Raw genomic sequence first — 132,126 nt, 5'->3', positions numbered from 1 at the left:
TTCGAGACTTCCCTGGCCACTGTCCAGGCTCCTGTGGGCAGCAAGCTTCAGATAAAGGAGGCCTGGGTTCTGGTCCTGGTGCCTTCTCGACTGTAGGGCCTTCCTCATCTCCCTATCCCTGCCCCCACCACTCTTTTTTTTTTTTTTTGAGACAGGGTCTCGCTCTCTCACCCAGGCTGGAATGCAGTGATGCAATCATAACTGTAACCTTGAACTCCTGGGCTCAAGCGATCCTGCTGCCTCAGCCCCCACCACACTTTGACTCTTGGCCTCTACTTCTAGCCCAAGGGGTTAGGCTGCTCTGGCACTGTTTAAAGTGGGTGCAGATCCATTTGCTGGCACAGGCCTGGCACGATTCTGCAGATCCTGAGCCAGCTTGGTTCCGGGAGGGAAGAAAGGCAAGGCTAGAGCTTTGCTGATGTTGTGCCGATCTTTCCCAAACCAGCAGAGGCTTGTGCAAGGAGAGGTCACTGGAGAGTCCCTGTGTCCAGGTGGCATGACAGGGCACAGCACATACACATGAACGTGGACACACAGTGGAGCCGCTTGTGTTGACTTGCTATCCGGGCCCCTCCCAGTCACCATTTTTTTTGTCAGACAAAAAAAATGTGTCACCATTGATTTGTCAGACAAATCTGGGTGACAGCCTGACTTCCAGCTGCCAGTACTGGAGACCCTGTGCCTGAGGGCTTTCTTTGCCCAGGGGCCTTGAGGCCTGTGTGTGGGGCAGACAGGAAATGCCAGGCTTCAACCACAGCTGCCGAGAGTGGGTGGAGAAGCCCCTCAACTCCCTCATGCCTCAGCTGGGGTGACCCTGGGCATGTTCGGCAGCCTGCCCCACTGCTCAGCTCTCCAGCAGGACTGGGCCCTGCTCTCCCACAGAGGTAACTTGCTTCATAACGCCCATCCAGGTGTTTCCTAGAATCACTTCCCAGATCAATGAATTGTAATTCTTTTTTTTTTTTGAGACGGGATTTAGCTCTTGTCACCCAGGCTGGAGTGCAATGGCACGATCTCGGTGCAACCTCCGCCTCCTGTGTTCAAGCGATTCTCCTGCTTAGCCCCACAAGTAGCTGGGATTACAGGCACTCACCACCATGCCCAGCTAATTTTTGTATTTTTTGATAGAGACTGGGTTTCGCCATGTTGGCCAGGCTGGTCTCGAACTCCTCTGGTGATCCGCCCGCCTCAGCCTCCCAAAGTGCTAAGATACAGGCGTGAGTCACCATGCCTGGTGTGTAATTATTCTGAAATCCTTTCTAGGGTTGGCTTCTAGAGGAACCCAAACCAATATACACAGTCACAGGAGCATGTGCAGAGTCTCACATCAGCACACACAACATGAACCACACAGAGCACTCAGAGACTTAGCCATGCACACACAGATGCACACACAGACACAGCCGAACACACACACACACGTGCACACAGAGGTGCAGCCATGGACACACAGACCCAGCTGTACCCACACCTGCACACCTGTGCACGCACACAGACACTCAAATACGCAGACACGCACCCTCTCAGCCATGCATGCAGACATGCTGCACACACCTTTATCCATCCCGTACGATCAAGAGGGCAGCAGAGGGAACAGACAGGCCCCTCCCTCCAGGGGCACAGGAATCTTTAGCTAGATTAAGATCTGGCTCCTGTGGCCATAGTGGAGGAGGAGCCAGCCTGAGGGAGGCTGAGCAGCCAGAGCCTCCCTCAGGCTGGAGTGGGGCGGGGGACAGGGGTCCAGAGCAGAGGAGAGGCAGCACATGGGAGGTTGGGATATCTGAACCAATGTTGGAGGCAGGATTTTCCCTAAAGAGCCGAGACACAGGAGTCTCCCAGGTAGAGCGAACAGCTTAGAGCAGGCAATGGGCTGGAAAGGGCTCACCCCTGGGGTGATCCTGGTGGGGTGGGGTGCAAGGCGAGGCTGAAGAGGTGGTGGGGCAGGCGGACAACGGGGAGTCTGACCTCATGCCAAGGGCACGGGGAACCACAGAGGGACTTTGCGTGAGGAAGCACACAGTGAGCCCCAGGGAGGCTGACAAGTTCAATCACCCCACATCTGTTGGAGCCCATTTTGTCTCTTCCAGGACCCGAAGACAAGGCCCCTTCTCTCTGGGGCTCAGTCTGGCCACTGCACAGGGTGGCTGCTCTGGCACTGACTGTGTGACTGACTTGTGGGGGTTGAGCCTACCTGGGACCCAAGGATGACTCATCAGAGGGAGGCCTTTGTCACCTGAATGAGCCCCTTGGCTCCTTGCAGCTGAGCTGGGTTGTGGGGGGCAGGACAGTCCCTGAGAGGCAAGGGAGCTGATGGGCAGGAGGCTGCAGAAGTGTCTATAGCAGACAGGTCTTTTCTGTCCCACACCTTGTCCCTCCATGTTCCGGGCACCCATGTCACTGTGGAATACCTGCTTGTCTTTCTTTCAACACCCCCTCAACACACCAAATGCTTTCTCCTCCTCTTCTCAGAAACCCCTGATCTTGCCACCCAAGGGGCACCCCTGGTGCTGAGCTTGAACCCCCGTGAGGACACTCCCTGGCTCAACCTGCTTGGTGGCCTTTTTCCTCTCTGGCTTCCTTGGAGCAAGGATTCTGGTGCTAGTCACCTGCTTCTCCTGCTGAGGCAGGCTCAGGGGCTGGTATACACCTGCCACTCCAGTGGAGCCTGGTGACCCCAGCACAGGCCCCAGCACAGCTGGCATTCCCCAAACGCCTGTGGAATTGAATCCGCCGTTCTCCACCCTACAGAAAGTCCCTGAGTGGAAGCATAACTGGAGACGGTGGGAGGGATTCCCTGGTGCTCTCAGGCTCACTGATTCTGGGGATTGATTAGTCAGACAAATCTGGGTGACCCTTCTTTGTGCCGGTCCAGGGCCAAGTGTTCCGCATTTACCCATGACCAGCAGGGTGTGGTCCTTGCCTTCAGGGAGCTCATAGTCACGAGGTGGCGGCGGGGGGGAATGAATAATAAACTCACGACATGTCAGGAGTGAGGAAGACAGAGGCATGAGAGGGTGCTGGGGTGGTATCAGAGGACACGGCTCTTAGGTGATGCTCAGGCTGAGGCCCGAATCACCATTAGCCAGCAGAATGATGACCTAGCGGACAAACAGGGCAAACAGGGGGAACAGCTGTGCAAAGACCCTGAGGAGGGCCTGAGCTTGGCTTGTGGGAGGGCAGTGAGGAGGCCAGTGTGCCATGATGGGGAAGGGGAGGCCTTGGAAACAAAGGCCTCCAGCCGCTTCCTCCAGGGAAACCCCTAACCACATCCATCCGTTAAGACTAGAAGGGCCTCAGCAAGCTGGGATCAGAGCTGGGACTTGTCTAGTCTTATGTCCCTGGCCAGGGTATCATAGCCAGGTGACAGTACCCTTGCTCCTTGAGGGCAAGGCAGGCCTGTTTTTTCATAGTGAGGTACCAGGACTACCACATCAGAATCATTGAAGGGGCATGTTACAAATACAGGCTCCTGGCCCCACCCAGACCCACCAAATCAGACTCTGACAGGCCTGGCAATGGGCATTTATACCAGCTCTTCCCTGGATTCTGGAAACCCTGTGCTTGAAGCCCCCTATGGACCTCGCCCTGACTGGCTTGCCCCATTTAATGACCAGCTGAGTGACGCTTCTGTGACCCTCCTTCTCAAACTCATGGAGAGGAGGAAATGAAACCACAAATCATAAATGGGGCATGTTCCTGAGTATCAGCCTAACTTGGAGTTAACTAGTCCATAATTAAAATATTAACTTGATATTAAAAAGAGGCTGTTACGTCTGGTGCGATGGCATATACCTGTAGTCCCAGATACTTGGGAGGCTGAAGCCAGAGGATCACTTGAGCCCAGGAATTTGAGGCTGTAGTGTACTATGTTCACACCTGTGAATAGCCACAGAACTCCTGCCTGGGCAACACAGTGAGACCCTTTCTCTTAAAAAAAAAAGAGGCAGCTGTACTGTGGAATAGATGCTAAACTTACTTATTGTTTAAGATGAAATATGAGACAAGCCAGGCGTGGTGGCTCACACCTATAATCTCAGCACTTTGGGAGGCCAAAGCTGGTGGATCACTTGAGGTCAGAGTTCAACTCTGTATCCCATTAGGACACCGATTAAAGCTAGAAAAAACATTATAATTTTGTACCGTCTAGAGAGTTATTGTAGTCAAGAAATAATTCATGATTCAATCTGCACTTAAGAAAAGTGTTAGACTTTTCCTTGGAAACAATTTCTCTCTCTCTCTAGCTCTTCTTTTCTGTTAAAGAGAAATTATACTAAGACCAGTTTGTGTGCAAAATGTTTTAGGCTTATAATTGTGAACCCAAAATATCTGAGACAGGTCTCAGTCAATTTAGAAAGTTTATTTTGGCTCACTTGGTGCAGTGGCTCATGCCTGTAATCCCAGTACTTTGGCAGGCTGAGGCGGGAGGATCATTTGAGGTCAAGAGTTCGAGACTAGCCTGGCTAACATGGTGAAACTCCGTCTCTACTAAAAATACAAAAATTACCCGGGTGTGGTGGTGGGTGCCTGTAATCCCAGCTACTCAGGAGGCTGAGGCAGGAGAATAGTTTGAACCCGGGAGATGGAGGTTGCAGTGAGCTGAGATTGTGCCATTGCACTCAAAAAAGAAAACGAAAGAATGTTTATTTTGCCAAGGTTAAGGACACGCCTGTGACCCAGTCTCAGGAGGTCCTGAGGACAAGAGCCCAAGGTGGTTGGGGCACAGCTTGGTTTTATACATTTTAGGGAGACATGAGATATCAATCAATATGTGTAAAACGTACATTGATTTGGTCCAGAAAGGTGAGACAACTCAAAGCTGGGAGGAGGCTTCCAGGTCCTAGGTAGATCAGAGACAAATGAGTGCATTCCTTTGAGTTTCCGATTAGCCTTTCACTAAATACACTATTTATTTATTTATTTGACGGAGTTTCACTCCTGTCGCCCAGGCAGGAGTGCAGTGGCGCTATCTTGGCTCACCACAACTTCCACCTCCCAGGTTCAAGCGATTCTTCTCCCTCAGCCACCTGAGTAGCTGGGATTACAGGCATGCGCCACCACACCTGGCTAATTTTGTATTTTTAGTAAAGACGGGGTTTCTCCATGTTGGTCAGGCTGGTCTCCAACTCCCAACCTCAGGTGATTTGTCCGCCTTGGCCTTCTAAAGTGCTGGGATTACAGGCATGATCCACCATGCTCGGCCCACAATTTATCTATATGAAAGAAGGGTAGAGGAAATAGTCACTTATGCCTTAGTCTGGCTTAGTGAAATAGTGCAGAGGAAGCAATTAGATCTGCATTTGTCTCATGTGAGTCTCAGGCATGACTTTGAGTTCTATCTGTGCCATGTCCCAAGGAATTTCCTTGTGGGCACTGTGAGGAAGGCATGTGGCTTTTTATCTTTGTAGCTGTCTTATTTAGGAATAAAATGGGAGGCAGGTTTTCCTGCCACAGTTCCTAGCTTGACTTTTTCCTTGGTGTAGTCATTTTGGGGTCCCAAGGTTTATTTTCCTTTCACATTTCCTTCCTTTTATTTTTAAAATCTTTCAGAGAAAGCATTTTAGAAGAAAATGAGACTCTGGGCTGGGCATGGTGGCTCCCGCCTGTAATCCCAGCACTTTGGGAGGCCGAAGCAGGCAGATCACCTGAGGTCAGGAGTTTGAGACCAGCCTGGCCAACGTGGTGAAACCCTGTCTCTAGTAAAAATACAGAAATTAGCCAGGCATGGTGGTGCGTGCCTATAATCCCAGCTACCTGGGAGGCTGAAGCAGGAGAATTGCTGGAACCCAGGAAGCAGAGGCTGCAGTGAGCTGAGATTGCGCCACTGCACTCCGGCCTGGGTGACAAGAGCGAGACTCCAGATCAATAAAAAAAAAAAGAAGAAGAAAATGAGACTCCGGTCTGGGTGCGGTAGCTCACGCCTATAATCCCAGCACTTTGGGGGGCCGAGGCAGGTGGATCATGAGGTCAAGAGATCGAGACCATCCTGGTCAACAAGGTGAAACCCCGTCTCTACTAAAAACACAACAAAATTAGCTGGGCATGGTGGCGCACGCCTATAGTCCCAGCTACTCGGGAGGCTGAGGCAGGAGAATTGCTTGAACCCAGGAGGTGGAGGTTGCGGTGAGCCGAGATCGTGCCATTGCACTCCAGCCTGGATAACAAGAGCGAAATTCCGTCTCAAAAAAAAAAAAAAAAAGAAAAGAAAAGAAAAAAAAAAGAAAAGGAGACTCTGGTCCTACGTTATTAGGAAAGATCGTTTTTAGCAGGCTGTGAAGGCTCATGTCCCACAAATAGACAATATGGGGAGGAAGGAGAAAAACAACAACAAATGAACAACAACAACAAAAAGAACAGTTCTGGAAAACTGATACAGGCCATATTACTTTGAAGTCCATACATTGGTAGGCAGGTATGAAAGTGGATTATATATGTAAACAGGTCGCTGTTATTTTCCTCTGAAGTTTAAGTTGTCTAGCTTCAGTTCACAGGGCTTTAAGAAAGCACAGCTTAAGTTTTAGTGATTTCAAATCAGAGAAAATAGGGAAAAAAGGAAGAGAAAGAAGGAAAAAAAAAAAAAAGAAAACATTTTGGAGACTTGTAGCCAGGAAAAAGTTTAGAATTCAGTCCAAACTGTAGCAAATAACAAAAATTGAAAAACATTAGGAAAGACTAGAATCTATTAACAAGTATATTATACTTTATCTTGAAACATAATTTCTGTCTCTCCAGTCCCCATTTGCACAAAAGACAAATCATGGTAGGACTGATTTGTCTGCAAAAATAAGCTTTAGTCTTATGCTTGGCCTGATTATTTGTATAAAGTGCAGCAAGTATAACTATTTATCACATAGGCTCTTTTTATAATTGGCTTTCATGGAACTTTGTTTTATAAGGAATCTCAGATAAGACTTTTTAAAAGCCTTGAGCCCAGCCCTGGGTTTGTGCTATCAAATACTGATACCAATGTGAGTTTGGGTAAATTTGTCTCCTCTTGAGGTCCCAAGATAATCTGGGGCTCCTGAGCCTGTCAGAAAGTGACATTCTTTACTTACCATAGGTCAGGAACCCTGTACAGGCACTGTGTAGACAGGTATGAGCCCAGTTTTACCCAGGGGCTTTTATTGGCTCTATAAGTCAACTTTGATTCCTTAAAGGAGTCTGTTTGTATCTGAAAGCATGCCATTCTAGTCAAAGCCTTGATAGAATAACCAGTGTCTCCAATTGTGTCCTGTTACTAAAGAAAACAGATTCTTATTGCACTTATGCAAATAAATATATTGCCATAAGTTAAGAATACTCGCAAATAGTTTCCAAATTTGGAAAAATCAGGTAGAGAGAAATCAAAATTTAGATTATAGCAGTACACTTTACTCAATTGTTTCAAATAGCAATAATTGTGCCTCAGATAAACCTCTTTGTCTACGATATTGCCGCTGCACAAAGCTGCAAATAGGTCAAAACAGGGCCTGGGGGGGGTGGCTCATGCCTAGAATCTCAGTACTTTGCGAGACTGAGGCAGGCAGATCACTTGAGGCCAGGAGTTTGAGACCAGCCTGGCCAACACAGAAAAACCCCATCACTAATAAAAATACAAAAATTAGCCAAGTGTGGTGGTACACCTTGTTCTCCCAGCTACTTGGGAGGCATGAGAGTTGCTTGAACCTGCTAGGCAGAGGTTGCAGTGAGCCAAGATCATACCACTGCATTCCAGCCTGGGAGACAAAGACTGTTTTGAAGAAAAAAGTTTTCTTGGCTCTGAAAGACAAAACAAAAGATAAGTAATGTTTTAAGCAAAAGTCATAAAAGGATTTTTTCAGTCTTCCAATAGTTCAGTCCATACAGTTAACTCCTGTTCTGTTTGATATTCATGAACATTTCAGCTCTCCACGGGAGTCTTGGAAGATTTTCCTCTATTCTATTGTCACAGTCTCCAAAGTTATCAGAAACTCGCATTCAAGAGCACCTGTCAGAGTCCTATAGCTGAGTATAAAAAAAATCTTTTGAAAGGATAAAAATAAAACAACTGGGCTTGGCCTGGTGGCTCATGCCTGTAATCCTAGCACTTTGGGAGGCTCAGGCGGGTGGATCACCTGAGATCAGGAGTTTGAGAATAGCCTGGCCAACACGGTGAAACCCCATCTCTACTAAAAATACAAAAATTAGCTGGGTGTGGTGCTGGGTACCTGCAATCCCAGCTACTCGGGAGGCTGAGGCAAGAGAATTGCTTGAACTGGGAGGCAGAGGTTGCGGTGAGCCAAGATTGTGCCATTGCATGGCCAGCATGGGCAACAAGAGTGAAACCTGTCTCCAAAAAAAAAAAAAAAAAAAAAAAAAAGAAAGAAAAAAAAAAAGTAAAACAACCATGGATGATAAAGTCTGAGATCAGTCATAGTTAAAGACACAATCAATAAGAAAATTTGGTTACTTCTGTGGCATACAACAATTTTACATTATAACCATAATTACTTCTTCTTTTTTTTTTTTTTTTGAGATGTAGTTTAGCTCTTGTCACCCAGGCTAGAGTGCAATGGCACAATCGAAGCTCACTGCAACCTCTGCCTCCTGGGTTCAAGCAATTCTCCTGCCTCAGCCTCCCAAGTAGCTGGGATTACAGGTGCCCACCATGACACCCAGGTAATTTTTGTATTTTTAGTAGAGTCGGGGTTTCACCATATTGGCCTGGCTGCAGTTGATACACCTTCCTTGGCCTCCCAAAGTGCTGGGTTATAGGCGTGAGCCACTGAGCTCAGCTCATAATTACTTCTGATAATTTACGCTAAGACATATCAGAATCACAGAATCACAGGAATTTCACACAACTCTGGAACACATAATAACACATTCATATAAATATAATCCAAAGAAGGTTAAACAACATTTCATATTTGACAATACTTCCTGTATGATTTTATTACTTATCTCAAAGAAGTCTAATATATCTCTTCTGGACTTCAGGGGACTAATATAAAAAAATGCAGACTGAAGTTATAATTTGCATTTGGGATGTTTGTCAAATATACGAAGCTTAAAACATTTGATATTGATGGCAGCAGCCATGCCATCAGGCTGGCTGCAGCAGGGAAACGTGGCTCGAGCTGCACACACCATGGAGCTGGTGGGAGCCCTGGGAGCCCTGCCACTTCTGAGTTGGGATGGGAGTTCCTGGGGTGCCACTGCAGCTGCCCAAACTGCAGCTGCAGACCCAGGGGCTCCTGCTCTATGAAGCAGGCAGGAGTCCCACCCTCCTGGGCGGGGCTACAGCCGCTCAAACTGCAGCTGTGGATCCCAGCCTCCTTGTGCTCTTGCAGGAGGGTCAGGAGCAAGCAGGATGTGCCTCCCTGGGTGCGGCTGTGGCCACCCTCCTAGGCACAGGACCTGGGCGTCTTTGCAGCCTGCACCCTCAGGAGCCCCAAGACGGACACCCCTGCTGCCCCCATCCCTGCAGGCGTGGGGGTGTCTGCTCCCACTACCTGGCCTCTCTCCACTTCTGGCACCTGCTCCAATCTCGGAGCAGGGTTGGGGCTGAGCCCTGGAGCCTTGAATGGCAGTGGGAGGCAGACAGAGTCCTGGATGGAAGGGAAAAGGTCCCCAGTAAGGCCCCATCTTCAGGCACAGAAGGCCTGAAGGCTGGGGGCCAGGCTGCCAGTCCCATGGGGTGGGGAGTGGGGACTCATGGTGCCTCTCCTGGGCCCACCCATGGCTGCCCATGGACCAATCGGCACACACTTCCTCTCCTCTGAGGTCCATAAAAGCCCTGGATTCAGCCAGAGTAGAACAGAGGATGGCCAGAGGACGAAGAGGGCAGAGATGATGGGATGGGATGACCAGCTGCAGAGAGGAGTACCCTCTCTGCTGAGAGCTTCAGAGGTGACCTGCAGCAGAGAGGAGCTACCCTCTCTGCTGAGAGCTTCAGAGACCTGCAGAGATGTCCGAATGACTTGCCTTCGGACAGGCGCCACCCTCTCCAGGGCCTCCTCTCTGTTGAGAGCTGAGCACTTAACAGGATGACCTGCCTACGGAGAGGGCCTACCCATTCCTCTGAGCTGTTCTAGCACTAAGTAAAACTATTCTGAGGCAGGAGAATCACTTGAGCCCAGGAAGCGGAGTTTACAGTAAGCCTAGATTATGCCATTGTACTCCAGGCTAGGTGACAGAGCAAGACTCTGTCTCAAAAAAAAAAAAAAAGAAAGAAAAAGAATGCCAAACATAAAAAAAAAAAAGAAAAAAAGAAAATTGTCCTTTGAACAGTTTTGAACAATTTCAGGGTGTGTTGTTTTAAGGAGAATTTGATTGTGTCTACGTTAAATTAGTATGAACATTTCTAATGTAAAAAGACAATTCTATGCCAAATCACAGTGAAAACTGGATGAAATGTATCCTCCTTTCTTGTGTCCGGCCTTTGCTGTGATGACACATGCCAACTCCATGTGCCAGTTTCTGAGTTTACTGAACTGAACTCTGGTTTGCAGATCCAGGGACATGATCTCAGGTCTCAGTATGTGGCAAGAAACCTCAGGGCCTGGCAAGCTTGCAATCAATGCTGGAGTTTGGCCCGGTTGGCCTGCCCTGAATCTTGCAAAACATCCAGTTTAGGTCAGTTGCAGGTTGAGAAGATGCCCGCAGGGAGGCGGGGTAAAGGAAAAATCTACAGACACTGGGCCTTCTGACTGCAGAAAGTGAGTAAGGATGGCCTCTGGTGGCCAGGCCCCTGGATTGCTTCCTTGTTTATTTATTTTAATTTTATTTATTTATTGATACGGAGTGAGTGTCCCCCAGGCTGGAGTGCAGTGGCACCATCTTGGCTCACTACAACCTCTGTCTCCCGAGTTTAAGCAATTCTGCCTCAGCCTCCCGCCTAGCTGGGATTACAGGCACACACCACCATGCCCGTCTAATTTTTGTATTTTTAGTAGAGATGGGGGTTTCACCATGTTGGCCAGGCTGGTCTCGAACTTTTGACCTCAGGTGACCCACCCACCTCAGCCTTCCTAAGTGGCTTTCAAAGTGCTGGGATTACAGGCGTGAGCCACCGTCTCCGGCCTCTCCTTCTTCTTTTAAAGACTGGATTTCTAACAGCTTCTCAGGCCTGTAGGGTCTCATTTCAAGAGATTCCTTTGAACGGGCCTGGCCCTCTGGCTGACTGGAGAGTCAGGGAGGCTGGGTGGTAGCCTGTGATGCTCTGAGGCACTTGAGGACTTGGACGGAGGATCCTGTCCTGACAGGGCCAGGCTGCACCACACTCCCTAGTGTTACAAATGGGTAAACTAGTGGACACAGGAGAGGCGTTTTTCCTGAGATCACTCAGCCAATCAGGGCGAGAACTGGGAATGGAACCTAGATCTCTCCACTCCAATGGTTGTGATTCCAAGTAACTTATGTTCTTTAAAATCGACACTTGTCTTAAGAACGTTCGGACGGGCGAACCATTGAGAGTTCCCGAGAGGCGAATACTCAGTTATCAATAGCTTCCTGCGGGAAAACCTGGCTCCGCCGGCGCGCGCGGGTGCTTTAAGGCAACCTGATCACAGCAACCCACTTGTCCCCTGCTTCCCGGATCCTTAAGGCCGTCGCTTCGGGTGGTAAAACCCGGCCCGCCCTCACGTCATCTTGGGAAGTGTAGTTCCAACTTCCTCCAGACATAGGGGCACCGGCGGCTTGGAACTGCATTTCCCAGAAGGCTGCGCTCGCCGTTAGAGCAGCCGGAAGACTGGCCGGTGGGGTGAATCCCTCATCCTGGGTCTCTTAATTTCTCAGGCGGAATGAGTGGCGGCGGACAGAGGCCTTTGGCGGCGCTGTCTGTGGATTGTCTGGGTTTACAGAACTGGGCACAGAGACTGTGGCGCCGGTCATACAGCTCTGCCTCCGGTCGTGGGGCAAAAAGCTGAGGCGCTTTTCCTTTAATTGAAGTGGGCGTGGCGTGGCGAAGCGGCCCGCGTTGCTATTGGTGGTCGTTGGGGGCGCGGAAACTGAACCGACTGCAACGGCCACCGCTTTAGCCTCCGGTGCCGCCAGCCGCGCCATGGCTGCGCCCTGCGCGGTAAGCCCCGCTGACTGCAGCTCCCCAAACCTCAGTCTCCCCTTTGGGACATTGGGCGCCTAGTGGCCAGAGCGATGGTGTGAGGGGCGGGTGAGGTGCCGGGTTCCAGGGTAGTCCTTTTCAGGTCCAGTTTACCGTCTGTGTAGGGGGCGCTGGGTCGGGCACTTTCTGAGTGCTTCCTGCATGCCAGGCCCTGCGCCGGGTTTCTGGAGCGAACAAACAGACTTCTGCCTCGATAGTCTGAATCCTAGCGAGGGACACACGACCACGTCCCGATTCACTTGTGACCTGGGGCCGGTATCGTGCCTCTCAAGGCTTTCTCCCCGTTCTTAGCAGTGTGTGGCTGCATGGGGTCTTGTTGCGGGTACACCCTGCTCCAGCACGTGGATGCAGCAGGACATTGGGATGCCCGGGCCTGCAGTGTGAGCCGCGCAGAGCCGCCCTCTCTGAGTCCACGCTCCTCCAGAGGTCCTCATTTCGAGAGATTCCTTTGAACTGGCCTGGCCCTCTGGCTGATTGGAGAGTCGGGGAGACTGGGTGGTAGTCTGTGATGCCCTGACGTACTTGAGGACTTGGACGGAGGGTTTAGGCTAGGATCCAGACCTTTTGACTCCTAATCTGGTACTCTACCTCCCTTCATGTCCCCGCATGTACAACCACTGTTGAGGGAGATGAGGCCCACATGCAGGGAACTACAGAGGGGAGGTGATGTTGAGAGGTATCACTGGACCTACCGGTCAGAGGTGGACTTGGACTTGACTCTTCCCACTGAGCCTAGAGGCGGGCACTCTCTTACCCATGTTCTTTCAAGCAGCTCAGGTGAGAGCAGAAGGCTCTGTTGGGGGCCGTCCCCCAGCTGCTACTCCCTTTGTTGTTGAAAGGAGACTCTGACAGGTGTGTTAGGGGTGGAGCTGGGCACAAGGCCATAGGGCCTTTGTTCTAGTTACTGCTCTGTAGGGTGGCAGTGGCTTTGCTGTGCCCCAAGGATATCCTTTCCCAGGAGGAGGCTTTGGGCTCCCTGGAGCACCCAAAATGTTCCCTTGAGGTTTCTGATATTTAGAGTAGGGGGAGATGTTTGGATGGCTGAATGATAACCTTCAAGCATCGAGACACAAGCTACTATTGGATGGAGATAGTCTCTGGAATATTCTTTCTGCTGTTTTCCTAAGCAATGTCCTGAATGGCCTTGCTCTTTCTCTGAGAATGGGTAGAGTGGAGGTGGTGGTGATGCCATGAGGACCTGTCCAGGGCTGACCTTTTGGGTTCACTGGCCAGTCTGTGGTGGTGATAGGATCTGATTCCTGAGATGGGGTGGGGGGATGCTGTAAGGTTCCTATTTTCTCTCTCTAGGCTTTTAAAAAATTATTAAGATACTCATATACCATAGAATTCACCTCTTACAGTGTACAGTTCAGTAGTTTTTAGTACATTCCAGTGTTGTGCAACTATAGTCACTAATTCCAGAATATTTTCATCATCCCAAAAAGAAACCCCATGCTCAATGACAGTCACGCTCGCTGCTTCTTCCCTTTCCCTATTTTCTCCCAACCCTTGGCAATCACTAGTATATTAATACTTTCTATCTCTATAGATTTGACTATTCTGAGTTTTCACATGAATGGAATTAGACAAAATGTGGCCTTTCGTGTTTGATTTCTTTCACTTAGCATGTTTTCAAGGTTCATCCATGTTGCAGCAAGCATCAGCACTCAGTCCTTCTTAATGGCTGTATACTATTCTGTAGTATGGATATGCTGCATTTGGTTTATTCATTCATGTGTTGATGGACATTTGGGTTCATTCACTTGTTGGCTATTAAGAAAAATGCCGCTCTGAACATTTTTGTACAAGTTCTTGCATAAACCATGTTTTCAACGCTTTTGAGTATTTACCTAGAATTGCTGGGTCATTTGCTAACCATGTTTAACTATATATATTCATTTATTTATTTTTTGAGACAGAGTCTAACTCCATTGGCCAGGCTGAAGTTCAGTAGTTCGATCTTGGCTCACTGCAACCTCCTTCTCTCAGGTTCAAGCAATTCTCCTGCTTCAGCCTCCCAAATAGCTGGGACTACGGGCACCTGCCACCATACCCAGCTAATTTTTGTATTTTTAGTAGGGGGGTGTTTGCCATGTTGGCCAGGCTGGTCTTGAACTCCTGATCTCAGGTGATCCACCTGCCTTTGCCTCCCAAAGTGCTAGCATTACAGGCATGAGCCACTGTGCCAGGTTAACTACTTTTTTTTTTTAAGAGTCAGAGTCTTGCTCTGTTGTTCAGGCTGGAGTACAGTGGTGTGATCAGAGCTCACTGTAACCTTGAATTCCTGTGCTCAAGCAGTCCTCCCACCTCAGCCTCCTGAGTATCTGGGACTACAGACATGAGCCACTCCACCTGGCTAATTCTTTAATTTTTTTATAGGGACAGGATTTTGCTGTGTTGCCCAGGTTGGTCTTGAATTCCTGGCTTCAAGTGATCCTCTTGCCTCAGCCTCCCAAAGTGTGGGGATTAGAGGTGTGAGCCTTTGTACCTGGCCTATGTTTAACTTTTTGAGGAACTGCCAAATTGCTTTCCACAGTGTCTGTTTTTTTTTTTTTTTAAGATCGTTTTGTTTTATTCTGGGTATCTTGCATTTTCATATGAATTTTGGGATCAGCTTGACAGTTTCTGCAAAAAAGACACCTGGGATTTTGATAGGAATTATGTGGAATCTGTAGCTCAATCTGAGGAGTATTGTATCTTAATAATAGTAAGTCTTCCTGTTCATGAACATGGAATGTCTTTCCATTATTTAAGTGTTCTTTCATTTCTCTCAGTGAAGTTTTGTCATTGTCACTGTACAAGTCCTGCACTTCTTTTGTTAAATTATTCCTATTTCATTTTTTATATATCAAATTAAATAGTTCTATTTTTTGGACTGTTCACTGCTAGTGTACAGAAAGACAATTGATTTTTGTGTTTTGATTTTTGTATCCTGCCACCTTGCTGAACTCATTTGTTCTTTTTTTTTGTTTTTGTTGAAGCTTTTTCACAGTTGATGTATTAATTTGAATAGTTTTTAGTGGATTCCTTAGGATTTCCTTGATATAAGATCATGCCTTGAGCATTTTTAACCCCCCCTGGCTGTTGTAGGAAGAGTGCTGGCCCCGGGGAACCCCCTTCCTCACCCAGGCTTTGCACATTTGACCCTGGCTCTCCCTCAGGAGGACCCCTCGCTGGAAAGGCATTTTAAGGGCCACCGAGATGCAGTTACCTGTGTGGACTTCAGTATCAAAGCGAAGCAGCTGGGTAAGAAGAGGCATCTTGTCTAGGTGCTAGGTTATGAGCTGAAAAGGCCAGTTTTTACCTCTGAGGTGTGGTGGGCGGGGAGCAGAGCACAGCAAGGACCACGCGACTCTATTGAGACCTTCTCACGGTCCTGTTTATGGATGCCGGGGAAGGTTGAGCTGGGCCAGTTGCTCCCCCTGCCTCTTCAACGTCTTGGTGGAGGCTTGAAGCCTGTTAAAGCTTCGGGTCATAGCATCACTCACTGTCCTCACCCTCTGTGTGCCAGCTCTTTGGGCACTGGGCTTCATGAGCTTTGTTTTACATGCAGAGCCTGAGGGTCAGAGAGGTTGGGGCCTAGCTGAGGCCACAGAGCTCTTGAGAGTGGGACTGGGATCTGGGCCTTTTCCTGCACACCGTAGCCACCTTTTTGGTCTGTCTTTTGGAGTGGGCCCTAAAACAGACTCCTTTTCCTTGAAGCTTTATTGATTCTGTTGCCCACAGTAATAAGGCACACCATCTTGTTGAAGAACCTTGTCGGTGAGAAGGCTGTTGCGCAGGGCCAGGCACCCCCTCACCCCCACTGCCCTTATGCTGCAGCTGGGTGCCCCCTTTCCTTGGTTGCATGAGGTTTTGCACACAGCCTTTATGACTGTGCTTTCTGGTTCCTGCAGAGGCTTGCCCCTTCATCCTGTCATCAAGGCCGCCTGCCAGAGGCTGCTGGCCTCTGGTGTTTAACGGTTAAGAGAGAACCGAGGTCATTTTTGGTCAGTTTTGGGGAACTCCATTAGGCTTCATGCTGAGTTGGACCCTCTTAATGGGAAGGGCTGGCTCCCTAGCCGGAGAGGACTTGCTCTCTGGTGCCCTTAGGATGCGTCGATGAGGAGACTCCGGCCCCCATAGGGATGAGTTTTCCCAGATTGCAGTCCAGGGCTGGCATGGGAAGGACCTAGGTCTTGTTCCCATGTGGGTGTGCTCCTTGGAGAACTCTGGGCCACAGGCTCTCCACCTCCAGACCACACCTCGAGATGTGCCCTGCCCCATGGGAGACTTCTCACGGTCCTGTTTGTGGATACCGGAGAAGGTGGAGCTGGGCCGGTTGCTCCCCCTGCCTCTCCAACGTCTTGGTGGAGGCTTGAAGCCCGTTAAAGCTGCGGGTCATAGCATCACCCACTGTCCTCAGCCAGCGGCTCCATGGACTCATGCCTCATGGTCTGGCACATGAAGCCCCAGTCACGCGCCTACCGCTTCACTGGCCACAAGGATGCTGTCACCTGTGTGAACTTCTCCCCTTCGGGACACCTGCTTGCCTCCGGCTCCCGAGACAAGACTGTTCGCCTCTGGGTACCCAATGTGTGAGTTGTAGACTTTGAGGAGGCTTGTCAAAGTCTGGGGCCCTGGTACCAGAGCCATCCCCACCCAGGTCCCCTAGCTTGGCTCTGGACTGGTCACAGTGGGACTTCTCTGCTTTGTAAGAGGTGCCATCAGTGGCTGGGGCTGCAATTGGAGTCCTTCCCTCAGGGTTGGGAGAGGAGTTCCTGACTGACTCCATCTGTCCCTAAAGAAATGCTGTCTGATGCTGTGTTCATGCAGGTGGCCTGGGGGTGGTGCTCTGCTCCTGTAGGAGAAGCTCTGGCCTTCCCTTGTGGAGCCTGTGGTACTCGGGCTTGGCTGACTTCGGGATGGTGCTTGAGGAGTAGGGAGAGCTTTGATGTGCTTGTGCGCTTTCATGTCACTGTGTGGGGTCCCTCACTCTTGGATGCCTGTCCTTTTAGCAAAGGTGAGTCAACCTCGTTTCGTGCACACACAGCCACCGTGAGGAGTGTCCACTTCTGCAGTGATGGCCAGTCCTTCGTGACAGCCTCTGACGACAAGACAGTCAAAGTGTGGTCAACTCATCGCCAGAAATTCCTGTTCTCCCTGAGCCAGCACATCAACTGGGTCCGCTGTGCCAAGTGAGCATTGTCCTGTCTGGAGACCCTTGGGGGTTGGGGGCTGGCACAGGGACTGCTAGATACCAACTTGTGATCTTGGGCAAGTTACTTAGGCATTGTTTAAGCTCCTCAGCCTTGGTTTCCTTATCTGCAAAATGGGAACTATAGTAGCTCCTGCACTGTAGGTTGTTGAGAACCTTCACAGAGCTGATGCATGACACATGTTAGTCCATAATCAGCCATGATGACCCTCTGACATCTGTGTTGACAAACACAAACTGGGTCCACAGGGGCCATTTATTATCAAAAACAACAATTAGGTACTTTCAGTACTACCACTGTACATGTTCTTTTTGTTTCTTAAGACAGTTCTGCAAGCTAGGTGGCATCATTTCCATTTTGCAGATGAGGAAATGGGGGCTCAGAACAGTAGTGTCTTGTCTCAGGGCACATGGTGGGTCTGTGTCAGAGCTGGAGTGTGAACCAGCTTTCTGACAGTAAGGCTTGCCTACTTTCCTCTGGGGTGTTTTCAGAGGATGATTTTGCTCCAGAGCTCCCAGATTGGGGTCCAGGCTTCTGAGGTGGGGGCTTAGCCTGGAGGCTGACCTTCCCTCTGGCTGGGGAGCCAGTGCTGTGCAGATGGGGGCCAGGTGACCCAAAGGACCTTTCAAGGTCCAAGAAATGCAGACAGATATTCCTACTTCTAGCTTATTTGGTTTTTTTCAACAGAGCTTCCTTGTGAGTCATATATCTTTGCTTCAGAGGAAGGGGTTGGGGTGCCAGGGGACACTAGGAAACCAGGAGTCAGAAGTTGGGGACTACTGAGATGTGTTCTTCTGAGAACCCCATACAACTTACTGTTCTCCAGGACACCCCCATTCCTTTGTCCTGGGAGACCCCTGATGGCTCTTGGAGGCTTTATGACTAGGGTCCTGAGATCAGGAGGGGCCAGGCCAGGAAACTGGGGTATCAAGTCTATATTGGGTCTTTGATGGCAGTCCCCAGGACCTCATGCCTTTTGTTGGCAGGTTGTGTCTTGCTGACCCACACATGAGTCAAATGTAGACTCAGAGGACCTGGGCCCAGAGTCATGACACTGATGGTGAGCTTTTGACCACCTTCCTGCAAACGTTGCTGGCAGGCAGTGCTGGCTGCATGTTGCCATGTGCCGTGTGCCACGGGCCGTGCTGGGGCTTTATGTGCATGAGGCTGCTCTGTGCTCACCATGAGGCAGGCACTGTTTTTTTTTTCTTTTCTTTTTGTTTATTTAGTTTGGTTTTCCTCTAGGTCAAAAAGAACCCTTTCTTCCTTTTGGTCAGAGTTAGCTGTTGGGATGGGAGGGGGGCTGTTTGTGCATGAAGTTAAGTAAGAAAACAAAAACAAGAGCAACAGGAAGGGTCAGTAAGTTTCACAAATTCAGGAAGAAAAAAATACAAGAAACATTTTTATAACATTTACAATTAAGTCATAGGCTGAGCTTAAGGGCTCATACCTGTAATCCTAGCATTTTGGGTGGATGAGTGGGAGGATCCTTTAAGTCCTGGATTTAGAGACCAGCCTGGGTAACATAGTGAGCCCCATCTCTAAAAAAATAAAATAAAATAAAATTAGCTGGGTGAGGTGGTGCACACCTGTAGTCCCAGCTACTGGGGAGGCTGAAGTGGGAGAATCACTTGAGCCCAGGAGGTTGAGGCTGCAGTGAGCTGAGATCACACCACTGCACTACAGCCTGGGCGACAGAGCAATACCCTGTCTAAAAAACAAAACACAACTAAAACCAAAATGTAGTCACAGGTTCCTGAAAAACTCTTTAGAAGGAAAAAAGAAAAATGATCAAGTGCTATAAGTTACGATTTTCAGTAACAAAGTATAATTTTAAGATAGGACCAAATAAACAGAAGTAACGTTGCCTCCTAGGATGCAATGCATTTGTTCCTGAAAAGACATATTAGGGTACTCAAATAAAAAAAAAATCACAGGCCGGGTGCGGTGGCTTACGCCTGTAATCCCAGCATTTTGGGAGGCTGAGGTGGGCAGATCACGAGGTCAAGAGATCGAGACCATCCTGGTCAACATGGTGAAACCCCATCTCTATTAAAAATACAAAAACTAGCTGGGCGTGGTGGCGCGTGCCTGTAGTCACAGCTACTTGGGAGGCTGAGGCAGGAGAATCGCTTGAGCCCAGGAGGCAGAAGTTGCAGTGAGCCAAGGTTGCGCCACTGCACTCCAGCCTGGTGACAGTGCGAGACTCCATCTCAAAACAAGCAAACAAACAAACAAAAAATCACAGCAGGGCATATAACCCCAGGTGGTTCCTGGAGGCAGGTAGTAGGCACTCGGGGAAGAGTGGCTGTGGAAGAAGGTGTTAGTGCCCATGTCATCTGTTAGTCCGTGGTATGACTTGTGCCCCACCTGGTTCAGGTTCTCCCCTGATGGGCGGCTCATCGTGTCTGCCAGTGATGACAAGACTGTCAAGCTCTGGGACAAGGGCAGCCGGGAATGCGTCCACTCATACTGTGAGCATGGCGGGTGAGTCCCTGGATGTTGTCCTCCACCTTGTAGGCGCTCAAGCACAGAGCACAGACCTGGGCTTGAGGAGGCCAGTGGCCTTCAGTGGCTGGAGCCATGGGACCAGCGTCTTGTCACTGCTGCCCCTTGTCTGGTGCTTTTTTCGAGGTCTGGCAACCTAGCTCTGTATCTTTTCCTGTGGGGGTGGAAGCTTTAGCCCCATCCCACAAATAACAGGAGTGCTTAACCTCAAGCCTTGCAATTCTTCGGAGCTGTGTAATTCTTTGGGCTCCTCTTTTTCCCCTTCACTTTCTGGTACTTAGTATTACAACATGTCTTTCTGTGAGCAGTTGACACTCAGTTACCCAAACTACATTTTAAAGCCTCGTGTATGTTACCCATGGTGATGGCTTTACAAACTTCTCATTGTGTTCTTGTAGCAGATGGTGGCTGTTCATATTGTACCGCATCATCAGAAGAGAGAGGAGCCCACATTTGAATAGAGACCCCAGCTTCTGCCCTCCTTTGGGCCTGGAGCCACAGGGGCTTCTCTTTGACAGCTGGACATGGTACCAGCCTGGGTATCACATATGGGTATAGTGAGGGTCCTTGGCCTGTCTCCTAGAGAGAGGTGGGCCAGTGGCCCTGTAGCCCTGATGGACCTTCTCACCTGTGCATCAGCTGGGAGGATCTGCTCTGCAGCCACCCCTGGCAAGGGTACCAGCTCCAACTTTGAAAACCGCAGGACAGCCTGGCTGACTTTGGGTTTGAAGATAGCTTTCTTACCTTGTATTTAAAGTTGGTGGTGAGATGTGCTCCCTGGTCAGTCCACCTTAGTTTGTTGCTGGCCACTGTTCTCACCTTCTACTTCTTGCTCTCCTTTGGCCATCTGGTAAACAAATGTGACAGAAAGGAGGTGTCTGGATCTAGGGAACAGCATGGGCAGGACTCAGGGATGGGAAAGCACTCAATGTTTTTGGGTCCATCCTGAACCAGGAAAGGCCTCCTATAGTGCATGGTGGCCCGTGTCTTTCCAGCTTTGTCACCTACGTGGACTTCCACCCCAGTGGTACGTGCATTGCTGCTGCTGGCATGGACAACACAGTGAAGGTGTGGGATGTGCGGACTCACCGGCTGCTGCAACATTATCAGTGTAAGTGGTGAACAGCGTCCTGGGCCCTAGGGCAGCCCTGGTGGGACTGTGCTGGTGTTGGTTCCGTGCTGTGGTGCTAAATGGGCCTGAGATGGCCTTGGGCGGGAAGGTGTCCTGGGTCTGTTGGGATTCTAGTGGTGGGAGTCTGTGGCATGGCTGTCCTGGCCTGGAACCATGGCCAGGAGATGGAGCTTGGTGCTACCTGGCTTCCACTGAATCCTTCAATGCCCACCTCCAAAGTGGCAGAGTCTCACACACACTGCAGGGCCACATGAGGAGTCCACTGGGGCTCTGGCCAGTTCTTCCCTTGAGGACCACTTCTCAGGGGCATGCCACTCACCTTTCCTGGTGATGGAGGCTCTGCCTTCCAGGGCCAAGGTGACAGCCCATGACCTATGGTAAAGGGAACAGGGCTGTAAGTACAGGCAGCATTGGTGGAGCTGTGACCACCTCTGGTCTTACAGTGTCCTCCACAGATGTAGAGCCGTGAGCCATAGGGAGGGTTGACTTAGCTAGAGGTCAGGCCCAGGATGGTAGCCCTTGACAGGCAGGGTGGTGGGCAGTAAACATGGGCTCATGTCAGGCTCAGGTGGGAGTTGGAGGGCGAGGGCAGACTTAGACGTGCCCAAGATGAGCTAGCTGAGAGTGTTGGGGTAGGGAACTGGCCTGATAGCAAGTATGAGTGGGCAGGGCCATGAGGCACTCCAGTTCCGGGATTGGGCTCAGGGAAGGGAGCTGGTGAGGAGTCATTGGAGAAGTTGGGAATTGTGCAGCTGGCAAAACAGAGATGAGCAAGACTGGACCAGGGCCGAGACCAGGAAGGAGGCAGAGCTGGAGTTGTTTGAAGAACCGTGGTCATTGACCTGGGACTAAGCTTAAAGTTCTTGGGCTTGCTTCCATAAGCCACACCTGAAATGGGAAGGACATGGCTGGACACAGATGTGGGGCTCTGAAACTCCCACACCCTTCCTAGCTGACTCTTGGTGTTTGAGGACAGCACTTTCTTGGGGGTAACCGAGGTGAGCAGGTAACCTTCCCAGAATGGGAAGATCCTAGGCTTGAAAAGCACATGATGGCGAGTGAGCTCTGCAGCCAGTTTTTAAAACATTCTTGGCTGTGTGATGTTGGGCAGATCATTTCACTCCACGGGGACCCTGGGACAGTGATGGGGCCTGTCTCACAGAAGGTGTTGGGAGAGTTAATGAGTTGTCTGATATTAAGAATTGAGAGGGTGGCTGGCACAAAAAGCGAGGAAGGAGGTACAATGTTAGTGATGATGACAATGATAGTGTCTCTCTCGGACCTGTCTGGTCTGGTGAGGCCAACCTGATTGGTTAAGGCCTGTAGTACCCTACACCACCACCAGGTGGCAGAGGCCAGCCACAAAGAACGTTTTTTTCCCCCCACACAGGAAACCCTAGGGTTTGTCACCAGTGCTCTTTCAGACAGAGGCTTCTGGAACAGAAGAGCAGTGGGGCTTGCCTCCACTTGGAGCCCATACCTCTCCCATCCCTCCTTTAGCCTTCTGCTCTGGGCCAGGCCTGGTGAAGGGCACATCTGCACAGCTGACAGGAACGTGGGCAGGTGCAGAGGAGGGAGGACTTGGACAGGGAGAGATGAGAGGGGAAGGCAACGAGGCAGGACAGTGGTCAGGAGTGCATGCTCTGCTTCCTTTCTGTAAAGGGGTTGGCAATAGGCCTTCCTCATGGCTTTGTGAGGCTCTGGTGGGAAAAGCCACTTAAGGACTATAACACAGGGCTGGGTATGTGGTTTGTGCTATGTATGTCCTGACACTGGGAGGAGAGGATCTCTAGGTGACCCTGGGAGGGTCCAGGCCCATCTCTGATGGATCAGGAGCCTGGGCCTGGTGTTCATGGGTATAGCAGCAGGTACCCCTTGGGAAGGGCCTCAGATGCCATCTCTGGCTCAGGGTCCCAAAGATGTGGCCTAATAGGCAGTGCTAGGACTGGCCTCATCATTTAAGGTGTGAAGGGAAGAAGGACATCTGAGAGGGCAGCGGTGTCCAGAGCCTGCTGGGGTTGGGGGCTGGTATGCCCCAGTGATGAGTTAGTGGACCAGCCGTGCCTAGTATCAAAGTGGGGGCTGGCATCAGAGTGGGGAATGGGTTGCAGAGATTGAGTAGAAGCAGAGAAGCTGACCCTGTCGGGGTGGAGGGGCCAGTTGGCCCCAGGGATCTGGGATGTGAAAATGGCTGAGGCCACATTCTGAGTCCCTATAATTGAGGGGCCACAGAAGATAAAGGTCCACAAAGTAAGCCAGAGGAACGGGTATGAGCCCCATCTCCCAGCATGGGAGAGCTGAGGAGGGCAGAGGCTGGGGAGCGAAGGAGAGTACGGTCTTGTGAAGAGGGTGGTCAGGAGGTAGAGTGATGCAGAGCAGTTGAGGAGACTGGTGGGTGCTGGGGAGAGGGACCTGGGGTCCTCGAGGGAGCAGGCTTGGTGGTGGGCAGGGGTGGAGCTCCATGATGGCAGGGCGGGGAGGTGTGGGTGGACTCAGATGAGCCCTGGGGGCCAAGTCCTGAGTGGAGCTGAGTGTGTGGGCTGACAGGCCCCGCTGGGAGATTGCAGTCTGCTTGTGCTTCTGGCCTTGCCTCTTATGACAGCCTCTGAGTGGGCCTGCAGTGTCTCATCCCTAAGCCACCCCTAGTGTAGATAGGAGGCTTAGTGGGATTTGGAGTGCCCCATAAACACAGCTGGTTCCCCCTGAACTCCCTGTTTAATGCCATGGCTAGTGGTAGCTGTTCACAGGATAGTGGACTCATCCCATAGCCTCTAGGCTGCCCTCAGGCACAGTGAACCAGGTTGATCTGAGCTCACCCGGTAGGGGGAACATACCTCTCATCCTCTGCTGATGGGAGGACCTGGCCAGGTCTGCTTGAGTCTAGGGGCTCCCCAGAAAACCTCTAGCTGAAACTAGTGGGGAACCCTCTACCCAAGTGACTCCCCCACCCCCATAGGTGCAGTGGGATCTCTTTGGAGGCTCATTCCCCAGGAAGGGCTCCCAGTACTCTGGCAACAGATGCCCTATCTGCTTTCTTTCCCTGATCCCTAGGAAACCCAAGGGAAACCTAAGGACACAGTGACATCCAGTGTCTCCCATAGTGACTCTGGATGGGCGCCAGGCACTTCCAGAGTGGCCTTCTGATGTCGGAGGCTGATGGTCTCTTGTGAGAGGATTTGGTTAATGTTATTGCAGTGTGTGGCTAGAAAGCCCCAACCTGCCTGCGTCTAGCCGTTTATATTGTGCTCTGTGGAGGGCACTTCCTGTTCTGGCTGGGGTTGTTGGAGTTGAAGCCTGCTTGGGGCTTTGGGCTATTGGAGGCAGCTGGAGCCATTTTTCTTGTGCTGGCTGACTCTCCTCCCAGGCAAGGAGTTTCTTGGCTCTGGCCTATCACTGCAGGGAGCAGTTCTGATTTCCCAATTCAGTAAGGAGTTGATGGGCTTGTGGAGCCCTGGGAGTGCCAATCCCCATGGCGGTGGGTTAGCTCCATATGCTCTAAGCCCACGTTAAGACTGTTCAGGCATCTGAGCAGCAGCCCCCGTCCCAGAACCTGTAATGTGCTTCGTGGCTTACAGCACGTGCAGGTCCATTATCCAGTGACAGGCCTCGGTGGCCAGCAAGGTAGGGTTACTCTCCATTTCACAAATGTGGAGTGTGCAGCCCATGGTCACATAGCTGGAAAGCTGTGGGTCTGAGTCTCCACCTGAGGGCCTTTGAGCCTGGCATTCTGTCAGCCGTCTCATGCTGGGTTCCTTGCACTTCAATGACTAGTCATTTACTTCCCAGGCTCCCTGGGAGAGGTGGTCTCTTTGGCTGTCTGTCAGCAGGGCCTAGAACTCAGAGTCCCAGGCTCTGTGTCCATTGGTCCTTAGTGTACTCCTGTACCCCTGCCTGGCCTCATAATGGTCATGGAGGGTTTTGTCTTTTTTTTCCTTTCAGAGGTGGGGTTGTATTGCCCAGGCTGGTCTTAAACTCCTGAGCTCAAGCAGTCCTCTCACCTCCGCCTCCCAAAGTGCTAGGATTACAGGCATGAGCCAGCATGCCTAGCTGGAGGGTTTTAAGTAGTTGCAGCTAGCAGGGCAGGCCTGAACCCTGTACTTGGTGTTTTGAGACTAAAAGAGTTGATTGGGGTGCAGTGGTGCTGTCTCACCTGATCTAGCCAACCTACTTTTCCACCATCTTGAAGGGAGCATTTACACGGCATTTGCGAAGAGGAGTATTTTGGGTGTCCTTTGCTGCTGGTATCAGAGCACCTTTGTGGTATGAATCCAAAGCCTCTTGTTAACCCAGAGCCACCATATCACTGGTAATACCAGTTGCACATTACAAGAGACCACCCTGGAGAAAGTGAGTTGTCTTTTTGTGGAAGGATGTTGGGGTGGGGCTTGGCCCTGGCATGGTCTCCTCCAAAGAGGTACCTCCTGCTTGGGCACCCAGGCTTTCTCTGGGCCCTCGGCTGGTTTGGAGCCTGTTAGGTAGTGGGCCTAGGTTTGCCCAGGCCTTTACATGCAGAGCGGTGTGGAGGGTAGGTATTTGGGTCTCTGCTTAGGCCACCTGCTGCCCACAAGCCATGACTAGTTCCTGGTGTTTGGGAGCAGGAGCTGTGGTGGCCTCATCCCTGGGCCCCTGATGATCTGTAGAAGTTTGATGTTGCTGTATCTCTGACCTGGAGTCAGAGTTCTCTCTTTGGGTTGGACATGGGGGGATAAGAGCCATGAGCTCACAGCTGCCACCTAGGTGGCAGTATGTGTCATCACTTATATCTGCCATGGAGCCAAGAAAAGGCCTGTGGCTTTGGACTTGACAAAAAGTGGATCAGTCTCAGACAGTTGGCGCTCAAGGCATCATGACAGAAGGCTCATGCCCTCATGGAGCCTTCTTGGTAGACTCTCAAGCAGGGATGGTTCTTATGATGAGGCCTCCCTAGACTACCCGCTCTCTACCACCTCCACAGAGGCAGGAGTGAGAATGGAGGCTGGTGCGGCCAGTGGATGAGGCAGAGAGCAAGTGGGGAAAGGTGGGGTGGGTCCTGGTGTCTGGGACATCCCCCAAAGCCTGGTGTGCCAGGCCAGCCCCTCTTCTGGAGTAAATGGCTCTAGGTGTTTCCACCCAGCCTTGGGTATTCCTGGCATTTATGTGGAGTGGGGCTTCTGATACCCTTCCTCTGGGAGAGATTCTTTCTTGGATGGGCTTGACCAGGTGGAGGGCCCTGGTATGGCCATCCACACACTGACCCTACCACCCTGGTGGTGCTGGGAAGCCCTGAGCTCCCTGAGAGTGGCCTCCCTTCTGCACCCTTCTGCCACCGGCTGCTCCTCTGCCAGTTTCTGCTCATGGAGGAGTGGGGGTGGCCTTCATCCCAGTGCAGACTTCGTTGGAGGGGGTCCCTCTGAATTCTGCCTCTGAGAGCTGGCTTCAGAGACCCCACTGGTCCCTCTCCAGGCTGCCTCCTAGAGTTCCTGGCGCTTGGAGGGTGTTGTTCAGATATAAATATCATGTTACGTAAAGCCTTGGCTGTCTCCCCTTAAGTGTGCTTGGGAACATGTATCCAGACTCCCCAGCACATCAGCACATCAGCTGGGTTGGCATCTGAGGGGCTGCGTGCACCCCGTGGGCTTTGTTGAGGACCGTTTCACAGTGGGTGTGTTTACCAGCCCAGCAGTGGTTCTTACAGCCTCCCAGTGCTAAGATGACGGTTGGTTTTGAGTTTGCCTTTATGTTGGTGGCGATTCTGACTTGGCAGGGTTGCGGTTATTTTAGCCCCACTGGTTTTCCTCATTGGGCTTGTGGTAATGGAAAGGAAGACGCTGGGGTTTTCCTCAGAAGTCACCCTAGGAGGCTGGGATACAGCTGACCCGTGCCCTCAGAAGTCACCCTAGGAGGCTGGGATACAGCTGATCCATGCCCTCAGAAGTCACCCTAGGAGGCTGTGATACAGCTGATCCATGCATTGGCCGTGGAGGTGCTCTAGACTGCCCAGGTCTGCCCCCGGCTTCACCTGGAACATGCTATTGGCCTTGAGGGAGGGCTGTATAACTTGCTGGGGCTTCTGTATGCCCAGCTTAAGCACTCGCTCACCAACCACTTTCTGAGTCCTGCTTGGTGCCAGGCACTGAGCTGGGAGCCAGGGACTCAGCACCACCCCTGCCTGCTGGAGTTCATGGTCTCATGGGAGATCCAGATGCGAGTCAGATAGTTTCATGTAAATGTGAGGAGTGAACTGATAGGAGGCTTGTGGTGCTTTGGAAAGACAAATGAAGGGGTGGCCCTAATTGGGAGGCCAGGGGAGGCTTCCTGGAGGAGGTGGCTTCCAGTACTGAGCTTTAAGGTCAGGGAAAGGGGAGGGCAAAGTCTCCCAGGCCCATTGGAAACAAGGGTTAAAAAAAGCTCTGCGACTGGGAGAATTGACAGAGCTCGTAGGATGGCTGGATCTTGGAGAGTGAGGGACACCAGAAAAGATGATGAGGTTAGGCTAGGATGACAGGGAAAAGAGAGTTCTGGACAGGGCCAAGCTGTTGAGTGGGTGAAATGGCAAGACCGGAGTTGCATGGGATGCAGGAGGCAAAGGAGAGGAACATCTGTGTTGGCACTGGATGGTTCACTCTGCAAAGGCCTCATGTGCTTAACTTAGTAGCATCCCCAGAGCGCCCGCACAGATGGAGGAACTGAGGCTCAATGTGGTCAAGATGCTTGCTCAGGCCAGACGTGGTAGCTCATGACTACAATTCCAGCGCTTTGGGAGGCTCAGGCAGGTGGATTAGAGGTCAGGTGTTTGAAACCAGCCTGGCCAACACAGTGAAACCCCATCTCTACTAAAAATACAAAAATTAGCCAGACGTGGTGGTGCACCTGTAGTCCCAGCTACTCAGGAGGCTGAGGCAAGAGAATCTCTTGAACCCAAGAGATGGAGGCCGCAGTGAGCTGAGATTGTGCCACTGCACTCCGACCTGGTGACAGAGCAAGACTCCATCTCTTAAAAAAAAAAAAGATGCTTGCTCAAGGCCAGGGTGTGAGCTGGCAGGAGGCTGGGGGTCCAAATGCGGGCCTGACTGGTTCCTAAGAGTTTCTGAGCTTTCTGCTCGTCTGCCCCCATGCATGCCCTCCCTGTATGGCAGTGGCATTGTATTGACATTTCAGGGGTTTTATTTCCCATTTGGTTTCTCGAAAGAAACCAAATGTATGTTGGATAGACCAGAGGCTATGTTTGTATGTTTGAGTGCTCTATTTTGTGCCAGCTTGACCGCTTGGTGCCATGGGAGAGGATGGAGGAATTGTCTGCTGTCTCTGGCTTTTGCATGTTTCCGTCTGCCTGTCTTCGACTGCCTGCCTTTGGCTTTGAATGGGCCTTTTCCTGTCCTTTGATTGTGTCCCTCTCCTGGGAAATCCCTGCTGGGTTCCCCACAGCTCTTCTGAGCAATGACCATCCTGGCCCAGCCCCATCAGGCTGTGCTGAGCCTCGATTAGCCCTGATTGCCCGTCCTGGGCTTCAGCTGTGCTCCCTGTGCCTCCCAGCCAGCACCTGACTGATGTCCTTCCCCCAGTGCACAGCGCAGCAGTGAACGCGCTCTCTTTCCACCCGTCGGGAAGCTACCTGATCACGGCCTCTAGCGACTCGACCCTGAAGATCCTGGACCTGATGGAGGGCCGGCTGCTCTACACACTACACGGGCATCAGGTGAGAGGTGTCGGCCAGGTTCTGAGTGGTGTGGAGTGGTGGTACCCTCACAGTCTGGACAGTGGGTGAGATGCAGAAACAAGCTTGTCACCCACACAGCCTGCAGGGAGAGGGATGGAGGCCTTTCCCTGTCACCTGGACAGATTGCTGGGCCTGGGACTGGTGCAGTTGAGAAGGGTATATGAGAGTTGAATTGGGCAGGGGTTGGGGGCTCCATCTGGGCATGGTTGGCAAGCTGCCCCCTAGAGGCCCAAATGGAATCTGTCCCCTAACGGCCTCAGCCATCCCTGGGTCCAGAGGTTGAGTTGAGCCTTGAAACCCATGCTCTGAGTTGACATCAGGGTCTCCTGGAGGTCCTCAGACTGGCAGACATCGATGTGTCTAGAGACCAAGGCAACTTCAGGTGTCTTGCAGGGGCTGGGTCGAAGAAGGGAAATCCCCTTCATGTTTGTTGTTTGAGAATTCCTGGAATAGAATCAAGGAAGCAGAGGCCTCCTTTCTGAATGAGCTTCAAAGCAGCCGGTGCCCTGGTCTCCCTGGGTGGGGAGTGGCCAGTGTGTGGGCCCCTGGGGTTTGACTGTGGGGAGTAGGCTGCATGCAGCTTTCCCCAGCAGCTGGCCTGGGTCCAGGCCTTTCACACCTAGTAATCCCACTAGGAAGTAGTGTCTGAGCCCTCCTGACCCGAACAGTCATCAGAATGTCTCCTACTGGAGCAGTCATCAGAATGTCTCCTGCCCACTTAGGATGGGAGGTCTGGAGTCCAGCGATTTCAAGTTTGTCCCTCCTCTGCCTGCCAGGCTGAGGGAAGCCCTGGGGGTGCTTATATGTCTTGGGCCATCGGCTAGGTGTGAGATGTCTAGTCTGGTGCTTTCTGAGCTGTTGTTTGGGTTTCTACTGTCATCTGAGTTAGGGGATCTGGGGGCCATTTGGCCATGGTTAGGGGACAGGGACATAGGCCTAGAGGCTGCTTGCTGCCCCCAGCCTTGTTGTGACCCCTTGCCTTCCCTGTCAGGAACATATCCAGTGCACAGGACCAGTGAGCCTCTTCTCCCTGGGCTGGTACATCCAGGGTGGGTGGCTGCTGGGCCTGGTGTAAGCCTGTTCAGGAGCCGCCTTTGCTAGCCTTTGGTAAGCCAATTATTCAGATTCATGTGTAACTGTTTGGGACCTTATGCTCACGAGGGCATTTGAAAATCATGTGAATGCTGCCACCTCTCCTGCTTCTCTCAGAAACAACAACAACTCAGAAACAGTTTGAAACAGATGCATATCAAGTGATCACCTCTTTTTGTGAGTGTTCTTTAAACAGCAAACTCACCACTTAGGCTGAGAACACTTGAATGTGGGATCTAAAATGTCATTCCTGGTGTTCTGGCATTGCATCCAGCACATAGATGAAAGCTGTTGACATTGTTCTCTCTGGGAAGTGAAGCAAGGACCGTGGTGCATCCCCTCGTGTGGTCGCTTGTCTACTGTTAAACCTAAAGATATGGGAACCAGGCCGAGGGACAGCTGATGGTTTAGGGTATGGATATGGCTGGGTCGTTTCTTCTTCAGGGCACCAGGCTCACAATGCCCAGAGGAAAGGAGAAGAGAAATGAACTGATCTCTGTTCCTTACTAATGATGTGGAAGCAGCAGCATGATTGAAGAGCCAGGCTGAGGGCTGAGGTAGGGGTATGAGTGTGTGAGCACGTACGGGGCAGGACTGCCCAAGAGAAGGCCTTAGTTACTTCCAGCAAAGAACAGCTCACCTCCATGCCCCAGCCTGGCACCCCTGCGACCCAGGTCTGCCAGGGTTTGCTGTGGCCTCTTTGTCACACTTAGCTCTGCTCCTGGGTTAGGAGTGATTCAGAGTCAGCTAATGGGGCAGGCGCGGTAGCTCATGCCTGTCATCTTAGCACTTTGGGAGGCTGAGGTGGGAGGATTGTTTGAGCCTGGGAGGTTGGGGCTGCAGTGATCCGTGATTGTGCCACTGTACTCCAGCCTGGGTGACAAAGCAAGACAATGTCTCAAGAGAAACCCCCCCAAAAAAGAGAGTCAGCTAATGCTGGTTTCCTAAGGGAGCATAGTGCAGTCAAGCAGCCTTAATTTGGGCATTTGGTTAAGATACAGGGTCCACTGTCTGGACAGAATACCTAGTGCTTGTGGAGATCTGTGGCTCTTTTGCTCCAACCAGGGGGAGAAATCTGCAGGAACTGGGCCTGTGTTGTCACCCAGCTGGTTCCTAGGATGTTCATGACCCATGAGGACCTGGCTGGGCAGGGGGACACATCACAGGGGCCTGCTGACAAAGGGGCCGGGTTCTGCCTGTGCACTCTGCAGCAGGTGTATCGTCCTCATAGGCTCCCACTCACCCAGACTTTCCAGTAAGATGTGCAGCTGGTTCTTTGGTGACTTCATCTTTCACATTCTGTTCTGGGAAGTGGCGATGTGATGGGGTCCTGGCGGCCAAGGGCCTTATGGAGTGCAGCTGCTATCAGCCACTTCCTGAATTGTGTGACTGAGCAGCCTGGGGCTCCTGAGTAGGTCTCGGGTGCCTGGGGCTTCTGTCCTATGGATAAGGAGGATGGCAGGTTGAAAAGCATTTTTTTTTGAGTGCAGATGGTGAAACTGAGAGCTGTCTGGATTTGTAGGGGTCTTATGACTCCTAGGGTGCCAGAGCTGGGACAAGTACTTGCATCTGTACAGTTTCTATCACAAGTACATATGACTTTTAAAATTCCATTTGTGATTTCACTCTTATTTTATTTTTGTTTATTTATTTATTTTTGAGACAGAGTCTCATTTTGTTGCCCAGGCTCGAGTACAGTGGCACGATCTCAGCTGACTGCAACCTCCGCCTCCTGGGTTCAAGCGATTCTCCTGCCTCAGCCTCCCAAGTAGTTGGGATTACAGGCATTTGCCACCATGCCTGGCTAATTTTTGCATTTTTAGTAGAGATGGGTTTCTCCATGTTGGCCAGGCTGGTCTCAAACTCCTGACCTCAGGTGATCCACCTGCCTCGGCCTTCCAAAGTGCTGGGATCACAGGCATAAGCCACTGCATCCGGCCTTCTTGTTTTTATTTACTTATTTTTATTGGGGTAACATATATGTATATAATTCACCATGTTTACCATTTTTAAGTGTACAGTTCAGTGGTAATAAATACATTTATATTCTCTTCTTTTTACCCCTTCATTCCCTGGCTCCCCTTCCCCATCCTAGCCCTGGTAACCACCAGTCTACTCTGTCTTCATGAGATCCACGTAACTCCCACAGATGTCACTTTCGTGTTTTGCTCACAGGTCCGTGTAGGGTACCAGCAGGCTTATGGTGGCTTGTGTCCCCATCTTGCTGCTACATGACCCCATTCTGAGCCAGAAGGGAGCAACCCCATGAAACTTTGGTTTGGACGCAGAGGACCTGCTGTGTCCTCAGAGTTGCCTAGGAAGAGCTGTGGGAGAGAGGGCCACTGAGTCTCAGGGCCAGTGGCGCAGCAACTCCCTTGTGCTTCCATTTCTGCATCTGAGAAGTGGACGGTGCAGGCTGGGGGTGAGCAGCAGTGACGTCAGCCGCAGGGAGCTGCTGTGGGGATGAGGTGGACCTTGACCAGGGGATTGGGACTCCACAGGTGCCAGAAGAAGGGCCCTAGCAAGCCCTCTGGGGGAACTGTGGGGACGTTCATGGTAGAGAAAGGAGGGTCAGGGCACAGTACTGTTGGGCTGCAACCGTATTGTCTAAGTTCAGACCAGACTCACCCCGATGTACCTTTCAGTTGTCTCCTAAGGTACAGGAGCACCAGGACAGGAAATTGTCAGTGCCAGCTAAGGTGAGGATCATCCAGGGCAGCCCTGGGTCTCCTGGGCTAGACCTGTGTGCTGGTGTTGAGGGTAGCTCGTCAGCCAGGAGTCGGTGTGTGGGTAGCTTGGTGGCTCTCTGGCACATGAGTGGCGGACGTCGGCCCATTTGAGGGGCCTTTTGTTTGGGCAGACTCACTTCATGAGACTAGGGCATTATCTTAGTCTGTTTTGTGCTGTTGTAATAAAATACCTGAGACTGGGTAACTTATCAAGAACAGAGAGTTATTTTTCAGTTCCAGATGCTGGAAGTCCCAGATCAAGGTACTAGAGTTTGGGGAAGGCTGCTCTCTGCTTCCGAGATGGGGCCTGAGTGCTGCATCCTCTGAGGGGAGGAACGCTGTCCTCACATGCAGAAGGTGGAAGGATGGAAAGGACCAAACTCCCTTTCTCAAGCCCTTTCGTAAGCGAGCCTAATCCCCTTCATGAAGGCAGAGCCCTTGTGACTCAGTCACTTCCAAAAGGCCACACCTCCCAACACTATTACCTTGGGAATTCAATTTCTTTTTTTTTTTTTTTTTAAGAGATAGAGTCTTACTCTGTTGCTCAGGCTGGAGTGCAGTGGTGCAACTTCCGTCTCCTGGGCTCAAGTGATCCTCCCACTTCAGCCTCCTGAGTAGCTGGAATTACAGGTGCACGCCACCATGCCTGGCTAATTGTTTGCATTTTTAGTAGAGACAGGGTTTTACCATGTTGACCAGGCTGGTCTTGAACTCCTGACCTCAAGTGATCGCCCTGCCTCGGCCTCCCAAGATGCTGGGATTACAGGTGTGGGCCACCATCCCTGGCTGGGGATTCAATTTCAATATCAATTTTGGTGGGGACAAAAACATTCAAACCACAGCAGGGGTGGACGTTGGTTACCAGTTTATTGTGACCCTGAAGAATTCTGGTGCTTCTCTCCTGCAATCCTGGCTTGAGGACTCTGGGCGACAAAGGATCCTCTGCCTCTTAAAGCTGCCCACCCTGAGAGGAGAGTGGACAGATGGGGAAGTGCTGCCTGTGGGGTGTGGTGCATTGCCCTCCTTCCGCAGCCTTTGACCTGGGAGCACCAGAGCTTGCACCGGTCACCTTTGCAAACATCTTTGACTGAGGCCAAGTGCTGGGATGTGTTCAGCTGGGGAGGTTACACAGCCTTGTCTGATGGGGAACGATACTTAGCTTTCTCAGGAAAACCCCAGTATTTTTAGGAACAAGCAGTTTATACCCACCCATTTCTGGTTTTGAAAAACCATGGGTCCTCTCCCATCTTGTTCATCTGAAACAGCCTGAGCTTCAGGAGAGGAGGAATGGGCTTGGGCACTGGGTCAGATGATTCCAGTGCTGCCTCTTTTTATGTGACATTGGGCAAGACCTTAACTTTGCTGAGCCTCTTTTCTTTTCTATGAGATTGGCATCCCATTGTCTGCCTCATGGTAGGTGAGGATGTGCCTGAATTTCTCAGCACCGGACACAGTAGGTCCTCACAGATGTTAGTCCCTTTCCACTTGAGCTCATGGAAAATGACATGATGTCGTTTTAGGTGAGAGCTCTTTAAAAGGGCATTCTGTTGTGGGCACGATTCTGGTGATGCTGAGTGGGTGGGCAGTCCGTTTGTTAGGGAAATGGGTGCATGGTGTTGTCTGGTGCATTAGCAGCCCCATTACCAACATGGGGTTGCGGCATGTTTCCCCTCCTCCTGCACACCGTCGGACTCTCTCGGGTTCATCTGGCTTTTAATTTTGCTTAGGGTTGTTGTCTCCCTGGAACATTTTGCTTTGGCTTCTCTTGTCATGCAGCTCCTGGAATCTGTCCGCTGGTGGGTAGGCTGAGGAGACTCCCCGACCCAGACTCGGTGTCCCCACCAGCTGCCCTCAAGGATTTGCTTTGCTGGGTGCCTTGGTGTACAGGTCCATGTGCACTGCCCTTTGTCAGGCCTGTCCTTCTCGAGGGTTCAAGCGATCCTCCCACCTCAGCCTCCCGAGTAGCTGGGATTACAGGCTCACACCACCATGCCTGGCTAATTTTTGCGTTTTTAGTAGAGACAGGGTTTTACCATGTTGACCAGGCTGGTCTTGAACTCCTGACCTCGTTATCCACCTGCCTTGGCCTCCCAAAATGCTAGGAGGGCCTGACTCCTGGAGGAGGGCTGGTGGATCAGGAAATCCATGTGGTGGCACTGGTGTCAGTGCCCTATTTGAGGCTCTGGAAAGTCTTGGTCAGGGAATGTGACACAACTGTGACGTTAAGCAGGAGGAAAGGGAGTCTGTGGCTCTCGCTGGATGTCATACCGATTGGGTTGTCAGAGCTGCAATGGAGCCTTATCATCCCATCTCACCCCGTAATATTACAGAAGGGAACACTGGTCAAGAGAGGGAAGGGCTTCCCTACCAACTACCATTGTCATTTGAAGCCTCATGCCCTGTGCGAGGCCTCACAGCCCTGTGTGTGGCAAGCGTAGGGGGAAGTGTGCTAGAAATACAGATTTATCTTTCTGTATTTTCTGAAACATAATCTTGAGCCACACTTACTTGGTTTAAGTTCCCTAGAGCTATTTGGGAGAGGATGGTGGGCGGGTCGTGGGTGGGGAGTTAAATCTGGTGTTTGTGGCTGTGCAGTTGGTGTGCGTGTTGCTGTAGAGTGACTGAGCTGCACGAGGTTCCATGTGTCCCCGCCACCCTACCCCCCTACCCCATGTGAGTGAGCAGCCCCTGCCCTGGACCCAGACCTGCATAGGTGCTGCTGTTTGTGCTCAGGGCCATGCTTAGAGGCTTAGTTGGCAGGAACTCGCAAGCTCAGAGTAGGGGACCCACTGATGCTTACCGGATGCTTGTGCCATGCTGGACCCTAGGTTGAGGCTGGGAAAGCAGCAGCAAAGGGGGCGCACCTTCAAGGAGGAGAGGCAGCCATATGACAGTGACCGGGCCAGTGGGCCATCCATCTGGCCGCCCCAGGTGGAGGGCAGCTCTGGAAGTGGGCCGCCCCTCCCTTGTTTCTGTGGGAGCTCTGTGGCTCCTGTCTAGGCATTTTATTTTGGAGGACTGTTTTGATGCTTGAGAGGGTCACACCTGGCTTGGGTGGTTGGCCATCTCCTGTGAGAGGTGAGAGGACATGCAGAGAGAGAACAGCTCATTTACTGCACTCTAAGAAACCAAGAGGTCAGCGTGGCCCTCTGTCCCCTGCCAGCAGCCCAGAGTTGAAGGCTGGGAGCAGGTGTCTTCGGCCAGGGTCAGGAGGCCCTTCCCTATCCATTGAGTTATTGGGCCCTGCTCAGCCATAGAGCCCAGCTCACAGCAGGTGCTGGTAAGTGAGTGCAGGAGCCTCCTGGTGGGCGTCTGGAAGAAGCATCCCAGTGGGCTGGATTGCCATTTCTCTGTCTGAGCACAGGGGTTGGAGACCAGAGCACTCACCCCAAAGGCCTGTTGGGCCTCCTCAGTTCCATTCTCTGTGTGATGGCTACTCTGCTTTTACCTCTGACTGAAGGCCATGTGGTGCAACAATCCTATTTGTTTGCTGGCAGACTGTGCATATGAGAGCCAACAAAAAATATTTTGCAACTCTTGCGAGGTGGTGGTGGGTTTGCCAGCATAGCTGTTGTGGGCATGCAGTCAGAGTTCAGGCATGCAGGGGCCTTCAAGAGTCAGGTGGGAGAGGGTGAGGAGGATGAGGAAAGCAATGAAGTCAGCATCAGCTGCCGGGGCAGCAGAGCGAGAGCCAGCATGATTGTGAAATCTAATCACTACGGCTCCTTTGTTTTGCCTTAAAAAAAAAAGCTTTATCTCTGGATACTTTGTCGTTTGAAGAAGCCAGGTGCTGTGGGTCCTTTAGGTCTGGAAATTGGCAAGGGAGAGTGACGTGTGGTAAAATGACGGATATAGGTCCAGCCAAGCTCCAGGGCCAGGTGTGGCCTGGTCAGCAGGGAGCGTAGCAGGGAGGCCACTGCGTCTGGGTTCATGACTGGTTAACCAGGGCCATCTCCCTGAAGACTCTACCTAGTCTTTCAGGGGAGGGAGGGAGGGAGGCCCTTGTTGAGCCTGTGAGGCATTCCTGCTAGTGGACCTGGCCTGGAGTCAGAGGGAGACCAGGGCTTCCCACAGGTGGGCACCTCTGGTGGCTGGGGGCAGGCTGGCATCCACACTGCTGAAGGCCCAGCGTGGAGCTGCTGCTCAGAGGAATCCTCAGGGGTGTGCAGAGGCACCCAGGGATGGCCTTACCTGTGGAGAGGATCCATTGGGCAACATCCCTGCTCCAGTAGATACCCTGATGCATGAAGAGTGACTGATTAAATAAAAGGAATAAACCATCATGAAGGCAGAACAGTCTGCAAGAGCATGTATCATATCTGACTGCTGGCAATGATAAGAAGAGACTCCTCCAAGCACCTATGGTTTGGAAACTTTATTTTATTTATTTTTTAGATAGAGTCTCGCTCTGTCTTCCAGGCTGTAGTGCAATGGTGTGATCTTGGCTCACCGCAACCTCCATCTCCTGGGTTCAAGCAATTCTCCTGTCTCAGCTTCCTGAGTAGCTGGGATTACAGGCACCTGCCACCATGCCCAGCTAGTTTTTGTATTTTTAATAGAGACGGGGTTTCACCATATTGGCTAGAGTGGTCTCAAACTCCTGACCTCAAATGATCCGCCTGTCTCAGCCTCCTAAAGTGCTGGGATTACAGGTATGAGCCACCATGCCCAGCCTGGAAATTCTAAAATGTACTCCCAAACAGCCGATGGGCTGAAGGGGAAATCACTGTGAAAACTAAACATATGGAAGTGAATGACTGAAAATGTTGCATACTGGAAACTTCTGGGATCTATTGAAGGTGTCATCAGAGGCCAATTTGTAGCCTTAAATGAATTTATATAAAATCACAAAAGATTGAAAATACTTGAATTAAGAACTCAATGCAGGCGAGGACAGAAAGAATATAGAGAATGAGAGGACCTTTTCTGTCTAGCTCATGCTGTTTGAGGAGCAGTGAGCAATCTGGTGGGCCCAGAGCACTAGGGTGGGGAAAAGGAGAGAGGCTGGAAGGTCGGCAAGGGCCGAAGTGGTCTAGGGCCTCCAACGCTAGACCCTGAAGCATGTTAGCAGTGGATGGTCTCTTCTACAGTACAGGTTGGCTTCAGTCCACAGCAGAGCCCGGGTGTTCTCTCTGCTGTCCTCTGAGTGTCCTGGGCTGCTTATGTGAGCCCTAGGCAGAGGAACAGGAGCCTTTGTGGAAGGAACCTGGAGCAGGAGCTGTGTGGTCCTCTTGGTAAACAGGTAAATTTTACATAAATTAGGGAGGACTGCAGACCCACACAGCTTATCACTCACTTCATCCCCGGAGCTTCCTGGGGCTTGGTCTCTGGAAGGGGCACTAGCACTCATATGCAGGGCTCCCAGCGCTTACTTTCTGGTCATGACCCCTGCTGAACTGAGGGCTTCGTTGGTTCTATTGCTGTTGCTGCTGCTCTGACTCCACCACCTTTTCCCAACTTGGCATCTGGCGGTTGAGCCATGACAGGAAAGGAGAGTGACCTGCAAGTATTTGTCCCTTAGCTGCTGTGACTTCTTGGAAACCTACCATTACTCAGTGAGCTCTGGACAGGCAAAGGGCCCATCTTTTTTGACATTCCATGTACTGGTTTCCTTTTCTTTTCTCTGTTTCCTCTTTGTTTTTCCTCACAACAAAAGTAGTTTTGTTGTTTGGTGTTTGTATTAATATAGTAATGCCATATATTCATTGTTAAAAAATTCAAAGTTTGCCAGGTGCAGTGGCTCTGCTGCCCAAGCACCTTTGGTAACCTCCTTCCTCTTACCTGGGCCCTGAACTATGCCCCGTCTGCTTGAGCCATTGGCTCTTTTAGATCCCTATTTCCCTGGTCAGTAGCTGGGTAGTGTTGGGGATATCTTGGGTGTTGGGGTTGGTCTGGGTCAGAGGGACCAAGTTCTGGTCTCAGTACTGTAGCTGGAGTGCCTCAGTGCATCTCTCTGACTTGTGGTTTGTTACTGGGAAAGTGGGGACAATGAGGCCAGCCCTGGAGGGCTGCCAGCACAGACTGTCCCATTCAGTCGTCTCTGTCACCCACAGTCCCATAGCATGGCCTTGTCCTGTTGCTCAGGAACCGAGGCCTGAGTGGTGGTGCTTGCACCTGGCTGTAGGCAGGCTCCTGGGCTACAGGTTACTGAGGATTGTGGGCTGAGTGGGCTCTCAGTCCTTTATCTTGCTGCTGCTTTCATTTGGGAGCTTCTCATTTTCTTCCTATGCATTTAGAATCGAGAGTGACCTTTGATATGTGTTCTTTTTTTGTTTGTTCTGCTAGGGACCAGCCACCACTGTTACCTTTTCAAGAACCGGGGAGTATTTTGCTTCCGGAGGCTCTGATGAACAAGTAAGTAAAAAATAGTCAAATGAAATGGTGAAGAAAGGAATCTGAGCTGATTTCTGCTCAGAACCAAACGGTGTTTGCGGGATGGGCTGAGTTTCACCAGCTTCCTGGGTGGCTTTCAGTGACTAAAAAGGCCCTGGTGGAGCTTGGGGTCCAGGGCCCTTGCCACTCCAGATTGGGTCTCCTGCAGGTGGTGACCTTATGGCTGCATCTCAGAATCCTCACTGCTCAGGCTAGCACTTAGTGGAAGGAGGCTGGGCTATGGTTGTTGTGAAAAGTTGGTTTTTTAGTTCTTTTCCTGATGCTAAACAAATAGATAATGATGATTATTAATATGATCTTACTGCAGGCCTGGGAATATGACCAATGTGACAAGCGCTTCGTACCTCATCTAATTCTCATGACAACCCTGTGGGGCAGGCCCTCTCATCTCACCATGCTGTAGATGAGGAAACTAAGTTCCAGCAGATGGTAGGGCTGGGCAGGCACCGGGCCCTGTCTCACTTCAGAGCCATTCTCTTGCCCTGGGAGCCTCTGCTCTGTCATCTGCTGTCCTTTGCTCCCAGTCCACTTGGACACTGTTTGAGGGGTCAGCATTTTCAGTATTTTTGGCTGCAGAGAGAGGTCACTGTGAAGAGGTCCTATCCCACCTTGTCACCCTCTGCTGTGAGGCTGCAGCCTGTCAGCCCTGGTGCCTTGTGCCCTAACTGCTAACCACCTATGGCCTGTCTCCTGGTGGGCACCCTGCTTCTGGGGTCTAGTCCAGACCCTGGCACTGGGGAGGCCAGGCGCACTGAAGAGTCCACCTGCAGTCTTTCACCCGTGTCCATACGGTCCTCTTGTCCAGAGAACTGCAGCCCCTGAGGCAAGGAGGAAAGAGTGGCTGTTCTGCGCCACTGTTGACCGGATGTATGGCCGAGAATGTTTATTCCATGCTGCCCAGCCTCTTAGCTCTGGCTGCTTAGCCTAGAAAAGTCCTATTGGCCTATGTGAGTCCTGGCCTCAGCCAAATCTGCCAATTTTGGTTATGTCTCTTCTAGTAAGGCAGAGGGTAGTTGGAGGCTCTTTGACTATAGCCTGGATTAGAGACAGCAGACGTCTTCCCACACCAGCACCAGTCCTGCTCTAGCAGATGAGGGAGGAGGAAGGCAAAAGTGACCCCTGAGCCTTCCCTGAGTGTGATGCTTGGCTTGTTGCTTAGAAGACAGGGAGAACTTAACACAGTAAATAGAGTCATGGTAGAACCAACTGACATAGTAGGAGAGGCAGCCTGGTGGAAAATAGGCTCCCACCCACTCTGGCCCCTCCTCAAGCAGCACTGCCATCAGCTCCCAGGCTGCCTGTTGAATATCTGCTCTGAGCTTCTTTGGAGTGACATTTGGCATTGTCAGTTTGCACTCATGATAGCCACTCTACTCTTAGGAATTTATTCAGCAGTTAGATTTGCACAGTGACATGAAGACCCTGTAAACAAGGGTGCGTGTGTGCTAATGTTCTGTTTGTAAGGTGACATGTGCACGACCCTAGGTGCCATCCATCTGGGAGAATAAACAGTGGAGCTGCTCAGTGGTGAGGAACCTCCCAGAGAGCGAGGCTCACAGCTGCGTCCTGACAGACAGGGATGGTGTCCAGAGCTCATGGAGTGTTCATCTTGTGTGGATACGGTGGTTTTTCTGTGGCCTCAGGTGGCCATTGGCCACACACTCCCCAATTCTCTTGTGACGCCCAAGCCAGCCATCCTGCAAGTGGCCCTGGAAGAACGCAGTCGTGCATGGCCAGCAGCCTCCAGCAGGGAGCGCTCTTGCTTCCCAACCAGGCGCCTCCCTCATCTGTGCTCAAGGAGGCGAGGGACATGGCCCTGCTGATAGGAGGACACTCGGAATAGGATGTGTTTTTCTTTTTTCTTTTCTTTTATTTTTTTGAGATGGAGTTTCACTCTTGTTGCCCAGGCTGGAGTGCAATGGCATAATCTTGGCTCACAGAACCTCTGCCTCCTGGGTTCAAGTGATTCTCCTACCTCAGCCTCCCAAGTAGCTGGGATTACAGGCATGCGCCACCATGCCCAGCTAATTTTGTATTTTTAGTACAGATGGGGTTTTCTGCATGTTGGTCAGGCTGATCTCGAACTCCCGACCTCAGATGATTCACCCACCTAAGCCTCCCAAAGTGTTGGGATTACAGGCGTGAGCCACCGTGCCTGGCCTAGGACATGTTTTTCATGGCTGAGTTAGCCTTGGGATGACGGGTGTGTTGCTGAGTACTTCCTGTGTGCCTGTGTCCGCCAGGTTGTCTCCTATGAGCCCTGTGAGCTGGGAATGAGACTTATCCCTATCTCACAGATGCAGGAACTGAGGTACGAGGTTGAGACCCTTGCCTTGGGCCATTCAGTAAGGAGGGGTCTGGCCAGGAGTCCATGTGTTAACCACTTGTCACAGTGTAACAGGCCAGACCACCACCCTCAGGACCTTCTATTTTAGTACAGAGGCGGGTGATAAACAAGGAAAAGGCACAACTGGATTAAATAACTACCTACTCTGATGCTATGAAGGAAATAAATAGAGGGCTATAATAAACATTCACAGAGGGCCTCTCTGAGAACATGGTGCTGTTGAAGCAGACACTTCAGCCTGCAAAGGAGCCAACCCCATAATGCTTGGGCCTGTGACACCGTAGGGAGATGAACCAGCAAGTGTAAAGGCCTGGTGGTGTTACACTGCGGTCGTTCATCCAGGTCACATCCAGGTCCTCTTGAAGCCTGTGCAGAATGCCTACTCCCCAGTGGTGTGGGGTAGGTCCCAGAATTGAGTTGGAGTGTCAGGTGGGGACCACTCTCCCACCATGGCTTAGAACTTTGGGCATGGGCTCTGAGCCCATTTTCTCAGTGAAGGACTGGCAAGGGGATTTTCTCCCCCTGACTTGGTGTGCCTGTTGGTTTGGCAGGTGATGGTTTGGAAGAGTAATTTTGATGTTGTTGATCATGGAGAAGTCATGAAAGTGCCAAGGCCCCCAGCCACACTGGCCAGCTCTGCAGGGAATCTGGTAAGTGGCTTGGCAGGTATGTCCTGAGCTCTGTGACTCTGGTGGGCTAGGTCATGGTGAACAGCTCTGGGCTTGGAGATGGTGAGGGTAGAGGTTTAGGCCCATCTCTGGAAAGGGACCCTGGTAAGATCTTGTCATTTACCAAATACTTTGGCACTTGTGGTGCTTTGTTTTCCATCTAGAGTGAACGAATGAGACACAAAGAGGCTGATATAGCAAGCTACTGGGTGCCCCGGGCCTGTGCCATTTGGTGGGGGTATGTTTCCATGGCAAACGCTGCTGGTTGATTGAGGCCTTAGGAGACGAGGGACCTGTCCCATACTGAACCCTGGGCCACAGAATACAAATGTGGGGCTCCTAGAGGGTTCAGGGGCTGAAACCACAGCTGGGACAAATGGGAAAGGCCCAGCCCTGTTGCTTTCACTTCCCCCACTTTTTTTTCTAACCATGGAGAGGAAGTTCCTCAGCCACAAACCATTTTTAGCACCTTTGTTGGTAAAAGAATATTCGGTGTTCCTGAATTTAAATAGTTAATATTTTTGACAACTATTTGGGGGAAAAATTGATAACTGATACAGTCTTATTAAATAAGGTCGTATTCAGCGTGGGCCGAAATAAATGTTAAAGCCAAGGTTGTGGAACCCTCAGGGTTCCAAGCTCCTATGGCCACAGGCTGTTTAAATATCTCTCCACTGTATGCCTCCACCATAGAGGCAGTGTGGCCTCCCCGACACGGATACTGGTCCAAATAACAGGAAGCGGCTCGCCCAAGGCCTCCAGCAAGTCAAGGCTGGGGCCCAGAATAGAACCAGGAAGCCTCTTGAGTCTATCCCGGGGCTTCTGTGGTTGCAGCAGATAGACCCCTCACCACCGCATTCCATCACACACACATGCCCCGTTTTGTGTCCTGGGCTGCCTCTAGGCATTGGCCCAGTTGGGATTTATGGTTTTTCTTCCAGGGGTTGCCATCCTGGCTGGCCCCTTGGCTGTCCTCTGTACTTGCTAATCAGTGGCCAGTTTTCAGCTTTTGGATTTGTTGGGGGATGACTGGGCTGCATGATGCACTGCTTGCTGCTGGTTCATCTTCCACCCAGAAAGGCATTTCACATTGCGGGTTGGGGTCCCCTGGGACCCAGCAGACCTCTAGATCCTGCCCTCTTTCCTGTGACTCCCTATCTACTGGGCACTTCTGGTGAGCCACAGCCAAGGCCTTTTATGCTTGCCACCCTGTTTATTCCTTATCAGAATGAGTGGGTAAAGGTACTGCTCAATTCACAGATGAGACACCTGGGACTTAGTCATCTTCCCCAGATGCCTGGACCAGGCTGACCCCTCTGAGCAAAGCTAGGGACTGCAGGTAGCAGATGGCTGCTGGCTCTTTTTCCCCATTTTAGAGGAGGGCACTGCCATCTGCCGCTTGGGAATGGTTAATATCTACCAACTGCAGGAGAATCCCATGTTCTTATAGTTATTAGGAAAATAAATAAGATGAACTTCCTCTTGTTCCTTTAGTCCTGGCTCAGCGATGAGGTATGGGGCACCTTTGCTTTCCAGAGCTATGGGTGGGGATCCCAGCATGGCAGGATGGGGCATGTGGATGAACAGCTCGGCAGGGCTCAGGGCAACCACGTGATCCCATACTATCTACAGGCTCACGTTGGAGTTGTAGTCACAGCTCTGCCTGCTGGCCCTTACTACATGGGCCTCAAATAGGGGAAAGGCTGTGGGCCCTGGGGTCAGAGAACTGGGTCTAAACCCTGGATGTGTGGCCCCAGGCAAAACACGTGGTCTTCCTAAACCAATATTTCCACAGTGGTACCTGAGTATCCCCATAGGCAGGCTCTGCCGCGAGCTTTCAGACCCCACCAAGTGACTTGTTCATCCTAAAATCATCCTTGGTTGAGATGCGACCTCTCCTTATTTGTCATAAGCCCCTCTGAGACCCTGAGTGGATGTTAAGTCCTCTTCTAGACACACTTTCGCTGACACACACCTGCCATATGGTGTAAACTTTTAGTACTTCTCTGATCTCAGGACTCCCAGGCCAAGAGGAGCGCTAGGTTTTTAGTTTGTTTTGCCTTGTTTTATTGTGATAATATATATATAACACAAAGTTTACCATTCTAACCATTTTTAAGTGTACAATTCGGTGGCATTAAATATATTCACAATGTTGTGCAACCATCACCATCTATTTCCAGAAGATTTTCATCTTTCCAAACTGAGGAGAGCTACTTTTTATAACACTGTTCAGTGGTTTGGTTTTCTTCTGAGATAGGAAGGGAAGCTGATGGCACTGAGACAGTATCTGGGGACTGGTTCCATGGCTGGCCAGAGTGTCTTAGCCCCACAGGGAGCCCAGGAGCACTGCAGGAGCTCCATGTCTCAGGAGCTTGTGAGTCTGATGAGCCCCTGCCCCTCCAGCTCTGTCTATGTACTGGCCTTCCAGTAACACAGGGTTTCTCACCCTCAGCACTATTGATATTTTGGGCCAGATCATTCTTTGCTGTGGGTGGTGGTGGTGGGGGTGCTATTTCGTGCATTGTGGGATATTTAGCAGCATCCTTGGCCTTTATTCACTAGATACCAGTAGCATCTTCACCCTCCCACCAACCCAAGTTATGACAACCAAAAATGTCTTCTAGGCCGGGCATGGTGGCCCACACCTGTAATCTCAGCACTTTGAGAGGCTGAAACTAGAGGATCGCTTGTGACCAGGAGTTAAAGACCAGCCTGGGGAACACAGCAAGATCCTGTCTCTACAAAAATTTAAAAATTACCTGAGTATGGTGGCACTCCCCTGTGGTCCTAGCCACTTGGGAAGCTGAGGCAGGAAGATCGCTTGAACCCAGGAGTTGGAGGCTATCGTGAACTATGATCCATACCACTGCACTCCAGCTTGGATAACAGAGTGAGACTCTGTTTCTGGGGGAAAAAAAAAGTCATCCAATACTGCCAAATGTCCCTCTGGTGGGCAGAATTGTCCCCAGTTGCAATAAGAGAATCACTGCAATAAGTCTTGCCTCAGCGGTGAGCCCAGAAAAGAAGCTGACCTAGCAGTGGGAGGAGTGTGGGAATGTGTCTGGAGATGGGGCTCTCTTAGCAGTGGGAGGAGCATGGGGATGAGGTGGGAGAGGCTGTGGGCATGTGGGTGAGGACTGCTATTCCAGCAGCCCTGAGTGTGAGGACTCTGCTCAGTTGGGCCAGATCTGGACTCCCACCAGCAGCGGCAGTGGTGGCCCAGGTTTCTCAGCCTGGGTTTCTAACAGAAGCTTATTTTGTAGGAATCTTCTTTGGTCTCAGTCTTCTGCAGGTGATGGTAAACAACGGAAAAAAAAAGACCTTTTGCCTTTAGCAACTTGGTTTTCTTCACTTAAAAATTGGAAAGTGTTTTTGCCTTTCCTGCCTAAAGGCTTCCCTGGCTCTGGGAGAATATCTGGTCAGTGGTTTGGTGGCTGACCAGTGCGGCTTGACTTCTCAAAGAGCCCATGGCACCACAGCTGTGCCCCAAGAACTTATGAATCTAACGACCCTCTGCCTATGTCAGCTCTGTCTACACCCTGGGCCTGAAGCCATGTGAAACATCCTGGGCATTTGAGGATTCTAGGAAGCCAATCGGGCAGGTGTAGGTGTTGAATTCCTCACCATGTCCTCATTCCAGTATAGCAGTCGAAAGCCAGAGGGACAGACCCTGCCTGGACCCCCTACTCTACTCACCCTTTAGTAGACCATGGCAGGGGCAGCTGTGAGCCTGTGATGGTCCTTCTGCCCTGGAAAACCCCCTGCCCATGACCCTTTCTCGGATTGCAGTGCTTCAACTCTCAGATCTTGGAACGAAGGTTGTCCTTGAGCCCACTCTGAATAGAGCTCTGTTCACTGCAGAGCTATTTTCAACCTCTGGTTGAAATTCACAGCTTATTTTTAGGCACATTTCATGTTGAAAAGCAAAAGCCATTTCCCAGCCATTCAGAATGAGAATAATGGGTTCCATTTTCCCTCTATTCTTGGCTGAGTTGTGCATGAGGAGGGATTTCAGGGCCTGTGGCTGGGGAATTTTCTCTGCTTAGAAGGTTGCAGAGGAAGGATTCCAGGCCATGCTCTGGGCTGAGGGTGGACAGAAGCTCCATGTTTTGCCTTGTAACATGCTACGAGGCTGGAGGAAGGATGGAAGAGCCACTTGCAGGCAAATGAGCACCTCCCAGAGGGGCGTGAGTGTGGGCAAGGGATGGGAGCCCCTGGGAGTTGTCTACAGTGGGTGCTCGTACTAGTGTTTTCAAGGATGCAGTGCTTAGCTCTGTTCCCTGCCACAGCACTGCCCCCTCTGCCCTTTTCCACCCTCTTGCTGTCTGTCCTTTGGGGCCTGTCCCGGAGGCATAAAGACCCCTGTATCTTGGGTGACCTTAAATTTAACACCTGCTCCCAAACACCCCGCCACTGTAGGACAGACAGAAGAAGCTCAACCACAGAAGCATTTTTTAACCACTTTTTAAATAGCAGAGATGCATTTGCTTGATTGACTTATTTTTGCCCTCCTTCCAAATGTCTGGGGGCCCATTATGCAATTGGGAAGAAAAGTTGTGCTGGGTGGGGTGGGAGGAGAACACAGAGTTCTAGGTAGTTCAATGAAACTAGGGAAAAAAAGAAACAAAACCCATTTCCTGAGTTCTAAGGATTGGCTGCTGTCTGGTTCACACATTAACCTTGAGTTTTAGGGCTGAGGGCTTTTCTCTGTTCACCTCTCAAGATCTCATTTTAAGGAGAAAAGCTCATCTGTGGTTAAGAGCTTGGGTTCTAGCTTCCAGCCAACCTGTGATGAAATCCTTTCTCTACCCTACCTGGGGTGTGACCCTAGGAAAGTGGCTAGACATCTGTGAGGCATGATTTTCTCTTCTGTCATATGGGGAGAGGCTGGGTCATCCTTTGTGGGATTTCATGCGTCGTGTATCTGCCTGGCACATGGCAAGTGCTCATCAAGCTTTAGCTATTTTTTTTTGAGACAAGGTCTCGCTGTCACCCAGGCTGAAGTATGGTGGCGTGATCGTGGCTCACTGCAGCTTCGACTTCCTGGGCTGAAGTGATCCTCCTGTCTTAGCCTCCTGAGTAGCTGGGACTATAGGTGTGTGCTCCTATGCCCAGCTAATTAAAAAAAAATTTTTTTTTGAGACTGTCTTTTGCTGTCACCCAGGCTGGAGTGCAATGGCGCCATCTCAGCTCGTTGCAACCTCTGCCTCCCGGGTTCAAGAGATTCTTGTACCTCCCAAGTAGCTGGGATTATGGGTGCCCCCACCCCACCATGCCTGGCTAATTTTTGTATTTTTTTTTTTTTTTTGAGATGGAGTTTTACTCTTGTTGTTGCCCAGGCTGGAGTGCAATGGTGTGATCTCAGCTCACTGCAGCCTCCACCTCCCAGGTTCAAGCGATTCTCCTGCCTCAGTCTCCCAAGTAGCTGGGATTACAGGCACCCACCACCATGCCTGGCTAATTTTTGTATTTTTAGCAGAAACAGGATTTCACCATGTTGGCCAGGCTGGTCTTGAACTCCTGACCTTAGGTGATCTGTCCACCTTGGCCTCCCAAGTGCTGGGATTACAGGCGTGAGCCACCATGCCTGGCCTAATTTTTAAATTTTTTATAGAGAAAGGATCTCTCTGTCTTTTCCAGGCTGGTCTCAAATTCCTGGGCTCAAGCAGACCTCCTGCTTCCACCTCCCAAAGCATTGGGATTATAGGTATGAACTACCATGCCTGGCCCACCAAGCTTTAGCTATTTTAAAAAGGTTCTTTTCCCCTCCCTGACTAAAAGCCAGTCTAAGAGATTATGTGTTCAAAACTTGCTAGAGTGAGGGACAGCAGATAAGAATGGAAGCACTTAAAATTTTCCATGTTGATCCCTCTCTGCAGGTCATTATAGTGAGGGCTAGTGAGGTTTTAGACCCTTGGAGACATCAAAATTGTATGTCCCGATGGCAGACCTAAGTCCTCTGTGCTCTCAGATGAGAGAGCAGATCTGTGAGTGGGTGGAAACAGACTTTTCCTTCCACCCCAGGATTCCCCAGGACAAGATGCCCAGGATCCCCAGAGCCTCAGTGCTTTAACTGTCCTCTGGAAGAGGGGGCTGAGTCAGTTGAGAACATCTGACCTGAACCTGAGGCCTCATCTGTGCCGAAGGATGGCCTGTTTCTTCTTCCTAGTTCCTCTGATTCTGAGGGTAAAGCATCAGCCACTTCCTGTACCCATCCTTCAGCTTCCATGTTTCTGTTTTGGGGCACTGCCACAGGGGTGGGCTTCACTTAGGGGTTCTTGGGACTTTGATTCCTGGCCCAGAGATTCCTGGCACTAGATCTTCCGCTGTGCTGTGAATCTGTGTGCCTGTGGATTTTTAAGATCTGGGTTCTCACTCCAGGTGCCTTGCCCAAGGAATTATAGGGTTGGAGAAGCAGGGAGAGGAGACCCATTTCCACCTGCCTCATAGATTTTAAAAAACTATTTGTATACATTTCAGAAGTACAAGTGCAGCTTTTTTACCTGATACATTGGTAGGGGTGAAGTCTGAGCTTTTAGTGTAACCGTCACCCAAATAATATACAGCATACTGATTAAGTATTTTCTCATCCTTTGCTTTATAGATTGTGTGTTAGTCTGCTCAGAATGCTGTAACAAAATACCATAGGCTAGGTAGATTATAAACAAAGAAATTTTATTTCTCACAGTTCTGGAGGCTGGGAAGTCAAAGCAAAGCACCAACGGGTTTAGTGTCTGGTGAGGGTTTGTTTTCTGCTTCATAGATGGCTCCTTCTCACTGTGTCCTCATGTGGTAGAAGGGGCTAGCTAGATCTCTGGGGTCTCTTTCATAAAGACAGTAATCCAAACATGATGGCTCTACCTGCATGACCTAATCACCTCCCAAAGGCCCCACCTCCTAATACACGCACCTTGGGGTTAGGATTTCAACACAGAAATTTTAGGGACACAAACCTTGAGACCATGCAACAGATTTGCTTCTCACTTGGGAGGACTTGCGTCGCTTACTGACAACACAAATTTATGGTCTGGCATTTGCTTTCTGTAGAGGGGAGAAGTGTGGGTTCAAAGGATTCTTAGCAAGCACAGTCTTGTGGGTGTTTGGAGCAGGAGTGAACCCCAGATTTATACGTCTTAAGAGCCTCTTCCTTCTCCACTTGATCCCAATTCTCAAGACCATTAAAGTAGGTAGGATGTGGTGATTCACGCCTGTAATCTTAGCACTTTGGGAGGCTGAGACAAGAGGCTGGCTTGAGCCCAGGAGTTCAAGACTAGCCTGAGTAACGTAGTGAGACCCCCTTTTCTTTAAAAAAGAAAGAAAGAAAGAAAAAAGACTATTAAAGGGAACTCATAGCCGGGCACGGTGGCTCATGCCTGTAATCCCAGCACTTTGGGAGGCTGAGGTGGGCAGATCACATGAGGTCAGGAGTTCAAGACCAGCCTGACCAATGGTGGTAAAACCCTGTCCCTACTAAAAATACAAAAATTAGCCGGGCGTGGTGGTACACACCTGTAGTCCCAGCTACTCGGGAGGCTGAGGCAGGAGAATCGCTTGAACCCAGGAGGCGGAGGTTGCAGTGAGCCAAGATCATACCACTATACTCCAGCCTGAGCAATAGAGTGAGACGCTGTCTCAAAAAACTAAATAAAATAAAATAAAGGGAGCTCCTGGCTTTCTGCCTGCTGCAGGTGAGTCAGAAAATGCCCAGGTAAGTTACCCAACTTGGAAAAACCTTGGCTTCAGGGGACCCAAACCCCCAATGCCTCAAGCTGCCTGTGCCCTTGAACTCAGGGCATCTTTGTGGGGGCTCACACCCTTTGACTGAATAGCTGGCATTGCCCACAGTCCTTTTCATTGATGTGAATGAGAGCTTGGTGGAAATGGGAAAGCAAATCCTCTTCTGAGGGGCACCATTCCGTCTCGTGTGGCTGTTGCGGGGCTTTGTTGGGGCCAGGCTTTATGGGATGACTTGGGAACAGTGGGGGCTTTCTTTTTGTGTTTCCTAGGAGTTACCAAGTGGCCCATCTCTGGTTCCTGGGAGAAAATTCATTCCTGTCCCCTATGCCACATAGAGGAAGAACTTTGAGCCCAGAGGTGACCTGCTGGTGAATAGCTTGGGCCGCAGCCAAGTCCTTGCCCCTGGGATTGAAGTGCAGGAACACTAAGAGAGCCCAGACTGGAAAAGAGCAAGGGGGAGTCTCCTCATTTCTCAATGGGAAAAAGGAGCCCAGCATCCTCACCTCTGGGACAGATAACCATGCATTCCCCTGTGTGTATGCACATGCACGCTCATGTGTGGATCCCTGTCAGTGCTGCTTCAGGGTCTCCTGGTGTCTGCATTCCCACAGTGCTCTGTCAAGTGCACCTCCCTTATAGTCATCCATGTAATCCCCCCACAAACCCTGCAGTTCCAGTTCTGTGGGGCATCTCCAGATTACATGGGATGTACTAGGGCTGGGCACGGCATGGGTGATGGCAGGGATCTGGCTAGGCACCTTCCTGAGATGAGAACAGGCAGCTTACAAGCATGTCTTTCCTGGAAAGGATTTTCAGGTAGCCCCACTAGGAAGATGGAAGGTGGATACTAGAAACTTCCAGCTCTGGGAGCCACTTCAAGAACTTAGTTGGCAGTAAGAGCTGCGCTGCTTCAGCGTGCTGGTCTGAGCCGCAGTTGGGGCCCAGCCTGAGATGGCGTGTCTCCTATAACTCAGACAGGTTGTCTCAATTCTCTGCATCCCTGTCTCCCCACCAGTCTGCATTGCATCCTTTGTGCATTTTTCACTTCATGGGCTCACTCTTTAGAAGACTTTCCTGCGGAAGGGAGGTCACAGCAGCCTTTGCTTTGGGTGGCAGAGGCCTTCAGACAAGATGCCCCTTTCATATTCGGGCTGCATTTTCCTCCACCTTTATCTGAATAGAATTCATTGAAAGTGCTCTGGCTTTCTTAGTTTCAGTAGGAAGAGAGTGGACGCTAGAAATAGAGAAGATTCAATATTTGTTACCAAATTACAGGGTTTGTTTTGTTTGTTTGTTTTTGTTTTTTGAAATGGAGTCTCTCTGTTGCCCAGGTTGGAGTGCAGTGGCACTATCTCAGTTCACTGCAACCTCTGCCTCCCGGGTTCAAGTGATTCTCCTGCCTCAGCCTCCCAAGTAGCTGGGATTAGCCTGCCACCACACCAGGCAAACTTTTGTATTTTTAGTAGAGATAGTGTTTTGCCAGGCTGGCCAGGCTGGTCTCAAACTTCTGATCTCAGGTGATCCACCCACCTCAGCCTCCTAAAATGCTGCTGGGATTGCAGGCATGAGCCACCACTCCCAGCCCCAAACTACAGATTCTGTAGAATGTTTTCCTGCTTGAAACAGAGCACCCTTGGCTAGTGGCTGGCGAGTAATGTGGCATTTGCAAGATCCAGGAGCACCAAAGATGCCAGTGCTTCTGGAAGTGGGCTGCCCAGACCCAGGGCAGGGTCCCAGCTCCTTTTTCTTACAGAGGCTACCACTGACTTTATTGCCAGATACATGTTAAATAATTACTATATTTTCCGCAAGGGAGGAGTTGCCTTTATAAGCATGAGGACAGCATTTGCAGAAATCCATTAGGAGATGCTAGTTGGGCTTTCCAGGCAGTGATAGTGAAGAGACAGGCCTTTTAACATTTGATGTTTATTGTAGTAAGCCTTTTGCAGTGGTTCTTAAACATTAGTGTGCCTCAGAATCACTCCAAGGGCTTGTTAAAACACAGCTTGCTGGACCCCATACCCAGAGTATCTGATTTAATAGGGAATTCACATTTCTAACAGATTTCTAAGTGATGTTGATGCTGCTGGTCCAGGGACTCACTTGGAGAACGACTGGTCTTTTGGAAAACAGTCTAGCCTATTGTGACCATGGCATCCTGGGCAGGGAATTGGAGGAAGATAACCATGCCTTCCCCTGTGTCTGTGCACGTGCATACTTATGTGTGAAGCCCTGTCAGGGCTGCTTCAGGCTCTACATTATTTTTATCTTTGAAGTTTCTAGGACTTGTGGGTACAGCTTGGGAAAGGCAATCAGAAAATCAGTGTCCCTCGGAGCCTACTGTAGTGTGTTGCTTTCCAGAAGAGTAAAAAGGTATGACCTTGGTTCTTTGTTTGATTTTTTTTTTTTTTTTTTTTTTTAGACAGGGTCTTGCTCCGTCACCCAGGCTGGAGTGCAGTGGCACGATCTTGGCTCACTGCAACCTCCATCTCCCAGGTTCAAGCAGTTCTCGGGTCTTAGCCTCCCGAGTAGCTGGGACTAAAGGCATACACCACACCTGGCTAATTTTTCATATATTTTTTTTTAGTAGAGATGGGGTTTTGCCATGTTGGCCAGGCTGGTCTTGAACTCCTGACCTCAGGTGATCCACCCGTCTTGGCCACCTTGGCCTCCCAAAGTGCTGGGATTACAGGCATGAGCCACTGTACCCACCGATCTCAGTTCTAATTTCCATGCACTCTTTTAAGAAAGCCCAGCCAGGCCTGGTGGCATGCACATGTAGTCCCAGATATTTAGGGCTGAGGGGGAGAATTGCATGAGCCCAGGAGTTCAAAGCTGCAGTGAACTATGACTGTATCACTGCACTTCAGCTTGGGTGATAGCGTAAGACCCTGTCTCAAAAAGAAAGAAAGCTCAGTGATGCCCTGTGGGCCCTTTAAACCCAAAGGCATCTACCAAGGCTCAGTTTACAACCACATAGGCAGGCATCACCAGCTGAGGATATCAGTAGTAAGGAAGGTAGAACTCACTGTGGCTCTGCTATGGGCCTCTGCCAGGCCTGTTGTTCTGTCCCAGCTCCTTTCCTGCTCCTTAACACTCTTGCCATTAGTTCAGTCACCTGTTCTTGGATCTGCGTTCGGCATTACCCTTGGTGTTTCCCCTGCTGTGTTGGTGTCCCTGCCTCCCACTTCTTACCCTGCAAATGTGGATGCCTAGGCCAGCTCCCATCTCCAGAGAGCCTGCTAGGCTTTAGGGAGGCTGATGGGTGAGAGGCTCTACCTGAGCCGGAGATGGCCTGGGTGTATATGGCTTAACATTTGAACCCGCAGATGAAGGTCTTATTTGCAGAGCCTCTTGAAGAGGGTGCCTCCAGGTAGCGAGAGCAGAGACAAGCCTTGAAACAGTGATTAAGGTAGAGGTGGCAAGGTTGGAACAGAAACCAGAACTCCCTTCTCTGAACTGCCCCTTTTAGAGGTTGATGGTGTTTCTTGTCACTAGAAAAAGTGCCATCCATTCCACAAGCAAGTTGGTGCCTTTCCAGAGGAGAGTTGCATGATGCTGAGGAATGAAGGCCTATTTAATGACTTAAACCAATGGGCAGTGTGTTCTCAGACATCCAGGGAAAAGCAGATTAAGACAATCACAGTATCATGAAGACATAACAACCTGACTCAGGAATCCAGACAAAGCTTAGAGGCCCTTGGGCCCAGCTCTGCATGCATCAGTACACATTTGGCACATAAACCCGGGCACACACACTCCTTTGAGAGCTTTGTTATCTCTTTCAAGAGTCCCAGAACTGTTTTGGATTTTCCTTTTCCCCTGGCAGCCAAAGCGCCTGGGTTCAGGGTTTTTGGAGATTCCACATGTGCGTGTGGGGAAATGAACCTTAGTCACAAGACAGACAGTAGAGTCTCAACACTGTGATGCTTTCCTACAAGGCACACATGGCCCCAAGCAGAGCCAGGCTGTGTGCCTCGAAGGACCTTTTGCTTCAGGTACTGGGGCCACTGCTGTGACACTGCCATTTTGCTGATGGTGGTGACAGGCAATCTAGAGCCCCATCGTCACCTCTCCACAGGAGGGCCCAGAGAGGCCACAAGAAGAGTCTTGCAACAATTGTTTGCTGTAAAGTAGAGAGGGTGGCCAAGAACTGAGGGCTTTGGCAATGAAGGACCTTTCTTCCCCTTTATTTTGTTCTTTTGTTTTCATTCTATTTTTTTAAGCCCAGAAACCTGAAAATGAAATAAATGAGCCACAGATAGAAATAAACCCATTGCTTAAGTCTGACTGTGATTCTTGGGGCCACCATCCACTGCTCCTAGTGGAGTTGCTCTCATCCTTTTAGTTTCTTTCCAGATGGCACCTCCTCCATGCAGCCTTCCTTGGGAGGCCAGCAGCTGGTGAGTTCTTCCTGCTCCACCTGCCTAGAGCACTCTCCTTCCTGGAGCAGCCTCCCTCTCCTGTTGTCTGTTATTTACAGACCTAACTTCTCCCTGGAGGGCTGGGACCTTGCTCTTGCTGTGGTGCTCAGTATCTGCCTGGCACATAAAAAATGCTCAGGAAGTCAAAGCGTTCTCATGTCCGTGGGCAGCATAAGTTGAGTGTGTGAGGCTAGAGGCAGGCTGTCTTTCTTTTTGGCATTTTTGATGGTCTTGGACTAAAAGAAGGAAGGCACCGTCTATCCTTGTTTGTCAGTTTGGGGGGCAGATGACATGGGGTGGTGTGGGCAGTGGCAGGGCAACAGAGGGTCGTAGAATCTGCATGCCTGGACTAGAAGTTTCAGAACTTCTTTTCATTTTAAATGGAAAAAAATGCTTTGTGGTTTATATTTTCCAGATTGGACAGCAGCATCGCCATGTGGTGTAAGGGTGTTGGATAGTGCTTGTGTTTATGTTCTTATTGGTTGCCATGGAAAAAAAATCAGAATAGATGGTTTCCATGGAGATTATCTTACAATTAGTTTCTTTGAAGGTCCGGACATTGCTGCAGGATTCACTGAGTACTCGTTGCCATCAGGGGCTTTCTCTGTAGCAGTGCCAAAGGCTGGTCAGAGCGTTTCATGGACTTAGACAAAGTCATCTGCTTCCTATGCGTGCAAATCCCCGGACACCAGAGTGGGGGTGATCCCACTCAGCTTCCTCTTGGAGTCCCACTCGCCTGGCCTCAGCTCCACAGCTCCTTTCAGTCACCAGGAAGCTTTTTTTTTTTTTTTTAATTAAACAAAACAAAACAAAACAAAAACCTTTGTGTTGTGGAAATTTCAAGCTAGCACAAAAGATAGACTAATGTAACAAACCTCATGTACTGCTCACCTAGCTTCAACATTCTGCTATCTCATTTCATCTGCTTCTCGCCACATTTTAAAGAAGAGTTTGAGTATTTTTTAAAATCCCAGAGATATCATTTTTTTACTCCAAATAAGGCCATTTCTTGGATATATAATAGCAGTGCTCTTATCACATCTAACAAAATTGATAGTTTCTTCATATCAGATATCTAGTCTATATTCACATTTTCCCACATTGTGTCATTGTTCAAATAAGGATTCAGGAAGCTTTGGGAAAACCTATGTTCTCTGCTTCCCCTTCCCCCATCCATGGTTCTGGTAGACTGAGTAGCTGAGGGGTCTTTGGCCTGAAGCTGTCTTGGGCTTGCAGGAGGGGGTGCATTTGGGCTGACACCACTCTCCCAATGTCCTCCAGGAGAGTTTGGTACTGTGAGCTCCTCGCTCCTTCCTGGAGGTGGGTCAGGTGCAGGTGGGCCAGCTACTGCCAGCTGTCCTAGGGCAGGCATCTGCTGGGGTGCACTGGGCATCTTTGAAGCCTGCAGCGTGAGGAAAGGGGAGAGGTGATGTAACCTTGGTTCATAACAGCTGTCTGTGACTTCATTTTCCAGGAAAGGAGAGGCTGTTTGACCCGATGGGACACAGCCTCCTGCAACTCCTCCTTGGGAATCGTGGGGCTGCTGGTGGAGGGCTCTGGCTGATCTGAGGCCCGCTGCTTCTGTGGGTTGGGCAGAGCCAGTCCTGTTTATCTGTCTTGGCAGGCTTTGCTCATGTCCTGTGATGCTGCACAAAATATGAATTACGGAGCTTGAGTGATGCCTGGGGTGTGGTCGGTGGCTCTAACACTCTCCATTGAACTAAGTGCAAGGAGAGTTTAAAATAGCCAGCCTTTGTTCCGAGGTTTTAAAAATTCAACTCCAGTAGTTACAATGAGCTGTCTTCAAGTGGATCTATAAATAAACCGCTACTGTTCCTCTTTGTCACTGAGAGCTGCGGCGTCTCCCAGAGATGTCGGCTCTGCCGCTCATCTTCATTAGATGCCTCATCTGTGGGGCAGCTGCAAGCAGGACTGATACACAGAGTTTGTAATGACTGCAACACGTTCCCTTTCAAAAGTCCACAGTCCCCAAAAATTAACTATACAGGAAAGATAGTAACTTTGCATTGGAGAAACCTGGCAGAGAGGTCAGTGTCACCATTGATGAAGGTCAGCACTCCCTGTAATTAGCCCTTGTACATGAACCCTGTGATAGTGTGCACATCCCTTTTCCGGTGGTGTCCAATGTTTATGACCTGAATCTAATGCTAAAACCCAAGTCAAGAAGCATTTGATAAAATAACTGATCAATATTCTTCAAAACTGTCAAGGTCATGAAAGACAAGGGAGGACTAAGGAACTGACACAAATGGAAGGCGTCTAAATACATAATAAATTCATCGGTAGGATTCTGGAACATCAGGATCCAAGGACGGTAGTAGGAAAACTGGTGAAGTTCGAATGGGGTCCCTAGTTTGGTTAATGGTATTGTCACAGTGTTAGTTTCCAGGTCTGATCATTGTCCTGTGGTTATGTAAGACATTAACACTGGGAGAGGGATATATGGAAATTCTCTATACTATTTTTTGCAACTCGTCTCCAATTCTAAAATTAGTTCAAAGCAGTTTAATATAAAGCAGAATCTACAGTCAGTACTTGGGCTTTATCGGAATCCTTGATCTCCCTCCCAGGGTGCCTCGGTTCAGGTGTGTGCTGTGGGAAGGTAGGCATTTCTGTCTCCAGGTAGGGGGTAGGTCACCCTAAGATACTCAGTGCCAGCCCGGAATGAGCCCTTGGGAATGTTCGTGGAGCTGAGCTGAATCAGAGCTGCCCTCAAGGGAGCGCGTGTGTGTTGAGAGGGAATGTGCCCACACAGGTGTTGGGCCGGGTGGGTTGCCTGCTTGCCTATGTGGTGGTTTCAGAGGATGCTCCAGAGGTGCATCTGTTCCAGGAACTCCAGGACAGACTCAGCAGGCATATGGGCCTGGCCCAGGATGGACCTACTTCCTCCTAAGGCTTCCTAGCCTCCACCACCTGCCCCTCCTCTGTGTTCCTAAACCCACCGCCACCTGGCTGCCCTGACCCTCATGTACATTTCTCACTGTAACAAGTGTGACAACCTGGAGGGTTCCGGCCCCTAAAGGCTGGGGTTGTTTTCCAGCCCTCTCTGAACCCCTCCAGGGGAGGAACCGCTCTGTGCCAAGGCATGCTCTTGCTGCTTTCTCACAGCCTCCACTGGTTTGAAGTCTCTTAGCCGTCACCTCCCTGCTTCATCTCACTCTCTTCTCCCTGGTTTCCCTCACCTGTGTATGTCACTTAGTAAGATAGACCTCCCAGATCAACTTCTATCTGGGGGCATGTTGGACACCAAGTAACTTTCCATTTCTTGCCTATTAAGGCAATCCTTTCACTGTTTTGAAAAATCACCCCTCTTGTGTGGGGGGAAATTCTTGGAAATGCTTACAGAGAGAGGCTGGGGAGTCAGCAGATTGATGGGGGTCGAGCCCAGGTGTGGCCATCACAGCCCTGGGGTGGGTCCTCCATCTTGCCATGGGCCTGGGTGAGGAGAGTGGAGTCTTGGTTTGTGCATATAGCATCTCCCACATGCCCAAGGCCAGTGAGCAACACAGGTGAAATAGGATGACAGACACCTATGGTCCCTGCCTCAAGGGGACCACTTTTTGAGGAGGGACTGTGAGATGACCTGTGGTCCTTGGAACTAGGTGGCCCTGGTTCTGTGTGTGACAAGGCCTGGAATCCAGAGGTTGGTCAGGCATGCAGATTCCCCATCTTTCGTTTTAGACCCACCTTTCAACCCCTTCACGATTTTTATTTTATTTAGAACTAGGATCTTGCAATGTCACCTAGGCTGGATAATGGCTCAGTGCAGCCTCCAACTCCTGGGCTCAAGTGATCCTCCCACCGCAGCCTCATGAGTAGCTGGGACTACAGGGGCACGCCACTGCACCTGGCCCCTCCACAAGTTTTAGTGCAAAGGACACCTGTTGGTTTCCCATCAGCAGGGGCCTGAGGTCAAGGGGTGGCTCTGAGGCCTGACTGTGATCTATGGTTGTGGAGCATCTGATTTGGTTTGAAGGCTGCTGTGCGGACCCCCAGGCCCTGTGTCTCTGAACTTTCAAAGATGACCCAGCACCTGCCCTCCTCACAGTCTGGCATGGGGAATGTGAAAAGGCACGCTGCATGTTCATTTCCTCTAGATGAAAGCCAGCGGTGGGACCAAACCCCACCCTTATTCTCAGGCTACCTGGAAGAACAATGGCAGGACTGCCAAAAGTTAGATTGTTTTAAGAGACCAGAATTTCTCTTGGGTTCAGGGCTATGTTTGGAATCAGGTTTCTTCTCTTGTTGGATTCTAGGCCAGAACTCTAAATTACAGGGCAAATAAACCTGCAGTGTATCTAGTCTGTAGATATGCATGGTGAATTCAGTACAGGCTTCTTTTGAGCTTTGATTTGAGAGAACACCCGTGGCTTTCCCCTTGAGAAGATGGACGTGAGGCTGAGCCCAAGTGAACTCTGTGTTTTCCCTGCTTCCCTCCCCAGGGGCAGGTTTAGCAAACATGGAGGTAGACAGACATGGATGCCTGTCAACTTTTCATGAAGGCAAATTGTCAAAGTCAAAGGCCTGAGGCCAGGACTAAGAAACATCTGTGTCTGTGAGTCTCCCCATCTACACTCAGCAGGCTATACAATGAACAGTCCAATTGGAGATTAAGTTGAAAAGATTGAATCATAGGGGTGTGTTTATATCCATTTTTTCCAGTTTTGCACAGGGCAGCCCTGCTTTGGAAATGTAGTGACATGCTTTGGTTTTCAGTCAGTGGCCAGACATGCTGTTCACCTGGGTCTGTACAAGAAGGGTGCATGAGATAGCCCAGCTCTTGGCCCCAGGTCACCTTCTCTCCCTTCTCTTGCCTAGAATCAAGCTTTGGACCAGTTCCTGGACACTTCTGTTTATTACAGAGTTTCAGTTTCAGGAGCAGGCTGGGCAAAGGGCATGGTCCAGTGTTAGAAATTAAAAGAAAAGAAGAAATTTCCACCTTGAGCAGGTGTTAAGAATTGTCCATTTCACACCCCGCCCCCCCCAAGAGGGGTGTGTTCCATCTTTGCTCAAGCCTGCTGACCTTGAGTGTGTGCAGACCTTGCTCCTGACTGCCAAGCTGTGTACAGACTCCTAAGCAGCAGAGACCTGACACTCCATGGACTGGGCGGCTGCTGCTTGGGAGACCCTGTCTCGGAATGTCTGCTGCTCTCTCAAATCCCACTTGGAATTTGGGGGTTGGGGAATTGAACTGCATTGAGTTGTGACTCTCTGGCTTTGCATTTGGAAACTGTTAATTCCCAGACGTGATGGTGGCCTTTGTGGGCCTCACCTGGGGTCTTCAGCCTTAGGTTTGGCCCATTGGTAATAACCAGTGGAGAGCTGGTGATTTTCACCTTGAGTGCGGAGTGGCAGTGATGGGTGGCGTCAACTGTGTCCTGTGATGGGTAGGTTAGTCTCCTAAGGACATTTCAGTTGTAACCACATGTTTTTTGTTTTCAGTTAGGCTTTCTAATTTACAAATAGTAACATTCACCATTTTAGAAAGCAAACAGTTCTCTGAGTTTTGACAGATATAGTCATGTAACCACCACCACAATCAAGATACAGAATCTTTCCATCATCCCAAAATGTTCTCTTTTTGCTTCTTTATAGTCAATCTACTCACTCCACCCCCAGTCCCAAGCAATTATTAATCTGCTTTCTGTCACTATAGTTTGTATGTTTTAGAATATGATATAAATGGAATTATACAGTTATATATTTTTTTCGTCCGGTTTCTTTTACTCAGCCTAATTATTTTGAGATTGACCCATGTTGTTAAATATATCAGTAGTTCATACCTTTTTATTTAATCAAATGGATATATCACAATTTTGTTGGTAAGCATTTGGTCTATTTGCAGTTTCCGGCTATTATAAATAAAGCTGCTGTGAATGTTCATGTACATATTTTTCTACGGAAATATGCTTCCATTTTTCTTGGGTAAATACCTAGGAGTGGAATGGCTGGGACATATAATAGGTGTATCTTAGCCTTTCAATAACTGTCAAACTGTTTTCAAAAAATGGTTGTGCCATCTTACATTTGTGCCAGCAGTATATGAGAGTTCAAGTTACTCCAGCTCCTCTCCAACACTTGGCATAATCAGTTTTTTTTAACCTCTAGGCTATTCTAATAGGCATATAGTTGTATGTCACTGTGGTTTTAACTTGCATTCCCCTAATGATTAATAACATAGAGCATCTTTTTAACAGTGTCTTTTAAAGAGCAGAAGTTTTGAATTTTGATGAAGTTCATTTTATCAATTTCTTCTTTTCTGGATCATACTTCAGGGGTCATATCTAAGGAATATGTCTAACCCAAGGTCACAAAGATCTTCTATGTTTTACAGGAAAAATGTATATCAGTTTTATAGTTTTAGGGTTTTTTTTGTTTGTTTTTTTGTTTTGAGACGAAGTCTTGCTTTGTTGCCCAGGCTGGAGTGCAGTAGCGCAATCTTGGCTCACTACAACTTCTGCCTTCCAGGTTCAGACAATTCTCCTGCTTCAGCCTCCTGAGTAGCTGGGATTACAGGTGCCTGCCACCACACCTGGCTAATTTTTGCATTTTAGTAGAGATGGGGTTTCGCCATGTTGGCCAGGCTGGTCTTGAACTCCTGACCTCAGGTGATCTACCTGCCTCGGCCTCCGAAAGTGCTAGGATTACAGGCATGAGCCACTGCACCTGGACTTACAGTTTTAGGTTTTACACTGAGGTCTGTGATCCATTTTCAGTTGGTTTTTGTATGCTGTGGAAGGTATGTACCGAAGTTCTTTTTTTTCTTTTTTTTTGGTGTGTGGATATCCAGTTGTTTAATCAACTGTTGGAAATACTAACTTTTCTGTACTAAGTTGTTTGTGTGCCTTTGTTAAAAATTAATTGGCCAGATATTGGTCTAGAGTTTCTGGATTCTCTTTGTTTCATTAATCTGTGTGTCTATCCTTTTACCAATACCACAGTGTCTTGGCTAACGTAGCTTTAGGCTAAGTCTTGAAATCATGTAGAGTGACTCCTCTAATTTTGTGCTTTTTTTCAAAATTGTTTTGGCTTTTCTAGTTCCTTTACCTTTCCATATAAATTTTAGAATCAACTTCTTGATGCCTATAGGTGATTTGGGAGGGTATTTACATCTTAACAACATTGAGCCTTTAATACATGAACATGGTATGTTTCTTCATTGAGCTTCTAATACATGAATACCATGTATCTCTTCATTGGTATAGGTCTTCGATTTTTCTCCTTAGTGTTTTGTAGTTTTCAACATACACATTTTGCACATATGCTGTTAGATTTATACCTAAGCATTTTGTAGTGTGTTGAATGGGAGCCTCTCTGATAGATATGTCTATATCCTAACCTCCGGAAACTGTGAAGATGACTTTACTTGGGGGAAAACATCTTTATGGATGTAATTAAGAATCTCAAGATGAGATAATCTTGGATTAGTGGTCCTAAATTGAATGACAAGTGTCCTTAGAAGAGCCACACATAAGAGAGACACACAGAGAAAGGAGAAAAATGCCATGTGAAGACAGAGGCAGAGACTGGAGTTATGTAGCCATAAGCCAAGGAATTCTGGAGCCACCAGAAGCTGAAAGAGGCAAAGAAGGATTCTCTCTTAGTGCCTCCAGAGGAAGTACGGCCCTGCTGAACCTTGACTTCAGACTTCCAGAACTGTGAGAGAATTAATTTTGGTTGTTTTACACCATCAAATGTGACAATTTGTTACAGCAGCCCTAGGAAACTATTAATAATATATACTTAATGTTATTTTGGTGCTATTAAAAAGATAATTGCCAAGAGTTTTTAAAAAAACTAATGAAAGGCATCAAACCATAGTTCCAAGAAGCTCAGAGAACAAGCTGGAATTTAAAACAAACAAAAACCCAACAAGGCCAGGTGCAGTGGCTCACACCTGTAATCCCAGCACTTTGGGATGCCAAGGTGGGCGGATCACCTGAGGTCGGGGGTTTGGGACCAGCCTGACCAACATGAAGAAATCCTGTCTCTACTGAAAATACAAAATTAGCCAGGTGTGTTGGCGCATACCTGTAATCCCAGCTACTCAGGAGGCTAAGCCAGGAGAATCACTTGAATTTGGGAGGTGGAGGTTGCAGTGAGCTGAGATCGTGCCATTGCAGTATAGCCTGGGCAACAACAGCAAAACTCCGTCTCAAAAAATAAATAAACAAAACAATGAAACCCCGTCTCTACTAAAAATGCAAAAATTGGCTGGGCATGGTGGTGCCTGCCTGTAGTCTTAGCTACTCGGGAGGCTGAGGCAGGAGAATTGCTTGAACCCAGGAGGCAGAGGTTGTGGTGAGCCGAGATCGTGCCATTGCACTCCAGTCTGGGTAACAACAGCGAAACTCCATCTCAAAAAAAAATAAAATAAAAATAAATAAATAAATAAACAAAACAAAATCCTAGATGAGTTATATTCAAACTTCTGAAAACCAAGGATTAAGAAAGAAATCTTGAAGGTAGCCAGAGAAAAAAAGACACATATAGTGGATCAACATGTAAAAATTATGAAGAATTCTCATCAAACTATACAAATTGAAAGAGTAACATCTTTAAAGTTTGAAAGAAATATGAAGAATTCTCATCAAACTATACAAACTGAAAGAGTAACATCTTTAAAGTTTGAAAGAAAAACTGCCAACCCAAAGTTCTGTACTCAGCAAAAATATTTTAGAAATGATGGGGAAATAAAGACCTTTTTTTTTGCCCCCAGACAAACCAAAGCTGACAATTTTTTTACCAGCAAACTTGTATTTTAAGAAATATCTAATTTTCTCTCTTCTTTTTCTGGGATTCCAGTTGTCCATGGGTTAGAGACAATATTGTCCTGTAGCATATGGAAGCTGTGTTTTATCTCTCTGTGTTTCAGTTTGAGGAACTGATCTATCTTTAAGATCACTAATTTATTTTCCCATTGAGCCCATTACAGCTATTATTCTCTGTTAATGGGGTTCTTATTTCTGTTGTTTCTGTTTGACTCTTTCTTATAATTTCTACCTTTCTGCTGAAATTCTCCATTTGATCGTGTGTGTTGTTCAGTAGAGCCTTTACCATATTAATCATAGTTATTTTAAAGTTTGTATCTCATAGTTTCAACATCTGGGTCATCTGAATCTGCTTCTACTGATTGCTTTGTCTCTTGACAGTGTTTTTTTTGTCTTGCAATTTTTTTTTTTTTTTTGAGACGGAGTTTCGCTCTCATTACCCAGGCTGGAGTGCAATGGTGCGATCTCGCCTCACTGCAACCTCCGCCTCCTGGGTTCAGGCAATTCTCCTGCCTCAGCCTCCTGAGTAGCTGGGATTACAGGCATGCGCCACCATACCCAGCTAATTTTTTTTTTTTGTATTAGTAGAGACAGGGTTTCACCATGTTGACCAGGATGGTCTCGATCTCTTGACCTCATGATCCACCCGCCTCGGCCTCCCAAAGTGCTGGGATTACAGGCTTGAGCCACCGTGCCCGGCCCTTGTCTCATAATTTTTTATTAAATGCCAGGCATCATGTTTAGGACAGTAAGGTCCTATTTACTGAGGTAAATAGTCTTGTCAGGAGTCGAGCTTAGTTTAGTGTTACCTAATGTACCTCAATCATCTTCCTCTCACTTTTCAGCCTGCCCTGTCGGTGTGCCCCTCAGAGGGGCATGCTTTTTCCATGCTCTTGGCCCTCCTCCCTAGATAGGCTGCTGTTGCTTATTGCTTGGTGCTTGCTAGTTTTTTTTAGGGGGGTGACTCTGTTGTCTTGACCCAGCTTTGGTTTAGTCAGACTCTGTCTCCCTGGATCTCAAAAGTGGGACATTCTTCGTGGTCCTGCTCCTCCCTCATTCAAAGGAGACCTTGATAATCTCAGCTTAGGATAGTTTCCTGCCTCTCCCTCAAGGGAAGAGGTATTTTTATCTTTGCTTTTCCCTAGTAGCTTAAGGATGCTGTTCTACAGGGGAGAGGTCCTGGCAGGGCTTCACACCTTTTCTTGCTCACTCCCCTCCTCTAGGCCTGCACCTCCAAGGATGGTTTTCTTCCATCTACTGCCCTGCCCCATCTTTAGTCATGAAAGCCCAGTGGAGGTCTGTGGAGAAGAACCTGTACATGGGTGCAAGCTCTGCTTGTGTCTATGGTACCTGGGGGTTCTGCACTCTTACCCTAGTCTACACTTGGTCTCCAGCAGTTTGTTAAAACTATAACTTGCCCACTTGTATGGCACTTGGTATTTCTTCTCCTCATGCTTTACCATAGGTGACCCACAGCTGATGCTCACTTTCTGTTTTCCTCGGAAGTGTCTGTCTTTCCTTAGAAAAGGAAAGACGATGTGGTATTTTCCCTTAGAAAATGGGAAAACATGTGGTATAGATGGGAAAACCAGTCTACTGGTTGCTCTGTGACTTCAACTCTCTGCTTTAAGAAAAGTTCTTTTAGGTCGTCAGTCTTTCTTTTGTTAAGATGGAATTAACAGTTTCCCCAGCTTTATATATCCTAGACAGAAGCTCCTTATCCATACTTGTATCTTGATGGAAGAGTGAGACCATGATCAATTCAGAGACCTGTCAAGAAGTCAACCCCAGATGGATTGATTTCTTGTCATGAGGAAGATCTACAAGCTGTTCCTTTTTGTTTTTACTGAAATGTTATGGCTTGGTTCCTCATGTGTCTGGGTGGCTGAGCATCAGCCATATATATTTAGGCAATTCCTGCTGTGCGTGAAGTGCGGAGCTCCTGGTGGTGTATGAAAGGCAGACAGCAGAAGAAACAGGAACTGAGGGGTGGGCAATGCATTAACCGACTGTGAGAGTCCAGAGTCCCACCCCAGGGTGGCGTGAGAAGAGACATCTGCAGACCCCACATGGTATTTCCCAAAGTTACAGGCATCTCTTGAGAGTCACCTTTTTTTGTTTTGGTATTAAGATGTTTATATTTGGCATAAGTGAAGTGTTGTTGAATTGATGTAGATCTATACAGGTATATGTGTAAGTTAATCTTTGTTGTTGTTTTAGTGAGAATTACTTTGTTGTTTTTGAAATGGAGTCTTCCTTTGTCACCCAGGCCAGAGTACAGTGGTGCAATCTCGGCTCACTGCAACCTCCGCCTCCTGGGTTCAAGTGATTCTCCTGCCTCAGCCTTCCAAGTACCTGGGGATTATAGGTGCCTGCCACCACACCTGGCTAATTTTTGTATTTTTAATAGAGACGGGGTTTCATTATGTTGGCTAGGCTTGTCTCAAATGCCTGACCTCAACTGATCTGCCCACCTCGGCCTCCCAAAGTGGTGGGATTACAGGCATAAGCCACCATGCCTGGCCTGTTTGTGTAATTTTATTCATGTTATACTTAACTGAGAACCACCAGGCAAAACCCCTAGGACCCTCTGATGTTGAAAAGACAAAATACTGGTGTGATTTTTGCATTTAAATGCTGCTTGGGTTACTCTACCACTGTCATTACTCATGGCTGTGGTATGACTGTCTCTTCCCACTCTTGCGTGTCATTTTCTTATCTCTGCTTTCTTGCTTATTTGCCAAGCTCTCATGAAATGCCACAGCTCCAGCGTGCTGGCATGCAGGTGAGTGGCTACAGAGCCATGAGGGGTGGGGCTGCTGGCCCTTTGCTGCAGTACACACCGTGGGGAGGCTTCCCTACACAGGAATTTCACCTCGGTGGGCTCTGCTCTTTGAGGTGTCGAGTGTTTGTGGAGGGCCTGCTCTGAGTTCAGCTCTGTGCTGGGCAATCATTCCAGAGCAGCTGGGTTGGGGAAGTGACACAAAAAGCATTAGACCCAGGATTCAGAGGCCTCCACAGGGACGTGGGAGAGGAGCTGTGCACAGCGAAGCCCAGCTACAGCCAATGTCACCCGCCAGAGGCTGTCTGATGTCCAGGAAGAGCCTGCACTTTGGGTTCAGATTCCAATTCTGGCATTTGCTGGGTGACTTACAACAAGTTACTTAACCTCTCTGAGCCTGTGTTCATATCTGAAAAGTAAGGTTAATAATGCCTATTGGGAAGGGCCATCATAAGGATGAAGTGAGGTGACATGTATTAAGTGAGGTGACATTAAATGAGGGCATGCAGTGGAGGCCAAGTAAACCATGGCAATTGCTGGACTGGTGGAGTGTTAAGTGCTGTGATGTTTTCTGATGGGAGTGGGCAAGGAGGCAGGGAAATGGCTCAAGGCAGCCCTGGAGTGTGAGACCGGTTACCTTTGGACAGTCATTTTCTGACTGAGCCTCAGTTCTCTTTGTTGTAAAATGGACACAGCCTATGAAAGTGTGGTAGAGATGGGGAAACATGGTGGCTGTTGCAACCCTCCATTGTAAAAGCCACCTCTCCAGCTTGGAGCGCCATGGCTGCTGTCTAATACTCCGTTAGATCTGGCTCAGCTTTGGCTCATCCAGGAGGATTTTTATTGCTAAAGTCAGTGGTACTCACCCTGCCTCCCTGCAGCATCCACTGTGCTTCCAGAGGCTGAGCTCAGCACTGTCCATTTCTGGGCCATTCTGCAGAAACACTCAGATTTTCCATTCCCTCCTTCCTAGGCAGCCAGCAGCACCAGTCTCTGGCCCATTCCATGACAGTGCTGGCTGTGGGACAGAAGAGCTGTCTGCTCACACCCTTCCTCCAGTGGAAGAGTGTGCGTGTCTACAAGTTAGGGGGTCCTCTGGAAGGAATGGGCACAGCACTGAACATTTCTCAACAAAGGCCTGCTGGTGGCTTCTGATGAGCGCCTCTTACAGCCCAGCCATTTGAAGGACTGGCCCAGTCATCATCCCCATTTTATAGATGAAGAAGTGGAGGCCCAGAGCTGGTCAGTGACTGTCTGAGTCACCAGCCTTCACCACTGTACTCTGCTGTGTCTCCTGACAGAACTGCCTTAGTCTGGGGGCCACTGTGGTGGGCTGAAGTCTAACCTGGCTGGGCTGTTGGGCTTCTGAAATTTCCTTTTGGGATGGGATTCTTTTTTTCTTTTCTCTTCTTTTTTTTTTTGAGACAGTTTCACTCTTGATGCTCAGGCTGGAGTGCAATGGTTTGATCTTGGCTCACTGCAAGTTCTGCCTCCTGGGTTCAAGCAATTCTCCTTCCTCAGCCCCCGAGTAGCTGGGATTACAGGCATGTGTCACCACACCTGGCTAATTTTGTATTTTTAGTAGAGATGGGATTTCTCCATGTTGGCGAGGCAGGTCCCGAACTCCTGACCTCGGGTGATCCACCTGCTTTGGCCTCCCAAAGTGCTGGGATTACAGGCGTGAGCCACCACACCTGGCCAGCACGTTGATTCCCGAAGGACTGGAAGAGACCCAGCCCTGATGGCCGAAGTCTTATGAAATGGCCACGGAAGTGGCCGACATGCTGGCAATAGGCGTGTGGACATGGTGCTGCTCATGTTCTCAAGAACATCCCTCTGGCTCATGTCTCATTCAAGTTCTCCTGTAGCTACCATGAGACCTGCATTTTTCCAAGTTCAAATCAGCATGGCCTTGAAAGTTTGTGGTCTATGAGAATAGAATGCTTACCTAATAAAGGAAAACATGCACGTAGGGTCCATGTGCTGAGCTGCATTCTCACAGGGAACAAGTCCACAGAGGACTTGCGGGTGCTAAGACCAGAACTGGGGCATCTGGCAGCCCTGCCCTTCGACACCCATGGCTCTAGCATCCCGCCCACTGAACATATGCACAGCACTTCCTAGGTCAACAGAAGCCTTCGTGCATAGAGCAAGGGACTGACTTTTCTGAATTTGGGGGCTGAAGGGCCTTAGGCAGAAACACTAAGCCCCTCACCTCCTGGAGTACTATCTGAAGCAGCCCAGGGGTGCCTGTCCTGTGAGTTCTGATTCCTGCCAGCCTGGGACATGCACACAGAAATACTTGTTTTTTTAGGGGCTCTAGGCCAGGGTGGGGTTGGAACACCCCTCTCTCCCACCACCCACACTCCCACCAAGTTCTGGGCCATAGCTCCTGGGGCCTGGGAGAGGCATTTGTGAAGCCCGGCACATCCCCATGGAGGGTGGGGAATTAGAGTTGAGCTGACCAGGAAGAGGAGGGACTTCAGGCCCAGGCCAGGCTTCAGGATCTCTGGACTCTCCTGGATGCCTGCTGGTGGGTGCCAGCTGCTTGAAGAGATGGTGGGTAGCCAGCTTCCCTGCAGGCCTCCAAGAACAGGCTGAGACCACTCACTGGCCCACCTGCCCTCCTCCTCAGGCCCCTTCCTGCCTGGACCACTGGGTGTTCTGATTCCACACCTCACTTATGGCCTCTATCTGGAAAGGTGGATGTGTGGACCCAGATGTGGGAATGCCATCACACTGCCGTTTCTCCCTGACACTTGGAGCTTACCTTTTCAAGTTTGCTGGTGGTTTTCCCTTTAATCCTTTGGAGGGGCTGTTCCTCTCAGTATTTCTCCAAGCACTGGATAGACTGAGGGACTTTTTTCTCTCTGTCTTTAGCCAGAAGTGGACTTCCCTGTCCCCTCAGGCAGAGGCAGGAGTGTGGAGTCTGTGCAGAGCCAGCCCCAGGAGCCCTTGAGCATGCCCCAGACGCTGACCAGCACTCTGGAGCACATCGTGGGCCAGCTGGACGTCCTCACTCAGGTAGGCCGTGCTGTGGGTTCTCCCGTCATCTACACTTGGTCCCATATTTGGACCCTTTGTAGTTGCCCAACAGGTGCTGGATTTTTAAAAAACATAATTATAATGGACCTGTTTTCCAGTTCAGATTAATGACATTGCAGAGCCTTCCCAGGGATCCTGGCTCTTGGAGCCATCCAAGCCCTGGCCAGGCCACTAGATTCCAAAATCCCCAATGCTGGGTCCTACTGGAGTGTGCTCACCCAGAGCTGACATGGGCTGCTGCAGAGCTTTGAAATTAACACCGTGTTTATTTATTCCTCCCACTCGTTGCTAGATGGGCACTGTAGGGGCATACCAGGGAACTGAGTAGTGAGTCAGGGCTTCTGAGAGCCTAGGCTCTGAGTTTGAGCCTGGCCCTTTACTTATCCTCCGAGAAACCTTGGGGAAATCCCTTTAGTTCTTCAAGCCCTGGTATGTTTATCTCTAATGTGCTGGTGGTTGTGGGCTCTGCCTGCCATGTTCATGGTGAGAATTAAGGGAGATGAATCTGGGAAATATTTGGCCCATCCCTGGCTCTAGATAGTGGCTCAATAAATGTTAGCTGTGGCCCTGACCACCCTTGTCACTGAAATGGATATGGGGCCCGCCCTCTGGAGCATAGGTTGGCAGCCATAACAGAAGCTCGTTGTGCAGCACTTTCAATAAGGGCAGAATGCCCTGACAAGAGGTGGTGGCCAGCATTAGGGGCATGCCTGGCAGGGTCATCTCACCCAAGGGAGGAAGAGTGGTCTTGGCAGAGGGAGCGGCCTGCTTGCGGCTCTGGAAAGGCCATGGGCACATCAAGGGAATGAGTGAAGCTCCAGGTGGCTGGCGTGTGGATACGTGGTGGTGGGGTGGGGAGCAAGGCAGGATTTAGCCTCATGTCCTTGGCTCCTGAGGCCAGGCTGGGACTCTGCAGATCCTCCTCCGCCATGCCAGCACATGGATAGAGCGAGGCTGTATGAGGGACACATGTGACCCACGAGGAAAAGAGAAAGGGATGGGGGTGTGGAGGCAGGAAGAGTGGCCTCCAGTCTAGCTCACATGGAGGACACGAAGGACCCTTGATGTCACTAACGGAAATGGAGCTGAGATGGCATGGTATCCTTTCCCTAGCTTAGGATCATGGGCTAAGTGAGAAAAGCTCTTGCAGAGTGTGTCATCAGAGCCCAGCTGGGACAGCACTCCTTGGGCCCACTGAAGAAAGCACTCTTGATGGGAAAGCCCAGCTGTCATGACTGGGGGCTGTGGGACTCCAGGGCACCATGTACAGACCTTACTGAGAGCCTGCTAAGCCGAGAAGAAGGCATGTGTTGAGAGAGATGTGAGCAGCATGCAAAGACTTAAAAAACCACCCCACTTCAAACCCGTCAGCAACTGCCTAATGTTTTTCACAGCCTCGTCAAGTGAGAGATTAGGGGAGGTGGAATCAATTAGAACTTTATAGGATAAAATTGGAAATTAAGTCTGAGAAGGTGGTTAAAAATAGCTTCATTGGATCCAGAGGAGTATAACACTAAAAACATTTCCTGTCACTGTGTTTTAGGGGTTCACATGGAAGGTTTTGTTATGTGTTCACAGTTAGGAGTATGATAGTAACTTTTAGGGAACCTGCATCACAGAGAATAAGTGAAGTCTGGCCTGTGGCCTGTGGCCTTTGGCCCATGGCTGGGTATCTGGATGTCTCAATCCCTCTGTGACACCCTGGTCCTACCTCACACCATTCAGCCTGTTTGCAACCCCAAACAGCAGGCCACCCCCGACCAGATGTCAACAATATCAGCCAGTCACCTGCTTTGCAAAACTAACAGTGTCTGTTTCTGGATGCCACAAAGTGAGGAATGTTCTTGACGGACTCAGTGTGTCCCAAGGAAACTTGAGTTCTACAGATGAAGCGCCAGCTGAGGCCTTAAAGTTCAACCCATATTCAGAACCTGCATAGTGCCTTTGTGCTAATCCTGCCAAGGTCTCCTTGGGCTTGGCTGTTAGTTGTCTTCCAGGCCCCGCTTTATCTCCTGGAGTTGGGGTTTTCTCTAGCTGAGGTGTTCCAGCCACAGCCAGAGCGATCTCCACCAGGGGCGGAAAATTTCCCTGCGCCTTTCCCTTGGCATTGGCCCAGCAGAGGCAGGCCCACAGCAGACCCCCTCTGTTGGTCCAGACTGACCCAGCCCTCCCCTGAAGCTTAGTGCCAGGCGTCCACCACCATCCATCTTCCCAAGCGGCTTGTTCAGCTGGGCTTCCTACTTGTTCTGTGGATATTGGTCTCAGGTGCCATCCCATCAGTGAGCACTCCTGGCCATTTGCCCAGTCCCGAAGAGCCTTTGTGTTCTGGAGGGGTGGGGTGCCCAGCCACCCCAACACTGATTCCTACTACAGAGTCATCCATGTGATTTGTGCTCTTCTCCTCCATCCCCGCCATTACCCCTTCCCTCCCGCACAGGGAAGTCTACTTCAGAGTGGCCTTTGAGAGGGAAGCTGCCTTCCGGGTCCTTCAGGCCTCCATCCTGCAGAACATCCTTCCAGGGGAGAGCCATGGGGATGCAGTGGGCGGTTGCCAGGGGTGTTTTCTGAGTGAGTCACAGAGCCTCCAGCCCCTGGGTAGGACACCCCTTTACAGAGGCTCACAGTCTTCAAAGCCTGCCTTCCTGCTCAGCAGGCTGGTATGGCCCCATGTGGAGAGGTCACCTCTGTGGATGTTTGTAGCCTGTCTGGTAGCAGTCTGAGGGTCAGGGACTCAATCTCAGTCCTTCCTAGGGTGACCCCTTCAGCAGCTCTTCTGTAAAGGAAAGACCTGGAAGCCAGGAAGCTGAGTGAGCCAGTAGAGAGGAGTGGCTCAAGCTTTGCCTGGCTTCCCCACTGCCTAGCTCAGTGGCCTTGGGCAAGTCACTTTGAGTCTCTGTGCCTCACTTTCCAAATCTGGAACACAGAGCTTATAATAGTACCCACTTCGTAGGCCTCTTGGGAGGATTAAACGTGTCAGCATGTGGGAAGCTCCTTGAACAGTACCCGGCAACGTCGTGCACTGCCGATGTGTTGGGTGCTGCTCCTGTTGCTGCCATTGTCATTATCCAAGGCCTGGGGCCGGGGGATCTTCATGACAGCACCAGAAATAGCTCCCTTAATTCCCCACTGCCTCGTGAAGCCAAACCCTTCCCTACCTAGCAGAGCCATTCCTTGGCCCTCAGAGGTGGCAGGTTCCTTCTCTGCATACACATCCACTGCACCCACTCTGTGTGGTGGGTCCTGTGTGAGACCCAGTTCCACTTTCAGGAAGAACTTAGGACTGAATCTGCCGAGGTCAGAGCCAGGCCTCCACAGAGGAGCTGGCAGCTGGAGTCGTTGGAGACAAGTGAGAGTCCAGACACCAGGTCAAGGTCATGGGTCCTCTGGTATGGGGTGGCAGAAGCAGCAGCCCAGGAGTCCACCCTCACCTGGCAGGACACTAGGCAGAGCAGAGTTGAGGCCTGACCCTCGCTGAGGGCCTGGGGTAGAGTGGAGATAGGGACACAGAGAAGTTGAGACGCAAGCAAGGGGCGATGCTGTCATGGCCCCACCCCTGGGGGCGATGAGACAAATAACACTGTGGCTGGCCCCTGCAAGGCTCCTGGTCTCTGGAGCAAGCCAGCAAGTGGGGCTTCCCCCAGCCTTCCCAGGCCAAGAGGCCTTTCAGACCAAGAGGAAGCCAAATTGCCCTTGGGGCTTATTTGCCTGGCTTCCCCACTGCCTAGCTCAGTGGCCTTGGGCAGCATCAGAAACCCTTTAATTCCAGAAATGGGGTTGGTGTTTTACTTTTTTGTGAATGCCTTTTTTATAAAATCTGTACATTATTTTTCAAAAGTGTATATGGGGAAAATAGACTTTGGGTTGACCTTGCAAGCCGAGCAGGTACAGTCCTCAGGTCTCCCCACATAGTTGTTTTAGAAGGAAAGCCCTCAGAGTGTGGGGCTCACATCCTCATCATAGTTGTCATCCTCCTGGTTTTAGCTGAAGCTTGCCACTTTGCAGGGACTTCCCCGCGTGGCCCTCACTTTATCCTCCCACCTGGCGGCTGGCAGCAGCATCATGCCAGGTGCAGATAACATGTTAATAATGGGTTGTTGTGCCTGGACCAGGCTTGGGGTCCACCCAGCCTGGGGCTTCTCCAGGAGGCCTGGTGATCCTGATCCCAGCCACTGTGGGTCAGAGCCTCCCCAGCTTTCCTTGACAGTTTTGGTGGAGTTAGGGATGTCTTCATCAAGAATCTACAAACTAAACTTGACCTTCCTGAAAGGTGAGGCCAGAAGTTCTTGCCTGGGGCTCTGAGAGCAGAGAGCCCAGCAGGCTGAGCCCCTTAGGTCACCAGCCAAAGAGCATACACACCCTTGCCCTGGCCTGCCCCTGTGTGGGGGTAACCCCTCCTTGCCTCAGCAAACAGTGAGCTTACTCTTTGGGGCATCCCTGTTTTCTTCGCTAAGCTTTTCGGGACCCTGATCCCAGCTGATACCATGCTTTGAGCAGCTGGGGATTGTTCAGCTTTATACGTCCCCACCAGCTGCAGGGAACAACTGTTCCTCACTGGGTTTCAGGGCTGCTCTGTTCACCCAGTGAGCCACCTGCCCATCAGCCTGGGCACACCTCCACCACTCATCACCTGGGTGACCTTGGGCAGGTGATGTCAATCCCAGAGCCTCCGTCTCCTCCCTTGTAAAATAGGGAGAGATGCCTCATTGGGTCCTCTGAGCTCTGCTGTGCGGCTCTTGGTTAACTGGGTGTGCTAGACTGGTGCCAGCTGTTCTGTGAAGCATAGCAATGGGTCGATGTTTTCCGGGAAGCAGTATGGGAAAGGACTGGGACAGGCTGGTGGCACCGGAATGACAGGAGTGGACATTCCATAGTCTCCATACCGCCGGACTGAAGTCCCAGGAATGCTTTTGAGTTGCCAGTGAGACTCTAGTGCCTGGCTAGGCAGGAGGATAAGAGAGGGGAGAAATAAAAAGTCATTCCCCAACCCCAGCAAGGAGGAGGACGCAGGAGGTGACAGAGGCACTGGGGTGCACATAGACGCTGTTAAAAATCAGGCATGGGTCATAGGGCCCATTACATTAAAGCTTTGAACCTGAACCTAGGCCTAGGCAACAGGGGCCAAGATGGAAGCTCTTCAAAGATGTATATTGTACTTCCTGTGACAGCCGTTTTTTGAATGTAGTTATTGTAATGGTTTTTAGGGAACATGTATTTTCTAACAATGGAATTGAGGATTTTCTTAGGAGGACTTTTTGTTCCTCAAGCTTCCTATGGGAATTCTCAGTAGCTGCTAGGCCTGAGGTCAGAAGCGTGGGCATCATGTACTGTGAGCTTTCCGCCCCACTGAGATGGCACACCGGTACCTCAAGGTTCAAGGCCCCTGCTGTGAACCTGTCCTGAGACCCACCCCTCCCCTGTCCCCTCTGGAGAGAGCACACGCCTGTCCTGTGGCTGCCCTGGGGTCACTCACCTGCTGAGCCTGCCTCAAGTCTTCTGAGAAAGTTGGCTCGAGCCCAGAGGCCCAAGGGGTCCAGAGGAAAACCCAGACCAGGAGTCAGAAGCTGCAGCTGCTCAGACTCAGCACTGCCTCTTTTTGACTTTCCACCGAGGGGAGATTTTAAGCACTGCCCATCTGTCTGTCTATCCCATGGGGTGGGCAGCAGAGGTCAGCCTCTTGGGTTGGGGCAGGACTTCCCCTGGGGCCTTGTTTCATCTGCCTGCCCCCAGGCCAGTCCTCCTGGAGGACTCCAGGCCGGACCCCAAGGCTGTGAGGCCTGCCTGCTCAGGAATGGGCACTCAGTGGGTATGCAGGCAGAGGCCCTGGCCCTGACCCTGGTGCTCTTGGGGGTGCTGCCAGTTGATCTAGGGGTCTTTTTCTCAGATGCCGGAAAACTTACCAGTGAGCAGGGAGAGACTGTTTCCACAAATAGCACTGCTGCGGAGCTCACCTCCGCACTGGCTCCATGGCTTCCTTCATGGACCCTCAAGAGGCCAGAGGGCTGCTGCACAGTGCTTGGCTGTCTTCAGGAGTAACAGAGGTTCCGGTGGTGTCTGGAAGTTGCAGAGGCCCTGGGTCTTCCTTAGGGCAGGGGGGCGGAACTTGGAGGTGTAGACAGTGACCCAGGAGCTGGGGAGGCTGCTGTGAGGGGGCCCGGCACAGGCCCGACACGTGGCTTGGTGGTTTTGCCTCAGAAGCCCACAGCAAAGTTATTTTTGACTCCAGTTTCACGTCTTGCTGCTTTTTAAAAATACCGAGCCATGAAATTCCTGCTCCAACTGTTTTTTTATGGCACCCAGTGTTTCAGGCTGGCCACAGCAATGCTGTGATGTCACGTTCCGGTTCCTGTGACTCATGGAGGCTGCTGGGCTCTGGGACTTGAAATGCATGCAGTGGGGAGCAGGCAGGGAGCAGGCCCGCCAGCCCTGCTTGTTTGGGTCTCTTTGGCGTTTGATTTTCTTAAATGTTCAAGTCATTGCATTTTGCTGTCCTAACTCAGCAAGGCCAAGGAATTTTGCCTGTTTGCTTTGGGGATAGAGAATGGCCTTATTTGCTTCAAGATACCTTAAACCTGCTGTCCCCCACCCCATGGTGGTCCTGGAAGTTCCTGTTTGATGGGCTGCTCAGGTGAGGCATCTGGTGCCACACTGGTGGGGAAGGTGGCAGTACCTGGCCTTGATGTGGGCCAAGCTGCCTCGCCACTCTCAGGAGTTGTCTCTATCCCTCTTTCCTGGGAGGGCCTGCTATTGCTTATGGAAACAGACCCCCAGTTTTATAGTTACACCATTTTCCCTCGGGATCAGTCCTCCCACACGCGCCAGACAGAATTTGTTGGGAGAGTGTAGAGGGAAAGTCATCCGGTGCGTCTTCCCATTATCCCAGGAAGGCATGTGCAGCCCTCCTGACACTGCTCCCACTCGCAGGTAGGGCCATAAGGGTGGTGGTGGGTTGTTTCTGCAAGATGGGCCCTCTCTCTGTGTCAGCACCTCTAGCCAGCTCACCTACTTGGTCCAGAGTGGATGTGGCCACCCTCCTTGTTGTGGACCTGCATGGCTGCCCTTTTGGCCAGAGACATACTCAGGACAGCCTGAACTTCTGTGTAGGGGTTTGGAAACAAGAGGCTTGTTCTCCTTCTGGTAAGAGGCTACTTCCTGTGGGACAAGGGACTCAAGACTATCTGATGTGTGCCAGGGACACACTTGGTAGCAGAGGGACTGGGGCAAATGTCTGTCTGGGCCCCTGGCCTTTCCCCAGCCCTGTTACTATTTTTGGCATTTTGCCCAAAGGCACCTTTGGCTTTGCAAATATGGAAGGACAAGGGAGCCTGCATCTTCTCCAAGTCGCCAGTCAGGGCCAGTACCCTGCCTGCCTCGTGGCATGCAGCCTGTGAGCAGCACTCAAAAATGGGCAAGCTCATGTTTGTAGGGGGACTGGATGGCAACTCCCTTGGGGGTCTGGCAGAAAACTCTGGTTTTCCATCTTCTATCCTGTCTGCAGTTGCAGCAGAAAGCACCCCCTTCCCAAAGAGGCTGCAGATTGAAGGCCCCTGCCTGCCAGATGGGCTCGGCAGTGGCTGTGGTTACCTCTGGGGCCTGGGAATGTTCATGGTCGGTCGTATGAGATTTCTTCTGTGAAGCTCTGAGCAGGCCTGGAGATGGGGGAGGGCTGGGAGATGGCAGGCAGGAGTGGCTGGGGGAGAGCAGAGGCTGGGAGCGGGGAGAGAGGCCCGCGCAGAGACATCTCATTCGGGCTGAATCTAGGCTTGCTCTGAGAGGAGGAAGGGAGGGAACTCCCGGTAATTTGCTCTTGCTCCTCTAGGACCTGAGGGCCCTCCAAGGAAAGGCCAAACACAGGCCACAAGATAGGGGCCTGTGAGTGTTATAACAGGAGCCCAAACTGGCCTGCATGGCTCTGAGATTAAGCAAGCCACAGCCTTGTTCATCACAGCTGACCCCGTGGCCACTTGGTGCTTTCCTGAATGAAGCACCACCACAGCAGGGCCAGGAAGGGCTGCAGTTGGGCTTGCTGCTTCCTCCCTGGCGGTCTGTAAAGGACTGTGATCCAGGCCTGTACTATGGGTACAGACCCTCCTCATGCCTACAGTGGCCATGGCTGAGGAAGCAGAGGAAGCCTTGAACTTAAGCATGGCATTTGGGAAGCAATTATGTGCCCCCTGCCCTTCTGATCTGGGCCCAGCCAGTGGCTCCAGAAAACCCGCCAAGATGATTGGCCAGGTTTCCCCACTGTGGATCGGTGGATGCTTGGCAGGACGGGGGAGCCTTGAGACTCCATCCCTGGTGGCTTATGCCCTTCTTCCTCCCAGAGGTGGTCTTGCTGGGTAGTAGCTGCAGCCCAACTTGCCAGGCTATACTGAGACTTCCAGGCCTCCAGCAAGCTATCAAGCTGTCTCTCTGGCTTAGAATGATCATGTTTTACTGGGTCTTGGGACAGTAGTTGACTAACTATATGGATTGTTAGAAAAGTCAGTCTCTGAAGAAATGGGATGCAGAAGGCGGCCAAGGCCAAGGTCCACACCCCATGCTCAGCCCTATTTGGACTCACCCTGAAGTCAGAGTCCAGCAGAGTCTATGGCCAAGCATGACTGCTGTCCTACACCTTGGGGCCTATGTCTGTCAGACACTTGGCTTCCCTGGTGGCCTGTACATGGCTGGCAGAGATGTGCTTGAACCCACCCCAATGTCAGTGGGACTGTGGCTCAGGTCTTCCCTTCAGGTGTGAGCAGCACCTCATGGGTCCCAGGAGCACCCAGTTTTATGAATGGTCTGAATGGACCCACTTTTTATAGCTTCTCCTTTTGGGGGAAACAGTGATATGGAAAAGAGAGCTGTGTTCACTTAAAAGGAGTTGCTATAAAGCCATGAGGAAGGTAAATAGCTAAGATTCCTTAATCTGGTGGCTAATCCACTAGGAGAAAATAGTGTTTCATATACTTCTCGAAGAGAGCTAATCTTCAGTAGAGGTGGGGGCTGGGGGACATAAAACCGTCAGAGAAATCCTATATCCCTGAGATAATGTGAAACAGAACCACGGATTGTAGGCTCAAGGGACTGAAAGCTCATTCTCTGCTGTTTGCAGCAAACTGTGGGGTTAGGGGGAGTTGCTGAACGTGGAGAGATTGGAAGGAATTTTTTAGAAATTGGTTTTTGTGAACTGGTTGTGTGTGATCCTGGGCCTGTTAGCACGCCAGACATCAGCATGAGAGGGGAGCTCCATTCCTTCCCCTCTGAGGTCCAGGCTTTGGAGCTTTTAGTCATAATCAGACCAGAACCGAGCTGGGAAGGGGAGGAACTGGGCTGCTTCCTTGACTCTCGCCCCTACTTCCTGCCAAAGCAATGAGGCTTCCTCCCTCCCAAGACTGGCTGTTGGGGGCTGGCCCCTCCTGCCTGCTCGCCCCCCTCTCCCTCTCCCACTATCCCTTCAAGTCCACCAGGTCCAAGACCCATGCTGGGGTGAGTGTTCCTCACAAGTTGGGTAGGCCCATCCTCAGATTAGGGCTGCCATTTGGCCTGGAGGACCTGGGCTGGCAGGCACCAGACGGGTGTTCCCTGTATTCCCACAGCACTCAGGACTGGGCATTTGTCCATCCAGTACTCAGTGTGTACCTACTGTGTGCCAGGTGCTGTCTAGGAGCAGTAAGACAGTCATGAGCAAGAATAGACAACAACTTCTGTCCTCGTGGCACTGGCACTCAGACTGACTGATGTCCACAGGCTGCTCCAGGGGCATCGTTTGTACCCTCTGACATGAAGGCCCCTGAGCTGCAGACCATTAGGTGCTGGGTGGTGGCTGGGGCCGGGAGGCAGAGGCTTGGGCGGTGCAAAGGACTGGGCTTAGACCAGCAGGTCTTGTCTGCAGAGGGCTAGGCTGGCCACTCTGGCCCCCCAGTCACTGCTGACATGTGGCAGCAGGCTGGCCAGGGCACCACCAGCAAGGCAGGGCCCTGAGTGTGCACACACACAGGGGTACACCGAGTGACAAGGCTGGAGTTGGGAGGAGACAGTGCAGAGCTAGGGTAGGCAGTGGGGCCCGGCAGCCCTGCTTTGTTTTGTTAGCTCATGAGACCCCACAGCAAAGAGATTCCCCTTTTATTGCATCTGTTTTAGATCTTCAGAATCTGAGTGAAGTCAAAACCATGCTACAGGGGAGATTAATTCCATATTTTTCATCTTTGCAATGAAGCCAAAGGAAAGTTAGACATTTAGTGCAGCACAGTTGAGACCAGGGGTGTTGAGTCAATGGCCAGCCCAGGACATTTGCCCGGCCTGCCACAAGTGTCTTCAGTGGTGTGACCGGGTGACTGCACCCTCTCCCTGAGACTCAGAGCAGCTGGGGCCACCCCACCTCTGGCCCAGTTATCTGGCTCCTGTGTTGGTGTGGAGGAGACTGGAGAACTCCAGCCCCACCAGGGAGGCCTCCTGGGGGACCCCAAATCAACCACAACCTGGGAAATAATTAAAAGGAGCTTCCATCACAGGAGAGCTTTAAGAAGCAGCCAGACCACCACGTGCATCAGTGGCTCAAACCCGACCACATCTGGGCCCATGGCTCCCCAACATCCCAGAGCTCAGCCAGGGCGATGGCTAGGGGAGTCATGTTCCCCATAGTGCATGCCTGTGCCCAGCCAGACACAGCGAGTGCCACATGTGTATTAGTTATTAATATGACTATTGCCATGACTATGAGAGAGGTGTTTTACAGACAAGGAAACTGAAGCCTCAGTCAGGTAACTTGCCCAAGGCCGCTCGGCGAGTTAGCTCAAAGTTTACCTTTGAGCCTAGACCATATAGCTAAGGAGTCTGTGTGATTACCACATGGGACAAAGGTTCCCCACTGGGAATCCCTCAGTGGCATTTTCCAAGGGCCTACACCCATGAGGGGAGGAAGGTAGGTATCCGAGCCCTGGGGCCAGGGCAAGGAGGCTCCAGGGGTGGGAGAGTGGGCAGGCCCTGGATAGGCGGGGTTGGGCAGGGGAGGCAGTATCGATGGTCAGCACAGGGCCTGGACAGCCACAGAAATGCCGTGCTCAGTCTGGCCTTCATCCCTAAGCTCTTGGATAGGAGAGGGGTACAGAGAAGCAGTGAGGAGGCAGGGGGTAAAGGGTGTCCCAGGAGTAGGGCAAGGGGAGTCACTGGGAAGCCTAGGCCCAAGGATGGGGACTGAGGAGCAGGCAGGAGGGGCACCTGAGTCCTGCCTGGGAGGCCCTAGTGCAGGAGGAGCCCAGCTGGGAGGGGGGAGGGGGGCCTGCCTGAGTCTGGCAAGGACACTTCTCTCACCATGGTACCCTGATCAGCCCAGTGTGGCTGCCAGGGGGGGCCTGGGACAGCGTGGCCCTGTGTGCTTACCCTCCTATTGCCTCTCCCAGGCTTTACCCAGCTACTGCCTCTCCCTTCTCTCCATCAGTGCGGCTTCCCACCTTGTCCCATCAGTCGCTGATGCCCCATCTCCTGGCCTCCCTGCAAGCCTGCCAGCCCGGGACAGTTGCAGCTCCCCAGCCCAGGCAGAGTGGTTGGTGGGACACATGACTCTGCCTCCATTCATCAGTCTGGCCCAACCACCCTGTCCACCTCCACACCACCTGTCTTCTAGCTCAGAGGAGGCTCCCATAGAAACCAGTACCACTCACCCAGGAAGGCCCCAGGTACCAGCACCCAGGGCTCTGCTAAGAGTAGGATGTGGATATGGGGAAGGGCCCTGGCCAGGGTGAGCAGGAGGCCCTGGGAAGACGGGCTGCCCCAGAGCTGGGGGGCAGGGGGATGGCGTGGGGAAACCTCAAGTGAGGCCTGCACTTGAGGAAGTATTTTTAAGGATCTGGCCACCCTTGTTCTTTCCTGCCCCCAAGATGTTCTTTGCTGTCAATAGTAGTGGAGTAGCTTTCCCCCGGCCTAGACGGGACTGTGGCCACATCAGTGCTCAGAAGCCCCCAAGAGCTAGGGTCCCTTATTTGCTGCCTGTGATGGGTGTTGACAGATGTGTGGGAGTGAATGATGTTGTTGGCTACCCCTGAGGAGGGTCATGAGTGTCCCACAGCTCCTCAGTTTTGGAGACGCTTCCCCACCATGTTTGCACACGAGTGCATGAGGGAGGCCTTCAGCAAAGATGGTGATGACCATGGCCCTGGGAGGAGGAGCAGCTGCAGGAAGGGACCTGTCCTTAAGGGTGTGCCCTTGGTCTGTGCTCTGAAGTACCAGTCCATTCCCTTCTTTTTCATGGCCTGTGGGACCAGGTGTCTGTGGTCAGTTCCTAGGTCAAGCCTCCTCTCCCAGAGTTTATTCTGGAACCAGTGCTCTACAAACTGGCCACAGGCACGTGGGATCAGCATCCTCCCTGGCTGTGGCTGCTCAGACCTGTGAGCCTAGAGAGGCAGTGCGAGGGAGTGGAGGCTTCTCTGTTCCATTTTGTTTTAAGCTGAGGGCCCTTGGGCCCATATTTCTTCCCTGCTCAACCTCTTTAGGCCAAGCACACTGGCCTCCTGACAGTTCCAAGAGTGTGTCTCAGGGCCTTAGCACCTGCTGCATCTAGTACTTGGACAGCACTTGCATCAGCCCATCTGTTGTTTTCTCCCAGAGGCCTTCCTGTCAGAGCTGGTGCTCTCTTTCCCAGGCCAGGCAGCCCTGGCATCAGCCCCCTAGCAGGTGAACCGTATCAGGGCCCTGACTCCACCTGGAGCTCAGTCCCAGGGGGCCACACACATTCTGCTCCTGTTCCCCTCGTCCTCTCACCAAACAGTGAAAAGGGAATGAAGAGGCCTTGAAAGGAAATAGAAAGAACTGGGAAAAAGCACTAAGAAGAAAATGCAGGACAAGCCCACGTCAGGAGGAAACCAGGCAGGGAGGAAAAGAGGCTGGGGCTGAAAGAGGGGGAGGCCACAGCAGGAGAAAGGAAGGACAATGGAAAAGCCCGCGCAGGCCAGGGAGAGTGCTGGGGTGTAACTAGACTTAGGGGGAGAAGGTGGGCCTGAGGAACTGTACATCACTCCCTGGGGGTGGGGCACAGCCAGCTGAGTTGCATCTGTCCTTGTTTGCTCTGTTTCGCCATGACCGAGGGTGGGGCAGACCCTCTTAGGGAGCACTAGACCGTTGCCTCCTCTGTTCCTGTCCAGAGAAGAACTCTTCCTGTACTTCTGCAGAGCCCATGGGAGTGTCACACCGCCCGTGCCCCTCACTAGCTGAGGGGTCATGCAGACGCCCCTCTGGCCTCTCTTGATGCTCCAGATGCCCGAGTCCCCATCACACACCTCAGAGGAGCTAAGGCGCTCCCCTCCGCCACCTTGGAGGCTAGTAGAGCTACACAAACCTAGGCTCTGTCCCAGGCAGGAAACCTGAACTGGTCAGTTTGGGTCATTGCTGGGTGTGGAGGATGATGTGGCATCTGGCTCAACTGTTCCGATCTTGGAGCCCAGTGGGTCCCATAGCAGGCTTTCAGCAGACACCTAATAACTCCATGTCAGTAGAGAAGGATGCATCTGAGGTAGTGAGGTGCAGAGTGGGGGTGTCTGTTGAAATGTCCCCAGTGTTCCTCTTCTGCTTGGAGTTGGGGGCCCAGGTGCCAGACATGTCTCTGAGGACTTGTATTTCAGTGCAACTGCTTTGGGCATCACTACAATTTTTAGGGGGCTAAAAATAAAAGCCTGTCACTTTAAAATCAGTTCTTTTTATACCACGCTCAGAAGGCCCTTTAAGGTGTTACATAAAACGTCTTACACATCTCGAACTGTGAGGGAGAGAAGATGCACTCGCCCTCTGAATGTTGCCCCAACGGGACAGATCACAGTGTCTCCTCTTCCCTGAGCAGGAAAATTAGGATTCAAATAGGATGCCATTGTTCAGCCTCTCCCGGGGGGAGGATTTTCCTTGGAGAGCTCAGGCAGATGAATCATGGCTGGAAGCCCTACTGCCTGGCCTGAGCTTCTAGACCCAGTGTCCAGCCCAAGCTGGCCGGTCACCGTGCTCTTGATTTTGGTCCCCAGCATCTCGGCATCCTCCCTGTTGGGTCACCTGGGTTGGGCAGTCCCTCCTTCGTCCCCACTGAGGAGCTTTCCAGGGGGGTTCAACCCATCGCTGACATCACCCCGGGACTTGGCAGGGCCCTTGGCTCACCTGCACTGGACTCTGCTTTCCAGCCTTCAGGGGCCTTGAGGGTCCACTGCTCTCCCCAACCCCTCCTTCCCTCCCTGCCCACTGGCTGCCCCCAGTAGTGAGGATCCTCAGTAGTGTTCAAAAATACAGAGCGACTCTGTTGCTGACTCAGGCTTCTCAGACCACCCCATGCCTGCCAGACTCTCTCAGCTCTCTTGGGGGTCCTCACACTCAGGCTGTGCAGTCTGGAGCCCGTCTTTGGCCTCTCCTGCAGGGCCAGTCCTTGTCTTGTGTTCTTGGCCTTGCAGCACATCTCCTCCTCTCTCAGACCCCCATCTAACTCATCACCAGGTGCAGGTGCTTCATTCTTTGTGGCTATCTCTGGTTCTGTCCACTTTCCTTCTTGGCTTCCCCTGGACCCAGTCCAAGCCACTGTCATCCTCTCTCATTCTCTCTTGCCTGCACCTCACCTTCCCACAGCCATGCAGCCGCTCCCAGACTGTCCCCATGTAGCAGCCAGAGGGGTCTCACATCCCTTCAGCCTAGCAGCCCCCAGCACCCTTCTACCTCTCTGAGGGTGAAGATGAAGCTGCCAGGCATGGCCTGCAGGGCCCAGCCCCATCTCCTGCCTCCCCTGAGGCCCCCTCTCCTCGCTCCAGCACATGCGCCTCTTTCGATCCATCCCTCCCTTTCGTTACCTTCGCAGCCAGCTCAGGGCCTTCGTGCACACTGTTCCTTGGGTCCTGATGCTCTTCCTGCCCCTCTTGCCCTCTCCTCCCCAGTGCATCCCACTGTCTATGCGCCTGTGCAGCATCGGCCTCGTTGAACTAGGGTGTACCCTGTGGGCCCAGCTGAGCCTGTGTGGCCAGGCACAGGCCAGCATGGGGAGGTGCTTGGTGAGGGTCTGAGTGAGGGAAGAGCTAGGGCAAGGGTCAGCAGATTTAAACAGGAAAGATTCTAGGCTTTGTGGGCCGTACAGCCTCTGTCACCACTACTCAGCCTGCCGTTGTACCCAGAAGGCAGCCAGAGACCATATGGAAGCCAGTGGGCATGTCCATAAAACCTTATTTGCGGCTGTAGTTTGCCAACCCTTGGTCTAGAAAAACAACAGAACATGACAACATTCGATGGCAAACAAGTGATGTGAAAGTCAAGGTTTTTTGAGAGGGGTCATCGCTTCCCAGAAATTACTGGTAACAGGGTAGGAAAAGGTGGTTCAGAAATGAGCCCCCTGGTGAACCTCAGGCACATGTGACTTCGAAGATAAAACTTCTGGAGCCCTGCTGACCATACCCCGTGAGGCTTCCTGACACTGGCCCTGAGGACCTTGACCTGGGAAGCGGACAGTATTGGGTGAGGAGTGACAGTGCCCAGGCCATAGGGTGCTCACTCTGGCTTCCTGTCACTCCGATTTGGGAGAGAAGCACCTTGTTCACAGGTGAACCTTGTCTTTGAGGGATGGGGCACCCAGCAGTGACCTGGGCAAGTTCCACAGCGTGTTTTGGGACTGCTCACTTAATGCTGCGGTGGCACAAGGCCCGCTGGAAGAAGGCATTGACAGTGAAGCCACTGGGACAGTTTCTCGTTGCGCGTCCAGTAGGAGGTTCTTGTCAGTGTGTCCTTTCAGTTCCTATAACATTGAGTTTTCATGACTCAGGTGAATTATTCTTATGACCTTTGTCATAATTTCAAACCCAAATGTTTAGCCAGGTAAGAGAGTGCTTTTCAGGGGGAGGTGACATGTGAGGCCTGACAGTGTGAAGGGGTGAGTGACCCTGGGGGCTATCTATGGCCACTGTGGCTGAGGTAAGAACTTCTGCTCATTTAATTCAGAGCAGCTAGGCCCAGGCAGCCTAAACCAGGACAGCAGGTGCCACTGGGCAAGGACAGGGATCCCTGAGTCTCTCCTCAGGCTGCCTGGGTTTGGGCGTCAGGGCTGGACCCCATGCCTCTCCTTTGACATTCTTGGCGGGGATAGAGCCAAGATGCACACTGCCCTGTGCTTTAGTGTGCGCACTGCAGCCAGGCCACCGGGTTCATCAGCCTAGGCTTGGCACTGATAAGCTGTGTGACTTTAGGCAAGTTACTTAATATCACTGTGTGTCAGTTTCTTCATCTGCAAAATGGGGATAATAAAAGCTCCTACCCTGAAAGATTGTTGAAGTTTTTGGCACAACACAAGTGCCCCGTGAAAGTCAGCTGCCAAGAGAAGCCCGCGGAGCAGAGGGTGTCAAGAATCATCAGGGAGAACACCCCTGAGCCCAGTCCTTGGACCTCCTGCTGGGTCCCCTTGTGTCTAGGCCCCACACCCCAACTACACAGAGGACTTATGAATCCTTCCAGGGCAGCACCAGGTCCGGGCAGAGGAAATGAGCTGCCTGGTTCCTCACTGGCAAATGAGGTTGGCAAACAGAATTGGCCGCACCGTGGGGGAGTTGGACCCCAGCATGAGGAAGTTCTGGGAGATGGGCCATCTTTCCTGGCCACTTTGCCCAGGCCGGCCCCTCCCAGCAGCCAGAGCCTGGACTCCTCAACCCCTTCTTCAGGTTCCCTTTACCCTGCCCCAAAGCCAGAAGCCATGGACAATTGTATCAGGCAAAGCAGTTTCCCTTGTTGACACCTGGCACCCCACCCAGCCTGTACCTCTTTGGGGACTTTCTGAAGCTCTGGGACCAGACCTCTGGCCCCTGCTCCTCTGTACAGAGCAGGGTGAGAGGCAGTGTGATCAAGGAGCTGTTTGGAAGGTCAGTGCTCACTTGCCCTTGAAAGTCGTGGCTGCTGGGCTGTGGAGTGTGGACCCAAGGAGGCTATAGAGCACTCCTCCTTACCCTCCAGGGTAGGTGTGGCCATGTCTCCAGCCTGGTGAGGACAGGTGCTGTGTAGCAGGAAAATTCCCGGGGTGGATGGAGCATGAGGCCAGGAGAGCAGCCTCCTTGGCTGGGCTTCGCTGGGGGTTGGGTCACTGGGCAGCAGGAGGGAACAGCAGTGGCCTGTGCACACTGAGGCAGCATGTATTTTCTGAACCCTGGTATGGGGATGTCCTTACTTTTTGTTCTGAACCAACAGGTAAAGGTCACACACATTCTGAACAAGGTCACGTGATGTGGCTCCAAACCAGTCCATGCCAGGGATGCCCCCCATGTACCCCTTCTGCTGTCTCAGATGCTCTGCCCTCCTCCCACAGCCCCAGTGCAGCTGGGGAAGCATGGTGGTACTGTGGTGGCCTGTCCTGGCTGCTGTGGGCCTGTGGTCCAGACAGACTCCCTGCATGTGGCCTGCCAGCCCTCCTGCCTGTGTGTGCCACCAGCCCTGAGTGTGTCTCCACTTTGCCCTTTGGGTGCTCATTAAGGCATTTCCATCACTGGGGAACCCCTTCCTTCCCCTTGTAGGGGGAAGGCACAGCAACAACGTCTGAGAGCAGGAGTTCCATGTTGCACTTTCCATGAGGAGTCACCATTTTCTGTGAAAATGAGGCCCTATGCTTTATTAAGAAAATTTGATTTTTAAGAAAAATATAAAAATATTTAAGAAAGTAGAATTTTTTTTTAACTACGTGGAGCGGAGAATGCCAGACAGCATTCTAATGTACAGAAATCCAGAAAGCATCCTGCTCTCCCAGGCCTTCTTCTGGCTCAGAGTGGGGGTGACTGGCATCACATGTGCTGAGAAGGGCCTGGTGGACTTCTCCCTGATGGTGGCCACCACCCGGCACCTTGGCAGAGGAGGAACAGGGGAAGCTGAGACCAAACGCAGAGACAACAGGGCTCCTCTGAAGCCACGCTGGAGTGGGAGAAGCTGGAGAGCGGCAGCGGGGGAGATGCTGACTTGAGGGGTGTCGGGACTCGTAAAAGCCTTTTTGTCTACTGTGCTGCGAAGTGATCCTCAGAGCTCTGAGAGGAAGGCCTCAACCGGGCCAGCACCCTTCATGCAGGGGCTGGTTGTGAAACAGGTGATGCTTCTCTGTTGAAATAATTTAATACAGACAGTCTAGTGGTCACATTGCTACTGAGCTGAAGTATGGGCCCCCTATGGAACTCAGTGGAGGCCCCCGTATTGATGTTGCCCAGCACCTCACCCACGTTTTCTGGGCCCACTATTTCCACGTTTGGAAATTGGGTTCCTGTGAAAAGTCTGAAAAAAAAAAATAAAGGCAGAAGAAGAAAAACAGGCTCCTCTGCTGTGGCCTTGAGTTTGGGGCCATCGGAAAAAGTCTGGATGAAGAATGCTTTTGGCTCTGCAAATTTCACGGCAGCCAGTGGAAACTTCCAGGAATGCTGCCCCAGGCCAGCCGGGGGCCGTTTCCGCTGCCACTTTTACAAGCTGCACACACCCCCACTGCCCCCGGCTGGCTGGCCAGCACAGGGGGAATGCGATGGTCTCTTTCAGCTTAGCTCTTCCTCTCAGGGTGCAGTTCGTGTTCCATGGGTAGCAATTTCTCCAGGCTCTGTCCAGTGACGGAGGGACCAGAGCCATCATTGCCCTGATTGGCTCGTTTAGAAGGGGCCAGCCACCAGGCGGAGCACCCTCCATGGTAGCTGACGTCCGTGCGGGACGCTGCAAGAGTTTATAGCAGGCTTAGAGAGGAAACTCCCTCCTGAAATGTTTCAGTGTTTTATTAAATGTATGAAGGAAAAGTTTCCTTTCCACTGGACCAAGGCCCAGGCCTTCATGGAGCCCCAGGGAAGGGGGCGAAACCTCTTGGGGAAGCGCATGGGTGACATTAATCTGGCCCTCCTGATGCCTGTGGGCTGCATGGTGCAGGAGTCAAGGCGGCCATCCTCACAGTGGGCTCGTCCAGTGGCCGGCGGGGGCCTGATATACAGTAGGCACTCAGCCAGCCCTAAAGAGGGAAGTGAAATGATGGCAGAGGTGTCCTGGCCAGCATGGTCCAACCTACACAAGTTGAGTGGGGTGAGCACGCAGGCTCCCAGACAGTGCTGCCCCTCTGCTGACACTGTCCAAAGGCAGAGGAGGAGAGCAGCTTTCCCCAGCCTGTCTGGGAGCTATGTCTGCAAGACGGGCACCGGTCCATGAAGCACACACAGCTCCAGTGGCTGGGGGCCTTTGGCAGGCCAGGCAGCCAGGTCCACAGGTGAGCCATTGTGCTGGGTGTGTAAGCGAGGCCAGGAGAGCAAGGGCCCCGCCTCAGGAAGGCAGCATGATGACAAGCATGGTCAGAGTGGCCAACAGGGTTGAGCTGAACAACTGCTGGGCTGCCGAGTTACCTCGGCCATGAGCTTGGCGTCGTCCTTTGCCCTGGGAGGAGAAAGGGGGCTCAGAGAGTTGGAGTTGTCACCGACCTATGATTGCCTTGGGCTGAACTCCCAGATGACATATCCTAAAGTAGCGTTGGTTGAACTTGAACAGGCAGAGACCTTCCTGGGATCAGGGGACTCACCTCCCTGCCTTTGTGCCCTGCCAGCCTGGGAGGCTCTTCCAGGTGTGAGGGAAATGACCCAAGTAGAGTGCTGTCATTTGTGGGTGGTTTTCGCACCTCTGGAGTGGAGGTGGTTGATGGTCTCTAGTTGTTTATGGACAGAACCTGGCTCGGACCAGAAGCTGGTTTTGGTCCAGAACTCCAGTGTAAATGCCAGACCACTAGGGCAGTGGATTCCTGACCCCTTAGTTCTCTTGGGAAATAACCAAAGGCTGTGGGACCTGCCATCTAGTTTCCCTCACTGTGTCCCTACCCGCTGCCCACAAACATCAGAGATCAGCCATCCAGAGCCTGGAGGAGCAGACATAAAGGCAAGGGCTGTCCCAGTAGCACCAGAGACAAGGGGCCTGACGGAATCCCTAGGTGGAAAGAGCCAGCTCTTGGCATTTAGGCAGTGGCTGAGGCAGCCAAGTGGCGACTGGCCAAGGGGGTCCCTAAGGCAGCCTGGTGGCCCCTCTGTGTTCTGACCCAACCACTATTTATTTTGCAGACAGTCTCCATCCTGGAGCAGCGGTTGACACTGACAGAAGACAAGCTGAAGCAGTGTCTAGAGAACCAGCAGCTAATCATGCAGAGAACAACACCGTGATCAGGGGAGCAAGAATCAGGAGCTCGGTCAGTTTGGGGGGTGGCAGGCCAGGGATTTGTACTGTGGGACTTGGGTAAATAAAGGGGACTGAACTCTGTGGGAATCACATCCATACTGGAGGCCTGGATTTTGCAGTTCTGCCCTCCACCTTGCCATCTGCACCAGGAGGCTCTCCACCTCGTGGTCCTGGCAGCCAGAGGTCCCCCATGGGTCGGGCTCACACACAAATGATGCTTCAGACCCTACGCAGAGGGCCACATTTTGCCTAATGTAAAGGAGCCACTTGAAAATGCCTGCTTCCTCAGGGTCCTGAGACTGTGGCTCCCCCTCTGGAGGAGGCGACCCCACAATGCCTTGATTTGACTCATCATTTGGACATGTGACTGGCTGTTCCACACCTGGCATGGCATAGAAATGGATTGCACATTGGTTGGATAAGCCAGGAGTTTTCTCTAAATCTGACTAAAGGCCCAAAGTAGGCCCATCTGAATCAGGTTTGTCCAGTAACGAGCCCTCTCAAGTGGGTGGTGGCTTTGCAGTGGCCCTGGTTTCTGTTCCACACGTGTTCACTGGAGCCAGGTGGCCTCCTCCTTGTGTGAGGGCAAAGGAATCTGAAAATTAAACCTGACTTCATTGCACTTGTTGCAGGAGTGGCTTATGCTGGGTGAGACTTAATCAATCTTCCCATCCCCAGTGCCCAAACAGAGAATGAGAATGGTGAGTTGGGAGGGCCTCCGCCAGGATCAACTTTGAGGCCAGGACACCCCTGTTTGCAGCTATTTGGGGTGCTAGGGCAGCCAGAGCCCCTGCATGCCACCCACCTCCCTCTGGCTGGCCCCCACTGGCTGCTTCTGTTGGGACTCAGGTACTTGCGTTTCCATTGGCTCCTGAGGGCTTCCATAGGCTCCTACCTCTGCACCTGTGCTGGGGAAGCCAGGGCGAGTGTTTTCCCTGTGTCTGTGTGTCGTCCGTGCCTTCTGTCTTCGGCTTCTTGGGGCTCAGCCAGCCAGGGAGGTCTTTCCTCAGACACACTTGCCCTGCCCTGGGGAATGGAGGATAGTGTTAGATCTTCCCAGGAGCTGTCAGGACCACAAGGTCAGTGGGTTCACAGCCTCTGCAGCCTCCAGGTGAAAGCAGAGCCTGCATGCCTAAGAGCTTGGACTGACAAGGGGGCAGCTGTGATGAGACCTGATGAACAACAAGAACGGGGACGCTGCCTTCCCTGACCTACACTGGGTGGGAATGGAGCTGCCTGTTGCCAGCTGTGTGACCTCAGCATTGTGACCTAACTTCTCCAAATCTTGGGTTCTTACTGTGTGAAGTGGTGGTGATGCCCACTACTCTGGTTACAAGGTATGTGATGCACTGTGCCCAGTGCAGAGAGGTGCTCAAGAGAAGCCCATCACTCCCCATCCCCACCAGTCCCACTGGATCGACCGGGCCTGCTGTCAATGCCATACTCCCCCTGTGCTGTCGATGGGAAGACGCTGCTGGCTCAGGGTGCTCTGGTGGCTGCTGGGACCCACTGCATTTCTCCCATGTGGCCCTGCCGGTGTGTGGAAGAGCCTGGCAGGCAAGTCTCTCAGCTACCTTAGGAGGCTTTGAAGGAGAGTCTGGGCAACTGGAGGTCAACCTGCTCAGAGGAGGGGCAACTCGTGGGGTCAGCTGTGTTGGTTCCCTCCTGTGCCAGCCCTTCTACCACTGGACCAGCACTAGGCTGCCTGTTGTGGCTTCCAGACCTGGGCTCCACGTGTGGAGACTGATGATTTGAGCAGCCAGCCCAGGGCAAGGTTATCTCCAAAGACAGATGATGGCCCCTTGCTGGGGACAGCAGGACATGCGCAGGGTCTCCATTGTGTGGCAGCTCTTGCTCTCAGGCCAGACCAAGATTGCCATCACCCCTGTCTTCAGTTTACACCTGGATCGAGTTTGGAATCTCTCTCTGAAATCCACCTTTTTCTGCTGGAGGACTTGTGGAGTTGAGGGAGGTGGTCTTAGGGGTAGTGGTGTGGTATTTATTCCCAACTGTTGATGCCAGTGGAAGCTCCACTGGTTATTAGATGTAAGCGGTCAGGAGGGAGGACTCGCCCCCACACACTTCTTGTATGATATCAGCACGTCCTGGGACAGCCTGACATGGGCCGTCCAGATGGAGACAGGCCAGAGCCAGGGCCAGCTTGGATAGGCCCATGCTCAAGCTCCATGGACTGTCGGAGGGCTCTGCTACAGTGGTCCAGGTCCCCATCCCTCCCTTGATGGAGCCACCAGCCAGACCTGGAATTTGGGGGCAGGATGTTCTTCTTGGAATACTGCTCTTTAAAACAGCACAGGCCAGGCGTAGTGGCTCTATCCCAGCCTTTGGCCTGTAATCTCAGCACTTCAGGAGGCCAAGGTGGGCAGATCACTTGAGGCCAGGAGTTCACCACCAGCCCGGCCAAAGTGCTGAAACCCCACCTCTACTAAAAATACAAAAATTAGCCAGGCTTAGTGGCTCACGCCTGTAATCCCAGCTATTTGGGAGGCTGAGGCAGGAGAATCACTTGAACCTGGGAGTTGGAGATTGCAGTGAGCCAAGATCATGCCACTGCACTCCAGCCTGGGGGACAGAGTGAGTCTCCATCTCAAAAGAATTTTAAAAAGCTGAGCGTGGTGGCTCATGCCTGTAACCCCAACACTTTGGGAGACCAAGGCAGGCAATCACAAGGTCAGGAGTTTGAGACCAGCCTGGCCAATATGGTGAAACCCTGTCTCTACTAAAAATACAAAAAAAATTAGCTGGGCGTGGTGGCGCGCACCTGTAGTCCCAGCTACTAGGGAGGCTGAGACAGAAGAATCGCCTGAACCTGGGAGGCAGGTATTGCAGTGAGCCGAGATTGCACCACGGCACACCAGCCTGGGTGACAGAGTGAGAATCTGCCTCAAAAAAAAAAAAAAGCGCAGAGCAACTGCCTCCACGAAGCCAGGGGATCAGCGTGTATCACCATGCTGAGGGCAGAGCTTGGGTTGGGATGGGCACTAAAGCTCTCACCTGAGGGCTAAGTTCTTCCTGAGTTCTTTTTGCTCATGCGAGGCTTGACTCAGGAGCTCACTGCTCTGAGAATCTAGGGGAAGGGAAACAGGGGTCCTAGGTAGCTGTGACCTCTGTGGACACTGTCCCTCTAGCCTCAGTTCTATATCCCCACCCCCTCCTCATGGAGACGCTGCAGAACCCCTGAGCTGCACACCACACTGCCTGGGAGTGTAGGGCCCTCACAGGCAGCGAGGAGTGTGGGGCCTGGGTGGGCTTGAGGTGGCTTGGCGGGGTGTGGGGACCAAATGATGGAGCCTTTCTTGTGGAATCTCCCCAAGCGACACTGCCAGCCCTACCCGACGGCTCCCCTGTAGCTGGGGCTGCTACTGATCCCCCACTCTTGCTGCCAAGTACAAAAGCAGCCCTTCTGGAAATGCAAATGCCTCGGCTCAGCCGTCATCTCTCCTAATTTTGGATTTGGTAACTGAGCTCTCAGAAAACCAAATTGCAGGAATCTCTTTTTTGTTAGGAAGATGAAGTTAGGTTAGCATTTCTTTTTGTCAGTAAGTGCATATCAGCAGCAATTCCCCATCGATCGCCTCCCCAACCCCTTCATGCCCTAATTTTCCCTATGTGAAATAAAAGAATAGATGTCTGATTTAAACTGCCATTGCCCAGTTTCTGTGGGTTCCAGGGATGAACCTGTCCTGCTGGAGAAGCTGAGGGGTGGCTGGGATGACCAAGGCCGGCAACTCCCAGGTGGAAGCCAGCGAGTCCAGCCCCGGCCTGTGGCAAGACTTCCCACCTCACCCGAGTCACCACGCCCTGGGAGCACCTAACAGGCTGTAAAGGGGTCACCACCCACTTCAGAGACTCAGGTAGCACACGCCAGCCTGCTATGGGAACTCGGCCATCTTGCCACCCAGCACAGTCCTTGGCCCTCTGTCCAGCGATTTGATTGCCACAGTATCATCATTTCTCAGTGGTGGTGGTGGGGGCGGGGCTCTGTGGGGCAAGGGCAGAGTCGTGAGGTCAGGAGGCCCCCGACCCATGGCCCAGGTCCAAACCCTGGCTCTCCCCGACTAGTTCTGTGACCTTTTTTGGGCTGTACAATAGTCCTTGTCTCATTGGGCACTCACTACAGTGGCTGGTGCAAGCGAGTGTGGACAGCGTGTGACCATTGATGTTATCCTGCCACTGGCCTGGCGGGTCGGGCCTCAGGCCCCTTCCCTGGAACTTGGCCCCATGTGCCAGTGGGGATGGAGGGGCTCGTGGTCCCAGGGTCCCTCTGTCTCTGTAATGTTAGGTGGCTAGAGTTCTCATCTCTTGATCCCACGGCCCCTGCCATGAGTGTCCGGTGGTGAGAAGGGATTGGGCCCCTCTCCACCTGAGGTGGCAAGCACTCTAAGGCTACCTCTTCTGCTGTCACTAAGGCCACCTCTAGAGAGAGCACAGGCTTGGGGGTGGGTGTTTTGACTGCCCCGAATCCCGGAAGCCCAGCTCGCTGAGAAAGTGAGGGCATGGTGAGTCACACTGTCCTGTCGCCCCAGTGCCCTGTCATTAACCTCATTTCCGAAATGATTTGCTGGAGATGGGCCCCTGATGGCTCCAACTTTAACTGGTGTGTGGCTGTTTAAGGGGGAGCAGAATCCCCCTAGAGAACCCTCGGGAGTTCTCTCCTTAACACCCCTGCTCCGCCCTCCCAGGCTGCTGATGAAACCACATGCGCTAAGGCAGCAGTGGCAGGCCAGGCGGTCCTGGTGCCCTGGGCCGTGGCTCCACTTCCTGTGAGCATTGCCGCCCTGGAACAGGGCCACTTCCCGTTGCCTGGTAGGCTCAGCCCGCCCCAGCCAGGCCGCCCTGGCACCCTGGGCTCCCTCGCTCGGACACTGTGGGGAGTACCTCCCTAGAAGATCCAACCTGCCTCCATGACCCACGGGGCCCCCACAGCCATGCTCAAGACAAGGCTGGAGCCAGCCCAGAGAGCCTGTGGGAAAGTCATTAGGAAGCGTGTCCTGTGCCAGCCCCTCCTCCTGCCAGGAGCTACTTGTGTGGAAACACTCTCCCAAGAACCTATTTATAGAGCAAGGCCAGCAGTGTTTTCACTTTAGGTGAGGCCACCTAGAGCCTTGTCTGCCTGGAGTGTTGCTTGCAGCAGAAACCCCTGCCCCTGCTGGCTCTCTCCTGCCACCCATAACAAATCAGAACGCTGCTAGGAGGAACCTTGGCAGGAGAGGAAGTGACGTCTTCCTACGGCTTCCTTTTCTCAGCCCTAAGCTTCTCTTTTAGGCACCAGCGTGTGTTCCCGAAAGTGGGACTTTGGCATCTTTTGTGGGTACCCAGTGGGCAGAGGCCTGGCCTGCAGAAGCCAAGGTCCATGCTGAGCAGTGTCACTCAGTCACAAGTACTGACGCCTGCCCTTGTCTGTCTCCATGCTTCCCAGCTTGGCATCTGGACTCAACTTGGGAGTTAGGACTGACTTCAGAGCCATGGGTGGCCCTGAGGAGCTGGGCCCACATTTATCCAGCCTGTGTTGTCCTCCTGGTCTCCGGCCTGGCCAAGGGCACGTGTGCCCTGCAGATGCCTTACCTACCTGGCGTCTTCTTCCAGACCTCTGCCCTCCTTGGCTAGGCTCAGCTGGGGTCCTTGCCTTGACCTAGAGGTCTCTCTAGAACCATCTAGCTCCCTCAGAAATTCCCATGGTTCCTAATCCACCTCTGCACTGAGCCCCTCAAACTCTGACCCCAGCCACAGCCACCCCAAAGCGTGTCCTCATGCCCATGGTGGGAATAGGAGTGCTGGTCATGCTCTCCAGGGCCGTCACATCCCCTCTCCACCTCAGCTCAGGTCCCAGAACCTCCCTCCTAAGACAACTTGCTCTGGATTTGTTCCTCAGAAGCTGCTGCCCTGAGCCTTCTTGGCTGGAACTGTGAAGCTGACCTGTGCTCCAGGGCTGCCCCTGGTTCTTGGGGTTGGGTCCAGCTCCCCAAGTAATTACGATGTGCCCAGTAGCAGGGCCACTGTGAGACCCCACAAAAATGACCGTGACCCTTTAAGAGGTATCCCAAAATCTCCTGTTGGGGATAAATGCCTCTGGTTTAGGGGAGTCTCAGTTCCATGGTCCCCTCTGGTGGGGGATGGAAGCCTCAGGCTGGGGCAGGTCTGATGATCATTCCTCTAGCTGCCCCACCTTCAGGCCTCCCCACCTCTCAGGCTATCTAGAGCGAGACCCTTAAGGAGCCATGACCTGCTGAGATGTCGCCTGCTCACTTCCTACCTGTCTCCCGCTTCCGCCCCCGGCCCACCCCATCTGTTCTCAACACAGTAGCCAGAGTCTGCTGAGATGCTAGAGTAAAAAGTAAGAACACTTATAAGAGAGCTCATGCCATCCCTGCTCAACCTCCCGGGCAGTTCCCAGCCTCCTCCAAGCACAGGCCACGGGAGTGATCCCCACAGCTGAGGCCTGCTCAGTTTTGCCCACCCCTACCCCCTGTTTCTTGCCCCCCTGCCCTCATTCTCCTCCAGCCACACCTGCCTTCTCACTGTTCCTTGGACACGTCAGGCACTTTCCAGCCCCAGGGCCTTTGCACCCGCTGTTCCTGCTGCTGGGAATACTCTGACTTCACCTCTCTGTGCTTCGGCCTCCTCATCCATAACATGGGGTGAGAGCAAAAGTAACTCCCTAAGACTGTTGGGAAGACTTGCTGAGACAATTCACACAAAGCGCTAAGAGCTGGCATTGTCCCTGCTGGGCTGCAATCGGCGACTGAGGGAGATAGGTGGGAATTGGGGGCTGACTACCAGTGGGCTACAAGGCCCACTCCAGGCTCAGCCTCAGCTGCTCGGCTGGCCCAACCTGGGGCTCAACCAGTGCTCCTGGGAGTAGGAGCTGTTGTGCCCCGTAAGGCCCTTAGACTTTGCTTAGTAACTGCCATGGGTCTCGCTCACTGGACACCCCCACCCCACATGCCCACGTGACTCCTACACAGCCTTTTCCTATTGAGGCTTCCAACCACCAGGCCAAACCAGGTGCCTCGTCCAGTCCCACAGGACAGAGGGTGAGAGTGGGGCAGGCTCCCTGCCTGTTGCTGGCTGAGAGGGGCAGAGGGGGTATCAGGGATGGGGGTTGTCAGTGGCCTCGTGGTACTAGGGCCTCTCAGGTAGGGTGCAGGTGCCTGGCTGGATTTGAGTGTGCATCTCACTGTTGGCTGGCTGACGAGATGGGGGGCACTTTCTCATGCCCTACAGACCCTTCTACCCACCTGGTTCTATCCTGGCCCCACAAGTTTCTCAGCCAGCAGAGCCAGGGATTTGGGCTTTCTCTGTCTGAAGGAGAGGACTGGGCCTCTAAGGGGCCTCTCCCACCACTCCCGCAGCAGACCACTGGCCTGGGGCCTCCTGCAGGGGCCTGTATGCCTGGCAGCCAACCTTGCTGGGGATGAGCACCAGAACTCCTGGGGATAAAGTCTTCCCCTCCTCCCACCTCCCGCTCCCCTCCACCCTCTCCCTTCCTCCTCCACAAACACATGTTTCCAATCCCCTCTCAGGCCCCCTCGCCCCTCCCCAGCCCCTTCCCATTTCCTCTCCGAGGCATCCACCAGCATGTGGAACTCATTAGGAGACCCTCAGGGCTCGTAACCCAACTCTGGCCTGGGCTTGGGGAGGGGGCCCTGTCCACAGCCCCCATGCTGAGCCACAGCGGCTTTCCCACATCTGGCCTCTGTCTGGCCCCATGCAATCACAGGCTGGAGAGCACAAGGAGCCAGCCGGTGCTGGTAGAGGAAGCGTGGCCGGGCGGCCTGCTCACCTCACTCCTCTCCTGTCCAGCGGCATCCCGGTGCCTGGTGAGGCATCCTGGTCCCCAGCAGCCGGGCCAGGGTGGCTTCTGATCCCACCAGGGCCACTGGACCTGCATGTGAAAAAGCAGACCCCAGGCTAGGCGTGGTGGCTCACACCTGTTATGTCAGCACTTTGGGAGGTCGAGGTGGGCGGATTGCCTGCACTCAGGAGTTCAAGAGCAGCCTGGGTAACAATAAAACCCCATTTCTACTAAAAATACAAAAATTAGCTGGGGAAGGCGGTGCACACCTGTAGTCCCAGCTACTCGGGAGGCTGAGGCAGGAGAATCACTTGAACCTGGGAGGAGGAGGTTGCAGTGAGCTGAGATGGCACCACTGCACTCCAACCTGAGCGACAGAGCGAAACTCTGTCTCCAAAAAAAAAAAGATGGAGAAAACTAGACCCCAGAGCCACTTGAGCAGGCCCCAACGGTATAGAGTTCTTGAGTGACAAACTCAGCGGCCCTCAGCTTCCCATCTGGAAAACAAGAAGGGAAGTCCAGGGGAGAGAATGTGGTATGTAAAACAGCCACCAAGCAACAGAGGGCCACATCCTCCCTGGAGGACACGGTGAAGGCCTGGTTCCATAGGCCATTAGTGGAGTATGCAAAAAAACTGGACAAAGTAAAGACAGCTACGTCCTTGAAGGACTTGTCAGAGCCTTTAATACACTCCCACGTAGCGCAGCTGGGCCATAGAGTTGACGGGGCTTCCAGACATCTGTCCACATGGCCCTCTTTATTGCAGCATACCTGGTGGGCCTGGAATTCTACAGAACCCACTCTAGAAAATGCTACAGGAAGAAGAGGGAGGAGGCAGCAAGGATGGGTCAAAACCTCACAACAGGAAAAGCTCCCCGAGGGTGCCATCAGGAATTGTTACCTGCTGTGTCTGAGCGAAGGGTAGGAATTGATGGGGGTGACAGCAGAGGACGGGTGAGCAGGAGCCAGCAGGGGCTGGTGTGGCCAAGACCTGGAGGTAGGACCTCACTTGAGCCAGCCGGGTCCTGGTGACCCAGAGTTTCTCCCTATGCTGGTGTTTCTTCCCCATGAGCAAACAGGCAGGTGAGTGGGCTGACATGGGTCAGAGGCTGGCAGGCAGGGCCTTCCCCAGGAGATGGATGGGACCTGCATGGGCAGGCCCAGGGTGTTGGGAGTGTCCATGCTACCCTCCGACTGCAATACCAGCCTCGGCATGGGCAGCCCCTGGCTCTAGGCTCAGAGAGCTCTTTTGTCTCCATTTCCCTCCCTATGGGGGCCGGCCTCTCTGCTCACAACCCCCTCTGCCCACACTCCCTGGTGCAGGAGCCCACAGGCCCCCTCCCATCTCTCTGCTCCATTGGGCTTCCCACACGGAGTCCTTGCCTACCCCTGAGTCCTCTCCCTACTTTCTGGGCACAAAGAGGGTTGAGCAGAAGGCCGGGCCAGGCCCTTCATATAGCTCCTCTCCTGGCTCACAGCAGTCCTGCGTGCTAGACTGAAGCCCCATTTTAGAGACCAGCAGTCCCCAACCTTTTTGGCACTGGGGACCAGTTTTGTGGAAGACAATTTTTCCATGGACTTGGGTTGGGGGCATGGTCTCGGGATGAAACTGTTCCACCTCAGATCATAGGCAGTCGATTCTCATATGAAGTGTGCAACCTAGATTCCTCTCATGCACAGTCCACAATCGGGTTCCTGCTCCTGTGAGAATCTAATGCGCCGCTGATCTGATAGGAGGCGGAGCTCAGGCCGTACTCCACGGCCCGGGATTTGGGGACATACCACAGTTATAGAGGAAGAAACTGAGGCTTGGAGAGGAGAGGCCAGTGGTGGTCAAGACTGGAACCAAGTGTCTTGGTCAGGCTCCCATCACCACCCCAATCCAATCTTACCCCTGCCCTGCCCCAACACACACGGCACACTCACACCTTGGTCGCCTGAGGGCCACCTAGAGGCTGTCCTGCTATGCCTGGCAAAGGGCCTGCCAGGTGGTCAGCACTGACCTTCTCTAGCATAGGTGGGTCAGGCCAAGGCCACTCCTGCTGCCCAAAGGGCATAGGGGTAGTTGAGGGTCCATACCCCGCCACCGAGGACAAAGAGGCCTTTCCTTTCCCTCTGCTGGGCCCAACCTTCTGGCTGTGCCATGCTTCCTGAGAGTTAGGGGAGGCAGAAGGTACTGCCCCACTTTATAGATGGAGAGATTGAGGCCCAGGGGCTGGGGTCCTGCAGCGGCCCCCGAGCGTAGAGCAGGTGGCAGCACTGTTTCCCCAGCTCCACAGGTGCCAGCTCCCTCGGGCTTTTTCTTTTTCCTGGGAGCACTAAGTCTGGGTGGTGTCCATGGCTTAGGGAATCCAGCTACCCCCAGCCTGAGTTCTTGGGCTGGGCCTGGGGGCTATGGGCTGGCTGATGCTTTGGGGTCTCTGGGGAAGTCTCCAGCTCCAGCCAAATGCCTCCCAACACTCCTCAGCCCACCAGCTCTGGGCTCTCCACTGCCCCTAGGGCTCAGGCTAGAGGGCTGTCCTGTTGGAGATTGGTGTCAGGGCAGTGCTGTCCTCTGCTGGGAGACTACCTAAGCCATGGGGAGGGGAGGGGAGGTAGGCAGGGGCCCAGACAGAGTAGGCCCTGATCCCACCTGTCCCCACCCTGGAGGGCCCCACTAGGAGCCCTGAGAGTCAGAGCAATTGAACCTCTCTTCCCTCCCTCCTCCCTCCTCCCTCCCAGAGGGCCTGGTCTTTTCAGGAAGGGAGTCGTCCAAATCTTGGGGCATGTGCCCCTGTGGTCGGAGTCAGGCTGGGTGGGACCAGGCCAGGAAGGGGAGTCCCTAGACTATTTTCTGCTGCTGCCTACCTGGGAACAGCCCACATCCAGGTCCCGGCAGGCAGCTGGCCAGCTGAATCATGTGAAAGGGCGCTGGACTATGAGGCCTCAAGCCAGCAACCCTGCACCTGGGCCAGGCCGGCTGGCTCCCAGGCCATTTCCCAGCTTCGCCGTGGTCACCCTCACTGTCACCATCAATGCCTCATAGGAAGGATTCCTGAAAAACGGAGCTGTGTGGGCAGGCAGGGAGGGGACCAGACAGGCCCAGGCAGCAGGCAGCTGTTAATGAGGCAATTAGGCCTAGAAGCTACAGAGAGACCTGCCCACCCGAGGCAGGCCCAGCCCAGGCCCCTGGCACATCCACCCACTTGGTGCCCTGGGAACTCCTGGCCTCTTTTGCCTTCCCTGCCTCAAAGGTTGAACTGTCTTCACTGTCAGGAACCTCTCACTGCCAGCTCTCCCAGTCAAAAAACCATAGGCTGGTTTGGCAAAGATAGAACCAGAGCAACCCACAGCCCCATCACTACTTCTTGCCGTTGCTCTGGCTGAGCAAATACCTGCCCGAGATGTCCTCTCCCCTCCCAATCCCCTGCCCAAACTACCTGGGCTCCAGGCCCTTCTTGGCAGAGGTGGCCTTCTAAGGATCAGAAACTTTGAGCAGGGGGCCCAGGGCGCCATGGTGGCCAGGTGGGCATGCAGCTAAGGATTCCTGCTCCTGCAAAGCCCTGGCTCCCATCCCTCAGGCTCCCAGGTGGGCTCATGCGGTGCTGCCCACAAGCCCTGCAGTGTTCATGTAAGGCGGGGTGAGAGATCATCCCGGGGCAGAGGTGCTAAGGATCGTGGGGAAGGGCGCGAGAGGCTAGGGTGTAGGTGTAGCCCTCACCTGTGGCTTTGGGCAGGGAGCCCGGTCCACCTGGGCTTATCTAAGTCCTTTCCCCTTCTCCTCTGCCTGCCTCTGAGGCCACAGGACATCAGATGCTGCACACCTAATTTCCCCAGGCTGTTGAGTGGCTTCTCTTGGCTTTCTAGGGATGACCTCAGTGTCAGCAGATGGGGTGCCCAGGTAAGTCAGAGCCCCTGACTCAGCCCAGCCCCTCCAGGCTTGAAGTGGGGGTGAGTGTAGGACTAGAGCCCAGGCTTGGGACCCCGGGGACCCTCAGGTCCATAAAGAGGTGGGAATTTGGGCTCATTCTGTGGAGGCTGGAGGAGCTGCACCTGGGTGGGGGAGGGCTATGGTCCAAGGTCCCTCCCTTCCCGGCAGAGAGCCCTCTGGCTCCAGAGACTCTCACTGAGTGATTCCGGGCAGGTCATATGGGATAGGCTGAGGCCCAAGAAGGGAACAGCAGTGAGACGCTTCTGGAACCATCGAGTGTGGCAAGGGAGGGCCAAACATGTTTTGTTTGTGGGTTTTGTTTGCTTTGGTTTTTTGAGACAGGTTCTCACTTTGTCACCCGGGCTGAAGTGCAGTGGCATGATCGTGGCTCACTACAGCCTCTGCCCCTCAGGCTCAAGAGATCCTACCACCTGGCAACCTAAGCTGGGACTACAGGCATGCACCACACCCAGCTAATTTTTGTATTTTTTTTTTTGTAGAGATGGGGTTTTGCCATGTTGCCCAGGCTGATCTTGAACTCCTGAGCTCAAGCAATCCACCTGCCTCAGCCTCCCAAAGTGCTGAGATTACAGGTGTGAGCCACCGTGCCTGGCCCCAAACACGTTTTAAATTACAGGACCATGTGCTCATAGCTGACAACAGAGAAGAGTCTAGAAGTAGGCCAGGGTTCCAATTCTGGCTCCGCCACTTCCCAGGAGCCCACTGTGGCCCTAAAAGGATGAGTGGATTTGGCAGACAGAATAAGAAGGTGGTCAAGGGCGAGAGCTGAGAAAGGAGGGTTTCAGCAGGGGGACCAATAAGGGCAGAGGCGCCCCAGAGGGAGGCCGGGCTGGGGGCCGCTGGAGAATCCACGATGAGGAGAGGAGGGTGGGGAGGGGTCACAGAGCAGAGTGTGGATCCTATGCAGAGTGTAGACTCTATGCCGGCGACAGCAGGAGGCCGTTGAGGAGAGGAGGCTGCCTCCACCTTCCCAAAAGATCCCTCTGGCTGCTGTGTGGGGAGTGGCTGTCGAGATGGAGGCACAGGCCTGGGGAGGAGGTGGGGGAGGTGGTTTAGGGGACAAGGGGGAGGACCTGGGCTGTGTGGTGGTGACCAGATGGCTTCTGGAATTGAGTCCTGGGATGGATTAGCCATCTCTGCCATGAAGTGGAAAAGGCGTTTGGTAGCACAAATGCTGTGTGGAAGACAGAGCTCTTCTCTTCATGGGCTGCACAGCTGCCTGTTCTCCCAGTCTATCTCCCACCCTGCCAGCGCTGGGCCTCCCCAGAGACGGGGAAGAGCTGGCAGAGTAGGGACTCCCTGTGGACCGTACTTGAGCCTGGAGGAGACTGGAGCCACAGTGAGAGCCGCTGGGACCCTGGGCTGGGGAGAGGAGCTCTGGGTTTTTAGTCGGGGCCCAGCCCCCTGCCACCGCTTGATCTGTGGCCATGGGCCTCCGTTTCTCCATTTGTCAAATGGTTTGGCGGTGCTCCCAGGGCTGATGCAAAGCCTGGGTTTGAGGCCAGAAGGGAAGATGATTTGAGACAGTTGGGAGTGTGCAAGCCCAGGAAGCCCACGACGGCCTGTGTGGGAACTCATCACTGGGAGCCCGAGGCGGGCATCCACCCTCCCTGCAGACTGTCCTTCCCTCTTGCCCATGTTTATGTGTTTCCTTCCCATCACCTGGGCCACCATGACTCACCCCAGGCCCGGTGGGTGAGTGAGTAACTGGCTGGGGCTGGAGCCAGGGCCTTGGGCAAGACACTTCCCTTCCTGGGCCTCAGCTTTCCTATCTGTAGAACGGCCAGACAAGTCCTGCTCTGCTCACCCCACTGGGGAATCCAGGGTGAATACAGGCTGAGAATGTGAAAGCAAGAGGCTGCAATGGAGTGGGGACAAAGCAGGGTGTGGCCTTTCTTCGGGAACAGAAACCAGGCCCTCTTGACATCAGTCCCAACTCAGCTCCAAGCAGAGCTTTAAATGCTCACTTGCCTAGGCTTACCAGCCCAGCAGATCCCCATTGCGCTGAGGGGGGCCCCATGCCTGAGAGAGCTTGGAGTGGAGGGCAGGGTGGGGCCCAGGACCTTGGTGACCTTATGAGAGATGGGACTTCGATGATGAAAGGGAGGCTAACCTAGAGGAAGAAGCACAGAGGTGAAGCCCCATCCTAGATCCTAGTCTGAAGTGCCCTTAAATGGGTAGAGGGCAGAAAATGCTGGACTTGGCCCAATGCGGTGACTCATGCCTGTAATTGCAGCATTCTGGGAGGCTGAGGACAGAGGGTCGCTTGAGCCCAGGGGTTCAAGGCTGCTGTGAGCTGTGGCCGAGCCACTGTACTCTAACCTGGGTGACACAGCAAGACCCTGTCTCAAAAAATAATAATAAAAATAAAACAAAATGAAGTAAAACACTGGGCCCCACACTAAAGGATTAGGAGAAAAAGCAGACTGTTGAGGTTAGGCAGGGAAGGCCTCCTGAGGCTGTGACCCCTCAGAAGCTGGAGAGGATTTCGGAGGGTGGGGGCATGCAATGAGGACACATGTGGAGGCAGGGACACTGTATCTGGTGCACAGTGTAGGGAGCAAGCAGGAGGAAGTCAGGACCAGCTGAGCTGGCAGTGGGGACAGGGAGAGAAAGCATAGCTGGTCTGTCTATAAACTGGAACCTAAGCAAATAGGTTTTAGCTTTCTTGCCTATGACAATCAGCTGGTCATGCCTGCTTAGAAGGGTTTTGAGACCAGGGCATGGCTCAGCAAGAAAATGTGCCATGGTTGACTAGTAATGTCTGCCAGGGACAAAGCATGGAAGAGTGGTAGATGTGTGTCCTGTTTTCCATCCTTGGGCTGGCTCCATGAGCTGTGATTGGAAAGGCACATCCTCAAGTGAGTGGCCCCAGGGACTCCATGTGGAGAGGTTGGCCAAGGGTTTGCTCTGTCACTGCTCGGTGGGGAGCTCTGAGAGAGAGGATTTATGTTGGTCTGTGCCATCTGAGTCCCCACTTCACTGTCCTGCACACTCCCTGGCATGGGGCAGGTGCCGAGAAAATGAGAATGAACAAGGAGTGGGAGGCTCCCCTCTTGGCTGGGCTCTCTCCTCTCTCCCCACTTTGCCTTCTCCAAGCAGCCTTGAGGATTCCCACAGATCTCTCAGACCCTTGCTTCCTTCCTGCCATGTCTTGTGCTCTGATCATCCCGGGCATGACCCTCTTTTCTGCCAGGGTTACTTGCTCCTCCAGGCCCTGCACTCTCACCAGGTCTGTCCTGCACACCTGGGCAAGAGAAGGGGCAGATGAACAGGCACATGGCTCCCCCACCCTAGAACTGTCCCAGCTTTCCCACACTACACTGCCATCACCCAGGGCCTGGCAGGCCCATGCTGGAAAGTCAGGGATGGACTCCTCTTCCATCCAGAACCTGTTGCTACAGAGACACCAGCAACAGCCTAGGGCAATGTGAGCCTAAGTGACTAGAGGGCTGAGGGGAGAGGAGCGTGGACCCTGCCAGCCTGGTAACCAACCCTCTGGAGGACATGTCTGTGGGCATCCCTCCAATAGAAGTGGCGAGAGCCCAGACGTGGGTCTGGATGTGTGTGTGTATGTACATACAACAGAGTATGTGTGCATGTGTATTACGTATTTCTGCACACATGCATAGGTCCGTATCTGTGTATTTCTGTAGATGCACTTATGTGCCCATGAGTATATGTGGTTATATGGGTAGGTCTATGTGTGTTGTGCCTGTGTTGTGTGTATCCTTACATGTATATGTGTATGTGTGCAACCAGGAGCTCTGTACAGCACAGAGGAGTTGCCAGCCCTTCACAGTCCTCTCCTGGCCTGGCTTAGATGTTGCTGTCTGAACCCCAGCCCAGGCGGGCACCCCACTAAGGGTTGGGGAAGAAGCTCAAGGGCGAGCAGAGCAAGTCTAGGTCTCAGCAGGCCTCCATTGGGGCACCTCTCCAGCCTGGTGGAGGTGCTCTGCGCAGAGGCTGGCTTAGTCTCCAGCAGCAGGCACCACAGCCTGGAGTGCCCGGCCCCTGCTCAGACCCTGCTCATTCCTTACAGTGGGATGTGGGACAGACCCATAGCAGAAAGCCACCTCCTTAGGACCAGGAGGGCAAGGAGCTGACCCTCCCCTCACCTCGGCCTATCCATTAGAAGCATGGTGGCCCATCTCTAAGAAATCCATAGACACCAGTGGGAAAAGGACAATCTATTTCTTAGGCATTTGGACTGTTCCTGATGACACAGCTCCTCGGTCACCCAGCCACATGAATGTGTGTTTTGGGGGGAGGGGGTGCACACTAGCTCGCCTCTGCTCTTAGGGACCCTCAGCTCCTCCCAGAGGAACAGCAAAGGGCCATGAAACATCCCACCATGGCGAGGCCTTGCACTGCCAGGAAGGCCCCTTCTCTGTGTGGTTCTGGAGTTGGATGTGTGCAGACAGGGAAGGCAGCTCCAGACGTGCCTTGTGGGTTCGGGCCTGGAAGCTGGCTAAACACGATGAGAAGGGATGGCAGGAGGAGGAGCAGGCCTGAGGGAGGGCAGACTCACCCCCGGGTGTTCCAGTTGACAAGTGTGGTGTGGTGGTGGATGATGGCAGGTGGTGGACAGTGACTGACAGGGTACAGAGCAAAGATGGGCTGAGGAGGGGACAGGGGTCCTTGGAGCATGCAGCAGGGAAGCTAATCTGGGCCTGGATGATCAGAGGAGGCCTCTGTGCTCAGTGACTCTGAGCTGAGATCAGAAGGCAGGCAAAGGCTGAGGGTGATAACTATCCAGGCAGGGAGAATACCTGTGCAAAGGCCTGGGTTGTGTGGGAATGAGGGATAGCCCTGAGGGTTCAACCGTGTCCCACCTGCACTTCCCCTCCCCCTCCTGAAACCAGCTCATCCCCAGGGACAGACTTTTTCTGGCAGCCTCTTTCCCACTCCCCCACCCTGCCCCTCAGGGAGACCCTAGTGAGCTGGGCACCCCTCCTGGGGGCTGTAGGTGAGGGAAGGCCTGAACCCCAAAGGCAGGAAAGACCACATTTCAAAGAGGAAGCATGATTCCAAAGCCTTGCCTTAGAATCACCCAGGGCACCAGGTTCCTGCCGGGAAAGACCCTCTCCCTTGAGGGAAGCCTACAGGTGCCGGGCAAGGCCCCGGACAGGGACAGCTCTGGTCTCCTGCCAGGAGTGACCACAGGCGGATTCCTGCCCTGCTGTGGGCCTTGTAAGTCTGAGATTGGAGGGTTCTTCCCTCCAGTGAGAACCAAGGCTTAGGGCCTTTCCTCCAACCAACCTGCCTGGTGGGGGCCCAGGGTCCCACTGGCACCTCAGGGGCCCTGGCTAATTTTCCTGCCAACTCTTTGCTTCCTCTGTCACCCCCTCCCCTCATTCTCCCTGTTCTGCACTCATCCAAATCCGCCTCTCTTTATCTCCATGTTGGAGGACGCCCTCTCCTCCTGCTGTGGGAGCTTTTCCAATTCCACACATTCTCACAGATCTTTCCTCCAGGATGTATGCCCTGCTAGAGAAGTCTAGAGGGAGAGAGACAGGAGTCATTGCAGGCTAATGTGAGGGATGGCAGGGCCCCTTTCCTCTCTCTAGGGTAGTTCTTCCTCATGCTTGGGCAGTGGGGGCCGGGGGGGCGGTTTAGAGGAGGTTCCCATTTCAGCTGTTCCCTTGCTAGTGAGAGCAATGGCCCATTCCTCACCAGGCGCTCAGAAATGAGTATGCCTCAGCACCATGGGACACACGCCCAGTCTCATTTGAGGATAGCATAAGCCTCCTGTTAATGTGACTCTGGCCCGCCCCTCAGGGATGTCACCCTTATTGGGCATTTGACGCCTTCTTGAGCTACCATGGACCCATCTGGGGAGGGAACACGAAGACCAGTCTCTCTCCTAGAGAAAGAGGGGTCTCTGCTCATCCTGTGGTGGGCCTGGGGGAGCACTCGGACCAGCAGCCAACCCTATGGTGGAGCAGAGGGGAGAGACAGCCAGGCCTGAGTGGAGGACAGAGGTTCCACTGTTGTTGCTCCAGCTCCAGGCAGTCTGGTGCTCAGGAGGCCCTCGACAAGGCTTGCTGAGTGAATGGAGCACTGCTCAGCAGCTCACTCTCCCCTGGGAGTTTGCTCAGGCCTCTTTTCTAAGTGCTGCCTCCCCTCACATGCAGCATCCAGCCTGCCAGCCAAGAGCCCTGGCCTCAGATCACATCCTCCCAGCCGGATGGATTCATAGATGGCTTGGGCTCTGTCGAGGCCCAGAGGAAAGAACTGTACTCCGGTCACATGTCACATCTGCAAGTGGCAGGACAGAATCTGGGTCTTGGCCTCTTGGGCCCTGGAAGCTCTTTCCACAGGCCCAGTACTCCCAGGACAACCCTGGGCGGAGAGTTGCTTCTCCTTTCACCTCTGTGGGCACCCAAACACTGCTAAGACCACCTCTGGCTGCACTGCTGTGGCCTGAGAGTGTGACTGTGGGAGAGACCCCTGCTCCTTTGGGACACAGCCCTGTGGTCCAGGACGAAACGCTTCAGGAAGACTATCCCTCGCTTGAAAGACTGGGGCGAGGGCTGCTTCTGAGCCACCGCTTTACATGCTTTCTGGTCGGAGGTTACCGGAAAACTCAAATCCTCGGAGTTGCAGAAGCCCTCCCTCAAGCACCACCTCTCCCCTACAGCCAGGGATGGGGGAAAGGTGTCTCAGAGCCGACCAGCCTCGGGCGGAGGCGGGTCGTAAGCCCCAAGGAGGGAGGGGCACCCTGCTAGGCAAAGGAATGGACCAGATGGACGGCAGAGCCCAGCCGCGAGCTCCCACCCTGGCTCTGCAGGGAAAGCACGGCAGGTCCCGCGCAAGCGCGCCGCCTGCGTCGAGACGCTTTGTTCTAGCGCTACCTGCGGGTCCATTCACCTCCGCTGCCCCGCCTGCCAGCTAGTCGACACACAGGGCTGGCGAAGACCCCGCCCACTTCCCCTCGCTGGGTGGAACCCCCGGCGGGCCCTGCCTCCCTCCGCCACCGCCTTTTTCGGTCAGGATTGGCTATCTGCGTGGCAGGCGCCCGCCTACCGCGAAAATTGATTGGTCCATTGAGAGGGAGGCAGGGGAAGGAAAGCTGATTATAAAGCAGCATCCCCCTCCCACCCGACCCGTGGAAAAGTCACGTGGCGCTTCGCTGGGCGCCTGTCACCACCCTGCTTGTAAAGCTTTCTTAAAGGGCTCACATTCCCTTTCCAGAGCTGGTCCTTAACAGGATTTCTCCACCCCTGCCCACGGAAGGTGACACGGCCCTGAGTTTTCCTACCCCGCCAGTCGCCCAGGTCCTGATTTCCCGTCAGGCCTGCTGGGGTGAGACGCTCCCTCTCAGGTCTGGAACCTGTGACCATCAGGGAGACGATGAGGTCGCCTGAAACAGAGACCGCCTAGCACAGTGCCTGGCACGTAGTAGGCGTTCAATTCCCATTTGTTGAATGAACTCGATGACAGAATGAATGAATGGGGATGACAGGAGAGAGAAGCAGAAGTTGCTCAGCTGGACAGCCCACCATCACGTCTCGTCCTGGGGTAACTCTGCTCCTGTGAATGTAGGGTGGGGGTGCCAGTCATAGGACACCCCCAGGGCCGCTCTTCTGTAGTGCCCAGAAGAGCTTGGGAGCACGCGCAGAATGAACCCGTGAGAGCGTCTGGGCCGGGCCCCCTAGGCGGACTGTAGTCAGCTCTGGGCTAGTCCAGGGAGCGACGGTACAGAGAAGCGGTAGGGGAGGGCCCCGCCGCGGGTCTCCGGGCGCACGGGCCACAAGCGCGCCCGCGTACCCTGTGGGGAGAGGCGGTGGAGGCGCTGCGCCTTTAAGTTCGGGCGCCGGCCCCGCGGCCCCGCCTCCCGGAGAACGCCTCGGCGCGCGGCCGCCGGAGCCGCCGTTTAATTGGGGCTGTCAGGCCGCGGTGCGCGCGGAGGGCCGGGCGGGCGGGACGGAGGCCGGGAGGCCGGGAGGCCGGGGCAGCGGGCGTGCAGCTCGGCGGGAGGCGGGCGCCCGGAGACGCGGCTGGGGCCCGCGCGGCCGGGGCGCCGTCCCAGGGCAGGGCTGCCCGGCCCCGGCCCCGGGCCGCCCGCGCTCCCCATGAAAAACCAGCTCCGCGGCCCCCCAGCGCGGGCGCACATGTCGACTTCGGGGACAGCGGCGGCTGGGGGCACCCGGGCGGGGTCCGAGCCCGGTGCGGGGTCCGGGTCCAGCGCAGGCACCGGGGCGGGCGCGGCGACGGGAGCAGGGGCCATGCCCTGCAAGAGCGCCGAGTGGCTGCAGGAAGAGCTGGAGGCGCGCGGCGGCGCGTCCCTGCTGCTGCTGGACTGCCGGCCGCACGAGCTCTTCGAGTCGTCGCACATCGAGACGGCCATCAATCTGGCCATCCCGGGCCTCATGTTGCGCCGTTTGCGCAAGGGCAACCTGCCCATCCGCTCCATCATCCCCAACCACGCCGACAAGGAGCGCTTCGCCACGCGCTGCAAGGCGGCCACCGTGCTGCTCTACGACGAGGCCACGGCCGAGTGGCAGCCCGAGCCCGGCGCTCCCGCCTCAGTGCTTGGCCTGCTCCTGCAGAAGCTGCGCGACGACGGCTGCCAGGCCTACTACCTCCAAGGTGAGGGCAGCACCGAGACTCCTTACGGGAGCGGGGCCCCCCGCAACTCCCTGACGCCCCCTTAGAGACTCTTTCCTCTCTACGCGCTCGGCCTGCCCCGTTGGGCGCCACGTCGTCCCCGGCCCGCGTCCGCCCTCCTGGAGCCGGGTCCCCACCGTGTGGGTTTGGCAGGCGCGGGGCTCCCTCTGCGCCCCCTTTCTTGGCCCGATTCGAGTGGGTGGAACAAACTTTTCCCTGCCTGGGGTTTCCTTTTTTTCCTGTCGATAGGGCGACAGTAGCGCCCAGGCTCCAGTGGAGCCCCTCAGAAGAGGGAGGCGCCACCTCCCGGAACCCTAAAAGCGGCAGGGCGTCCAAGTCCAGCCTGGAATTCGTGCTTATGGAAGGCCAGGATCAGGAAGGATACCTTTCATAGCACCATCCTCATCTCCAGCGCATGGAGACCATATGGGTTGGGGTCTCCTGGATCCGAGAATTGCTCTTTACACCAGAGAACTGCCGCCTCTGGGAGGCGCTTGGGGCAGGGTATGGGCAGGGTCCACGGCCCTGGCCCGGATCTCTCGGGAACTCCGGGTCCCCAGCCTGCTGCCCCAGAGCTTGCCGAAGGGAGAGGCAGCACCGGGGGGCGAGTGGCTGAGGCCGGTGTTTCCAATTAACATTCCAAAATGGCCTCTTGCTGGCAGCGGGGCAGGAGGGGAGGGGAGGCCTGCGGCACCCTCGGGCGCAGGGCCCATGCCTCGCTGCAAGGCGCTCCCTATTTTTCTGTCCCTGTATAGCCCCAGTGGCCCTCCCCTGCTGCAGGTCCAAAGCTGGGGGACCTTGTGTTCTAAGGGAGTGCTCTAGAAAAGTGGAGCCAGGACCCCTTTCAGGAACCTGCCCCTGCTGGGGAAAGGGGCCAGCCAATACCCTCCCACTACCCTCCCCAGCTGTAGTTTTGGGGCTGGGCAACCACTAGACTCCCATCCGGGAAGCCCAGGACCTCTCTGCCTCTAGCTGACCCAGATGTGGCTCTGGCACCTGTGGTATCATCTGTAAGAGGAGTTTGCCAACCCAGAAGTGCTGGCTAAGATGGGGTTGTCTGCTTTCCTTTACCACTTACCTGTTACTGAACACCCATGGGTGCTATGTGTGCGTGGGAGCTGCAGAAGAGGAATTAGCTGGAGCCTGTCCTCAAGTGCCCTAAAGCTGGTGGCATGGCTGGGGGACCTGAAGTGTTATGGGTACAGGTTTGGAGTCCAGGCACGTCACTTCACCTCCTGGGGCCTCAGTTTCTGTGAAGTGGTCATGGTTTAGATGGAGAGAACACAAGAGAGAGCACACGGGTAACATGCTTGGCATGGCCCATGCTGACCATCGGTGTGGTGGTGCTTGGTGTGGGGAGTCCTGCCCATCCCTGGTCTTGTGCAGCCTATCTGGGCTCTCACCAGTCTCTCACCCAGGCCTTGTCTAACCCCGGCCACAGGTGGTTTCAACAAGTTTCAGACAGAGTACTCTGAGCACTGCGAGACCAATGTGGACAGCTCTTCCTCGCCGAGCAGCTCACCACCCACCTCAGTGCTGGGCCTGGGGGGCCTGCGCATCAGCTCTGACTGCTCTGATGGCGAGTCGGACCGAGAGCTGCCCAGCAGTGCCACCGAGTCGGACGGCAGCCCTGTGCCATCCAGCCAACCAGCCTTCCCTGTCCAGATCCTGCCCTACCTCTACCTCGGCTGCGCCAAGGACTCCACCAACCTGGACGTGCTCGGCAAGTATGGCATCAAGTATATCCTCAATGTCACGCCCAACCTGCCCAACGCCTTCGAGCACGGCGGCGAGTTCACCTACAAGCAGATCCCCATCTCTGACCACTGGAGCCAGAACCTCTCCCAGTTCTTCCCTGAGGCCATCAGCTTCATTGGTAGGTGGTGTGTGCTGGGCAGGGTGGGTGGGTACATCAAGGTGTAGCAGGACTCTGGGTGGCGCCCCCACCTGACTGGGTATCTCTGGGCCTGTTGAGACCTGTGTGTGCCCTGCGTGTGCCAGCGTGTGCCTGTGGGTGTACCCATGCCTACTGTGAGTCACTGAGTCCCTTGGGCCCCTCTACCTGTTGGGGCCTGAGCAGCCTCCTGAGACCTGAGCTTCCCCCAGCTGGCAGCACCTCTTGGGCTCTCTGCTGTCCAGCTTGTGTTTCCCTGGCGTTGATGTTGTTTCGAGCTTAGCAAGCTGAAACATCACAGTGCACAGACCTCCCACGGGTCCCACTTGCTCTGCGTCACACCTCAGCGCATGTGTCTCTCCAGGATGGGGCTGTCACAGTGCCTCTTTGGGCTTTAATGTGTACCTAAGAGGGCTGAAAGGGAGCCCTGGAGCCAGAGGCACACCCCAAACAGGCAGCCATTGAAATGTGGTGACCGCTAGCTTGGTCAGGCTCCAGATGCTTTCTGCAGCCTGTAGGGCTCGCTTGGAGTGTAGGGAGGAGTGTTAGGAAGGTGGGGAGTGGAGAAAGGCCTCCCCTAGAGCAGTGTGTCCTGCTCTCTGGCTTATAGCCCTCTGAGTCCCTGTGTCCCCAGCCTCAGCTGACTTGGGTTCCCCACTGCCTTCTCCTTGGCCAGCTGGAGGCTGTGAGACTGCAGTTCATCTCCCCTGGCCCAGGGTGCAAGGAAGGGGCATGGGGGCTCAGGATGAATGTAAATGCTATGTCTCTGAGCCCGGTGACCCAGTGTTTCTGCTCAGCCTCCAGTGGCAAGGTGTGGAGGTGGCCTGGGCTGTCTTTTCCCGATGGCGACTGTGTCCAGTGGAGGGCGTTTTGGTGTCGGCTGGGCTGGGCTAGCTTTAACAACAGGAAGTGGGAGGCTTCCCCGCCTCATCCGCTTACTGGGAACCAAAAGTAGGTGCCTGGCTGGGAGGAAGGAAGGAAGCTGAGGCCTGGGGGATGGGCTGCAACTGGGGCTGCCTGGAGCTTCCCAGCCACCCCCTCTCCCCCCTCCCCGTCCCCGGGGCCAAGAGGGCTATGGGTGCTGCCTCAGCATTTGAAGTCCCCCAACGAGGGAGGGAAGTAGAGAGAGGGAAGCAGGCTTCTCCAGGCTGAGCCTGGCTAGTGGGTACCTTTATCCTTCCTGAAGGCCCCTCCCCGTCTGGGTAGGTGGACCTTTTTCCTCATTTGACAAGTGAAGGGAGTGAGGCCCAGGCATCCCTTAGGAGTCAGTGGGACAGGATCAGTCACCAGCCACACCCTGAAAAGGCCAAAAATAAAGCCAGCAGAAACAGACTCTCTCTGGATCACCTGGAGGTGGGTTTGGAGGCTAGGCGTTCCTCACATCCTGGTGTCACCACTGGAAGCTTCTCCCAGCACCCCCTTCTCCCACCCCAATCTCAAGGTCAGACCACACAGCTTCACATGAAGCCGAAACATCTGTCTCCTCCCACTTAGCCATGGGGCCCCCTGTCAGTCCCTGAGTCTGGATGAAGCACTTCCTGTATGCTTAATTCTTGGTACCCTTTGTTGGGCGGAGATCGGGAGAGGAGGCTCTGTCAGGACAAAGGCAATGAGGAACAGTGGGTGAGCCTGTGTGTCATCTTGTAGGAAGGCATTGATTGAGTGCTAGCTGTGCGCCTGGCTCCCGGAGGGTTCAGAGTCAGAGTGGTAGGGAGGTCAAGGACCCCATGGCTGCCTCTTGTGAATCTATGTCCCTGGCACAGCTATGGCACACAGAGGGGCAGCTGCCCCAGGGTCCAGGAGAGATTATAAGACTGAGTTGTTCGGTAGCTCAGCCACTATTTATTGAGCTTCTACTATGTGTCAGCCAAAGGAGTCTGAGGGTGGCACTGGGGGAAGATGGAAGGGTTGGAGGGGGAAGCTAGGAGGGTTGGAGGGGGAGCTGGGAGGGTTGGAGGGGGAGCTGGGAGGGTTGGAGGGGGAAGCTGGGAGGGTTGGAGGGGGAGCTGGGAGGGTTGGAGGGGGAGCTGGGAGGGTTGGAGGGGAAGCTGGGAGGGCTGGAGGGGGAGCTGGGAGGGTTGGAGGGGGAGCTGGGAGGGTTGGAGGGGGAGGCTGGGAGGGTTGGAGGGGGAGCTGGGAGGGTTGGAGGGGGAAGCTGGGAGGGTTGGAGGGGGAGCTGGGAGGGTTGGAGGGGGAGCTGGGAGGGTTGGAGGGGGAGCTGGGAGGGTTGGAGGGGGAGCTGGGAGGGTTGGAGGGGGAAGCTGGGAGGGTTGGAGGGGGAGCTGGGAGGGTTGGAGGGGGAGGCTGGGAGGGTTGGAGGGGGAAGCTGAGAGGGTTGGAGGGGGAAGCTGAGAGGGTTGGAGGGGGAGGCTGGGAGGGTTGGAGAGGGAGGCTGGGAGGGTTGGAGGGGAAGGGAAGAGGAAGGTTGTTTGCATCCAGTTGGCTGTGGTAGGAGGTGTCACTGGCACATGGGCCTGCTAGGAAGGTCTAGCAAGCAGGCAGGGGTGGGCCCCATTTAATCACACCTCACTTATGAAGCTCTATCACAAGTGATAGCATGGCTATTGTCCTAGTCCCTGTATCTTCAGGAGCTGGGGTTAAGGCTGTGGGCAGAGTGAAGCGCAGGACCAAGCCACCTACTTCCTTCCAGAGGAGCCTCCCTCAGGCCGCTTTCCTGGGAGACTCTCAAGGACAACCTGCGGGAGCGGCTCCAGGAGAACCAGCCCAGCCCCCTGTCCCAGGTCAAGGCCTGGCAGCAGTGGGTGCTGAGCTGGGAGGAGCCTCTGTGTGGCCTTGTGCTTGTCACTTTGTCTCTGGGTCTGTTTTCTCATTGATAAAATGGGCTCACTGGCCATGGTACAGATAACTCAAGTGGACGCAGGTGCCACCATGGCGGCAGTCGCAATGCACATGGCAGTGGTAGGACTAGCCGTGATCACAGGCATTACAGTAGTTCATGTTTGTTGATCCCTCACTTGCCTCAGGTTCTTAGGAGACCACTGTGCATAAATAGGCCCATTTGATAGATGAGGAAACTGAGACACGGGTGTCTAGTGCCTTGGGGCTAAAGTATGCAGAGCCTCCACAGCAGTGCTGCTGACCTCTATTTCAAGGTGCTGCCCTACCCACACTGGGCTTGGCCAGGTCCTTTGGGGGTCAGGCAAGACCAGCTAGTGACTATGCTGCCCTCTGTGCCCCACCTGCCCACCCATGTGAGAAGGCTCCTTGAAGGAGGCCCCTCCCTGACCCAGGCTGATGTGTTTCAGACGAAGCCCGCTCCAAGAAGTGTGGTGTCCTGGTGCACTGCCTGGCAGGCATCAGCCGCTCAGTGACGGTCACTGTGGCCTATCTGATGCAGAAGATGAACCTGTCACTCAACGACGCCTACGACTTTGTCAAGAGGAAAAAGTCCAACATCTCGCCCAACTTCAACTTCATGGGGCAGCTGCTGGACTTTGAGCGGACGCTGGGGCTAAGCAGCCCATGCGACAACCATGCGCCCAGTGAGCAGCTCTACTTCTCCACGCCCGCCAACCACAACCTGTTCCCGCTCAATACTCTGGAGTCCACGTGAGGCCTGGTGCACGCGGGGCATGGCACCAGGCCCCTTCTCGGCCATCCGCGGGGCCAGGTGGGAGAGCCCAAGCCTGCCGCCTGTGGCCTGAGGAACCCCCAGGATGTCGCCTGTGCCTAGAGGCCCAGGCTGATCGGTGTGTCGGAGCACCCCTCACCATCCTTGGGGGCGGGGCCCGCAGGCAAGATCTCCCTCTGCAGGGCTTGCTGGAGAGGCCTCGGCTCTCAGACATGTGGCTTTGGGCGTCCACCAGGGCCTCATGTTGTCCCAGGACGCTCCTTTCTGCTGATGGCCCAGCCAGTTTGGCTGTTTTTTAAAGACACATCCACGGACCTGAGTTTACTTTTTACTTTTGGCAGGTAAATCCGAGCTCCCTGGAGCACAAAGAGTGTTTGAGCTCTTCTTGATTTTTCTTTTCTTTTTTTTTTTAAACAAAAAAGTGTTATTTTCAGGCTACATGCAACAGTGGATTGTATAACCCGGTATTTCATCCCTTTCTTGATCTTGCGAGAGAGAGAAGTGTTCTCAGTTTTGTTTTTCATTCAGTTTCAAAAAGCAAGTATCGTGTTTGTTTTTTAATGGAAAAGACAGACCCCCATGTTGACCTTGACCAAATGCGTTTTGCACATGTGTGAAGCCTCCGTTTCCTCAGCGGGCCCTTCTTGAAGGGGTGGCTTACTGCTCTTCAGGTATCGGGACCCCCAGTCGTGTCGCCTCCCACCCTTGGCCCAGTCTGACTTGGCCCTGCATTTGCCTGTGATGGCTGCTGCAAGTTCTGATTGGTGGGCTGGATGGTGGTCTTTGCATTTTCTGCCCTCTCATCTGTCCCTCTGGTGGTCCCTGCAGATCTCCCTGAGGCAGAAGGTGGGGAACCTGGGGCCGTGCCACTGTCCCACGGGAGGTAGGCCGCAGGGGGCTGCCAGGCAGTAGCATTGCCCTCTGGGCTCAGCCTCTACGAGGGCCTGGGCTCTGAGTCCTTCTGTATACTTAGCTACTACTCCTGTCTGTCTGTCTGTCTGTCTGTCTGGCACTCTCTCTCGCTCTCTCTCTCTCGCTCTCTCTCTCCCTCTCTCCCTCTCTCTCCCTCTCTCTCTCTCTCTCTCCCTCTCCCTCTCTCCCTCTCTCTCCCTCCCTTTCCCTCTCTCCCTCTCTCCCTCTCTCCCTCTCTCCCTCTCTCTCCCTCTCTCTCCCTCTCCCCCTTGCTTCTCGTAACTGGGAGTGGAGGCCCAGTGGCTGGGGAGAGCTCAGGTGGTGGGGCCCAGCCCTCCCTCCAGGTTCTTCCCTCTCCCTAGCTGTTGCTTTGGTCCAGCTGCCACTCCCAGCCCCCTTGTCCCCGTGGAAGCTTGCCCTGCCCTCATCTTGCCCATGCCTTCTACTGCCAGGAGACTTGCACCCATTTCAACCCTCAGGCAGGGGCAAGTGGGGCAAGGATGGACCAGCAGAAGGGGGGTGAGCCTCTGTCCACCTCCCCCGCCTCCACAGAACAAAGCCACGGATTCTGTTATCTTCCTCCAGTTTTGTTCCTTCTCCAGCCTCAGTTCCACCAGGTGTCAGGACTGCATGGGGGCCTGGGGCAGGGAGAGCGATAGGGCCAGGGTCCCTGACAGAGCAGCACTCAGCATGTGAGTGAAGCCGCGGAAACTCTGCCCCACTGCTTCTTACCTCACTGGGGTGGTTTTCAGGGATTCTTTAGGGCAGTAGATTAAAATCTTGCCACAGTCGAGAAATTGACAACAAGCTTCCATGCTGTACATGGTTCTTTTTCTCTCTTTTATTTTTAAAAAGAAAACCCAGAAAGATGCACCAGGTTTGTGTAAATGAGGGTGTGCCAGAAGGTGGCCAGTTTTGCTTTATGATCTTATGAAGGAAGATTTGTGACCCTACATATATATATATATACACACACATACATATATATATCCCGAACCAGCAACGGGACTTTGTTTATATTGCAAATAAATATTATTTTTTCTTTAAAATGAGTTGTGTCCAGTAAGGGTTTTGGGCCTGGGAAGGAGAGGACCGGCATCCTAGTGCCTGCTCTGTGCGAGGCATTGGCCTGGTCCTGCCTGGGGTCTGCTAGGCACTTGGTTAGACCAATCAAGGTGCCCCGCAGATGGGAAGGAGCAGCCAAGGTTTCTGGATGAAGCTGGGGCAGGTGGCATTTCCCCAGCCCTTAGGCACTGGCAGGCAGAGGCATCAGGGCTTTCTCTTTGGGCTTCTGCTGAAATCAAGGCTTGGAGAGGTTGTATGGACCAAGTTCACACAACTGAGCCCTGACTCGCCCCTCATTGCCCAAGGCTATCTGCTGGTGCATTGCCCGGATTGCAGCCCCCAAGACCCTGACCCTTTCTCTTGCTGCTGTGTGGGCGAGAGAGGGGAATCTACATTTAACCCTGCCCCTGCAGGTCCTGGATGTCAGTGGGACTGAATTGTGGGCAGTGAGCAGGTCAGCCCTTCTTTGCTTCTTAAGGGTTGGGTGGCCTTGGACAGGTCCCTTAGCCCCCCAGCCTCAGTATCCATCTCTGAAGTTGGGTTGATTGCACCCGGTTCCTAAGTGCTTTTCGGCTTTGTGGCATGACGAGCACATGGTTGGCCTCGGCTCAGAGGGAGGAAACAGCCATTCTCAGACTTGTACAGGGAAGGGTGAGCATTGTCCTCCATCCAGGCTCCCCTGGGGGTGGGATCTAAGTAAGGCCCTGGGCTGGAGCAGGAAGAAGACCTGGAGAAGGACGGTGGCCACAGCCTGGGGAAGTCAAGCCCCCAGTGGGCAACAAGCCCTGTGTGACAGATCAGGAAATGAAGGCTCCGGAGTGGCTTAGGTCTCCCTTGCCTCTGGCTGGATCAGGTGAGCCCCAGTCAAGGACTTAAGCCTGGAAGCTGACTGACTCAGTTTCCACATTTCTGCCACTCCCCAGCTCTATCCCTTCAGCAGACTGTGATGAGCACTGAGCTGAACCCAGGTGGAAGGTGGGTGGGCAGGGCGGGGAGGGTGAGGGCGTCTCAGCCTGGGACTTGCCCTGTTGGGGTGCCCAGGCTGTCCTTCTCTTCCCTCCCTCATCTCTGCTCTTCAGCTCCTCTGCACCAGCACGCAGTCACAACCATCACTCGCTGCCTGTGGCAAGGGGTGGAGGGCAGGTTCTGCCTGCTGTGGGACCTGGGTGCAAATCCCAGCTGTGTGACTCCAGTCCCTCAGCTCTCCCCCGAAACACTCCCATCTGGAGCGTGGAAGAATCCTGCCACTCATCCGGCAGGCCTGTGTGGGTGGGAGGGGGCTTCTCGCTGCATCCTCGACAAGGGGGTGGTGCTGCTGTTGCTCCCCGGCTCCCTCCGGGCCCTGTTCCTTCTGTGCCAGGGGCAGGCAAGGGGGTGGGGGCCTGAGCAGGCAGAGACTGGGCCTTTGTTCCCTCTTGCTGCCCTCGCCCAGGCCTGGGGAAGCCCGCGGGTGCTGGGTTGGGGGCTGGGCCCTCGACAAGCCGAGTAAGTGCCTGGCAGTGCCAGCGTGCCCAAGCACAGGACAGGGTGGGGGTGGGAGCGGCAGCCGCCTCCTAAGCGGGCTCTTCAGACCAAGGACTGGGAGTGCCTGAAGAGGGCCAGCCCCGTCACTTAGCCCTGTGCACTCTGGGGCCAGTGGTCTCTCTGACCGCGTGTCCTCTATCTGTAGAAACTCCTGCCTCAGCACTGGGCCTGGCTAAGGTTCCCTGCTGGGGGAAGGAGGGCCAGGTCATGGCTGAGTGGCTGGGCCCTCGGTCCTTGCTCTGTGACCTTGGGCTGGGCCACGCTTAGAGGACTGAGGTTCCCCATCCCCAGTTTCGGGCTCCCATCTCATGGCTCGTGGTCCTGAGCGCCTCTTACCCCACCCTGGTTCTGCCACGCTCTCCCCGGAAGGCCCTGCTTCCTCCAGGCCATCCGTGGCTGAGGCCCTCGGTGCCGCCGCCCTGTGCTCCTGGTCACTTGGCTCTCTGGGGGTGCGCCTGCTTCACCTCTGTCCCCAGTCCTATTGCTCTCCTGAGCCGCTTTGCCTCCTTGGTCCCTGTTTCTGCCTCTGTCTTAGCCCGGGCCCCAGGGACCTCATCCGCTCCTTAGCCGCTTAGTGTTCTCATGGGAGGAGGATCCGGGACACTTACTCACTTGCACATTCACCCAGCAGCCATTTCCTGTGCCGGCTGGGCAGTCCCAGGGAGGGAACATGCCTGAGGGAAGCTCGGTGATGTCACTCGGGGTGGCAGGATAATGGGGCCCTCAACTTGTCCTCTGATAATGAAACAAGTGCAACACGAGGACTGACTCAGGCTGGTCCGAGGCAGCACTTGGGGCGCTGTGGAGCGGCCACCTTGAAGGGTTTCCGACGAGGAGACCGCAGGAGAGATGAACCTTTCCCTAGGGTGGTCCTGCTCTGAGCCTGGGAGCAGGAGAGGGCCCTGCTCTGCCTGCCACCCCCACAGGGCCCCTCCCCAGAGGGCAGCCATGCCTCGTGAATGGAGCAGGGTGGTGGTGGGTGGCAAGCCCGCGCTGGAGCCTATCCCTCCCCGCCGCTGCCCCTGTGCTGCGCACCTGGGCCAACACCATGACTGCGTTGTACCTCCCTCTGTGTCAGCATGGATGTGTCTGGGACACAACACCTATCCCCAGACCCTTGGCAGAAGCCAAAGGACCTGATGTGGGAACCAGCTTTCTCCGGAGGGAGCACATTAGCATGCTGACCTCTGGGTGCCCCGCTGGAGGGTGTCCAGGTCCCGGTCCTTGACGTCTTTGCCCCTGCTTTTTCTGGGCCCCTCCAGGACACACTGCTCTCACCTGACTCCTGATGGCCCTGGGAAGGCTCGGAATCACTCTGCTCCCCAGCCCTGTGCGGACGGGGAAGGTGAGGTTTGCAAAGAGATTTGCTTCATAGAGTGAGGCAAGGTAGAAGCTGGGCACCCCCTGCTGCCCTGAGGCTTCACGCGCGCGCGCACACACACACACACGCAAGCACGCACGCGCGCGCACACGCACACACACACGCACATACACACGCACGCACGCGCACACACATACACACACGCTCACGCACGCGCACACACATACACACGCTCACGCATGCGCACACACATACACACACGCACGCACACATACACACACGCACGCACGCACACACACACATACACACACACGCACGCACACACACACACACACACACACGGCATCGCCATCCTCTGACTAGACAAGCCCATGCAGGTCTCACAGCAATGGAGGCGCCGCCTGCCTCTGACTGTAGCCTCCTCTCATCAGGGTGTGTCCTGGGTGAAGTCATCCCTTTCCAGGAACGGCCATTAAAGACTACCATTAGCAACTCTTAGAGGACTCAGCCCCATTGTCTGTGGCTGGGTCAGATGAGCCCCGACAGGTGACCATGATGCAGACTCTGGCCCTTGCTAGAACCCCTGTTTGCCCGGGCAGCCAGCCCTCTACCCAGGGCTATCCGATGGCACACCTCCAAGGACCACTGTCTGCTGTGTAGCTTCTGGGCATGTGTGGGGTCTCCACACACCTCCCTCCCTCCGCGCCCTCACCTCTTCCTCTGGCCTCAAGGCTGCAGGCCTCAGAGGAGCAGCTGCAGTGCCCTTCCGCAGGACATGGTGGGCCAGGGAGGAGCCTCTTTAGGGGGCAGGGGAGCCCCTAAAGGGCTTCAGGCACAGGGCCATCGGGGTCAGGCTGTCACAAGGAAGGTTTAGTTGCTGCGTGGAGAGCAGCCTGAAGGGCAAACGCACAGGCCAGGAGATGGAGGAGGCTGGGGCAGTCGTTCAGGTTGGGTCAGGAGGGCTGGAGAGGGTGCAGGAAGGATGCAGCCGCAGACCAGCAGGACTTGGGCCCATGGAAATCGAGATCGCTGGTGTGAGCAGAGGGTCCCAGCTTGTCTGACACCACGTCCACCGCCCGAAAGCCAGCTGCTGTGCCACACAGAAGGACGCGGTTTAGCTGGGGCATGCATGGGCCCACGGGACCCTGAGCCCCACTCACCTCCCCGAGGGGAGCTTGCCCCACCCTCACTGTGCAGCCACATGCTGAGCACCCAGGGAGGGCCAGGGGGCCCCAAGATCCTCATGCATGCTGGGAACTCCCCCAGGACAGCACAGCCCTGACGGCTGTTCTCAGAGCCTCGGTTTCCTCATCTGTATAGTGGGGACAAGAATTGCCGATTCAAGAGGAGACAGCAGGATGAAGGGTCTGTTGCTCGGCTAGACCTCGGGAACGTGAGCCCAGGTGAGTTCATTCAGCTGTGGCCTCCCCACCCACCCCTGCGGACGGGTGCCTCCCAGCCTAGCCATTGCCAATTTGCGATTTGTGGTGTGAGCTCGGACAAGCCTCCTCCTCCATTCAGTCCTCAAATTCCCCGATTCCACTGACGAGACACAGAATAATGACCCCGAGGGGCCTGGCCCTCAGATTCAGCACTGCACTCCTTTGAGCCCAGCTCTGGTCCCCCAGTTCACACGCCCGGAACCGAGTTCGCTCCTCTCCCCATAGAACCTGGCATGGGGGCTCCCAGTGGAGGAACTGCAGGGGCAAAGGCCCAGCTCACACTCTTCCCCAGGCCCCTGGTGCCAGGCCCCTGCAGCCCTATTCCCTGGCTGCTGAGGGAGAGGCAGGCTAGACACCGCTGTCCCTCCCTCCCTGGTTGCTGGGACTCAGGTGGTCTCATCAGCACCTCTGGGCAGGGAGTGTGGGTGTGGTTCTTCCACATCTCAGATTCTTTCCTCGGGCCTTGTGCCCAGAGGTGGCATTTCTGGGACAAACACCTGTGCTCCATTTCTCCAGACTGGCTTCTGAAAGAAAAGCACAGTTGTTTGTCTTTTACGTTCAGCTGTTACTGTTGCTGATTTAGAGAAGCCAAGTGTTGGCAGTGCCAGGCACACGGCAGGGGCCCAGGAAGGCACCGGGGGCTGAATCATTCCTCAGCGTGAGCTCCTGCTATGGCTGCCCCTCATGCCCGGCCCCGCCTGGGAGCCGTTCCGATGTAGTCGGTTGCCTGGAAGTTCAAATTGCAGTGAGAGCCATAATAATCAAAACACAGCCATGGCCCCTGCTCTGGGCCAGGTGTCCTGCAAGCTTTACATGATGAACTCACTTTATCTCCCCTGAAGCCCTCGGAAGGAGGTGCTGGATAATCCCTCATGGACAGATGAGGAAGCCAAGACAGAGAGCCGTAAAGCCATGTGTCAGGAAGGGGCCCCACTGGGGTCTGGGCACAGACCCACTCCCCTCCCTCCCTCTATCCTTCCCTCCCTTCTCTCTCTCTGTCTCTCTTCTTTCTTTTTTTCTGACAGAGTCTCACTCTTGTCACCCAGGCTGGAGTGCAATGGCACGATCTCAGCTCACTGCAACCTCCACCTCCCAGGTTCAAGAGATTCTCCTGCCTCAGCCTCCTGAGTAGCTGGGATTACAGGCGTGAGCCACCACGCCCATTTTTGTATTTTTTGTAGAGATGGGGTTTCACCATGTTGGCTAAGTTGGTCTTGAACTCCTGACCTCAAGAGATCCACCTGCCTGGGCCTCTCAAAGGCTAGGATTACAGGCGTGAACAACTGTGCCCAGCCTGTCTGCTCTTTGCCTGAGTTTAGCTCACATGTCTCCTCCTCCAGGAAGCCTTCCCTCACCTTGTCCCCCAGCTGGGGTTCTGGTGCCTCCTCTGGCTCCCAGGCCCTCCGTGCAGGCCCATCCCTGGAGGTCTTGGTGGCCAGGGTGCTGTGTCCAGCTGGACATCATCAGCAACACCGGTCATATGTCTGGGGCACCTCTGGGAACTTACCTAGCTCTGGGTGTGAGACCTGTGTGACTTGTGCATAAAGAGGTGTTGCATGCAGCCCTGGAGTATCTGCCTCACTGTGTCCCTCACATGCCCCAGTGTGACTAACCATCTGCCCAGGTCTTTGGTGGTGCTCAGGAGCTGGGGCTGGTGCCTCTGCAGCCGTGTTCACTGCTCCTGTGTCCACCATGACCGCCTGCCCTCCCCTCTGTCAGGTTCCAGCCAGAGAAGGGTCTGGCAGCTCCTGTTTATAAATATCTGCTACTGCCACAGCTAAGTGGAGGGGTCTGGAGGCCACACTAATTGATTAATTAAACCCTTTCGGTTAATTAGCTCTGTCCCTCCAGGGAAAAAAGTCTAGAGCTGGAGCCAGAGCCTCCTCTGGGCTGGGGGAGGGTCTAATTAGCCTGGGTCAGGCTGAGCCTGATGCCAGCTGCTGGGGGCAGTGGAGAGCCCAAGAGGAGAGTAGTTCTGGGCACTGAAGCCAGTGGGCCACCTAGGGCGGGGAGAAGGAGACTCACTTCAGCCCAGACCAGCCACTCCTGACCACCCCGCCCTGAGGCCAGAGGCAGTGGGACCCGGAGGAGGGAAAATGTGTGCTCAAGGGGGCAAAAGGGTGGAGGCTGGATCTGGGAAGGTCTTGACTGTGATCTGTGTTCCTGCACAGGGGCCGAAAGAGGATCCAGATGGGCCCCCAGCCCCTGCTGCTGCAGCGCAGGGAAGGCCTTGAATGACACACGAGAGCTTGGAATTTCTCTGGACGTGGCATGGCAGGTTTGAAGCTAGGGTGGGATCCAATTCAGTTTTGGTTTCAGAAAAGTCTTACGGGGTACAGCTGCTCAGGGGAGAATGGATTGAAGGGGAGAGAGGAATGGGGGCTTGGAGAAGCAGCCTCAGGTTTCCAGAGAGAATGGAAGTCCGTCATGTCTGGGGGCTGGTGGGGAGCGAGGTCTAGTCTGGGCATCAGCCCACCAGCTTGTGCTGAATGGCCCGGGGCCGCCCAGTTCCCTTCTCTGGCCCTGTCTCCCTCCATCCACAAGGTGCCAGGGTTGGGGGATGGGAGTGGGGAGATGTTCCTGAAGCCACAGCCTCAGGATGTGAAGGTCACTGGCATGTTCCCTTGTCCCAGGATAAAGCACCTTCTTTACCCCCCATCCCCCAGCTGTCCTTGGCACTGGCAGGTGTCTGACCTAGCAGGGTTCACATGTGTGTAGTGTACCCCATTTGTGATGTATTCCAGAAAGGAGAAAGGAAGGGAAGGGAGGGGGACACTGTGGCGGGGGAGGGATACCTGTGCCCAGGCTGGCCCTGGCCCTGGCCCTGGACCTGGGAGGAACTGGCCATGGGTAGGAGCAGGGAGCCCAGGACACCCCGACCGGCCACAGGCAGCAGGCAGGGCTGCAGTGCTGGCATGAAGCCTGCTCTGGGCCGGTCCTCCAGCTCCCTGAGTGGTTGCCCAAGTGGGAACAATGACCCTTTCACGTCACGCCTCCTCCAGTCACAGCAACTTTGGCGCCGCAGGACAAAGGGGCCATTTCATCATTGTCGGGCTGGATCAACAGCCCGCCTGCCTGAGCCCTGCTGCCCCCACCCAGCCGGGCTCAGGAAGGGAGGCTGACTGCCTAGCCTGGCCAGAGCCTGGGACCATCTCCTATCTGGCCCAGCCACATCCGTCCCAGGATGCTCCTCACTTCCCTCACCTTTGCCTTTTGGGCTCACTGCTGGCCTTCTGTGAAGATACCTGGCTCTGCTCTGCTCTTTCCCCTCCCTGAGCCTTGGTCTCCCCACCTGTGGAAAGGGGGCTGGGAGAGATGGGGCCCCAGGCTCCGCTCAAGTCTGTGACTCTCAGGTGTAAGCCTTTCTACTTGTACTCTCTGCCCCCAGCCAGCCCTCATCCCCAAGAGGGAGCATTGAAGTGGGATGGGGCAATGCCTCCCTGGGGAGGGGTCCCTGGCCCATGGGGCACAGGAAATAGAAGGGGCCTTGCAGTCTGAGTCCTTGCCAGGCCCACGCCCAGCCTTTTGTTGCCAGTGACTTTCCATGATGTGAGCTAGCCCAAGGCCATCTTTGCTCATTTTTGGGCTAGCCTGAGCCCTCCATGGATACTAGTTTGTACAGAGGCCCAGGGGGACAGGGCTCGGCCCAGGGTAGATTCTCCCCCATGCCCAGCCCCGCCTCCTGCCTTCATTAGGGACTAGGGGTTTGGGACCCTGAGCTCCACACTTCCTCCCTTCTCCATGTGGCCTGGGTTTGCTGGGGGCTTCCTAGCGGAGAGAGAAGTGGGAGGCCTTGTCTGGCTCTTGATGAAGAGATCCCAGTCTGGGACCAAGACAGAAACTGTACCTCTCACCCAGCATGGTCAGAGCTGGGTCAGGAAAAATGGTTGAGAATCCAGCCATCGAGGACACAAGCCACATCCTCAGAAACAGGAGCTGTGGGACAGGCTGGTGGCCTCGTGGAGGGTGTTCACAGCCTTGGGCCTGCAGACGGCAATTGTGCTGATAACTCGTCACCCAGGGGTGGGCAGGGAAGCTCGATTTGCAGAGCCCCGTGGGATGCAGATGACTCTGTCAAGGCCGACGGGTCTGGGGCTCACTCTGGGCCATCTGCGCAGCACAAGTCATCCAGGCATCCTGTCTTGAGAAGGCTCTGCTGCCCAGGCCTGGATTGCCCCTACTGCTCAACCAAGCAGACTTGACCCTGGTGGGCTCTTGATGTTGGGGAGGGGGACGCCAGGGACACCTGGGTTCCAAAGTCTTCCCCACTTTCCAGATGAGAATCCCAAGGCTCAGAAAGGTCCAGTGACCATCGAAACCACACGGCAGGTCGGGGGCAGAACAGAGACTCAGCAACTGGGTCAGGATGAAGCTGGGGTCAGGCTGGTCACCACAGGGGCATGGTCTCAGGGCGACATCCCTGGGCACTAGGCAGTACACGGCCACTGAGGGCAGACATGGCTGCATGGATGCGGGAGACCGGCCGGGCCAGGCCTGCTCTGCAGTCCCTCCAGCTGCCCATCCCCGCAGCCATGGTCACTGCCAGGTCGGCGGCACTACACACACATTGCCCATTTGCCCTGCCTCACTTCCCCTGACTAAGGCTAAAGACTCACCCCTTCAGGGACTTGAGTCCTGGCACTTGTTGGCAGGAAATGCCCAGCCCAGCCTCCCTAGAGCCTGCCTGCCCTGGCACCGTCTCTCTGGGTTCCTTGGCAGAGGTTGCCAGGAGCACATGGTGGAGGTGGGGCTGCTACCCTAGTTTGAGGGTGCTGGGCTCAGTCTGGACCAACATCAGGCAGTCAGGGGTGGAAGTGGGTGCTCTCTTGCCCAGACCTGGTCAAGGGCCCCTCTGTCCCAGCTGCCAGTCTTGCTGACACCTTAGCCTAAAGTCCTTGGTGCCTAAAGCCTCCTCAAGCCTAGTCAAGCCCAAGACCAGGGAGGGAGTCAGGTGCTGAGCCCCCAGCAGAAGGGGAAGGCCTGGGCTCTGAGCCCATTTTCAAACTCCTTCAGTTCCAGGATAGCCCCTAAACTGTGTCCATCCAAGGAACAGAGAGGCCGAGGCTACCCCAAGATGTCTGGGAGAGAAGTGGGAGTCTGGCCTCATGACACTGGGGGTTGCCCCCTCTGGGATCCCTGGATGATCTGTGGCAGCTGCCATCAGGGAGTGGTGGGAAAAGGGACAGGGCTTCAAGCAACTTTTGGATCCAGGGCGGGGCCACAGCTCCAACATAGCCAGCTCCAGCCTCTGCTCTAGGTTCAGGCCCTGCGGTGGCCATCACCTGCCTGAGCTGGGCTGTGCTAGGCAGAGGAGGCTGCTGGGGCCTGAGGGTGAAGCACAGCCGACCTGAGTGTTGCTCAGCCGGAGGGGCCAGGAGGCTGAGGCTCTGAATTCTGACTCCAGCTCTTCTCCAGTAGGTCTGTGGGCCCGCAGCCAGGTCCCTGGCCTTTCTGGGCCTCAGTCCCCCATCTGCACACTGGCTGGACTCCTATAGAGGGCTACTCGAAGTCTAGACACTCCAAGTTCTTGTATCTTACCTGCTAGACAGAACACACCAGCAGGCCCCGACACTCACCCTGCCTGTCCTGAGGGTTTCTGAGAGGGGATCCTGCTCTGTCCTCAGACCCTGTCCTCCCCTGAAGAGGCACTCTGGCAAAGGTACAATGATGTTCTGATGGTAAGGCTAGCAGGGCTGTAGCTGGAGCAGGTGATAGGGTCCTCAAAGAGGTGGGGAGACCTGGCCTCAAAAGGCCAGCCTAGTAGACCTTATTCCACACTTACATGGCACTCTATGCCGAAAACTTTTTTGCCACTCAGACAATATAATACTGGGGTGCTGAAAGTGCATTGGTGGGCCTGGGATAGGCAGAAAGCCCATTGCAGCCCAGCCCCTCCTCCCACCTTCCCCCAGCCCAGCAGCCTCCACCCCCGAATCTCCTAAGCACCTCCGTCTGTATAGGTGTCACTTCACTGGCACCTGGGGTGGGGGAGTGGTCGGTACGTGATCCAGCCCTCCCGTCTCTGGGCCTCAGCTGCCACCTTTACGCAGTAAGGACATCTCCCGCTCAAGGGCTGTGGTGAGGATCAGAGACCTCCAGTGAACAAAAGCTCTGAAAACTACCCGTAATCCCAGCACTTTGGAAGACTGAAGTGGAAAGATCACCTGAGCTCAGGGGTTCGAGACTGGCCTGGGCATCATAGTGAGACTTCATCTCTATAAAACAAAAAACAAAAAACAAAAAATTAGCCAGGTGTGATGGCACCTCTAAATTAGCCCTAGCTACTCTAGAGCCTGAGGTGGAAGAATCCTTTGAGCCTGGGAGGTGGAGGCCACAGCCCTATGATTGCACCACTGCACTCCAGCCTGGCCAACCAACAGAGCAAAATCTTGTCTAAAAGAAAAAAAAAATGCGGCCAGGCACGGTGGTTCAGGCCTGTAGTCCAGCACTTTGGGAGGCCGAGGCAGGCGGATCACCTGAGGTCAGGAGTTAGAGACCAGCTTGGCCAACACGGTGAAACCCTGTCTCTATAAAAAAAAAACAAAAATTTATCCAGGTGTGGTGGTGGGCGCCTGTAATCCCAGCTACTCGGGTGGCTGAGGGGGGAGAATCGCCTGAACCCAGGAGGCGGAGGTTGCAGTGAGCCAAGATTGCCCCACTGCGTTCCAGCCTAGGCGATAGAGTGAGATTCCATCTCAAAAAAAAAAAAAAAAAAAAGCTCTGGACACAGCCAAGCCAGGTGGTGTGCATCATATACGGCAGTATTCCAGTGGGGTGAGCTCTGCACAGCTGAGAGTCTGGCTTTGAGTCAGACTGCTTTCCAGTCTCACCTCAGAAGTTCTCAGCTGTATGACCCTGGGCAGGGCACTTCCCTTCTCTGAGCCTCATTTAAATGGGGAGCATAAAGGGACCTGTCTCATCAGGTGTGGGGGAACTTGTCTGAACCACCAGGCCCTGGGGGATGAAAGCAGCTGGTATTGGGCTGTGCCTGCTGGGGGATGGGAGCAGTAGAGCCCAGGCACCTCTCAGTGCCCTGAGGCCTCTGGGCTGGGGGTGGGTTAGGTGCCTCACGCTGCTGGGAGAAGAGCCCTGGGGATGCACCTTCAGGGGCTGTCTAAGCAACCATAGTGGAGCAAGCCCCAGCTGGAGGATGCGGGGATAGAAATGCTGCCTTGCAGATGGGGGACACTGTGTGGTGCCCCTGCAGGTGGCTGGGAGGATCAGGATGCTGGGCCACTCTGCCCTGGCACTGGGTCTCAGGGAATAGAGGGCAGAGAGAGACACAGGGGTCAGGCCCAGAAGGAAGGTGGCCTCAGGCATCTTTCCTCTGGCAGCAGGGCTGTGTGAACGCTGCAGTCTGAGCCTGACCCTGGGCTGGGGGTGTCCTGGGACTCCAGCCAGTGCCCGGTGGGCTCAGCCATGCTTCCCCTCCCAGAAGAACTCTCCCTCCCAAGCACCCGGGCCAGCAGGAACCACTGCGTCCAGCTGAAGACTTCGCAGAAGTGCTTCCAACTCCTCCACCAGGTTCCTACCAGACTCTGAGTGTGGAGACGGAAGCCCAGAGAAATTCAGTGACTTAGAATGTGAGGGAGGGGACCCCAAAGCCCCAGCCCTTGGCTAGACAGGCAGGATGGAATGAGGATGCTCCATCCTGGGGTCAGGCCCAGTCCTAGAGAGCCATAGAGACAAGGCCACCCTGAGGCCCATCTTTCCTGACTCCCTCCTGTCCCCAGCTGGCTGCCTCCTGCATGGGCCAGCATCATCTCTTCCAGTAAGCCGCCCAGCCCCAGGCTGAGTTAAATGCCTTCGCTGTGCCCACCACCCTGTCCTGGTGCTGTGGGGCTTGTTTGTCTGTGGGAACCCCCATGAGACCCCGCGAGGACAGGGCGGGCTCACCCACTCCTATGTTCCCACAGAGGGAGCAAGGGAAGCCCGGGGAAGGGGCCATGAGGCAGTGGCGTGGGCCGTGATGTCACAGCAGGTTCTTTTATCCTAGGGGAGCTCAGGCGGCCTCGTACCAGGCCACAGGTATGACTGATCTTCTGGAGTGGAGGTAGGATGCCATCTCAGCTCTCCCTGGCTGCCTGGTAACCCAAGGGTGAGGGATCTGGAGATGCTTTCTGCAGGCCATTTGGCAACTTGAATCAAAAGGCCTAAAAATATGCACAACCTTTAACCCAGCAATCCCATTCCTGGGAATATGCCCTAAGAAAATCACAGCTTGAAGGAAGGGAGAAGTGGCATGGTGAGCCTGTAACTCGTTCTGTGATCCCAGGTTCACACTGGACCCAGCAGCTGTTGTCTGGCCTCCTGCAGTGAGGTCGTTCCCTCCCACTGCATCATGTCCATCATCCTCCTCAAAGAATGCAGCCCACTGTGCCCAGGCCACTGCCCAGGCCTGCGTCACACACCCATGGACCTTCCCTGTCCACCCTCCACCTTTCTGGAACTGAGGCTTCTCTCTGCCCGAACATGGGCATCCTAGAGGCCCCTCCTCCAGGGAGTCTGTTCAGATTTCATCCATGGGCATTTTGCATCCTGTGTGCCCCCCAGGTGGATGTGTTTGGAGGCCTCTCCTCCCTATGGGTATGATGGGGCTCCACTCTCCACAGTGCTGTTTTACCACTTCCTGCTGAATTCCAAGAGTCTCTGGGGGGTGTGAGACTGGGCTGCTGTCCTTCCCTAGGGGGACAGGGATGGGGTGGGCACCATGACAGCACACCTGACGGGTCAGCCTCATGCTCCCCATCTTTGGCCGTTCCCAGCCTCAACATAGCATAGCCTGGGATGGATGCCTGGACGCAAGCAAGGCCTCCCTCTTCCCTTCCCTCTCTAGGCCCTGGGGAGTTGGAGGGCTGGACGGGCCCTCAGCGGGTTCCTCCCCCTGCCTCCAGCCTCTGCTGCCTACAAAGTCTATTCTTTCCACAGGAAGTGAGTGGAACTTCTGCCCTGTGTTCCCCGTAAGTTCAAGAGACAGAGGTGGCTGGCTGCAGTGGCTCATGCTTGTAATCCCAGCATTTTAGGAGGCCAAGGAGGACTTCTTGAAACCAGGAGTTTGAGACCAGCCTGGGCAATATGGCAAGACCCCATCTCTACAAAAAATTAAAAAATTAGCCAGGCATTGGCTGGGCGCAGTGGTTCACGCCTGTAATCCCAGTACTTTGGGAGGCTGAGGTGGGTGGATCATGAGGTCAGGAGTTTGAGACCATCCTGGCCAACATGGGAAAACCTGATCTCTACTAAAAATACAAAAATTAGCTGGGTGTGGTGGCATATGCCTACAATCCCAGCTACTCCAGAGGCTGAGGCAGGAGAATCACTTGAACCCGGGAGGCGGAGGTTGCAGTGAACCGAGATCGCCCCACTGCACTCCAGCCTGGCTACAGAGCGAGACTTTGGCCAAAAACAAAGAAATGAATAAAATAACCAGGCATGGTGGCGTGTACCTGCTCAGGAGGCTGAGGTGGGAGGATCATTTGAGCCCAGGAGTTAGAGGCTGCTGTGAGCTATGATCATACCACTGCACTCCAGCTTGGAAGACAGAGTGAAACCCTGTCTAAAAAAAAAAAAAAAAGAAAGAAAGAAAAGAAAAGGAAAAGAGAGTGAGTGAAAAACAGAGAGACACAGGCTGCTGGGCAAGGATCGCAGCCCAGTGAGAAGGTGGTTGTCCGTTCAGCACCGTGCGCCACCCCAGGCAGCTTAAGTGGTGACACCTGGTTCTCAGCAGTCACAGGCCAACCGACTCGAGGAAGAGGAACCTGCTGTGTACCAGGCTCTGTTCTAGCACATACCACCTTATTTCATCTTCATGGGAAGGGATTATTCTCCCCATCTTTCAGGCAATGAAACTGGGATGTACCGGGAGTTTCAGGCACGCAGCCAAGGATCTCAGCTATAATCCCACAAACGGTGATGGGTGGGGAAGCCCTTGAAGGCATGAGAACAGGGAGAGGGGCATAGGCCAGGTGGAGGCCCCTGAGGGACTCAGCGCCTGCCCTCCTGAGACCTTGCAGAGTTACTCATGCTGCCACAGCAGGTGCTAGTGGTGTCTGCTCTGGCCTTTCCCAGTCACACAGGCCCAGGCCTTGGCTTATCCCCCACAGTCTCTGCTGCAGCCTCAGGATGTGCCTGGAATTCCAAAGCTGAGCCGCAGAGACCATCTGCCCAGAGCCTAGCTGGCTCCAGGCAAGGCCAGGTTGGTCTCTTCACACTGCATGAGGTGCTGTGGCCTCAGGGGTCCCCACACGAGAAAAGGAGAGTGAATTAACCTGCGGCCACCTGCTCCTGCCCCCACCGCACCCCACCCCAGGACCTGGGAGAACGGTGCTGCGGGCAGCAGAAGCTCCTGCAGAGCCCTCAGCCCCTCTCTGCAAGCTGGCAGCTGTCCAGCCACCCACTAGGGCTCAGAGCCCTGTCCAGAGGGCTGAATGCAGAGCCAGGCAGGCGTGCCTGAGCCTCCTCGCCTGGTGTTCCGTGGGCTCAGACAAAGGACCCTCTGCAAAACTGGCTGCCCTCCACTGAGGGCCACAGACGCCATCCGCATGGCTGAGCAGGCCATTGCAGTGGAGTTGAGCCTGCAGGTACAGGACAAGCCCGGGTTGGAGCCCAGCTCTGCCACTTACAGTTGTGTAACCTCGGGCACATCGCTAGCCCTGCTAAGCTCCAGACTCCTCATTAGGAAAATGGGGAGTGTGAGACCAGAACCCCTGAGGTTTAGGTGGGGCAGTGCGGGGCCTGGCGTGATCATGAGAGCACTGTCTCCATTTGGTGAGGCCTTGCTCTGTGCAAGCTTGGCGTGAAGCCTTTTGTATGCTTTCATCCTCATGGAAAGAAATTATTCTCCCCATCTTTCAAGCAGTGAAACTGGGGTGTACAATGCATCTTCACAAATATCCCACGATCTACACCTATTCTCCAGATGTGTGTGGCATTCTCTGCCTCTTACAGATGAAGAAACTGAGGCTCTGCAAGGCTAAGGCATACCCTGTGGTTGGGAAGGAGGGATGGAGTTAGGGAAGCTCTTTACGGGGCAGCCTGTTGCAGCTATGGGCTGAGGGCAGGAATGTGGTGTGTGACCGAACGGCGTGACGTGCCATGTATGCGGCTGGTGTCACTGAGGACTCCTCCTCGGGACCTCTGACAGAGAGGTGGGAGCAAGCAGGATAAAAGAAGACAGGAAGGAAGGAGGAGGGAGCTGCTGGAGAGGGCGGAACCAAGGCCCCCGGACTGCCGTGGACCTGCCAGGACACCATGCCCTA

The 132,126-nt window shown here is 53.4% G+C and overlaps 2 protein-coding genes and 1 pseudogene across 5 annotated transcripts; 2 read left to right on the top strand and 1 right to left on the bottom strand.

The window, feature by feature from the left end:
• Positions 1 to 7,294: 7,294 nt before the first annotated feature.
• LOC135270886 (U4 spliceosomal RNA) lies at positions 7,295 to 7,445 on the bottom strand (annotated as a pseudogene).
• Positions 7,446 to 10,656: 3,211 nt separating this feature from the next.
• POC1A (POC1 centriolar protein A) lies at positions 10,657 to 92,413 on the top strand. Of its 4 annotated transcripts, XM_012460654.2 has the most exons (12): positions 11,709 to 12,037; positions 15,241 to 15,325; positions 16,485 to 16,656; positions 17,077 to 17,256; positions 19,657 to 19,764; positions 20,781 to 20,896; positions 28,459 to 28,592; positions 38,720 to 38,788; positions 41,726 to 41,824; positions 68,461 to 68,604; positions 88,647 to 88,771; positions 89,051 to 92,413. In XM_012460654.2, the coding sequence occupies exons 1-11, from the start codon at positions 12,020 to 12,022 to the stop codon at positions 88,743 to 88,745; spliced, it is 1,224 nt and encodes a 407-aa protein (XP_012316077.1). In that variant the 5' UTR covers positions 11,709 to 12,019; the 3' UTR covers positions 88,746 to 88,771; positions 89,051 to 92,413. The 4 variants fall into 4 exon arrangements, with proteins under 4 accessions (XP_012316078.1, XP_012316080.1, XP_012316077.1 ...); XM_012460653.2 differs by lacking the exon at positions 89,051 to 92,413 and having other exon boundaries at positions 88,647 to 88,857; XM_012460655.3 differs by lacking the exons at positions 11,709 to 12,037; positions 15,241 to 15,325; positions 89,051 to 92,413 and adding an exon at positions 10,657 to 10,676 and having other exon boundaries at positions 88,647 to 88,857.
• A 16,170-nt stretch (positions 92,414 to 108,583) lies between these two features.
• Positions 108,584 to 116,565, top strand: DUSP7 (dual specificity phosphatase 7). Its single transcript, XM_012460652.3, has 3 exons — positions 108,584 to 109,100; positions 110,560 to 110,994; positions 114,279 to 116,565. Exons 1-3 carry the CDS (start codon positions 108,584 to 108,586, stop codon positions 114,584 to 114,586), a joined length of 1,260 nt encoding a protein of 419 aa, XP_012316075.2. The 3' UTR covers positions 114,587 to 116,565.
• The last annotated feature ends 15,561 nt before the right edge of the window (positions 116,566 to 132,126 follow it).

This window comes from Aotus nancymaae, unplaced genomic scaffold (genome assembly GCF_030222135.1).
Source record: "Aotus nancymaae isolate 86718 unplaced genomic scaffold, 86718_ANA_hifiasm-v0.15.2.pri h1tg000067l, whole genome shotgun sequence".
In the NCBI taxonomy this organism is placed as follows: domain Eukaryota; kingdom Metazoa; phylum Chordata; class Mammalia; order Primates; family Aotidae; genus Aotus; species Aotus nancymaae.
The sequence above is the reverse complement of the archived record's forward strand: the minus strand, read 5'-3'. Positions and strand labels throughout refer to the sequence as shown.

Coding starts and splice junctions, on each gene's coding strand:
- POC1A (XM_012460654.2), top strand. Junction 15,326..16,484: donor TATCAAAGCGAAGCAGCTGG/GTAAGAAGAGGC, acceptor CACTGTCCTCAG/CCAGCGGCTCCATGGACTCA. Junction 68,605..88,646: donor AGCTGGACGTCCTCACTCAG/GTAGGCCGTGCT, acceptor TTTATTTTGCAG/ACAGTCTCCATCCTGGAGCA.
- DUSP7 (XM_012460652.3), top strand. CDS start 108,584: ATGAAAAACCAGCTCCGCGGCCCCCCAGCGCGGGCGCACATGTCGACT. Junction 109,101..110,559: donor CCAGGCCTACTACCTCCAAG/GTGAGGGCAGCA, acceptor CCCCGGCCACAG/GTGGTTTCAACAAGTTTCAG. Junction 110,995..114,278: donor TGAGGCCATCAGCTTCATTG/GTAGGTGGTGTG, acceptor GATGTGTTTCAG/ACGAAGCCCGCTCCAAGAAG.